General features: G+C 45.6%; 1 protein-coding gene across 1 annotated transcript; it reads left to right on the top strand.

Moving 5' to 3' along the window:
- The first annotated feature begins 46,536 nt into the window (after nt 1-46,536).
- Nucleotides 46,537-143,083, top strand: RAB11A (RAB11A, member RAS oncogene family). Its single transcript, XM_069222900.1, has 5 exons — nt 46,537-46,686; nt 86,856-87,051; nt 105,304-105,497; nt 106,256-106,336; nt 138,753-143,083. The coding sequence occupies exons 1-5, from the start codon at nt 46,647-46,649 to the stop codon at nt 138,890-138,892; spliced, it is 651 nt and encodes a 216-aa protein (XP_069079001.1). The 5' UTR covers nt 46,537-46,646; the 3' UTR covers nt 138,893-143,083.
- The last annotated feature ends 1,096 nt before the right edge of the window (nt 143,084-144,179 follow it).

Raw genomic sequence — 144,179 nt, 5'->3', positions numbered from 1 at the left:
CTGGGCCCAGCGTCTCAGGTCCTCCCACCTTTTCCTGCAGTGGGTGCACCACCTGCTATAGACCCCCAGGCTCCGCACGTCCTTGATGATGGCTCGCCACAATTCCTTCTTCTGATGGGCGCTGACCTGCAGAGGAAATACAGACAGGAGGACACCATTAACCATATAATCCAGCCTGTCACACATATGGCCCACAAATACCATTTCCCACCAAATGGCACACACATCACCTGGAGCTCTGCATGTACCCTACCACCAGGCATATCTCCTACCCAAAATACACACTGCCAGCACACACATCTCCATGCAACCTTGTTGCATGCATGGTCCCCATGGTGTACTCACCTCTTGGTCTGGAGGCCCATACAGCTGTCCATACAGGGGTAGGACCCCATCCATCAGGCGCTCCAACTCCTCTGAAGTGAAGACAGGGGCCCTTTCCCCTGTCACACGGGCCATGGTAGGTTCCAGACTCAGGTCACAGCAGCACACGCAGTGGAGTTGTTGTCCTGTGGAAAGTCAGGAATCAAGTGAGGTTAAAGACAGAAAACGGAGGTCATGTCCACGGCGGTGACGGTGTACACCGTCACCGCCGCCGGTGATCCTCATTGGACACTAAACTCCATAGAGCCCCATGTAGGCCAATGAGGAATAGCACGCCGGTCCAAGACTGCCTTCCGCCATGACGTCCAACGCCGGCGGAGTTACATCACTTCCACCCATCCCTACATACAGGACAGGCGGTCGCCATTTTATGGTGATGGTCAACATTCTAAAATTGAAAACTGCGTCATTGCGGTTAATTATACATACATTGCCATTTATTATCCAATTACATTGAAGCTCAGTTTGTCACTCCCTTCTCACTCTTGTGTCCCATAGGTACCTACCACTGCAGAGGAATAGGAAGAGGAGGCAAGCCCCCGTGTACAGACCCCTGGTGGACTTGGCTAAATGAAACTTTGCACTTGTATAGCACACTACTCACCCGTTAGGGTCTCAAGGTGCTGTACGCATACCGCTGTGGAAACCCTCCTGGCTTTTCCCTGTGAGGCACCCACTCCTGGGCAACCCCCAGGGTGAAGCCAGGCATCCAAGCACTGTCAGGGCCGTTGTGGAGATTAAGCAAGCTATTGCCTACAGTTACAGAGTGGGACCCATGAATTAGATTAAGCACCGAGCCGAGAATTATCTGGTCCAAGGGAATTGAGCCCAAGACCCTCCGAGGCAGGAATTGAACCCTGATCCCGGGCCAGATCTCTGCATCAGTGTCTGCTGCTCTAACCATTGTGCCACACTTCTCCACTGGAAGACAGGCACATAATACTCACCTATAGACTGGACAGGGCCACAATCACAGAGCTGTGTGCTCAATTTGAGCCTGATCTCATATCAGCTATCCGTCAACCCACTGGGATCCCCCTCTTGTGCAAGTTCTATCTGTGCTCCATTTCCTTGAAACTGGCTCTTTCCAAGTGACTGCAGGCTTGGCTGCAGGAATGTCACAGCCAATGTTCTCAATAGTGCTGGCAAGGGTTTTGTCTGCCTTGTTCAAACACATCTGCAGCTACATTGCTTTCCCGCAAGTGGAAGATTTGGCCACTGTGAAGGCTGGATTCTATGCAATGGGACATATTCCAAATATTAATGGGGCCATTGACGGAACACATATTGCATTTGTATCCCCCCAGCACAATGAACAGGTGTTCAGAAATCAGAAGAGTTTCCACCCACTCAATGTACAAATGGTGTGCCTGGCTGACCAGTACATCTCCCCTGTCACTGCCAAGTATCCTGGATTTGTGCCTTTGTTTTGAGTAATAGGAGCATACCAAATGTAATGGCACAACTACAGAGGCACAGGGTGTAGCTAATAGGTGAGCCTGAGTCCCCACCCAATGCATGTCAGTGTATGCCTTCAGGAGTCATCCCCATACCATTGTGCAAGGCTGATGTTTGTTCCTCAATTCTTGCAGGTGACTCTGGCTACCCAAACCTGTTGTGGCTCTTGACCCCTGTAGAAATGCCAGGACAGGGGCTGAGAATAGGTATAATAATGCTCATGGGTGAGCCAGGGGGATAACTGAGTGGACCTTTGGCCTGCTGAAGGCCAGGTTCAGATGTCTCCATCTGACAGGTGGATCCCTATGCTAGTCCCCTGAGAAGGGCTGCCAGATACTTGTATGCTGCATGTTGCACAACCTGGCCATCAGACAACATGTTCCCTATATGCAGCAGAAGGAGGGTGAAAATGCTCCTGTGGCAGCAGTAGACCCTCAGGACAGTGAGGATGAGGAGGCAGAGGATGTGAACAACAGGACATCAGTCATACGGCAGTACTTCCAATACTACAAAGGTAAGACAGTGGAACTGACCATTCCTCTGATTATTTATCTTTTCAGTGTGGCTGTAGCATGATGGCAGTCACTGCCTTACCATCTCAGCTGATTGTAACCTATGCCTTCTCATTTTGCAGATGTTGGTGTGGTTACAACTGTGTACTGATGTGATGACTACAGACAGCTACAGGCCATTACTTGTATGGAATCACAAAGTTCAGGACAATTGCACAAGATGAAACTGTCAATATTATAGCACATTTTCCTCACATAAAGCACTATCACTCAAGTTGTGTTCAAGGGTGTTTATTGTAGTGAAAAATATAGAAGGAATAGTGCAATGGAATGGGGTGATGGTAGAGGTAAGTCCAGGGTATTGGTCCAGTCTTTTTGTAGCACAGGTCCAGTGTCCAAGGGGCCATAGCAAGGGGAGTAATGGCAGTTCAAAGTGGACAAGGTGAAAGAGTGGAGCACAAGAGGGACATTCAGGAGGGTCTCATTTACTGGCGGTGGTCTTAGTCTTGGCAAGTGTCTCTGGCATCTGTCTGGGTCGCAGGGAACATTTGCGGGGTGGTTCCCCTTCTGCAGGGGGAGGGGTGCTGGTGGCCAGTGGGTCCTGTGGCAGGGCCTCCTGTCCACTAGCTGCAGCACATGTGAAGGGCTGTTCAGTTGACTTGCTAAAACTTTTACCAAACTTGATTTATGAGGAGCATACTATTTTGTACGAGTACAAGAAGGGAACGAATGGAAAACTGCCTTTCATACCAAATTCTGGTTGTATGAGTACTTGGTTATGCCCTTCAGCTGTTGCAATGTGCCAACGGCCTGCCAGTATTTCATTAATGAAGTTTTGTGGGAATACCTCGATGTCTGTGCCATTGCTTGTATCAATGGCATCCTTATCTACTTCCTTTCTGTGAATGAACATAAAAAACATATCAGGCCTATCCTAAACAGGTTAAAGGACAATAAACTCTATGTGAAGCTAGAGAAATGCGAATTTCATGTACCTACTGTTTCCTTCTTAGGTTTTGTGTTAACCACAGAGGGGGTAAGCATGGATACACAGAAAGTATCTGTTACCACACAGTGGAGGGCTCCCCAATCAGTCAAAGAGATGCAAAGCTTCCTAGGTTTTGCTAACTTTTATAGACGGATTATTGACAGTTTTTATGCTTTGACTTCTACCATTTCTATGCTTTGGCATGAGGGAATGATGTTTTTTTGGACTCCAGAAGCAGAACAGGCTGTCTAACAACTTAAGGCAGTGTTTACTAGTGTACCCATACTGGGACATACAGACACTTACCAACCCTTCAATTGTAGAGGCTGATGCATTCCAGGTAGCGGGGGCTGGGTTGTCATAAAGAAATAAAGAGTCTAATTATCTACACCCTGTTGCTTTATTTTCCCACAAATTGAGCCTTGCTGAACAAAACTATTCAGTCGGCGATAGAGAGCTGCTAGTTATTAAGAAGGCTTTAGAGGAATGGTGACATTTCCTATTGGGAGCCCTGCTTACTGTTACAGTCCTTACTGAACATAGGAATCTGCAGTTCTTGAGGTTGGCTAATGGATTTTCTATGAGGCAATTAAACTGGACCCAATTCTTTAGCGACTTTGATTTTGTTATCCAGTTTCAGACAGGTAGGCAGCATGGGAAGATGGATGCTTTCTCAAGATTAGGGTATGACTCACTTGAGAACCCTACTGAACATTCACCCATATTATCCCAAGAGCGTATTTAGTGTACCTTGTATTCCAAAGAACAGTTGTGGGATCAGCAATCCAAAGAAGTTGAGGACATTGCACTAAAACATAACACGTACAAGGTACAAGATCTTCTATACATCCAGGGGTGTTTATTTATATCCACTGTACCATTACAGCAACTGGCTTTAAAGTAGTGTCACTCCCATTTGCTAGCGGGACATCGAGAGAAAAGAAAACCATGGATCTCCTTAGACGACATTTCTGGTGGCCTACTCTTTTCACAGACACCAAAAAATACAAACAAAAATGCCACACATATGCACAAAGCAAAGGTTCACATCAGGCACCTGCTGGGTCACTAACTCCTTTACCAACTCCTCGTGCCCTCTGGCATATGATTTGTATCGACTTTATCGTGGAACTGACAAAAACTGAACAGGGGTTTGCTACTATTTTACTGGTGGTAGATTTATTGACCAAAATGTTCCACTTCATACCTCTGAAAGGTCTGCCTGCTTCTAAAGATCTCTACTGTGTTTTCACAGCACATTGTACATCTACATGGTCTTCCATCTATTATTGTTTGTGTCGAGATTCTGAAGGGGGTTGGGTAACATATTGCAGATTGATACTCGTTTGTTCACTAGCCATCATCCCCAAACGGATGGCCAAATGGATGGGAGGGTAAACCAATGCCTTGAACAATATATATAGTGCCAATTGTTACATGTTATTTCTGATTAGGACACATATCTACGGTGTAAGGAAATGCCTCTTTGGCATGGTTATCCCCTAACTTTTTGCCTTTGCTGATGCTAAGTTATGATTTGTAAGTGTGCTGGGACCCTGCTAACCATGCCCCAGCACCAGTGTTCTTTCCCTAAACTGTACTTTTGTCTCCACAATTGGCACAACCCTGGCGCTCAGGTAAGTCCCTTGTAACTGGTACCCCTGGTACCAAGGGCCCTGATGCCACGGAAGGCCTCTAAGGGCTGCAGCATGTCTTATGCCACCATGTGGACCCCTCACACAGCACATGCACACTGCTTCACAGCTTGTGTGTGCTGGTGGGGAGAAAATGACTAAGTCGACATGGCACTCCCCTCAGAGTGCCATGCCAACCTCACACTGCCTGTGGCATAGGTAAGTCACCCCTCTAGCAGGCCTTACAGCCCTAAGGCAGGGTGCACTATACCACAGGTGAGGGCATATGTGCATGAGCACTGTGCCCCTACAGTGTCTAAGGAAAGCCATAGACATTGTAAGTGCAGGGTAGCCATAAGAGTATATAGTCTGGGAGTTTGACAAACACGAACTCCACAGTGCCATAATGGATACACTGAAAAATGGGAAGTTTGGTATCAAACTTCTCAGCACAATAAATGCACACTGATGCCAGTGTGCAATTTATTGTAAAATACACCCAGCGGGCATCTTAGAGATGCCCCCTGAAAACATACCCGACTTCTAGTGTAGGCTGACCAGTCCCTGCCAGCCTGCCACACACCAGACATGTTGATGGCCACATGGGGAGAGTGCCTTTGTCACTCTGTGGCCAGGAGCAAAGCCTGTACTGGGTGGAGGTGCTTCTCACCTCCCCCTGCAGGAACAGTAACACCTGGTGGTGAGCCGCAAAGGCTCACCCCTTTTGTTACAGCGCCCCAGGGCATCCCAGCTAGTGGAGATGCCCGCCCCTCTGGCCACTGCCCCCACTTTTGGCGGCAAGGCTGGAGGAGATAATGAGAAAAACAAGGAGGAGTCACCACCAGTCAGGACAGCCCCTAAGGTGTCCTGAGCTGAGGTGATCCCTGCCTTGAGAAATCCTCCATCTTGAGTTTGGATGATTCCCCCAATATGATTAGGGATGTGCCCCCCTCCCCACAGGGAGGAGGCACAAAGAGGGTGTAGCCACTCTCAGGGACAGTAGCCATTGGCTACTGCCCTCCCAGACCTAAACACACCCCTAAATTCAGTATTTAGGGGCACCCCAGAACCTAGGAAATCAGATTCCTGCAACCTGAAGAAAGAAAAAGGACTGCTGACCTACAAGCCTGCAGAGAAGGAGGAAGACGACAACTGATTTGGCCCCAGCCCTACCTGCCTGTCTCCAACTTCGAAAACCTGCTCCAGCGACGCATCCAAAAGGGACTAGTGACCTCTGAAGCCTCAGAGGACTGCCCTGACCCCCGGGACCAAGAATCTCCAGTGAGCAGTGGCTCTGCTCAACAATCTGCAACAAACTTGCAACTTTTCAACAACTTTAAAGACTTCACGTTTCCCGCTGGAAGCGTGAGACTTCACACTCTGCACCCGACACCCCCGGCTCGACCTGCAGAAAACCAACACCTCAGGGAGGACTCCCCAGTGACTGCAAGCCTGTGAGTAACCAGAGACGACCCCCTTGAGCCCCCACAGCGATGCCTGCAGAGAGAAACCAGAGGCTCCCCCTGACCGCGACTGCCTGTAACAAGGGACCTGACGCCTGGAACCAACACTGCACCCGCAGCCCCCAGGACCTGAAGGAACCGAACTCCAATGCAAGAGTGACCCCCAGGCAACCCCCTGCCTAGCCCAGGTGGTGGCTGCCCCAAGGACCCCCCCCTGTGCCTGCCTGCATCGTTGAAGTGACCCCCGGGTCTCTCCATTGTTTTCAATCTAAAACCCAACGCCTGTTTGCACACGGCACCCAGCCGCCCCTGTGCCGCTGAGGGTGTACTTTCTGTGCCTTCTTGTGTCCCCCCCGGTGCTCTACAAAACCCCCCTGGTCTGCCCCCCGAGGACGCAAGTACTTACCTGCTGGCAGACTGGAACCAGAGCACCCCTGTTCTCCATAGGCGTCTATGTGTTTTGGGCACCTCTTTGACCTCTGCACCTGACCGGCCCTGAGCTGCTGGTGTGTTAACTTTGGGGTTGCATTGAACCCCCAACGGTGGGCTGTCTATGCCCCGAACCTGAGACTTGTAAGTGTTTTACTTACCTTCAAAACTAACCTTTACTTACCTCCTCCAGGAACTGTTGATTTTTGCAGTGTCCACTTTGAAAATAGCTTATTGCTATTTTTACAAAGACTGTATGTGATATTGCTTTCAGTCAAAGTTCCTAAAGTAGCTAAGTGAAGTACCTTACATTTAAAGTATTAACTGTAAATCTTGAACCTGTGGCTCTTAAAATAAACTAAGAAAATATATTTTTCAATATAAAAAACCTATTGGCCTGGAGTAAGTCTTTGAGTGTGTGTTCCTCATTCATTGCCTGTGTGTGTACAACAAATGCTTAACACTACCCTCTGATAAGCCCACTGCTCGAACACACTACCACAAAATAGAGCATTAGAATTATCTACTTTTGCCACTATCTTACCTCTAAGGGGAACCATTGGACTCTGTGCACACTATTTCTCACTTTGAAATAGTATATACAGAGCCAACTTTCTACATTGGTGGATCAGCGGTGTGATCTAAGACTTTGCATTTGCTGGACTACTCAGCCCAATACCTGATCACACAACTAAATTCCAAAAATTGTCATTAGAAACTGATTTTTGAAATCTGAGCTATTTTTCAACATTTTTAAAAGTCCTGCTAGGGCCTTGTGTAAGTCCCTGTTAGCATTTCTTTTAGAGTTTAAAAGTTAGCAAAAGTTTGGATTTAAGTTCTAGAGATAGTTTTAGATTCTTAAAAAAAAGTATCCCAACTTTTAGAGAAATAGGCCCTCATTACAACCCTGGCAGTCGGTGTTAAAGCGGCGGTAAGACCGCCAACAGGCCGGCGGTAAAAAAAATGGAATCACGACCATGGTGGAAACCGCCAACATAGACAGCCACTTTAACACTCCGACCGCCACAGCGGTACAAACAAACAGCATGGCGGTCACCGCCAACAGACAGGCGGAAGACAATGTACCGCCCACACTATTATGAGAGGCCAATCCGCCACCTTTACCGGGGCGGAACCAACGCAAACAAAAACACGGTGGAAACAGGACTTGGAAGAGAAAACAATCACCTCTACACAACCTACGAGGATCCAGGACGCCATAGAGCCAGAACTCCAAATCCTCCCTGCAATAGTATTCCTGCTCCTCTACCAGGAGCACGAACGACGGCGGCGACGATCATGGTGAGTACTGCACCTACAACACAGGGGAGGGGGGAGGGAAAAGAGAGTGACACACACACGCAACACCCCCACCCACAACAACATACACACTAATACATGCTGCAACATTACATTTACACACCCCAACCCCCCCTGGAAGAACGCAATGACAAAAGGAAATGAGTTGAACGATTGTAATCAATAAAAATCCATTAGTCAAAACTTGAAATACAGTATAAACAATTATGTACACCAACTATACAAGTCCGGATAGTGCACCATTAATAGTCTGTGGACCACTGGACCCAAAATGCATGGGCGAGGCCCACACTCGATACCAGACTCCAAACGGAGAGAACACTGCTGGGGCATCAGATCTAAATGAAACAGGCACCTCAGGGGGAAGGGAAGGGGCGGCACCTCAGCTAGATGAGTGCACGAGGACAGCTCCACGAGGGGGCTCCATGCCCATTGATGTATCCTGGGGAGTGCAAAGCCACAGTCTCTCAAGTCTCTCCAGTGGGTGGGTTGCCCACTGCTGTATCCTAGGGAGTGCAAAGCCACAGTCTCTCAAGTCTCTCCAGTGGGTGGTTTGCCCACTGCTTTATCCTGGGGAGTGCAAAGCCACAGTCTCTCAAGTCTCTCCAGTGGGTGGTTTGCCCACTGCTGCATCCTGGGGAGTACAAAGCAACAGTCTCTCAAGTCTCTCCAGTGGGTGGGTTGCCCACTGCTGCATCCTGGGGAGTGCAAAGCCACAGTCTCTCAAGTCTCTCCAGTGGGTGGTTTGCCCACTGCTTTATCCTGGGGAGTGCAAAGCCACAGTCTCTCAAGTCTCTCCAGTGGGAGGTTTGCCCACTGCTTTATCCTGGGGAATGCAAAGCCACAGTCTCTCAAGTGAATAAGTCTCCACTGGTTCTGGAGGGGGCTTCGTGCCCAGAGTGCTTCATCCTGCCAAGGACTGAGGTAGTGGATGCCTTTCTCCACTGGTTTTGGAGGGGGCTTTGTGCCCAGAGTGCTTCATCCTGCCAAGGACTGAGGTAGTGGATGCCTTTCTCCACTGGTTCTGGAGGGGGCTTTGTGCCCAGAGTGCTTCATCCTGCCAAGGACTGAGGTAGTGGATGTGATTTTCCACTGGTTCTGGAGGGGGCTTTGTGCCCAGAGTGCTCCATCCTGCCAAGGACTGAGGTAGTGGATGTGATACTCCACTGGTTCTGGAGGGGGCTTTGTGCCCAGAGTGCTTCATCCTGCCAAGGACTGAGGTAGTGGATGTGACACTCCACTGACGGTGGTGCAACATGCAAGCTGCCCAGGCTCCTGGAACTGACCACCAGCCTCGGGCGACTGACCACTGGGGATGGCAGCCATGTCTGCGGTGGTGCCATTGGCTCAGGATGTCGCGGGGCCACTGGCGGTGCTGGCGGCGGTGTCAGTCGCGGCAGTGCTTGCGGCTGCCTCAGTGCCACCGGTGCTGGCGGCGGTGTCAGTAGCGACGGTACTTATGGCGGACTCTGTGGCATCGGTGCTGGCGGCGGGCTCTGAGGCATCGGTGCTGGCGGCGGCCTCTGTGGAATCTGTTCTGGCAGCGGCCTCTGTGGAATCAGTTCTGGCGGTGGTCTTTGTGGCGGCGGTGCTGGTGGCCGGCTCAGAGACTGCAGGGCTGGTGGCGGGCTCAGTGACTGCGGTGCTGGTGGCGGGCTCAGTGACTGCGGTGCTGGTGGCGGCCTCAGTATCTGCGGTGCTGGCGGCGGTCTCTGTGGCAGCGGTGCAGGTGGCGGTCTTGTCTGCCGTGCAGGTTGGCGTCGACGTGGACCTGCCCTTGATTTTCTGGATTCTCTGGATTTTCTTCCCCACCTTGGATGGTGGCGCAGCTGTTTTGCCACTTTCCACTTTTGTTTTGCCTGAGCCCTTGGTGGCAGGTGTTTTCGCTTTCTCCCTTCAGGATGTGGGCAACTTTTTTACTTTTGGAGCTGGCGGAATGTCCTTGCCCTCGCTTCGTGGGACACTGGCAGCCCTGCTGCTTGGCGCACTCCAAAATCCTGCTATTGCTGGCACCACTGTGCCAGGTGATGTGGTGGCTGAGGTGCTGGGTTGGGACCTGGAAAGGCGGGCCCTAGGGGACGGACGGGAGGGGGGGAGGTGTAGGGAAGATGTCAACATTTGATGGTAAAAGCTTTTTAGACACACTGGGACGGGTAGATGGAGGGGGTTTGGGAGTGGAGGAAGAGGTAGTGGATGTAGAAGGTGTACGTTTGCTGACTTTGGGGGAAGGTGCATGGGCTGGAGGCTGTTGTGAGGTGGATGGCTGTTGGGTGGGTGTGTGGCTGCGTTTGTATACTTTAGGAGGAGGGCTCACAGACACACTGGTAGAGGACACTGGGGATGTGGGAATGGTAGTGGGGATGGTGAGTGCACGTGAGCGGTGTGTGGTGATGGGCGTGCTGGTGATGGAGGTAGTGGCTGAAGATGTAGTGCATTCAGGTGCGAGTGGAGACGAGACAGTGAGAGAGGAGGGCGAAGTGGAGGAGGGGGACACAGTGGAGGCAGTGGATGTTGGTATGTGTGCATGGGTATGATGCTTGTGTGAGTGCCTGTGGGATGTGTGGTGCTTATGTTTGCCTGAGCCACCCTTGTGTGTTGATGTGTGTGCATGCTGGTCTGATGGTGTGCTTGGGATAGGCTGAGGAACAGGGGATTGGGTCTGGGTGGAGGAAGTTTGAGGAGGGAGGCTGGACACAGGTACAATGGCTGCCATCAGTGCAGAGGCCAGAGCCTCAAATGCTCGCTGTTGGGCTGCCTGGCCAGAATGAATGCCCTCCAGGTATGCATTTGATTGTTGCAAATGCCTCTCAACACCCTGGATGGCATTCAGAATGGTAGACTGCCCAACAGTGATGGATCTCAGGAGGTCAATAGCCTCCTCACTGAGGGCAGCAGGGCTGACTGGGGCAGGGCCTTAGGTGCCTGGGGCGAAGGAGATGCCCACCCTCCTGGGTGAGCGGCCACGGGACACACGCTGAGGGGCTGCTGGGAGGGCGGTGCTGGTAGGTGGGTTGGCGGCTGTACCTGTTGATGCGGAGGGCACAGAGGGACCCACCACCGCAAGGGAGCTCCCATCAGAGGAGGAGTCACTGTCGCAGATGTCACCTCCTGTCCCCCACGTGGGGCTCCTCTCGCCCTCCGTCCCACTGGTGGCTTCAGACTCCGTTGTCTCGCCCTCCAGGGCCACGTGGGATGCAGCTCCCTCCTGCTCCGGTGGCACTGCTCCTCCACCTGATGATGCTAATGCACACATCAACAGGGAGACCACAAAAAGTGGGGGGGGCGGGGAGGCAGAAGAAAGACATGTTCAGTGCATGCAATACCGCTACCGTTGGCAGACACTACAGACACAGCAGCCCTCTGCACTACGCCATGCAATTAGAGTTCCCTAATTAATCACAGGGACATGGGGTACAAGGCCTATGCCTGATTGCTGCACACATGGAAGTCACAGGAGCCTGACTAGGTGTAGATGGCTCTAACCACTGGTGGGGTTGGGGTGCCACATAGACTGCCTCACGAAGGGACCTTGCCTACAAAACTCGCCCTGGCCTAGGGGAACCCACAGCCCACCTCCCCCACCCAGACACCTCGTAATGCGTGCAGAGTCAGATGGATGTGAATGTACTCACCCCCTTGTGGCTGCTGTGATGCCCTCAAGCACCCATCCAACTCCGGATACGCCACCGCCAGGATCCGGAACATCAGGGGGGTCATGGTGCAACAGGCACCCCTCCCACGTTGGGAGGCCATCCCCAGCTGGGCCTCCACTGTCTTCTTGCTCCAGCGGCGAATGTCCTCCTATCTTTTCCAGCAGTGGGTGCTCCGTCTGTGGTGGACCCCCAGGGTCCAGACGTACTTGGCGATGGCACGCCAAATATCCTTTGTCTGGTAGGTGGTGACCTAGAGGAATAGTACAGGGGAAAAGGATAATCTTTAACCGTCCGGACCGTCATAGTCATTGACCCATGTACCCACCCTTGCCCTGACGCACATACACTCACTGTCCGCTCATGCAGGCCTCAGTCCCTCCCCCCTTTATCTTCCATCAACACCACTCCTAACAGGCATTGCCCATACAGCATGCTTACAGTGTACTCACCTGTTTGTCTGGAGGACCGTAGAGTAGCGTGTACTGGGGGAGGACCCCATCCACTAACTTCTCCAACTCCTCCAAAGTGAAGGCAGGGGCCCTTTCCCCAGACACATGAGCCATCGTCGCTTTCAGACTGAGGTCACAACAGCACTTGCGGTGTAGGTCCTCTCCTGTCGAAGGTCAGGTATCAAGTGAGTGAACAGACAGAAAATGACGGTCACGTCCGCGGCGGTGCGTACCGTCACCACCGGCGTACATCGTCATTGGCTCCTGGGACCCATAGGGTCCATGTTAACTAATGCAGGATTGCGCTGCGGTCTTCGACCACCTACCGCGACGGTGTACAACGCCAGCGCAGTTACCTCATATCCTCTTGTCCCACATTACAGGTCAGGCAGCCGCCATTTCAGGGGCCCACATGGCATTAATTTTAAATGCCTCACACCTATCTAGGCCTTGCATACACACAGTAACAGGCACATTGCGGATTGACAAATGTGTGCAATAAAATATTTTTTTAATACCTCAGTGTTGGCTGACTCTGTGCTCGCTGTTCTTGTCCATAGGGCACGTCCGCTGGGGCAGGTGAGGAGATGGCGGCATCCTCCGGTGTACAGACCGCTGGTGGACCTGTCGACAATGGAAGACAGACACATTATTATCACTTATAGACTTGATCGTGCCACAATCCAGGAACAGTGTGCCCAGTTGGAGCCAGACCTGATTTCAGCTATCCGCCATCCCACAGGAATCCCTCCTCTAGTGCAGGTCCTGTCAATACTCCATTTCCTGGCAAATGGGTCATTTCAAACAACAGTGGCCATTGCATCAGGGATGTCCTAGCCTATGTTCTCAAACGTGTTGTCCTTAGTGTTGTCTGCCCTGCTGAAACACATGCGCAGCTACTTGGTTTTCCCTCAGGTGGAGGATTTGCCCACAGTGAAAGGTGACTTCTATGCCCTGGGACATATCCCCAACATCATAGGTGCCATTGATGGGACACATGTGGCATTGGTACCCTCCCCCCGCAAGAGTGAACAGGTTTACAGAAACGGGAAGAGCTGCCATTCGATGAATGTGCAGATGGTGTGTTTGGCCGACCAGCACATCTCCCATGTGAATGGCAAGTTTCCATGCTCAGTGCTTGATGCTTACATTTTGAGGAATAGCAGCATCCCTTATGTGATTGGGCAACTCCAGAGGCACCGTGTGTGGCTAATAGGTGAGGACAAGGACCCTATACCGTGTGAATGATTGTCTGGGTCTGGGGTTGTCCCTAAGGGTTAGTGTGTGTTTAACAGTTGTCCCTCGACATTTGCAGGTGACTCTAGGTACCCAAACCTGTCATGGCTACTGACCCCAGTGAGAAATCCCAGGACAAGGGCAGAGGAACGCTACAATGAGGCACATGGGCGAACTAGGAGAGTGATCAAAAGGGCCTTCGGCCTCCTGAAGGCCAGATTCCGGTGCCTCCCTATGACAGGTGGTTCTCTCTACTACTCATGAAAGAAGGTATGCCAGATCATCGTGGCCTGCTGTATGCTGCACAACCTGGCTTTGCGACGACAGGTGCCTTTTCTGCAGGAGGATGGTCCAGAAGGAGATCTTGTGGCAGCTGTGGAGCCTGTGGACAGTGAAGAAGAGGAGGCAGAAGAAGAGGATATCGACAACAGAAACAATGTTATCCAGCAATACTTCCAGTGAGACACAGGTAAGAAGACATCACTGCCTCCTACATCTCACACAATTGTTCGACCTATCATATGTCTGTCACTTTCACCCAGTGTATGGACCCTGACTTGTCACTTTGCATTTCCATTTCAAAGATGTGGGTCCCACTGTGTGACCTCTGCTATATTACCTCATGGACTAGAGCTGTGTGACATAGGTATGTTGACAATACAATGGAGATTGCTAATTTCCTTAGTTATAGCAAATACACATTTGTGAAAGCACAGACTGACTCCAGATTGTTTTGTTATTCAAGGGTGTTTATTTAAGTGCAAAATAGTGGAGGGGGTTGAAAATGGTCAGGGGTGATGGTGGAGGAATGTCCATGGCAGGGTCCAGTTATTTGTCTCACAGGTGCATTGTCCAAAGGGGCATAGGAAGTGGAGCTAGGGCAGTTTAAGGATGGACAGGGTGACAAAGTGGGACAGAAGGATGACATTCAGGGTGGACTCATTTCTTGGCGGGGGTCTTGGCATTGTTCTCTGTCTTTCTCCTGGATCTCAGGGACCGTTTGCGGGGTGGTTCTCCCTCTGCAGGGGGTGGGGTTGTGGTCCTGTGGCGGTGCCTCCTGTCCTCTAGCGCCGTCGGAGGTGGTGGGCTGTTCATCATTGAGGCTAGTGTCAGGGGCCCCTTGTTGTGTGACAGTGTCCCTCCTGGTGTTCACAAGGTCCTTAAGCACCCCTACAAGGGTGACCAGGGTGGTGTTGATGGACTTGAGTTCCTCCCTGATCCCCAAATACTGTTCCTTCTGCAGCCGCTGGGTCTCCTGAAACTTGGCCAGTACCGTTGCCATCGTTTCCTGGGAATGATGGTATGCTCCCATGATGTTGGAGAGGGCCTTGTGGAGAGTGGGTTCCCTGGGCCTGTCCTCCCCCGTCGCACAGCAGTCATCCCAGTTCCCCGGTTTTCCTGTTCCTCTGTCCCCTGAACCGTGTGCCCACTGCCACTGCCCCCAGGTCCCTGATGTTCTTGGGTTGGAGGGTTTGCATGGATTCCCTGTAGTCCACACACACTGCTGCTTGACATGTCCTGGGGACAGAGACATGGGTCCGCTGGGTGGGTGCTGTGCTGGTGTTTCCTGAGGGGGAGGCTCTGTGGTGGCATGTGCCAGTGTGTGGAGAACCGACTGTCCCGAGGTCCCAGATGGGCCGGGCTGGTCATCTAGATCCAGTTGGACAGAGCTGCTGTCATCACTGTGGGCCTCTTCTCTGGGGGGTGTGGACATGTCTGCAACCTCCTGTCCGGTGACGTTGGGTAGGGGTCCTGCAGGGGTGTAAAGGCATGATTATTGCATCTGTGTGTGCCATTGTGTGCAATGGCTGGGTAACCCAGTGCTTACATTCTTGTCTAGGACCTTGGGTGATATTTGGTTTGGGGATCTGTGTGGGTATCTGTAGTGGACATTCTTTGGTGATGGGTGTCCATGCTTTGGTGTTGCATGCAGGGCTTGGTATTGGGATGTGTGGGTTGTGATAGTGGGACATATGTGAGGTGTTGGAGTGATGGGGGTAAGGGTGAGGGTGGGGTATGTGATAGCATGCAGGTAGGGTGGGGGATGTAATAGTTAGGATTTGACTTACCAGAGTCCATTCCTCCTGCTACTCCTGCGAGGCCCTCAGGATGCAGTATAGCCAAGACCTGCTCCTCCCATGTTGATAGTTGTGGGGGAGGAGGTGGGGGTCCGCTGCCAGTGCTCTGAACTGCAATCTGGTGTCTTGAGACCACGGAACACACCTTCCCCCGTAGGTCGTTCCACCTCTTCCTGATGTCATCCCTAGTTCTTGGATGCTGTCCCACTGCGTTGACCCTGTCTACGATTCTGCGCCATAGCTCCATCTTCCTAGCTATGGAGGTGTGCTGCACCTGTGATCTGAATAGCTGTGGCTCTACCCGGACAACTTCCTCCACCATGACTCTGAGCTCCTCCTCAGAGAACCTAGGGTGTCTTTGCGGTGTCATGGTGTGGTGTGGGTGATGTGTGAGGTGGTGTGTGTTGTGATGTGTGAGGGGATGTGTTTGTGTGTGTTGTGTGAGGTGCGTGGATGTTGTGTGAGTGATGGTGTTGTGTGCCTGTGGATGCTAGTTTGTTGATGGTGGTGTCTCTCTCTGTGCTTCGTTCTCAATTTTTGTCGTAGGGGTTTGTGGGTGATGTGGGTGTGTGTTTTATATTGTATTGGGTGTGTGGGAGTTGTGTGTGTATGTGTATCAGGTGTGTGTATTTCGAATTGTCCAATGTGGTTGTGTTTTGTATATGTGTGTGTATTTTGAGCGCAGCGGTGTGTACCACCAATGGAATACCGCGGTTGAAGGACCGCCGAGTGGATTCGTGGGTCTTGATAGTGTGGGCGTATTCCTGTTGGCGTGACGGTGTCGGTTTTGTTAGCGCAAGTTTATGACTGACCTTTGGTGTGGTGGACTTGTGTGGGTGTCTGGATTTTGGCGGATTCCGGCCTGTGGGTCGTAATAGCTGTAGCGGATTTCCACCGCCGCAGCGGTGTGTTGGCGGTCTTCTGAACGGCGGTAAGAGGGATTTACCGTCAATGTTGTAATGAGGGCCATAATGTCTAGCACAGAAGAGATGGTGGTGGAACTCAACCTCACCCCTTACCTGCATCTTAGGATGTCAGAGTTAAGAAAAACGTAAAATAAAAAATATAAAAAGTAGATCAAACCCTACCAAAGTACAGCTCCAGGAGCTTTTGACAGAGTTTGCTAGAGAACCCCCCTCAGAAGACAACCTTATAGAGGGGGAAACTAGTGACCTGGAGAATAACTCCCTCCCTCCTGTCCTAGTTAGGGAGACCAGGGTTCCTCAAACCCTGACTCCACAAGTGATAGTCAGAGATGCTGCTTCTCCCACAGGGGAGTCCAGCAACTCTGGAAGCATTGAGGGCAGCCTCAATGAAGATGACCTCCTGTTAGCCAGGATGACCAAAAGATTGGCTTTGGAGAGACAGCTCCTAGCCATAGAGAGGGGAAGACAAGAGATGAGTTTAGCTCCCATCAATGGTGGCAGCAACTTAAATAGGGTCAGAGAGAATACTGACATGCTAAAAATCCCCAAAGGGATTGTAACAAAATATGAAGATGGTGATGACATCACCAAATGGTTCACAGATTTTGAGCTGAGGTAGAACTCAAAACCCATGCAGCCATGCTGGGTATCCCTGAACTGGTGTGTGTCAAGACTAGGGCACAGTGCAGAGCTCAGGGTGAAAAAGAGGTGTTGGAGTCTGGAATAATTGCACAACCCTCCAAGAGAAAAGGAGGGAAGACTGGGGAACCAGCTTCAGCACAGAAAAAGAAACAGAACCTCTCTTCTCAGGAAGAAGTTCTATCCCCTGAGGGAACTGAGCCTATAGAGTTAGAACCTTATCAGGTTGAGCTCTTGGGTCCAGGGGGACCCTCAAGGGAACAGCTATGCAAGGGGCAAGAAACTTGTCCCTCTCTTGAAGGCCTAAGGCAGCAAGCTGCTGACCAAGAAAAAGGAAATGTCTGTGGAACACACAGGGCCTATTGGGAAGATGGACTCCTTTACACTGAGGCAAGAGATCCCAAACCTGGTGCCACTAGGAGAGTGGTAGTGCCTCAGGAGTTTAGGGAGTTCATTCTGACCTTAGCCCATGACATTCCCCTTGCTGGGCATTTTGGGACAAACCAAGACATGGGAGAGGTTAGTCAACCATTTCTATTGGCCCAATATGTCCCAGAAAGTGAAGGAGTTTTGTGCCTCCTGTGCCACCTGTCAAGCCAGTGGTAAGACAGGTGGCCATCCAAAGCCCCCCCCCCCATTCCACTTCCAGTGGTGGGGGTCCCCTTTGAAAGAGTGGGAGTGGATATAGTGGGTCCACTTGAACCTCCCACAGCCTAAGGGAATCAGTATATCCTAGTAGTAGTGGATCATGCTACTAGGTACCCTGAAGCAATTCCCCTTAGGTCCACTACTGCCCCTGCAGTAGCCAAAGCACTCATTGGTATTTTTACCAGAGTGGGATTTCCTAAGGAGGTGGTTTCTGACAGAGGTACTAACTTCATGTCAGCTTACCTGAAACATGTGTGGAATGAGTGTGGGGTGACTGACAAATTCACCACACCATCCCATCCACAAACCAATGGTCTTGTTGAGAGATTTAACAAGACATTGAAGGGCATGATCATGGGGCTCCCTGAAAAACTCAAAAGGAGATGGGATGCCCTCTTGCCATGCCTGCTTTTCATCTACAGAGAGGTGCGTCAGAAGGGAGTAGGGTTTTCCCCCTTTGAATTCTGTTTGGCCATCCTGTTAGGGGACCACTAGCACTTGTGAAGGAAGGCTGGGAGAGACCTCTCCATGAGCCTAAGCAAGATATAGTGGACTATGTACTAGGCCTACGTTCTAGGATGGCAGAGTACATGGAAAAGGCAAGTAAAAACCTTGATGCCAGCCAACAAATCCAGAAGATGTGGTATGACCAAAAGGCTGCTATGGTTGAGTTTCAGCCAGGGCAGAAAGTCTGGGTTCTGGAGCCTGTGGCTCCCAGGGCACTTCAGGACAAATGGGGTGGCCCTTACCCAGTGCTAGAGAAAAAGGGTGAGGTCACCTACCTGGTGGACCTAAGCACTAGCAGGACCCCCAAGAGGGTGATCCATGTTAACCGCCTAAAACTCTTCCATGACAGGGCAGATCTAAACATGTTGATGGTTACAGATGAGGACCAGGAAGCAGAGAGTGAACCTCTCCCTGATCTCCTCTCCACTGACCCTAAAGATGGCACAGTAGATGGAGGCAAGTCCTCCAGCAGTTTGCTGAGCTCTTTTCCCTAACCCCTAGTCAGACACACCTGTGTACCCATGATGTGGACACAGGAGACAGAATGCCGGTCAAAAACAAAATATTCAGACAGTCTGACCAAGTTAAGGAAAGCATCAAAGTGGAAGTCCACAAGATGCTGGAGTTGGGAGTGATTGAGCACTCTGACAGTCCCTGGGCTAGCCCAGTGGTCTTAGTCCCCAAACCTCACACAAAAGATGGCAAGAGAGAGATGAGGTTCTTTGTGGACTGCAGAGGGCTTAATTCTGTCACCAAGACAGATGTTCACCCCATTCCAAGGGCAGATTAGCTGATTGATAAATTGGGTGCTGCCAAATACCTGAGTACCTTTGACTTGACAGCAGGGTACTGGCAAATAAGAATGGCACCAGGAACAAAAGAGAAAACAGCATTTTCTACACCTGATGGGCACTACCAGTTTACTTTGATGCCCTTTGGCTTACAGAATGCCCCAGCCACCTTCCAAAGGTAGGTGCATCAAGTCCTTGCTGGCTTGGAGTCCTTTAGTGCAGCTTATCTTGATGATATTGCTGTCTTTCGCTCCAGCTGGCAGGATCACCTGGTCCACCTGAAGAAGGTTTTGCAGGACCTGCAAGCAGCAGGCCTCTCTATCAAGGCATCTAAATGTCAGATAGGGCATGGTACTGTGGTTTACTTGGGACACCTTGTAGGTGGAGGCCAAGTTCAGCTACTCCAACCCAAGATCCAGACTATTCTGGACTGGGTAGCTCCAAAACCCCAGACTCAAGTCAGGGCATTCCTTGGCTTGACTGGTTACTATAGGAGGTTTGTGAAGGATTATTGATCTATAGTGACTCCCCTCACAGAACGTACCTCCAAGTAAATGCCCAAGAAAGTTAACTGGACCTTGGACTGTCAAAAGACCTTTGACACCCTGAAGCAAGCAATGTGCACAGGACCAGTTTTGAAAGCTCCAGATTACTCTAAGCAGTTCATAGTGCAGACAGATGCCTCTGAACATGGGATAGGAGCAGTCCTGTCCAAAACAAATGATGATGGCCTTGACCAGCCTGTTGCTTTTATTAGCAGGAGGTTACTCCCCATGGAGCAGTGTTGGCGTGCCATTGAGAGGGAGTCATTTGCTGTGGTCTGGTCCCTGAAGAAGTTGAGACCATACCTTTTTGGTACTCACTTCATAGTTCAAACTGACCACAGACCTCTCAAATGGCTCATGCAAATGAAAGGAGAAAACCCTAAACTTTTGAGGTGGTCCATATCCCTACAGGGAATGGACTTTATAGTGGAACACAGACCTGGGACTGCCCATGCCAATGCAGATGGTCTTTCCAGGTTCTTCCACTTAGAAAATGAAGACTCTCTTGGAAAAGGTTAGTCTCATCCTCTATCGTTTGGGGGGGTTGTGTAAGGAAATGCCTCCTTGGCATGGTTACCCCCTAATTTTTTGCCTTTGCTGATTCTAAGTTATGATTTGAAAGTGTGCTGGGACCCAGCTAACCAGGCACCCAGCACCAGTGTTCTTTCCCTAAACTGTACTTTTGTCTCCACAATTGCCACAACCCTGGCACTCAGGTACGTCCCTTGTAACTGGTACCGCTGGCATCAAGGGCCCTGATGCCAGGGAAGGTCTCTAAGGGCTGCAGCATGTCTTATGCCACCCTAGGGACCCCTCACTCAGCACATGCACACTGCTTCACAGCTTGTGTGTGCTGGAGGGGAGAAAATGACTAAGTTGACACGGCACTCCCCTCAGAGTGCCATGCCAACCTCACACTGCCTGTGGCATAGGTAAGTCACCCCTCTAGCAGGCCTTACAGCCCTAAGGCAGGGTGCACAGGTGAGGGCATATGTGCATGAGCACTATGCCCCTACAGTGTCTAAGCAAAACCTTAGACATTGTAAGTGCAGGGTAGCCATAAGAGTATATGGTCTGGGAGTTCATCAAACACGAATTCCACAGTTCCAAAATGGCTACACTGAAAACTAGGACGTTTGGTATCAAACTTCTCAGCACAATAAATGCACACTGATGCCAGTGTGCAATTTATTATAAAATACACCCAGAGGGCATCTTAGAGACGCCCCCTGAAAACATACCCGACTTCTAGTGTAGGCTGATCAGTCCCTGCCAGCCTGCCACACACCAAACATGTTGCTGGCCACATGGGGAGAGTGCCTTTGTCACTCTGTGGCCAGGAGCAAAGCCTGTACTGGGTGGAGGTGCTTCTCACCTCCCCCTGCAGGAACAGTAACACCTGGTGGTGAGCCGCAAAGGCTCACCCCTTTTGTTACAGCGCCCCAGGGCATCCCAGCTAGTGGAGATGCCCGCCCCTCTGGCCACTGCCCCCACTTTTGGCGGCAAGGCTGGAGGAGATAATGAGAAAAACAAGGAGGAGTCACCCAGCAGTCAGGACAGCCCCTAAGGTGTCCTGAGCTGAGGTGACCCCTGCCTTGAGAAATCCTCCATCTTGAGTTTGGAGGATTCCCCCAATAGGATTAGGGATGTGCCCCCCTCCCCACAGGGAGGAGGCACAAAGAGGGGGTAGCCAACCTCAAGGACAGTAGCCATTGGCTACTGCCCTCCCAGACCTAAACACATCCCTAAATTCAGTATTTAGGGGCACCCCAGAACCTAGGAAATCAGATTCCTGCAACCGGAAGAAAGAAGAAGGACTGCTGACCTACAAGCCTGCAGAGAAGGAGGAAGACTGCAAATGATTTGGCCCCAGCCCTACCGGCCTGTCTCCAACTTCGAAAACCTGCTCCAGCGACGCATCCGACAGGGACAAGCGACCTCTGAAGCCTCAGATGACTGCCCTGCCCCCCAGGACCAAGAAACTCCTGTGAACAGTGGCTCTGCTCAACAATCTGCAACAAACTTGCAACTTTTCAACAACTTTAAAGACTTCATGTTTCCCGACGGAAGCGTGAGACTTCACACTCTGCACCCGACGCCCCCGGCTCGACCTGCAGAAAACCAACACCTCTGGGAGGACTCCCCGGCGACTGCGAGCCCGTGAGTAACCAGAGATGACCCTCCTGAGCCCCCACAGCGACGTCTGCAGAGAGAATCCAGGGGCTCCCCCTGACCGCGGCTGCCTGTAACAAGGGACCCGACGCCTGGAACCAACACTGCACCCGCAGCCCCCAGGATCTGAAGGAACCGAACTCCAGTGCAAGAGCGACCCCCAGGCGACCCTCTGCCTAGCCCAGGTGGTGGCTGCCCCAAGGACCCCCCCATGCCTGCCTGCATCGTTGAAGTGACCCCCGGGTCTCTCCATTGTTTTAAATCTAAAACCCGACGCCTGTTTGCACACTGTACCCGGCCGCCCCTGTGCCGCTGAGGGTGTACTTTCTGTGCCTTCTTGTGTCCCCCCCGGTGCTCTACAAAACCCCCCTGGTCTGCCCCCTGAGGACGCAAGTACTTACCTGCTGGCAGACTGGAACCGGAGCACCCCTGTTCTCCATAGGCGCCTATGTGTTTTGGGCACCTCTTTGACCTCTGCACCTGACTGGCCCTGAGCTGCTGGTGTGGTAACTTTGGGGTTGCTTTGAACCCCCAACGATGGGCTGCCTATGCCCCAAACTTGAAACTTGTAAGTGTTTTACTTACCTTCAAAACTAACCTTTACTTACCTCCCCCAGGAACTGTTGATTTTTGCACTGTGTCCACTTTGAAAATAGTTTATTGCCATTTTTACAAAGACTGTATCTGATATAGCTTTCATTCAAAGTTCCTAAAATAGCTAAGTGAAGTACCTTACATTTAAGGTATTAACTGTAAATCTTGAACCTGTGGTTCTTAAAATAAACCAATAAAATATATTTTTCAATATAAAAAACCTATTGGCCTGGAGTAAGTCTTTGAGTGTGTGTTCCTCATTTATTGCCTGTGAGTGTACAACAAATGCTTAACACTACCCTGATAAGCCTACTGCTCTACCACACTACCACAAACTAGAGCATTAGAATTATCTACTTTTGCCACTATCTTACCTCTAAGGGGAACCCTTGGACTATGTGCACACTATTTCTCACTTTGAAATAGTATATACAGAGCCAACTTCTTACATACGGGCTGCTGAATTTATGGCATGCACATGGCATTCTACTTCATTTTCCCCTTTCTATAGTACTTATGGCTTTCATCCTCATCTCTTGCTTTTACAATCTTCTCCCTCCTCACCTATTCCTGCTCCCCAGGATCTGGTAGATCACATATATGACATACGGAAAACCACTCAGGTCAACCTAGAGAAAGCGAAAGCAGTGTACAAAATAAATGTGGATCTCTATCATTGCCCCAGACCTGATTACTCTAGTGGGGATATGGTGTGGTTGTCCAGTCAAAACATTGCCTTGAAAGGCTCACGTTATTTCAAACCTTGTTTTATTGGTCCTTATAAAATCATCGAGAAGATTAATCATGCTGCTGTGAAACTGAAGCTACCTGCTACCTTATGAATACACCCTGTTTTTCCTATTTCTCAGCTGAAGCCTATTGCATCTGGTACTCAATGCCCCACTAAACCTTTGCCTGTGATGGTGAATGATGAGCTGGAGTTTGACGTGAAAGCAGTTGTGGATTCCAGAAGGGTGCAAAGAAGACTCCAGTATCTGGTCCACTGGAAAGGTTATGGTCCTGAAGACCATACATTGAACCCTCCTGGCCACCTCCATGGCCCCCGTTTACCACGAAACTTCCACAGGCAATTCCCTCACGAATCGAAACCTGTGGCCTGTGGCAGGTATTGTTGGGGAGCGTGTACTGTTGCACCTGCCGCGATCCGTATATCGGATGTGGCAGGGACGGGGCACAGCAGGAATAAAGCCGCTTTCGGCCGGCAGGAAACTGCTTCGAGTTCTAGTGTACGTGTCTGCAGTTTCCTCCCATCGGACTCACTTACCTCCCGCTTCTGGGTCACAACATGCCACATTCTGCGTTTTTGTCAGTTCTTCGTCAGCTTTCGTCCAGCTTCTGGGATCCTGGGATTCTCAATGAGGCCTCTTCTGCTTATCTCACAAATTTAACCTTGCAAGGAAAAGAAAGGACAAAACAGAACTTTAAAGCTTCATACCCTTCAAGTAACATTTTGGTAATGCCTGCTGCCCTTCTATGATTATTGACGGCATATACTTATCTGATATCTGCACCCTGCCTCTGGGGCCTTCTAATTTTGACGCTTGGAGAAGATAATCCAGTTAAAACAAAACAGGAGTCATAAGTGCTTGTTCTGCAATTTTTAAAAGACATAAGTACTAAGGACTCTAAGAAAGGCTGTATAGTTTTTCTGTATTTTTTTAATTATTTTATAATCGTCCTGAACAGAAAGGTATAAAGTATGCTTAACAGACTCATGGGTAAGCAGGGATGTTGTGTTCCTTACGTCTGTTATCACATAACGCTTATGCTCTGTTATATTTCTTTAGATCACACATACTACCTTATGCAACCATTTGTCTACCTTACGGAAGAGGGGTTTCACTCAGGTATTCTAACAGCAGTTATTATCTAGTAACTACACATGGTGTATTGTTTCTATCTTCTAGGCAGATTTACTGATTCTCTATGTCGTTCCTATTTACTCAGGAAGGCATACAGAACTCATCTGGGTAACACATACTTGTCTGCACTGACTCAGTGGGACCTGTGTTTCTTTCTCTTCCATCCCCTCTTCCCCATTTCACCTGGGTTGGCTTTGACATAGTTGCGCTGCCTCAGTGGTGGGTGAAGTTGGGAACTTACCTCAGAAAATTTCCTAACGCTCCTGCAGAAACTAAAGTGAGATCTGACAGTGTCCTGACATCCCAATAGCTGAGGTTCAAAAATAATAGATTATCAGCTATGGTTTGAGTGGTCCACTTTGTCTAGCGATGTGCATCATTATGTTCAGACTAACCCAACAAATTCTCAGCAGAAGACTTCCCACTTCACCCCTCTAAGTGTAAGTGCCTTGTCCATAACGCCTTACCCTTGGCATGCCATCAGCAAGGAGCTTATTAAAGACTAACCATTGTTTGGTGGTAATTGTCCTTTCCTCCAAGATGAAACACTTTATTGCCCTTAACCCCTTAGCTGCCAGGCCTTTTCCCCCTCAGGTGCCAGGCCTTTTTTTTAGCTATTTAGGGCAGTTCGCGCTTAGGCCCTCATAACTTTTTTTCCACATAAGCTACCCACGCCAATTTTGCATCCTTTTTTTTCCAACATCCGAGGGATTCTAGAGGTACCCAGAGTTTGTGGGTTCCCCTGAAGGAGACCAACAAATTAGCCAAAATACAGCGAAAAAGTAGTTTTTTTTTTAAAAAGGGAAAAAAGGGCTGCAGAAGAAGGCTTGTGGTTTTTTCCCTAACAATGGCATCAAGAAGGGGTTTGCAGTGCTAAAAACACCAGCTTTCAGGAACAGGCAGACTTGAATCAGAAACCCCAATTTTTCAACAAAATGTTGGCATTTTACTGGGACATACCCAATTTTTACGATTTTTTGTGCTTTCAGCCTCCTTCCACTTAGTGACATTAATGGGTGTGAAACCAATGCTGGATCCCGGAAGGCTAAACATTTCTGAAAAGTAGACAAAATTCTGGATTCAGCAAGGGGTAATTTGTGTAGATCCTACAAGGCTTTCCTACAGAAAATAACAGCTGAAATGAAAAAATATGGAAAAGAGGGGAAAAAACAGCAATTTCTTTCCACGTTTTACTCTGTAACTTTTTCCTGCGATGTCAGATTTTTTAAAGCAATATACCATTACGTTTTCTGGACTCTTTTGGTTGCTGGGATATATAGGGCTTGTAGGTTCATCAAGAACCCTACGTACCCAGAGCCAATAAATGAGCTGAACCTTTCAATGGGTTTTCATTCTATACTGGATATACAGCAATTCATTTGCTGAAATATAAAGAGTGAAAAATAGGTATCAAGAAAACCTTTGTATGTCCAAAAATGGGCACAAGGGACCAGATGTATGAAAATGTTTTGCACTCGCAAACGGTGCGAGTCAGTAAATTCGGCCTTTGCGAGTGCAAAACAGTGGTCTGCAATGCATGAAAGGCATTCACAAACCACAAAGCAGAAATCGCTAAAATAGCGATTTTTTGCATTGCGACCTGGGTTTTGCGAATCACAATTTGCGATTTGCAAAATCCACATCGCAAGGCTATGCTGCAAATTGCGATTTTTCGCAGAATGGCATTTTGCACATGCAAAATACCATGGACTGCAAACAGGTGGTAAACTGGTGCAAGATTTTAAAATGCATTTAAAATGCATTTTTAAATTGAACAAGTAAAGCACACATGCCCTTTTGGCATGTGTGCACATTACATGTCCCCCAAAACATTTTTGGGGTACAGAAGAGGGGCCATAGGCCCCCAGCCCCCTGAGGATTTGCATTTCCAAAACAGCGATTTCTGGTTCAGAAATCGCAATTTTGGAAATGCAAAAAATTTGCAGCTATGGCCCAACAGGCCCATAGCTGCGAATGGGGCCGGTATCGCAATTTGCGATTCAGTAGTAGCATTTGTGATTTTTAAGAAATCGCTATTACCAAATCGCAAATGTGATACATGGCACTTTGCGAGTCGGTAATAGCGATTTCTTAAAATCGCTGTTACCGAATCGCAAAGGGCCGTGATGATACATCTGCCCCAAGATAGGGTGTTGAGAAGCAGTGGTTATTTGCACATCTCTGAATTCCGGGGTGCCCATACTAGCATGTGAATTACGGGCCATTTCTCAAATAGACGTCTTTTTTTACACACTGTCTTACATTTGGAAGGAAAAAATGTAGAGAAAGACAAAGGGCAATGACACTTGTTATTCTGTGTTCCCCAAGTCTCCTGATAAAAATGGTACCTCACTTGCGTGGGTAGGCCTAATGCTTGTGACAGGAAACGCAACATGGACACATCAAATTTTTACATTGAAATCTGTTTTTTGCAAAGTGCCTAGCTGTAGATTTTGGCCTCTAGCTCAGCCGGCACCTAGGGAAACCTACCAAACCTGAGCATTTTTTAAAACTAGACACCTAGGGGAATCCAAGATCGGGTGACTTATGATGCTCCCACCAGGTTCTGTTACCCAGAATCCTTTGCAAACCTCAAAATTTTGCCCAAAAAACACTTTTTCCTCATATTTCGGTGACAGTAAGTTCTAGAATCTGAGAGAAGCCACAAATTTATTTCCGCGCTTCGTTCCCCCAAGTCTCCCGATAAAAATGTTACCTCACTTGTGTGGGTAGGACCTAGCGCCTGCAACAGGTAATGCCCCAAAACACAACGTGGACACATCACATTTTCCCAAAGAAAAGAGAGCTGTTTTTTGCAAAGTGCCTAGCTGTGGATTTTGGCCTCTAGCTCAGTCAGCACCTAGGGAAATCTACCAAACCTACGCATTTTTGAAAGCTAGACACATAGGGGAATCCAAGATGGAGTGACTTGTGGGGTGCTTCACCAGGTTCTGTTACTCAGAACCTCACAATGTGGCATAAAAAAAACACTTTTTCTTCTCATTTTGGTGACAGAAAGTTCTGGAATCTGAGAGGAGCCACAAATTTCCTTCCACCCAGCGTTCCCCCAAGTCACCCGATAAAAATGGTACCTCACTTGTGTGGGTAGGTCTAGTGATCGCGACAAGAAATGCACCAAAACACTATTTGGACACATCAAAATTATCAAATACAAAACTACCTGTTTTTGTGGGGGACCTGTGTTTTCGGTCCTGGGGTCAGCAGCCATATACAGAAACCTAGCGAACCCAGACATTTCTGAAAACTAGACACCCGAGGGAGTCCAGGGAGGTGTGACTTGTGTGGATCCCTCAATGTTTTCTTACCCAGAATCCTCAGCAAACCTTAAATGTAGCTAAAAAATCTCATTTTTCCCACATGTTTGTGGGACTGGGACAAATTTCCTACCATCCAACGTTACCCTCAGTCTCCTGGTAAAAATTATACCTCACTTGTGTAGGTGGGCCAAGTGCCTGTGACAGGGAAGAGCCAAAAACATGTCAAAATTGAGGGGGAACCAAAGCGGGTCCAAAAGGGCAGTTTGGAAAAATACATTTTTAGGCTGACAAGTGCATCAGATTTTTTATCGATATAGACGAGACAATGTTGGGTGGTACGAATTTAGTGGATTCCTGCAGATTCCGGAAGGTTCCATCACAAAAATGTGGGAAACATTTATGATTTCCAGCAAAGTTGGAGGTTTGCAGGGCATTGTGGGTAAGAAAATGGTGCGGGGTGAATGTGAAGCAAACCACCCTCGAATCAACCAGATGTTTCGTTTTCAGATGTGTCTAGGTCTTGTGGATTTTTCTACATGGCAGCGTCCCAGAGTAAAAAAACTGCAGCCCTTACCATTCCAGGCAGGACGATTTTGAGAGTTACCAAGCTCTCATGGACCAAATGTAAAACCAAAACCTAAAATAATCAACTGTCCTCTTGCTTGCTGTGGGGTAAGATGTTTTAGTGTGCGGGGAGAGCTGAAAGACTGTTACCCCCTTCAGTTGGGGCGGGGGCATAACCAGGCCCATACTGGTTGGTAGCCACCACCCCATTATTATTTTTTTATTCCCTGGCATCTAGTAGACTTTCTTCCACCCCCCCCGGGTTTGGATTGGGGGTAATTGCCCAATCTGCCCACTGGTGGGCAGAACAACTTTGGCCCCATTTATTTGGGGTGGGGTATGGCCATACCCCCACCCTCTTATTTTGAAAAAAAATCCTCCCTGGTGGGCTTTCTGCCCCTGTTGGGGGCAGATGGGCCTTCCAAAAATAGGCCAACAGTAATGTGCCCCCATGGGGAGCGACCCTTGCCCAAGGGGCTGCCCCCCAAACAAAACACACACATACACACACACACCAATCCCTGGTGTCTAGTGGTTTCTGAACCTCTTGGGGGTAGATTAGCCTAACAAAAATAGGCCGATCTGCCCCAAGGGGGGTGCAGAAATGGCCTAAATACAATTTGCCCCCCAGGAGAGCGACCCTTACATAAAAACATAAAGTAAATAAAAAAATATATCCCTGGTGTCTAGAGGTTTCTGCCCCCCCCCCTCTGGGGGCAGATAAGGCCTAAAAATATTTAACCCCCCCCCGGGGAGCGGCCACTCCCCTTATGTGTAAGTATAAAAAAAAAGAAAAATCCCTGGTGTCGTGGTTTCTGCCCCCTGAGGGCAGAGCGGCCTAATTATATTAGGCCGATCGGCCCCGGGGGGCAGAAATGTCCTAAAAATAATTTGGCCCCCCAGGGAGCGACCCTTGCCTAAGGGGTTGCTCCACACATATAAAAAAATAAAAATAAACAACAAAAAAATATCCCTGGTGTCTAGGGGTTTCCGATCTGCCCCCAAGGGGGGCAGAAATAGCCTAAAAATAATTTGGCCCCCTGGGGAGTAGCCTTGCCCAAGGGGCCGCTCCCCTTATTGAAATGTACCAACAAAAAAAATCCCTGGTGTCTAGTGGGCAGAAATGCTGTGAGAGACATGAAAGGAAAGGAAAGGTTTTTCCTTTCCTTTCATGTTTCTCCCGCACCACCTCCCGGTCAGAAGAAAAATGCAAAAGCATTTCTCTTCCAGGATCACGCTGGAAGCATGCTTCCACCGCGGCCCGAGGTGACCATCAGATGTCACGAGGTAAGGATGTGAGGGGTCGAGGGGATGCGTTTCCCCTTCCATCCCTGACTGGGGGTGTGGGCCCATGGGGGGAGCGCTAGTGCTCCCTCCTTGAGCCGGGTGCAGGACGAGCTGGTCTCGTCCCAGGCACATGGCAGCCGTGTGCATGGACGAGGCCACCTCGCCTGCGGCACCCAGGGGGTTAAAGAAATACGTACTGTCAAGACTATTGCCAGGCTGTTTTTTCAATATGTTATGTAATTACACAGGTTAACTTTGGTCATAGTATGTAAAAGGAACCCGCAGTTCATTTCACGATTCTGGCTCTGTCTTTGCACATTGTTGGACATTGATATCTGACTCTTGTCTACGTTTCCCCCATAAGCTTATGAACATACAAAAGGGGTAAATCTGATATTAGAGCATGTACTACGATGTCTTGTGACCATTGCTCCTGATTGCTGGGAGTCCTTGTTGCCATTCACTGAGTTTGCATATAATAATACATGACAATTGGTTACTGGGGTTTCTCCTTCAGTGTGTAACTGACATACATTCATGTAAGATACCCGAAAATTTGTAATAAACCTTGAAAATGTATCTGTAGTATAAAACTTAATCAAACACCTCTCTTATTCCCCACAAGAGGTGTCACGACACAACAGTTTGAGGTGAACTTTGAGAAAAAGTTATTAATTCTGGAACAGTTCAGCTCCAACTACCAAATTAATTGCCAGTCACCCATTATTCCATGTCTCCCTCCTCAAACCATAACATGTCCAACCTCTGCACATTCCTCCTCAGGCACCTGTACCCGTGAAGGATCACTCAGAATTTGAGATCCATAGGATTTTAGATTCACAATGTTTTAAGGGTTGCTTGATTAATTTACGTACATGGAAAAGAACTGTCGCAAAGGGAAATTTGTGGGAACCATTGTGCAACATTCATGACCCCAGTCTGGTTCGCTAATGTCATGCATTCCACCCTGATAAACCAGGCCCGGGGGGTCGTTCTTTGCGGGGTAGAACTGTCATGACTCAATCTTGTGCTCTATGTTCTGTGGGTGTTACTCGCTGGCCTCCTGTCATTCCTTCCCTTATGGTGCCTTTCCGTCTTGAGTATTTCCTGGTTTGCCCCTCCCCTCAGAAATGCAGTATTGGCCCTTCTGTTCCGTTGCTATGCAGGTTTAGGCTAGTTAGCACCTGCAGCTATCCCATGTCTGTTTAGGATAGTCATTTCCACTGTGAGCCAAAGGATTGTACCATCATGCACTTGGGTTCTACTGTACTTGTTGTCAATTACCGTTTGCACCTGCTGCTTGTTAGGCCTCATGTCTTGTATTTAAAATGTGATTTTCCCCAGGCTCATTGGCAGATTACATGTGGGACATGTGCCTTTCTGGAACACTCCTTACTTTCTGTATAAATCACCTCTTGGACCCTTTGTCTCATTCCGGGTCATGGACCAGTCCCAATTCTGTGCAAACAGCGCCCCTGCACTCACCTCTTGTTTTGCCTGGATCTTCCTGCGTTTCTTCCCAGAGCACGCTTCAGCCCTGCATTCCTCTTCTGAGTTACCCCAGGCCCTCATCACTCCAGTCCTGAACAACCTTGTCCTTGTTTCCATCTGGAATCTTCCAACCCTCTGGTCTTCCAACCCTTCCTGATGACTCCAATATTCTGATTTCAGCAACGCTTCCAGTGTCTCCCTCCATGAGCTACGATTCCGCCTCTTCTTGATCTTCTTTCTCTGACCTCCCTGCCGTCTTCAAACTCCAGTTTCCGTACTAGTCCAGGCTAAGTACTTGCCTCCAGGCTAGTGTGCACTAATCTTTAGTGGCAGCTGCATGCCTGTCTGCCATCTCCTTCAAGAATCTAGCCTTCAGTGCTCCTTGCTTGTCCAGGCTCCACAACTCATCTCCATCTTTGGCTTGTGAAGTGTGCTGCTGATGGACTAGAGACTATTTTCTAAAGGAACCTTATTTTTTAGCATATCTTGGGAGTACCTCTGACTCCAACATATGTACAGACTAATCTTGTTTCTAGAATACTTCAGGAGTGCCCCCGACTTCAGTCTATGTACCAAGTGCAATCCTATTTACTAGCATATGTTGGGAATGCACCCAACTCTAACCAATGTATTGAGTGTAACCTTGTTTCGAATGTTCCTTGGAAGTTTCCCTGACTCCAATTCAAGTTTCGAGCACAGCCTTTAGAGTGTGTTAATAACTCCAACCTGGTGCCAGAGAAACCTTGTTTCTATTATAGCATTGTTCAGGTTTCTAGCTATTGTACTTAGCACAACTTTGAGAGTGTCAGTTAATCCAACCTTGCGCGAAGTATAGACTTGTTCAGTTCTGAGTGTATCATATGTAGAATCTATTTCTGAGGTAACCTGGTCTCTAACATACCTTGGGAATTTTGTATAAATGCCAATCTTTGTACCTAGAGCAACTTTGTTTCTAGTTTTCTTGGTGAGTGTTTCCGACTCCAATCCATTTATCGTTTGTAATCTTGAGGGTGCCTTTTAACTCCAACTAAGTTCTGAGTTGACCCTTGGAGTGCCTTTGACTGCAACCAGTATTTCAGATTCTTCTTTGAGAGTTCCAGAAGGTTTTAGTCCGAGTACCTGTGTCGTTCTGCTGTTATGTTTTGATTACAAAGAAAACTATAAGTGTGAATGACTGAAGCATTGTATTGTAACGTGTATAAAGGAATTGATGTATAGATGGTAATTGCCTATTTTTGTGGTTCCCAGTGTATTGTGGCTTCACGAAAAAACAGAAGTGCTACTCCCGTAAACACTCACCAAGACCAGGTCCCTTGAGTGATGATCCTGTTAAGCAGAATAATACCGCCGCTGAGCAGAACCAGCACCACAAGTGTTCTTTTATTATTTTGTCTCTTCCCCCTTCCACATTCCCCCCCTCCTGAGTTTACTGCCCATTAATATTCAATGATAGAACCCTACGAGTAGGGCCCGTGGGTGTTAGGTGAGCTGTAGCCATTGTTGTAGGTGTCCAACCTGATCTGATACAATATCTTATTGGTGGTGTCTTCGTAAACCTCTAACACTGCCCTGCATCCAACCTCCTCGCACTGCAGATCGTGAGCTACCACGCCCCTCCCAAAAGTCCCTGAGGTGTCTGTCGCCCCATCCCAAATAAAACAAGAACATTATAAACTAATTTTGCACTATTCTCTTGGTAAAAGTCACAGGGCGCTGGCCTGACCCTGTATATGGGTTTGCATTGAGATTTTGGATTACCCCAGTGGGCGGCTCAGCAGTTCACTGCCTCTCTCAAAAGATTGTATCCAACATCATCTGGTTGAATATTGGCCTGTTGGTGTCTTCTGATCCTGCTTCAGATCCTCTAGAGTGACTGGCACTCTCCTCTAAATCCTTTCCAAGAGCTTTCCATTTGTTGCCCAACTCCCAGGAACGGCATATCTGGATGTCCACCACCACTCTGTCTACATGTTGTAGGGGGCTGGCCTGGTTTGTATCCCTTATTAGTGAAATGTAGGCAGTGTCTAGTAGCCAGGCTCTCTGGGGGTAGCTGTAGCTGAGCAGCCAAGGCTTATCTAGGAGACATGCAAAGCTTATGCAATACCACTGTAGGCACACAGTACTCACACACATGAAAGAAAATACTCAGTGTTACAAAAATAAAGGTACTTTATTTTGGTGACACAAATGCCAAAAATACCATAGAGACTATACTCCCTTAGGATGTAGGTAATACACAAATTATATACACTAGTATGCAGAAATAGCTGTAAAAACAGTTAGAAAACAGAGCAAATTGTGAAAATCACAATAGTTAGAAATGGGCCTGAGGGAACACAAACATTACAGTAATAAAGTGGAATGTGAATGACGGTTTCCCACCTAGGTAAGTGCAGCGTGCAGAGGGGCACTGGGAGTGTTAGAAAACACCAAATGTAAGTAATAGAACCTACCCCAAAGCCCAGGAAAGCAGGAGTAAATCACAGTAACTTTCTGAGAACACACAAGAACACGGGAAAGAAGATATTGCAAGAACCAGAAGAGACTGCAAGTCACCAATGATGGATTCCTGGACCTGATTACCTGAGGAAGAAGGGGACCAAGTCCAAGAAGCACTGAAGAGTCCCGGGAGAACAGGAGCCCCTGCTAACCCAGATGAAGGTGCAAAAGAAGAACCACCTGTAAAGAACAACAGTCAGTACTGCACCCAAGAAGATTAATGGGGGTTCCTGGTTGGTGTAGAGGATGTCCCACGCCGGATGGAGGATTGCAATCTGGTTTGTGTTGCTGGATTCCGCCAACAAGCTTTGGCACACGCAAAGCTAGCAGTTAGCAGAAAATGGCGCTGCCCGGGACCAGGAGGGACCAGGTAGACTGTAGACAGGACGGGGAGTCAGAGGGGGTTCTCAGCAACTCAGAGAGCCCTCAGAAGACCAGGCAGTGCACACAGGAGTCCCACAGAACAGGGACAAAGAAGGTGCAAAAGGAGGCCAATGGAGCAGTACAGCAAAGGGTCCCATGGCGCCGAAGAACCACACAGGAAGCTGTGTGTCGCAGGAAGGAGTGCTGGGGGCCTGAGCTGCACGGTGCACAAAGAAGTTTGTGGAAGGATGGCAACAAGCCTTGGCAACTGCAAAACACATGGTGCACGGGGGTACTGTCCTGCGTGGGGAGGCAAGCTCCTACCTCCGCCAAAGTTGGATGTCAGGACCATCGGGACCACCTCAGTCCACCACCCGTGATGCAAGATCCACGCAGCTGGTCAGGAGAGGGGTCCCACATAACCGATCGTCATTGCAGAGAGGTGTCTGCTGAAGCAGGGAAGTGACTCCTTCACTCCAAGGGAGATTCCTTCGTTCTTCTGGTGCATGCTGAAGACTGGCTGTCCTCTGAGGATGCACGGCTGGGAAACAGTTGCATTTGCTGGCAGGAGCTGAAGATGCAATGTTGCAGAAGTCGTCTTTGCTTCTTTGTTGCAGTTGTAGAGTTCCTGCAGGGTCCAGATGCAGTTTCTTTGGTAAGAAGGTGAAGTAAAGGATGCAGAGGATTCCTGCTGGAGTCTTGCAATCCGAATCTGAAGAACCACCCAAGGGGGATTGGTCAGCTACACAGGTAAGCACCTATCAGGGGAGGGCTTTGACGTCACCTGCTGGCACTGGCCACTCAGAGGCTCCCAGAGTGCCCTGCCAACTTGGAATCCAAGATGGCAAAACCCAGGGACCCTCTGGAGGAGCTCTGAGCACCACCCCTGGGGTGGTGATGGACAGGGGAGTGGTCACTCCCCTTTCCTTTGCCCAGTTTCACACCAGAGCAGGGACTGGGGGTCCCTGAACCGGTGTAGACCGGATTATGCAAGGAGGGCACCATCTGTGCCTTTCAAAGCATTTCCAGAGTCCTGGGGAGGCTACCCCTCCCAAGCCTGTAACACCTATTTCCAAAGGGAGAGGCTGTAACAACCCTCTCCCAAAGGAAATCCTTTGTTCTGCCTTCCTGGGCTTGAGCTGCTCAAGCAACAGGAGGGCAGAAACCTGTCTGATAGGTAGCAGCAGCTGGGGTAGCCTAGGAAACCTCAGAAAGCTGTAATGGCAATACTGGGGGTTCTCTAAGGAGCCCCCATAGTGCATGGAATCATACAACCAATGCTTGTAAAAGTATTGGGGTATGATTCTGACATGTTTGATACCAAACATGCCTATGTTCGGAGTTACCATTATGTAGCTGGACATAGGTAGTGACCTATGTCCAGTATACACGTAAAAGTCTGAGAAAATGGTCCTGGAGGTCATGGGGGCACCTCTGCTAGTACAGGGATGCCCTCACACACAGGTATTCTGCACCCTGCCCTCAGGGCTGAAGGGCCTGCTATAGGTATGACGTCTAAGTGACCTGGTGCAGTGTAAATGGCAGTGAAAGGGTTCATGCACCTTTTCATGCAGGCTGCAATGGCAGTCCTGCAGAAGCCCTTGCATGGACTCCCTATGGGTGGTAAAAGAAATGCTGCAGCCCATAGGGATCCTCTGGAACCACAATGCCCTTGGTACCTAGGTACCATATACTAGGGACTTATAAGGGGGCACCAATATGCCAATTTTGGGTGAAATACTGGGTTACCAGTATGCAGTGACAAAATGTAGAGGAGAGAGAGCATAATCACTGGGGTCCTGGTTAGCAGGATTCCAGTGAACACAGTCAAACATACTGACATCAGGCAGAAAACGTGAGTAACTATGCCAAAAAGAGGGTACTTTTGTACACGTGTAGGTTCTAGTTGGAGCTACCGCCAGACCACGTCCCCCTCCTCAATTGCTGACACTGCCACCCTCATTCTTTGGGTGATTCGGAGCAGTCCGGGAGTGGGTGCCCCCTCGCCTCCAACCAGTCACATGCATCTGCAGCCTTGTGAAAGGAGTGTGCCTTGCCATTGTCACATATGTGCAACTTCACTGGAAAAACAAAGCATTTTAAATTCAGTGTCTGGGGGTGCCTTTTCACTTGCTGGAACGTTTCTCATTGTCTCTGAATGGCGGTGGTGTAGTCCGAGTATATATTCTCCAGGGCACCCAATATATGACAGGGGCCAAGCCACTTGTAGAATGAGGCTGCAGTTGCAGAATTTTAGCAGCCGTGCCACAACCAGGAAGGTCCCCCCAGTGCCAGGGGTTTACCTGGCACTCTGTGCGCCCTCTTGAATGTAAACATATTTGATGCCTTGCCCCCCCAGCTCCTCAGTGAGGAGCCAGTCCTTCAAAAAAAAAAATAATAGGGCCTTTTTCTGTCTCCGTGTTCCCCACCAGACAGAAGTAGTTATGCCTGGAGCGACCTCAGCATCCTCTCCCCAGTCCCTCAGGAAGGTAACAGTTTGCTGTACAACAGAACACAAACTGCTGCATTGCCCTCCGTGACCGTGGGTTCCAGGCAGGTCAGCGCATGGTCCATTTAGGCCACTCTCTCTGCCTGTTTCTTATGTTGGTCCGCAAGAGCCCCAGATCCAGGGCCACTGCATCGATTTTACTCTCCAGGGTGGTTTTGGTGTCCCTGATGGCCGCCAGAATCGCCACCATGTGCCTCTCCAGGCCTTGGTCTGTCTCCAGGGGGACCCAGCCTCTGGGTCGAGTGGCAGTCCTGCTGGGTCCAACCCTGGCCTCATCTTGCGTGTCTTGGGTTGTACAATCTCTTCACTATGACCCCAGGGCCGTGTCTGGCATCTCACCAAGGAGCATCCGGAAGCTCCTGCGGTATGACTAGCATACATATGGGGACTCAGGCCTCACCACCCAGCCCCCCAAACACCCTGGAGGCTGGCTACCCCACCTCCATCGACCCAGTCCGCAGGAGGGGCCCCAACCAGACAGCCACCCCACCACCCTGCAGGCACATGCACCATCTCCCCACCACTGGCCCTCTGGCCCATGGGTGCAATCCAACCTCAGCTGTAGCTTCTCCTCACCTGCAGCTCCTCAGGGGCTGAACCTGACCAACTGGTATTTTCCGTTGGATTGAGTGCAGTTACTGCCCTTTGACCCCCTGGGGCCACACCAAACATCCCAGGCTCCATTCCCTCTGGGCCATAGGAGTTCCTCTATCAGCATATGGATGGAGAGGTCTGTTCTCCCTTGTTCGCGCACCCCCCCAAAATCTATGAGAGGGCCCATGATGGTTGACGTTGGGGCTCCAGAGGCCTCACCTGCCTATTCCTTTGGACCTGCTAGCCTAAATCATGCTGCCCTCGGTGTCCGTCCCTCTGGCCCACGACAGCTTACGCCAGAGATCGAAAGACCTTGCCCATCTGCACCTTTAGGCCTGCTGGGCCGAATCCCATTGTCCCAACGTCTGCCCCTCTGGCCAGTTACTGTGCGCCTTGCTGGGCCGCACTGGCTGAGCCCAGTCATGATTCCTCTCTGGCCCTCAGTGACCCTTGTCACAGCATCGCTTCACACCTGTGGGACTCCCGGCTCTATACTTTCTTCATGGGTCTATTCAGTTTTTCAGAGCCACAACCACTGCTACAACAACTCCGGTCACAGTGCCATCCTAATTTTGCCATTCAACCTAGTGCCTTCATGCACCAAACCAACTGTCACCAGGTTCTGCAACAGTGCAGGTGTATTTCACTGTATTGATCAGCCTTAGTAACACTTTACCGAAATCATCCAGCCACCGCCCCTCTGAAATTAAGCTTGGACAGCGTTAGCAACCATTTAGAACTCAGCAGCAAGACTCACTCTCAACCTCCCATGGCACACTCACACCACACCTGAAGGAGCTTCACTGGCTCCCCATTCATAAACAAGTACAATTCAGGCTCCTCACCCACACTTTCAAGGCATTACATATCACTGGACCAGCATACCTCAACAATCGAATCTGCTTTCACAAAGCTTTCAGACATCTCTGCTTAACCTGACTCGCACTTGCACAAATCCCACACATGAGGAAAATCAGATCTGTTCTTTGAGCCTTCTCCTCCATCACTCCTAAAGTGAGGAACGACCTAATTCTACACATCAGGGCCTCCTCCTCACTTCTTGAACTTTGGAAGAAGCTGAAATCCTGGCTTTTCAAGTAGTCCCACTAGGTCCTAGGTGTGACTAGACTCATACTTCTTTAGCACCAGCATACCCTTCCAGGTGCTCTACAAATCTGCAATAACGTAACGTCAGTGCATCACCATGGTGGGCCTTACATTACAGCCACTGTCCGACAACAAATGAAGACAAGCTGGACCCGATGTAAAGGCAATGTGGAGATCCTGCAGGCCCAGGCTCTCACGCCCACACTTCCATTCTACTTTATGAGATATTAGGGGAAACAGCCTTCACAACATGTCTCGAACCACGCTGTACATTTGCAATGTGGTCCAGACCACGAATTAATCTTTACAACGCATTCCTTTACCACTCAAATTGTTACTACAACTTGCCTTAAGGAAAGTGCTGTTGGAATGATGGTGGAGTTTAAGTCCAACACTTTCCTTATTGTTGCGAGGACTGGAGTTGGTATAGGAAATTATGCTATTCCAAATCCAGCGCTTTCCCTAAGGCGGTCGTTGCAACGACTTGCGTGGTAAAGGAATGCATTGTAAAGACGCATTTGTGGTTCGGACCTCATTGTTAAGGCATGCGTGATAAATGCCTGCGTGTTTCTGACATACAACCGATATTAGATATACAGGATAGGAAAGGAGTGAAAAAGAGTACTGGTAAAGTACTACCAATGATAATAACTTTTAAAGTACATAGCACTTCAGAGAAGTATTGGTTGGGTAATGTAACCCTGCTGAAAAGTAGTTGAAGAAAGTACTGTAAGAGTTTGTCGAAGTGGAATCCTATAGCCCAATAATTAGAATTGTACCTCAATAATTGTATTTCACAATTTACCTCAGGAAGTTCCACTTCTGGTTGATCTTGCATAAAGAGGCACCTCAACCCAGGGCGGCCCCTCAGCTTAGCCATTGCCAGTCTGCTGATTCTAGAATGGGGCAGGGCCAGCATCCTGTGCGTCAGCAGGGGTAAGAGGAGTGGTAGGTGCAGTCTAAGTGCGCATGTTGGTTTGGCCAGCCATCTTAGACCGGCCAAACCGACAAGCACACTTAGAACTCTCTAACTGAGCTGTGTTTCACAGCTGGGTAGAGAACCAGCGCAGGCTACCAATTCCTAACTGAGCGGCATTTTAGCCGCCTCAGGCCAATCTCTGCACTTCTCTCATGCTGGGTAACAGCATGAGAGAGCATCTGAATTGGGTGGGGAGGGGGTCACGAAGAGAAGAACCCAGGCAGTGAGAGCAGAGTAACAAGGAGGGCCAGCAGCGGCAGGTAAGTCTTCATTTGTTTTTATTATACCCCTCCCTCTACTCCGCGTACTGCCCCTTTAAGGATTCCTGGCAGCAGCCACCACTGACTTCAACAAACATCAGTTTAGCACATTATTATCATAAATAAGTAATTACGACCACTCAATAATTGAGTTTTAAATCAGGGAAAAAGTTAAAAGGTTTCACTACAGAAATCTTAAAATCAAGTGGTACATAATAAAGGATGCTATGAAGGCTCAAATGCAGAGTTATCACAAGTAATCAAAATCAGAATTAATTCAAACTCCCAAGTAAGCAGCAAAATCAAGAAAAGGCTGGACAGCATCCCTAATATACAAGGAAATCTCTAAAATATAGCTCACCCCAGAATCAAGGGGTTCTTGTACATAATTCTTACATTGAAAATTAAATGAAAGCACAGATTCAGAATGGCATGATCGCATGTATAAATTCTTTGGTGAATTCACGTCAACAACATTATATGTTAGCACTATCCCATTTTCTAAGAAAGCATCCTGTTTTTCCACATCACTGTTACCCAGAGATGTTTCAAACAAAGTATGCAACATTAAACAAAAGCGATTCACAACCAAATAAGATTGAACTGGGCTACGGAAACACAGCAAAAGCACCTTAGGAAAACGTTATATTTAGGAATACCAGAAAGTTAATTCAGGGCACAATAGGAAAATTACAACAATTTGTCTTCGTTCTGCAGAGCGGGAGGGAGAGAAAATGCTCAGGAGACCCAGAGGGGAGCGGATGAATGCAGGACTGAAAACAGAGACAACAGCAGTATCCATTTTATCCAAAATGGAGTTTTTAACCAACATATGCCATAACTAAGGGCCTGATCTAGAGTTTGGTGGATGGGTTACTTCGTCACAGACATGACAGATATCCCGTCCACTGTATTATGATCTCCATAGGCTATTATGGGACAGTAATACAGCTGTTACAATGCTGCAGTCTATAGTGTAATGTTTATAAAGTACTGGGGTTCTGACGATAAATGCAGGATAGGTATTGTGGTCCTTCTGAGAACCTTTGTACGATAATTCATAAAAACTGCTGGCAGAGTACAGTGGCTCTGTAGGAAGTAAATGTAAAGAACTGCATCTGAGCTGTACAGCTGCTGAAGTAGCAATCGCTTGCTTACAAGTACTGGTAAAATATTGCAACTCTGCTGAGAACTGTGTCTGAGGTATTACAGTCTTGATGAAAAGTGCTTATAAAGTACTGCAGCCTGTCAGAGAGATACAGTACAGTTTAGAAGGGCTGCATAATGCAATACCCTATTCAAATCTGCTACAGATCAATAGTGAGTACAATAGACTCCAGCTGAATTTGTAAAGATTGTTACACTCTCAATTCCACGAGCTGTTTACTGACACTTGGTGAGATACTGAGCAATTTTCTCTGTTGATATATGGTACGTTTAATCAATTATGCAGTAGAAGGGGTGTTGCCTGAGAGATAGCTCTGCTATCTAAAACCTCAGATTGTCAAATTCATGCAACTTAAGACATATCTCTGTCAAGACTGAGCTTGTAATTAGTGAATCACGTGGCAGTGTGTAAGTTATGTGTTACTTGAGGGATTGTTGTGCTGTGAATGGCCTGAAAAAGTGTTTGTTCATTATCACCTTTAGAGATGGTTGTGCTTTATCTCTCCAAAGTTTGTGAGATCTTTGTTGTTCTTTGTGAGGATAGCTGTGACTTTTGAAGCCTGCACCCATAAATTGTTTGACGGCTGAGAGCTAAATTTGCTTTGTGAGGCTAGAGTCTGTGAGTTTGTTGTTTTCGTAGGGCTAGCACTGCTTTGTGAGGCTTGAGCCTGTGTGTTCTTTCTTACCAGATGGATAGTTTTAATTTGTTAGGCCTGAGCTTGTTGTGTGAGACAGTTCTGCTTTGTTGTGCTTGAGACTTTAGGTTCCTTGTCACCTGAGAGATAGCTCTGTTTTTATGGCCAAAGGCTGTATGTTCTTTGTCCTCTGAGAGATTGCTTGGATTTGTGAGGTTTGGCTCTGCCTGTTTTTGTCACCTCAAGCACTGAACAGTTTTGTGAGTCCTGAGCCGGTACGTTCTTTGCGCCCAGAGGGACATTTCTGCCAAGGACTTTACAACCAGCATTCTAAACCTTTCACCTGCTGAAGCAGAGATTGAGCTCTGTTGAACAGCATGAAGATCTCTTTAGTGATGGGGAAGACCATGTGCACCAATGTTCTCTGTTTGACTGAGGTGAATTACAAACAGGTGCTAAAATCCACTAACAATTATCATAAACACTTTTTTCGCCAACAAAGTGTAACTAATTTATTTTTCTTGGAGACATACGTATGTGTGAAAATACCATGACATTACACAGTGGTGATAACACTTTATGAATAGTTGCCTGGCTCTTTCCCCAAACCTTCTATCATCTGCCTTGCCAGTGTTTTAAAGGAAGTGGGTTTTTCATTGTAGTGTATGTTGGCAATGCTTAACATGAAACTGTCATCCTTGGTAGGAAACTGGCAAACTCAGCATACACTCACCACCCCTGCTCTCTGCCGGGCATCCTTGTCATGTATGCCCACTGAATTTTATGTATTCGATATCTCCAGGTCCTGGATTTAAAGGTTTTGGTATGTTATGCAGATTTGTAGAGCCCATTATCACCCAGGAGGATAACTTGGCATTAAACAAGTGTGGCACTAGCCACACTTTAAGCCTAGTGGGACTACTCAAAAACCCAACTTTTTAGCTTCTTGTGGAATAGAAGAAATGAGGAGGCGGCTCTTATTTGTAGTGGCAGGTTGTTCCATCATTTAGGAGTGATGTAGAAGAAAGCTTCTGGGTTGATGACGGGCATTGGTTCTTTGGATAAAATCTGGAGGAGTTTGGCGACGTCTGTCGGGTCGAGTTGCAGGTTGGAGTTGCTATAAATTGCTGCTAAAGAACTGAGAGGGATTGTTGCAGAGTTGCAGAGGTCCAGTAAGGGGGTGATCAACTTGGTGGTAGCCAATAGTGAGGTGAAATCTTTCACAATAGTGATGATTTATTTTGCTTCTTTTGGTGCTGGTATCAATGTGGTCTGCCAGAGTGGCACGTTTGGTTGCTGGACCAGTTGGTTATAGTGTCTTGGGGTGGCTTTGAATGTGCTCCTGTCTTCAATGTCCTGGCTCATTCTCTATGTGTGCTCCAGTCATGTGCAGTTGTGCTTCATCAGTCTGAGTTCCTTTGTGTACCAACTGGCCCTCAGTCTAGATCTTGTTGTATTGGTGTTTTGAGGGGGGCCAGGGAGTTGGCACAGAAGGGGATCAAATTGTTAAAATTCTTGATGGCTTTTGGGAGGTTGTTGATGTGTTAGAGTTGGTGGGTGTTGAGAGTAGTGTTCCAGACTTTGTCAGTGATGCTGTTCCAGTTTCGGCAGGCTGGTGTGGCAATGGTGCATGTGCACTCGACAAGGACAGGATGCTGAACTGGACGAGGGCTTGGTAAGTCCAGGGGACATGTGTGGGCTTGTCAACTTGTATGTTGTTGAAGTCGGTGAAAACAGGGTCCAGGAGGTGTTTGGCGATGTGGTTAGGACCTTTTACTTGTTGGGTGAGGCTCAGGTGTCCAAGGTCTTCAATAGGTTGGGCATAAAAGGAGGACATCATATTCAGTAGCTCTGACACAGGGTTAGACTCGGAGTCTAGGAGTTTGGCTACATAGCTGAATGCACGCGGTTTCCTCAGCATACCCGCTAGGGTTATACCTGGCCTATCCCCCTCCCCGTAACGTCTTGCCTGGGTGTCACGAAGCAAGAAGCTCCAACATCTTGTCATGAATATAGGCCAGGTTGGCAGTGACTTTGGAATGGAAATATTGCTATTCTTGAGTCTAGATATCTTGCATGAGCTTGGGTAAGGACCACCGAATAGCCTTTAAAACCCCTAATTGTTTTGTGATACAAGCACCTTGTATTACGACTTTGAAAGCCTCCCAGAGCACAGAAGATCATTCGACTGAGCCAAAATTGTGCACAAAATAGTCCATGATTTCTTTCCAGACCTCCTCTCGGAATACCACATCTCGCAGGGCACCTGCTAGTAAGCGCCACGTAAAGGTGCGGAGAATCCACTAGGAAGTCAGAAGCATTAGTAGGACCGGGGAATGGTCCGAGAGGGTGTGCGGTAGGTGGGATACCTTAGACATCCAGGTCTGGACATCTTTGGAGAAAAACCAATAGTCCAACCTAGACCAAGCATTGTGGAATGCCGAGATACGGGTGCCTTCACACGCGTGGGGGTGTGAGAGATGCCACACATCTTGGAGGCAGTTGTCATGTGCTACTGTGTTAAGCGTTGTCGTGCGAAGGGGGTGTAAGCATCAAGATGTGCTAGAACAGTCCTGTCAGTCATCCGCAATAGTGCTAAAGTCACCCCCCACCCCTAAAAGGATGGCATAGGCCTCAAGTCTGGAAATCTTTGCCTAAATACCTGAGACAAATTTGGGGTTCTCACTTTTGGGTCCATTCTTGGCAGCCAATGTCACCGGCTGCTGGTACAGGGAGCCCGCAAGTATGACATATTGTCCGTCTGGATACGGGAGTGTGACAACTGCCATGGGACTCCCATGCACAGCAGGATAGACGCACCCCTGGCATAATTGGAGTAGGCATCACCGCACCACTGGGCACGTACAGCAAGGGCTGCAGGATCTTGTATGTGGGTCTCTTGCAGAAAGCAAATGTCAATATTGTATCTGGTGAGGTAGGCATGAACTAGGAGTGCTTTCCTGCGATCATTGAGACCTCGAATGTTCCAGGCAATGCAAGTTAGGGTGACCATGTTATCTGCAGGGGGGCGGGTTTAAGCATGAAAGGCGTATGCAGTGTGATATATAGTGACCAGGTGTAGGCAAAGACATGGAGAGCCCGTGGCAATACCTGAAGGAAAAGAGATAAACAAGACAACAAAACCATAAACCATAACACAAATACTCAACACAAACCACCCCCTTCCCACTCCAACACCAAAACTAGATTGTGATACCCATCCCCACTGCCCTCCCAATAAACCTTTCCAAAAACACAGCAAACGCAGGAATCATCCCTGGGAATGGGGAACACTAGGTGTACAGCCCTACTATTGACAACAGCAGGTTGGCCGAACAAGGAGTCAAAAGGGTGATCAATACAGATGTAGGAGCATGATTGCTAGCACGGGGTATAAGGAAATGTACTTTGAAGGTAGTGAGTGAGAAATTCTCTGCATAATATGGGCAAATAATAACTATGAAACACCCCTCCCCAACACTTGATGGGTGTTGTAAAGGACAATGGTGGCTCAAGGAAGCTATAATTCAATCATTGTCACTGAGTTGGATCTTCTCAGTGACCAATACTTGCAATGTTGTAAAGGACGATGGTGGCTCAAGTGAGTCTTGCTCTCGAAGGAGACTCTCATCCTGGTCAGGTACAAGAGAGCTTAGGGCATGTCTGCATTTTAGAGACTTTTTTGGCAAGCAAGAAGTTGTGGTGAGCCGTTTGTGCCAACAATGTAAAATCTGGGTAAAAGGAAAGACTGTTGCCTTGGTATTGAATTACTCTGTGTTCCCTTGCCAGCTGCAGGACCACGTTGTGGTTGCGGTAGTTTAACTGGCGGGCAACTATGGGGCAAACAGGAGCGCCTGGAGGCTGTTGAGGGCCAAACAAGCGATGGGCATGCTCAACTATAAAGACTGGAAAGGCCTCCAACCCAAAAGGTCGCACAACAAGGTCTGGACAAAGTCTTCCATTTTGACGATTGCCGGAGAATTGGGAATCCTGGTGATCCGAAGGCTACTGCGTCATGATCTTACCTCTAAATTCTTATTTTTGGCTTCGATGAGGTCCTGAACCTTGTCTATGTGTAGCAGGTGTTCCTTGTAGTCTGCCTGAGGGTCGTCCGCATCAGAGATGTGGTTTTCCAGGTGGAGGTTCTAGTTTCCGAGTAGGATGTAGTTGCTAGCATTAAAGGAGCGTGGTCCTTCACATCCATGATGGTGTCTGTGAAGCTGGTGTGTGGCCCTGGTCGTCTGTAGATGGGAGTGTCACTTGGTATGAAGTTGGCTGTAGCGTGGAGCTTGAATGACAGGTGTTTCATGTTGGAGACTGGCATGTGTGTGGATGTGATGGAGCTGACCGCGTTCTTGGGGATGATGGCGATTCTACTGCTGGGCCTGAGAAGTCTGCTTTGCCTGGCAATCTTGCAGCCAGGGATATTGTTGTGGTAATGTCAGGTGCCAATGCAGGGTTCAGCCAGGTTTCCATGAAGAAAAGTAGATCAAGGGCATTGTTGTGCAACAGGTTCCAGATCTCCTATTGTATTTTGTGAGTGAGCGGGTACTGCGGAGTAGTCGTGCAAGTATGGAGTGTTAGGTGGGTGGTTCCAGGACTGTGCGTTAGAGAGTGTGGTGTTGGGTGCTGTCTGTACAGTGAGTGTTGGGTGAGGGTAATGGCCTGAAAACGTGCAGGAAGCGCAGGAAAACGATGTTGTGTGGTGCGGTGAGGAAGCCGTGGCTGGGGGTGATGGCATGAAGGGTCACAGCATGACAGCGGCGAGAGGGGGGAGACCAGGGTTCCTGGCGTTGGGCGAAGACCAGGTGTGGAGACTAGACACACTTGCCATTTTTGTGTAAACAGCAAGTCACTTCCTATTATGTCAAGAGAGAGATTAAAAAAGATCGTGATGAGTGAAAATGTCCCCATCGAAAATACTTTTAAAATCCTATAGCACTTGTCTGCGATCACTTTCTGTGCCAACGGGTTGCTGGGTGGATGTAGACTGCGCGTATAAGAACGGTCATGATCATCGTAGCTTTTTTTGACGCCAAATAAGACTACTACAGTGTACAAAACGGGGTTATTTTCGAAATCTATCTACAAGAACACAGATGCCTTTACATGCTCGTGAAAAAAGGTTACACATTATACTTAAATGTTAAACAAACGGACTCTAAAAGCTATGAAATGTTATACATAGCCTAACCAGGAACTTGGCGTCTACTGAAAGGTATTTAAAGGGGTGAGTTTATGAAAGCATAAAGCGGTGGCTTTATGAAAGCATGAAATAAAAACAAAATTTGCGCGCGTTGTGCCTCAAATATAAGACCCAAACGATGTCTGTGCTAAATGTAAAGCCTCCCGTATCAGAATACCACGGCTCAGTAGAGCCAGTTTAAGGAAACTACAATATTTCCCCCTTTGACCTATTCCAATATGGCGATCCTAATTGATTTTCGTTCGACTTGTTCCGGGCTAGACCGGGATTTACGTCGGACGTAGCCTTCGGGGTATTTCCGGGTTGTGGGCGGGTCCGGAAGTGCAGTAGTGGATGCAGGGCGGGGCTGTTACCGTTTCACTTCTCCGTATACAGAGCTTAGAACAGAAGCTGCAGTCATGGGAACCCGAGACGACGAGTATGATTACCTTTTCAAAGGCAAGTGGGGAACGGGTGGGCAATCCCGGTCTTACGGGTATGTTATAGTTTTTAAAAAAAGTATGATTATAAGTGTAAATAGAGGTGAGGTTCCCGGGAAAGGGTATTGCCTCGGATTGTAACTGAGACTAGAATGCGGATGTTTGGTTGATGACTATAATAGCCTGTTCAGCGGGGTGGGTGGTATTGCAGGCTGTCACTGGGCACACGGAGCAACTACTGCATCAGTCGCTTCAGATGGCACAGCGGTGTTTGTTTTAATAACTGAAATATCGGTTTGGAGTCGGTGAAGTGAAACGGCACCTACTCGCGATAAGTGAACCAATTCAGCAACGAAGGAGGTAATGAGGTGCTGCAATAACATATACTATTGAGTGGGACTGGAGGTGTCTCGCTTTTACATGGCATAGAAGATATCTTCAGTGTCCGTTTGGTGCGGTGGGCGATGGCCTCCTGGCCACATCATAGAAGCTTAGCGTCTCTTGGAAGTACTCGGCTATTGAAAAGGATGTACTTTCTTGGTAAAAAGCTAACTTTATCTCCATATGGTAGTTCAGAATAGAGGGCGGGAACGTGGCGAGTTGAACTATGGAACGCCCCACTCTGTCTATACAACCCCCACCTGTCTCCTGCAAATTAGCAACCTCCCGTGTCCTGGTGAGGTATTTAATTGAGTCCCCTTGTGTTAGGCATTCACACCTGAGCTAGAAGCGTAGTCTATTAAAGACTTTCCAGCCCATCCTATGAGTGTGCCTCCTCATTGTGTGAAACCGCGTGAGTTGACAAGTTGCACGTACGTTGTTATACATGGCTAGCTGTGTGAAGGTGCTTGCTTTACAGTCAGGATAAGTGACAGCTCCCTCACTTAAAATATATTAGCCCTCTACGTTGAGCCGGCCCCTTTCAATGTTTCCAGATTCTGAGAACTATTTTAGCATCCCTCAGTTTGGAGGGGAGAGGTGTTGTAAAACAAAAAGTCCCGGTATGATGTCATAGGTGTATGACTCGTTTAGCTCCAAATTAGCGTGTGGGGAAACTTCAGTATATGTTTAGTTTGTTACTTAAGCATTTACAAGATTGCATGCTATGGCAATACATCATGAATTTTGGTACCCGACACTGCCAGAACCACAAAGTTTACTAACTGCTCTATGGCCCTGAAAATCTAGTGTCCTTCCTCCTTTTATAAATGTCTTCATACTAATATTTGTAAACACTTGAAAATAATAATGTTATGTGCAAAAAAAAAATCCGACTCTTTTACTCCCTTAACCTGTCTGGTGAAACGACAGACCTTGCTTCCTCGTTTTATGTTAGAGACCTATCGGTACCCACCCAAAAGTATATTTGGGGCCTACAGGTTTTGGGATACGGACCTGTCTATCGATGAGAAGACGCTTTACCTCTAGGTTGAAGGGAAGGGTCTTGTGAGCAGTTGGCCTGGTAATGGGACTGAACAAACACCCGCAACAGCAGAAGATAGTTCTGGGAAAGCTTACCTGACTCAGACAAGCTGGGCGAGCAGTGTGAGACAAATTGCAAATACCATAAAACTGTGGGTGGAAATTGGGCAATGCAGCGCGTCGTCTCCTCTCATTTCCTCGTATGGCACAGAAAATTAACATGGCTCACTGGTAGATAGAGGGCTGGGTCACACGTTACGTATCTGTCCTGTGTGAGGATATTAATGTGGGTGGGATCAGTATCACAGGCTGGTGCCTGTATCTGCCCACTCCAACCCACAAAGTGATGACGCACACAGTCATGATCGGGCTCCTGTCTGGGCAAGACTGCATGGATTGAGAGGCCAGAAGAGTGTTCATGGGAGGCGGTATGTACATCACTACCTTTATTTCACCCTAGTTCCTTTGGGTACCCCTCTCGAAATACCACAAAAACGAATGGGTCTATCAGTGCTGGAATTCCAAAACCAGTTATTCCGGGAACCCGTAAATTAAGGTTCAACTTGTGGCAACAAAACGCGGATGGATCAGGAGGGCGGAACTAAGAAAAGCAGAGTCTTGCTGCACTTTGTTTATTTATTTATATATATATCTGGCACAAATAAATTGACAGCAGTGGCACATTTTACATTAAATCTCTTCTGCTTTTTAAAATATCTCATAAGGTTAATGCACCTGTTAAAGAGATCTTTATGTGCACACCGATTTGCAGATGAATATAAAAATGCTGCGAAGCACATAATGTAACATGCAGATCACAGATCTATAATTTATGCAGGTGGGTAAGTTCACAGCTGTTTTTACCACAAGTCCTTTTGTAAATTGCGGTTCATAAGTTGCAATCCTTCTAATATGGTACAGTTAGCTATGAACTCCGCACCTAGAAGATGTATGCAAACTTCAAGGCATGTTTTCAGAACCTTGTGTTTTTTTCTCAATCTGTTGTTGTTCTAAGTTGCAAAAAAGGTTCTTTGGATAGTAAAAAAAAAAAAAAAAAAAAGTCTTATTCACACAGCACATCTTAACCACTAATTAAGTTTTGAATCTCACCTTTGCCACCCCCCACCTGACCATGGAGTGTTAACATAAAACCCTTATGGTCGTATGTAACTTCTACTGTACACTGGTTTACACACTTGTATAATTTATTGTGTGTATGATGTGTTTGTGTAAGGTAAAGCACTTTCATTCTACAATGGCGAGAACAGTGCAATAAAATAATTAAATAAAAATAAATCAGTAACTGTTATTAAAAGGGTTATTCGTGTAATTACTCAGAGGTGGCTACATCAGAGATTCTTACAGTGCATGCCTAACGCTTATATACAGGAATTGAACAAAGTCAAAAACCTTCCTCAAAATAATAGTTTCTCTTAAGTGCTTGTGAAGTGGTAACAAGCTGTGTGCCTATGTGTTTCTGCATTGCATTGGCCGCAATGTGTTTCAGATGGCTGTCAGCAAAGATACTCAAACAAAAGGAGAACTGATAGCCCCCTGAATGAAACAGTTGTCCCTAGGTAGAAAAAGTAACACAAAATGCTAAACAATATATACAAATCAAGTGTTATTAATATACAATAATCCATCCATAAATCCGATTAAAAAATCAAGTACTGCAGTGTGCTGTGAACAAAGTAACATGAATAGAGTGAGGGAAGTGTGTTCTAATTGCTGAGATACAGCCCACAAAATATACAGTATCGATCATTGGAAGCATGTGCTGCCTTTTGTAGTTTTGGTAGGGCCCCAATTGGGGAAGTGCGGTGTTCAGGGTCTTGTGCCACTGTGGCCCAGGCCATGTACGCTGGTCCTTCGCTGCTGGCCTAGGTACCTCCGCCCTGTCGCCTTGCGAGGCGGGGAGGGCAGAAGAGTAAAATTCCAGGGGTTGCGCAGGAGGCGTATCACTTCAGGCTAGCGCCACATCCCTGGGGAATATCTAAAGTTCCACCACGAGCAGGCCACAGCCTTTCTTGTGGATGTGGCGCAGACGACCTGAGACAGTGACTGTCTGTCGTTTTTGGGGATTTCAAGTCCTTGTAATGTTAAACCTTCAATCACATATACATGGAAAATGGTATTTGACCACAGTATCCCGGACAGTGAGTAACACAGTCTATTCAATTATGCCAGTGGCAAATGCAGCCCTCAGCACTTTGACGAGGTTCAAAATTGAAAAGGACTAACTGCACAAATGGGAGCATGAGAGTATCCACAACATGCCTCAACGTTAAGCTATATCTATTCTCGTTTACCCTTGTACAATGGAAAATGACTATCTGTTAAAAGGAAAATGTAAAGTAGGAGATAGCATTAATGCTTGAAGCATCACAGCATTCAAGAATACCTTTAAATCTTTTTTTTCCAGCCTAGTGCTTCAACATTTTAGGCAATCTAGTCAGTACCCTCTGATCATTTATATTGGACAGGTGAACCCTTATGCTAAGTAAATGCTGCCACCTACAACCAGTAGCATTTCTAGTGCCCCCCCGTAGTATTGATATTTGCATAATTGAAATTATATATGTTGTCTTTTTAATATCACGTCTAATTGCCCCCCTTGATGCTTCATGAAAATGCAGCGTTGGGGTGGGTGTGTGTGTGTGTGTATGTATGTATATGTGTGTGTGTGTATATATATATATATATATATATATATATATATATATATATATATATATATATATATATATATATATATATATACACACACACACACATATATATCTGGCCTTGAATGAATAGGGATATCTAATTGAGGATGAGCGTGGGTCGTATGTGTTCTGGTGGTGAATAAGGCTAACTTTAGAGCAGACTTTTTTTTTCTCCTTTCCATGTGTCCTGGGTAAAGTGTAGGGAGAGTTTGGGTGTGATGTCTTCTCCACTATCATGATAAAATCAGTCTCTTCATATATGAAGGTTTGCAAGAGGAGCCCTCTACAGGTAGTAGTCAAGCCAGGACTGTAGATTGCAAAGATGTGGGTGTGGAGCTATTTAAGCACTTGGGTAATAACCGTTGCTGTCTTCAAAGTAGAAGGTGAAGATATCTCTCTACATTGGCCTCCAGGATAGGCCAATAAACATTGCTTAGAGTATCTGTATTGAGAAGCACTCACAAAAATGAGTCTCTCTAGAGAAATTGGGAAGCACTGAAGTTAGACAGTCTAGCCATCTGCCACATGGTGAAGCAGGCCACCCAGGAGGGCATCTTTTAGGAGAATACTGAAGATATTTTAATTGAGAATTGGGCCACCTTCTGCACTATTTTAATTACATTTTTTTTCTTCCCTCAGCCAGCTCTACCCAGGCCATAGTCAGCTTATCAAAGTAAGGGCTACATCTGCAGGGAGAGGGGGCGAGCTGTGGATTGCAACATATATCCGTTTATCACTGTCCCCATAACAAGACCCGGGCTCTTACAGATCTCTCCAGGGACATCTGTAGAGAATATCGAATGGGACTTAACACAACAAGCTTATTCATCTGGGAACCCGTTCTGTGCTTTAGATCATCCAGAGGCACTAGAAGTAAAATGGGTTGGAGGGATGGGCCAACTGAATTTGTGGAAAATGCGGATAATCTAGTTCTTCACAAGGATATTCTGGAAAGGACAGAATGTGTTGTAGGGGCAAAGTTATCAAACAAAAATGGGGGGGCGGGGGAGAAAGAGGGTGTAAATAGTTAACAAGTCAAAAAGTCAGTGTCCTGGTCCACCAGAGTCCTTAAACCATGTTAATTCTGGTTTGATCTCTGGCATTAGCAGTAAGCCCTTAGAATCGGCATACAATATGTTTGACAAGATATGCAGAGGACGGACTGCTCATGTCACAAATATATTGGATGTATCAAAAAACGAGGACAGGAAGATTTATGGTCCAGTGTACAGCCTCCCGGGTGTAACCATCACAGAAATAAGGTACACTGTTGAATAAAGAAGACAAAGGGTAACCCTACTGTTAGAAGCAAGAGCCCTCACACATCCAGTCGGATGTCATGCTTCATCATAGGGCATGCTTCTCACAGACCGGCGATGCAGTGTCTGACGGGCTCCCCATTAAGGGGGCTGTTTGCAGGAGATCTTCTAACCAATGTCTCTGTGTCATGTATGTTAGAATACCTTGTGGTATGTGTACAATTTGTCCTCTTACTAGACCCCTAGAGACTCTTGATTTGGAAACAATAGGTGTTTGGTGTTTAGTCAAATACACTAATTGTAACACATCTAGATGTATTTATATGATTACCTGCCCTTGCGACCTACGTTACATTGGAATGACTTCCAGACCAGTGAAAACCAGGATTAATAAGCACCAGAGCAATATCCGGTGTGGCCGTGCTACCACGAAACCGAGTGTACATTTCTCAGAATCACGTCACAATCCTGATGATCTATGGTGGGTGGTGCTAGATTCCCCTAGATTGATAGGGAGTGACTCGAGGTCCCTCTTCAAGATTGAACCGCGTTGGGTGTTCACACTAGGGACGTATACCCATGGGTTAAATGATGATCTCCCATGGTTACAACTTGCACATTAATTTTCCCTGGATGTGTTTTTGACAATTATGTGTTGATTGTCCCCTGAGCTCTTTAAACCTTTCCATTGTTTGCCAGGTCTGTTATTTTGACTGTTTTCTTTATTGGTGTGCCTTAATTTAGTGAGCGTGTTGCATTTTCTGTGTAGGCGTTAAGCTTTGTCTGTGCTCGATGATCATGCTTTCACTAGGTAAGAGATAGTTTATTTACATGGTTGACGCTAGCTGAGCTAAGTCCTTCTTTTGTCTCTATGGCATTTTACAGGAGAGGTCTGACTCTCCGTGTCACCCTTTTGCTGTTTTTACAACTCCTGACCATGTGACAAGGAGAAACCTTTCGGCATCGTTTGAGTGGGCCCAACTCCCGGGTCATTTCTTTCTTTTTAAATGTCGCTGTCCACGTTCAGACTTACTTTCAGGAACGCTGCCCCGGAGTAGGTCCCCAGCGGTTGACGGCTGCATATCAAGTACGGACTCATGGTAGCGGGCCTCAGCGACCCCCCAGGTTTGTTTAGCAGCGCTAGGATGCGCTTTCTCTACAACAGAAAACGTACTGTTTTGTATGAATAAGTTGCCCCACGAAGCCTATACGGGGTTCTCTTTACTTCTATGCTGGGGCTCGCCAAAGTAGGGCGGTTAGTCTTCTCAGCCTTCATATTTTCTGTTAATTTGGGACTTAGACAGGCAGCTTGATAATAAAGAACGCTTTATGTTATCGCACCTCACTGCATCTCCTGTCTTTCTCAGCGGCTTGATGATGCACTTTTTCTTTATAATTAACTGACTATTTTGCATTAATTTCCCCGTGTAGCACATTTGGGCTTGTTGGTAGAGTGGGCAAGCGAGTGTGCACGTTTTTATCCCTTTTCTAAGGGATTCTGAGGTTCCTCTAAATATAACGCCTTTCTGACAATGTTCTTATCTCTTTTGCAAATGCACCTGTCTCCTGGCACATGTATTCCTAGGGAGCCGTTCATGTACTTTGGGACGGTAAGCTAATTCTTTGACGTTCCTCCACACTACCACGTAGTACTTCTTCACCTTTGTTTTCTCACCGAGTGCCACCCAACATTAGTGTGTGCATGGCATGATTGGGCTTACGTTGAAGTCCGGATGATTGTCATTGTTTATTATCATATGTTGACCCACCGCTAGATGGTGGAACGTAGTGTTCCTTCCTGCGTTGCCTTCTTCGATTGAGAGAGTACGAGCATTATATCTACTTGCACTCTTCCCATGTTTTTTAATCTTGGCCTAAATAAACCCTTTACTCATCTAATAAATTGATGATGATGTGCTAGGTTTTGAGGCAGTTTTATCCTTTCTTTTCTCTCCTATCCTTATTGTGCCTGTAGGGCGGCATTGTTTGTTATTCTTACATCCACGGTACAGAGACATTGGTTAGAAGATCTCCGGAAAAGAGCCCCCTTTATGGGGAGCCCGTCGGACATTGCAGCACCGGTCTGACGAGGAGCATGCCCTATGATGAAGCATGACATTCGACTGGATGTGTGAGGGCTCTTGCTTCTAATAGTAGGGTTACCCTGTGTCGTCTTTCTTCTTTCTGGAACAGTGTAATTTATTTCTGGAAAAATATATTTGAGCCAGTTCTGACCCGTCTTAAGAAACTGGAAGGGGTCTTGATGGACTTGAAAAGCGTAGTACTGCCATATAAAAACATACATGACAGATTGGGTTGTACTGCCCCCATTGTTGTTGCTAGCTCAAATCTATACTCTGCTCGGCTATCTAAGGTTGGGAATGGAAACCAGGGTACCACTCTGGTCACCCCAGGTGCTGCAAGTGTCTGTGTTGGACCCACTAATATGATCCTGGGACCCACCAAGTTGGCTTGCGGTAGAATGGTCAGAAATTATAACCTAGATATGTACTTTGCTATAGAATGTCAGTCTCCAATACCATCCGTAGGAGGGGTGTCACAAGGTACAAGTTAGCATGCTTACTTCCTACAGAGGGAGAGGCAAAAGAGAAATCCAAATAGCAACATGGTCAGCGACAAAAGAGAAATCCAAATAGCGATATGATCATTGATTTACCACCTGCTTGTTGCCCCTATTTGGCTATTATAACGAATGTCCCCCCTTTGCCATCAGGTGAGGCTGAGTCCACAGATCAGTTAAAGAATAAGATCTTACATTGGCTACTATCCATGTCTGTGTTCCCAATGTCATGTGCTGAGTTATTAATCATGATGAGAAGGATTAGTTGGATTGGACCACCTAGGAAGACCTTTAAAGGAGACTGTGTCGTCATAAATACCAAACATCCCAGGGTTGCTGAAGACATCCTAGCCAATTTCTCAGCGCAAAGCTCCAAGTCTAAGAGTATAACCGTCCTTCCCCTAGGATATTTTTTATCAACACCTGCCTCCGCTTCAGAGGGTACCAGTTACTTCTCCTTCTATTAATACCTTGGTGGAGGATTATCGATTTGGTATCCTTATATCAAATAGATTGCGTCTTTAAGCAAACTACCGGACGTTGATTGATAGGATGGAACTGGGCAACTATGTGGCAGGGACGAGGAAGAAGGTGATTCTCTGCATGACCCTTACTGTGTAAAAAAGGGGTTGATTGTTGGATCTGTAGGAACTTTTAGTGACATTAATATAGAATCATCGGTTATAGAAGCTGTGGCAATAGTCACACATAATGCTCCATCTTTGTTAGTATCAGTAAAGAAGGGGACGATTGCCACATTTGCTGGAACTTTCAGTGACAGTCATTGGTTATAGAACCTGTGGGAATAGTCCCTGATAATGCTGTTTAATCTCAGGTGTTAGTTGGAGGAGCAAAAAGGGGCTTATACTTTTGTATCCTGAAACATCTTTGGTTTTAAAAGCAAATTGGATGCCCCTGAGTGGGCCCAAATGATTGACATCACATATATGTTTGCAAGAAACATGGGAGGTACGGTAAGTTAGTGGGGACCCCAAATTAATAACCCCTCCCATCATTCAGTCCTTTTTGAAGCGCTCTTATATCTGGGACTTTTGTTTTACCGCTTGAAGTTCTTTGTATTGCTGCTTAGTATTGCTGTGGGCCTGGTAAGTCTAAAAATTTGTAAGGCACAACTCCCTTTAAGGGCTAAATATATGGTTGCATTACGTTACTTCGCGTCGTAACTATTTTTATTGTGGTGTTCTCTAGGGGCTGTTCTGAGCATTAGTCAATGTACTACAATATTTTCTGCACTCGATCATCCCATAATGCTTTGCAGGGCATTCTTTTAACAAACATTTTTGCTTATAACTCAACCTGTGGTGTTCCTAGGACAACATGACAACCTTCAAAACATTCACCACAACCTGCTCTTTCTGTCTAGATAGGTTAGTGGGGACCCCAAGATAATAACCTCTACCTCCATTCAGTGTCTTTTTGACTTCTCTCATGGCTGGAACGTGTGTTTAACAGCTGAAATTAGTTTGTGTTTTAATGGTCTTGTTTGTAATATCATTGCAGTAGGTCTTCTAGCCCCAAAATTGGTTATGCATTACACCCTCTAACGACTTAATAGGTGGTTACACTGCAAGACTTTCAATCATTTTTACGGTCGAGCCTGCGTTGCCCGCGCATGTGTATCGCAGCGAGACGCTTTAGTTATTAGAAAAGGGCTCGGAGCCCTGTCGACATCAAGTCAGTGTTGTTTATTGGTTCGTGGGCTTGCCTATTAAAATCTGCTTGCTTTCATTAGTCGGAGGCATGCACACGACATGCCTTTTCTGGTGGCTAGCCCTCCTCGAGCGCATCGACCAAGTACAGAAAACATGAGAGGCTTCGCTGTTTTCTGTCCGGCTCGTGGACTACTTTTTCTCTATTTTCCTAGCGCGATTTCGCTTGGCGGAAGTCGAGCGCTTTAAACAGGTAATTGCACTTTTTCGGTTACGTACATAAATACACTTTTGCCAAAAGGTAAAAAGTCGGGTTAGGAGTTTACAACGCCATCAGCTCTAACATGAGCAAACGCGAGACCCGTTGCATTGCAAATGCTTGTTATTTCATGTGTTTATGTCCTCTGGGTGTTAACTATAAGGTAGCATGAACATGTGTCCTCTAGGGGTTGTACTGAGTATTCTAGTCTAATGCGAAAGGTTTATTTCTGATAAAAGGTTTTTGTTAGGTTTATATGATAATTGTATGTTTTATTAATCTCTCCTTATTGCGGTCATGACCATGCTTCAGGCCAATTTAACATCCTTATTACACTAGAAATGTTTGAACACTCTTAATATGTTTGGGTGACCTGTTACTCCTCCGTAGCAATTTTGGGAATTGTGTTAGTCAGTCAGCAACTCTGATGGTGGGGTGGTGAAATTGGCATTTTATTGGAATTAGCATGGTAGATGCTAAATGGCAACATTTTCATTTTTGTCTGCAGATAGAGGAATAAGTTAAGTGGATGTGCTTTAGTTAAATGCAGGGCCTCTGAATTTGTCGAAGGAAAAGACCAAACTGTGTGTCAGTGTTGACTAATTTACGTGGCAAGATACGTTTGTTATGCATTTACACCGCCAGTAGCTCTAACTCGAGCAAATGTGAGACCTATTGCATTGCAAATGCTTGTTTGGGAGATGACACTGCCCCAATACATTCCTAAAGTGAGAGAACCCCTGGAGATAACACTGGAGGAAGTTCACTGTGCTATAGATAGTATTACCGGGGGTAAAGCACCCGGGCCAGATGGCGTTCTAGTTGATGCCTTTAAGGAGATAGGAGAATTGTGGAGCCCTCTTCTGACTCTGGTATTTAATGCAGCTGTGTAGCATACGACCCCCAATATTTGGGCTGATTCAATCATAGTCCCCATTTTTAAGATGGGGATGAATCAGATACTAAATGTTATTGTCCAATCTTTTTATTAGGCGCTTCGCCTACTTCTCAGGAGAGCCTGGAAAAAATATAATCCTATTTTTTTTGGAACAATGAAATGGAACTGCATTCTTTCTAAAACGTACAGCGGATATTAATTTCTTGTCGTTACTGGGTGAATGTGCCTATATAGAAGTTGTTAGTTTAGTTTTTACCTTTTTGTTGGAAAAATTTGTGTTTCATTTTCACATTTCTTTGTTGTGGCAACTAAAACAATGACCGAACATTCACTGGACAATGCAAATTGTATTCAATCCACAAATAGAGTTTCCAAAAGGAGTAAGATGAACAAAGCAGTATTGCCCAAGCCTTGTGACATAGGATCAACTAATATCTTTAGACTAGTCTTTTAAACACGAGGTTAGTGTCTGACTCCTTCAGGTATATTTTTTTAATGTCCCATTAAACCCTGAAGGGATGTTAAGATTCATCAGTTGGAAAGCACATAAGCATTTATCTTATTCAGCCTTTGTGTCAAAATGATAGGGTGGTGATGCTCCAGGAAGCTTTGAGAGTGCAAGGCCTTGATACAGCTTCTTATTTGTTTATTTTCATCCAAATGCATCTCTGGAAATAGGGGGGCTGTCATAAAATCTAGGTAGCTCAACATTATATTTAACGGATCCTTACTTGTATGCTAGAATAGTTTAACTACTTAGGTTGAGTTTAGCAAGTTCATGCGATAAACAAGTGTCCGATTATGTCCAGTTAATTTATATAATGTTGGTGAAAATGTGCACAGCCTCAGACTCAAGAGTCAGGTATTGTTCGCAACAGCTTAACAAAAATGTTGTTCTGTATATGGGCAAGCCTCCATGCCACCTGATATGTTGGCGAGTATAAACACGGGACTGCATCTCTGGTGTGGCTGTGGTTGCACTGTTGAGGAACTGTTTTGAAAACCAGTTGTAATACGACCTGTTAATTTCATAGATACCTGCTGTGTAATGTGACGGCCTAGTCACGAGGATGTATGACGTGAGAGTTCTGTTGAGGATAATGCACATTTGGTGGGCTCAATGACATTGGGTGAGCTGTGAAGAGCATTGCATATATGTTTGTGGGCAGTGATGATGCAGTTTACTTGTGAAGAATGTCCTGAACCTATGTGTATCGTGGTAAATAAGCTTGTTTCATGTAATGTATAACTTGCTTTCACAGAGTTTAGGAGCCTGTTGGATGTCATTGCAGATTGTTTAAAATAAGAATTTCATTAGAAGCTTATGCCTTTTTGCAGAAAATTGTACTTCACTGGAATCGGCACATCTTGTCTAATCAATACCAAGCTGCATTTGAAGTTTGCTGAAAGTATTTGTATATGGTGAGTGATGTGTATTGTTAGATCCTTAGTACTTGGGCAGTCCACCTCTAACACAAAGCAGACATTCCTCAATTAAGTGTACAAGCATTAACTACCTGGCTTCTCCATAGCTTAAATGTTTCAGCATGTCTTTGTTCATGTTTCTGTGGGTCATGGGGCCATTCCTACACTAAAGGGAACAGGTTTTAACCATTTATGCAGAAAAGGCATGGTTATGCCCAAACCTAAATCTTTGCATACTTAGAGAGTCTGTATTACTGCATCAGAGGGATCTGAAACTCCCTTGGGCCAACTTGAGACAACTGTCTGATTTCAGAAACTTTATTTCAGTCTTGTTGACCAGGAGTTTTGGCAAGGACTGCGCCATTGAATAGGTTGCTCAGCCAAGTGCACTGGGAGCATGTGGGTTCCATGTATGAAAAATATATGCTGGACTTGGAGCTCTGCAGATTAGTTGTTTACTTGCTTGTGCTGATCGATTTTATAAATGGGCCTTTGGGGTTCCATTTAAATCATGCTCCCTCAGCCTCTTGAATCGATTAGATTGAATTTAAGTTAATTAAAAGCCCTCAGAGACTGATAACTGTGATCGGGGGTGCATATGTTCAAGCAAATTCCTTGGTCACTACGGTGTCTTCTAAATCTGTGGTAGGTACACCAATTAGTCCTTAATCCAAACCTTTTGTCTTCTGCATACTGACAGGTGGTCTCCTTAGCACCAGGCTGGCACCTCAGGCCATATCAAATATTTGCTTTGCTTGCCCACTGGCCACTCTTGGCTGCTGCTACTTTACCTGGGCACTTGTTCTGTGTGTAAAATACACACATCAGTACTAGGCGCAGACTTAAAAGAATACTCCCTTTAGTGACTGTGGAATGTGGTTTATCCTGCTTTCTCAGAGACAAGGTACCCATTATCAGTCAGCACTGCACCTACAGGACAGAACAAGGGAAAACAAATGAAATACTTCTGCCTCGCCCCATAGGCTGTATTGCACCGGCTCCCTGGAAGATTATTGCTTTGGTGCTCTCTTAGCTTTTAGTACTAACCAAAATGGCAGCTATGTGAGCGTGAGCAGTAGGTACACAACAAGGTCATGTTGACTGTCCCAACCACGCATTGTAAAATGAGTCAGACTCTCTGGCATTTGAGAAATTAGAAATGCAGCCAGTTTGTTTACCAAGTAATTTTTCAGTTACTTCCTAATTGCAGGTGATGCATGGGCATAGAAGGCTAGACCCATTGCAAAACATAGGCACATTGGTTAATCCCCCCCCCCCCTGTTTTTTAATATATATTTTTTTTATACATCCTGGCTTCCCCATTTGACCACGTTGTGTGATTGCGAGAAAATATTGATCTACCTGGGCCCAAGAGCATTTGGGGGGGGTGGGGTGGCGCGATGGGGGTGCTGAACAAAGAAGGAGGGCATACGAGGCCCCCCTATTAGGACATATATTAGTTGTGGCGACCACCACCTCCCCGGGACGATGAGACTGAAATATGCAGGTGGCGCATTTCACGTAATTTGTAATGGAGGAGGCCCGTACAGCCTCCCCCACACCCCTGGGAGCCGCCACATCCCCAGGGCTAAATATGAATTTAATGGGCCAGGCCCTGCCCCCGCCACACACTGACAAAGCCACAGGTTTTGTCAGGATTCCCACTACCTGACTTTATTAGTTACTCATGAGTGGGCATTCCGTTTCAATCGAATGCCTTTTAAGTTAGCATCTGTCTTTTAGTGATCATTGGTTTCGCTTTTTAAAGGCGTTCAGGTGGGGATTTGTTGTTAAGACTATCTGTTGGTGTATGCAGTAGACAAGGCCAGTTACGATGGGAAGTTACCACATGTTTTATCTCTACTTCAGGAAAAAGGGGTTACCTTCGAGAAAGAAAAGTAAACATTTGTGGAGTTCAAAGTGTCAAATATCTAGGAAACAAACTATCTGCACAAGCTGTGAAGGCCAAGAAAAATTTGGTATGAGGTATTGTTGATGCACACGTGTCAGAAGGCAAAGATCAGTTAAGGTCTTTTATGGGGCTCATGAAATTTTATGCCCATTTTATTCTCACTTGTGCTAAAAAGATCCATAGTAAGCATAGTTTGTTGAAGAAGAATGAAAAATGTGTATGGAACGGTCAATGCATGCTAGAATGTAGTCAAATAACAAAGTATGGCTGCAACCATTACACTCAAAACGTTTCACACAAGGGATCCAAGTGTAGTGGTTACAAATGCCAGTCAACATGATGTAGGCACATTACTAATGCAAAGAAGGACTAGTATGAAATGGTTGCTTTCACCAGGCTTTATCTGAGTGGTGCTGAATCATATTCTGTTGTAGAGCAATAAGCTCTGGCCTTTTGACTAAAATATATATATCTCTCAAAACATGGCCGTTTGACTGTCAAGATTACTGATGGAAGAAGATATGCTGGATAAAGATGTGAAGAAACTAGTACAGATGATTGTTAATGAATGTGTCACTAAACGTGCAGTTGGAAAAGGTTGGCCCAATGCCAAGATACCAGATTTTTCAGTGGATGATTTTAGGCATATTTCATCCCACTTGTTAATCATTGATGTAACCTTTAGATGGTTGGAGGTATTTGTGATACTGGAACCTTTGATGGGATGAAGTTAGCACATGAAGGAAAAAACGGGCATAAAGAGGAGGATAAAGAGTTGGTTTGGTACCCGTTTTTGGATAAAGTATGTGAGCAGTTTGTAAGAGAATGCATGATAAGTGCCACCAGTGATGAGTGTCCGGCACAGGATTCACCTATTCCAGTGACACTTGTTCCTGTGCCAGATATGGCACTGTCTAAGTCAGCGACTGATATAATTTCCCTGATGAAGGTTCAGAGGGGTCAAGTGAATTACAGTGTAATATATTTCTGGTGGCTGGAGATTTGGTTTGTTAGTAATCTCACTATGTCTGAAGTGATAGTTTTTGGAGAATGTGTTTTTCAGCAAAGAAATACCTGACAAGGTTGTTTCCGGCAATGGACCACAGTTTATCTCCAGACAATTTAGAATTTTGGATCTGGAAATCAAGTACGTCAGTACTTCCTTTTACCAACTTAGGAACTATGATGTTGTGGAACAGGGTAGCAGAATATTTTTAAAGACTACATTCAGTTGTCCACAGTAAATTGGTTGGATTGCATGCAGGAGATAAGGAACCTATTATGTACAATCCACACCACCCTCAAATCTGATACCAAAGGCTCGCAGTTAGCCATTTGATCAGAAGACTGTCTGGATCCAAAATGAATATGTTGTAGATGAATAAAGAGAAGCTGCTTGAAGAGTTGCAACACTGTGTGTGTTGAGTCAAAAAGCAGAAGATAAGTATGAAGGGAAAAATAATCGTAAATTGTATGTGGACGTAGGAGACCTGTTAAGAGCCAAGTTATCTTCAGATTGGACGAGAAGAAATTATCAGTTTTTCTTGTTCAAACGGGTGACCAGCAATGAAGGATGCAATGAGATTGGAAGATGGACAGGGCTGGAATAAGGAGATGTCATTGGAACCAAATGTACAGAAGGTAGTGGTAAATAATTCAAAATGTCGGCATGCTAACATTTTTTAATCCTAATGTTAATCTGAATGTTTAAAGGAAATATTCAAGGTAATGTTTGCTTTCATTTAATGGTCTTGTATTGTAAATGAGAGACTTGGAGATGATTTTTTTTTTTATACTTTGTTCATGTGTGTTGTGTGCGTATGCTGATGTTTCGAGCATTCTGACAGGTATATGTGTATGTCTCCTGTGTGTGGTCTTTTGTTTTGTGTGTATATTGTATAAGGGAAGATGTGTTTGGGCTTGTAAGATTCATGTAGGTATGTAGTATTGAGGCTTCGTTATGTATCAGCCCAAAATGTATTCTGTCAAAGGGTGGAACAGTTGCTGCAGTCCTGCTGCCCAGACTGACTTTACTAGATGCTTGGAAATAAATTATTCATAATCTACCTGGAGTGGTGTATCTTTTCAGTACTCCATACATACTTTACTCATTACCTAAGTTAAGCCAGTCTGCTCTGTCCCATAGATACAAGAGGGTTGAGTGCTGGTAAATTTTGTGATTTTTACAGGTCATACGGGCAAGTTGATGTCATTGCTGCTTGAGGTGAGCAGCCACCCACTCCAAATAATAAACCACTTTCCTACAGCTTTCAATTTCCTTTACATGTAAAAGTCTGGGGTTGAGATTCCAATCTATGGTGTATAAAAAGTGTGAATATGGAAACTGTATCTTAAAGACTATTTGCAGTTAAATTGCAGTGGGAATCACAGGAAAACATATTCCCACCTCCTCCTTACCCCTTTTCTCAGTCCCCCACCCCCACTGCTGCCTGAGGCTTGCATCTCTTGCATTCCCCCCCCCCCCCCCCAAAAAAAAAAAACCACCCATCGGAGCACCCCTTCTACTCCTCCCCCACCTGTCTGAGGTTTGCACCTCCTCCCCGTCTGACAGAGGTTTCCCTGCCCAAACCCAAATATTCACCCCTCTCCCCTATACATCAACCCCTCTTCCCCATCAGTTGGAAGCTGAAGTGAGGAGGAATTCGTAGGTCAAGGTCCTCTTAGAACGTGGAGCCCAGAATCAGCCAAGCTGGACTGAGAGGGTATGTGGCCTTTTGCCAACGGCTGCCAACAATATTACATGGGTAACGAAGTTCAAATTATTGGCCTTGGCTCAGCATCCAGTGCCAAGAAAGAAAAGTATAATGTAGTCTGTATTATTGCAAAGCACTCCTATGTGCTTGGGCAAGGTTTGTGCTATGTAAAACTGCCCACAAAAATCAATTTTGCCTGTTTCATTCACCTAACATTAAGGGCAAAGCATTAATTTTGATGCCCATTTAATGGCTCACTTGCACAGTTGTGAAAATGGGAAATTTGGGATCAATTCCAGCTTACTTAATTGACCAAATTGTGTGATACTAGGTAAATACTCTATTTCAGAGATACTTTTTTTTTTCATCATCACACATGAGAGTACCTTCAAATATGCAAATTCAAGATTTGTGCTGTACAAAAATCTCCCTAGCTCTTTCTACAGTATGAATCTAGGCTTGTATAGTATGTAGATGACCCCCCAATTTACCTCTTTGTTCGCTAATAGCATTGACATCAGAACAGGGGCAGGAGTGTTTCTTACCTCGTGTTTAAAAACGCACTAAATATTTCTCAAACAATCTGTATTTCTTTAACATAGAAGAGTTTCAACCTTACTTTGTCACTTTTTTCAATTTTGAAGACACCTTATGTTCTTACCTAATCTTTGCTGCATGATTGGCAATATTAAATAATTTCAAGGTTTGGCTCGTGCACGGACTCATAATGCTAGAACTCTGGCTCAGCTCTCCCTGTTACTTTTTTTGGATCACCTCTACCTGTGATTATCTAATTTTTGACCTCTACAGAAAACCATAAATTGCGCTTTGACTAGTAGCCACTTATGGAAGCTGAAGCAAAACCGGAACATTCACATTCCAAGCCGGGCCCCATGTTAAGTGGACATTGCAGGAGAAGCTTAAAACATCCCTGAGCTTACTTGTTGCTCATAGTTTAGTGAGCAGTATATTTCTGAAAGCTGGTTCAAATGGTAACGTTCTAAATGCAACCAGGGCCCGTTAATAGCTGAGCATTGCAGAAGTGGCTTATTCATGAAAGCTAAACAGTCTAATCACGGTTAGGACTCGTTGTTCGTTTTAAATATCTCTGAGCAGTTTTAAATGTCTGTTTTTTTTTTTTTTTTTTTTTTTTTTTTAATTTAAAGAAAGTAAAGACTTTTTTTATCTGAAATCTTGTATTCTAAACCACTAAATTGCTCTTTATTTTACTACTGACACCCACTCAGTGTAGTGCAGTCTTTCACTTAAACGCTTCCCTGTTTTGAAAAAATAATTATTTTTTTAGTCTAATTATAACAAAGTAAACATGCATTATAATCTCAGAATTTCAGTATGTTATACTTTTTCAAGGCAAAGTTATTTTAATGACAAAAGGCTTCCCTGCACAGTTAGATATTGTTTCTTGGGGTGTCTTGAACGTTTTACTAAGAGAATTGTAAGCAGTAAAGCATTAACCTTTTCTACCTGGCAAACAACCATAGACATTGCAGCAAATTAATAGAGATTTCGTTTTTTACCAAAACCCTTCGTGCCGTTGCACAAAGACAATATACCCAAAAGGCTTATCATTCCCAGCACCATTCAATCTTAATGAAGATACAATTTTTCAGCCTTTTGATAATCTTATCATTGTATTAAGTTTTGAACACTTTTTAATTATGGATACAATGTTATCTTCTGACTTTAAGTCAAACTTTTTCTGTGCCTGCCCCTGGATCTCTAGGATCCTCATTTTAAAGTTTGGGCTTTCGCGTGCTCCTTGCACCCAGTTTCTTTGGCATTGTTGAAGGTAGTAAGGTTGAATATGCTTCTTTTTTGGACAAGATATTGCAAGTGTTTGAGGTTTCTTTACCTGATAGGCTTCACACCAGAGTCATGTCAGATGTTAAATCATAGCTTATAAAATTGAGGCTTCGGCTTTTGTTAGAACTGATGTTTTAGTTGGAGTAGAGTTCTAGTGGTTTATTGCCATTTCTAGGCAACACGCTTCTATAAAACCAATTAATATTTGCAGGTCAAACCTTTTTGGTTAAGTGTTTACTAGGATCTAACTTGCCAAGTCTCCAGAATCCAGTCCCTTTTTGGGAGGTTGCTGAAAAGATGCACTTCCTCTCTTGCAAAGTTTTTATTTTTATGTAAAAACCAACGCTGGCAAGCCCTTTGAGAAACTGCAGACCAAAGCTTTCTTCAAAACAAGGAAACTGTTCTACATTCTATATTCTATCCTTGCCATGACTTCTATATACAGCTGTTCATAACACAACATATCTCCCGCCCCAAGAACCCTTTATCACTTATTATTCTATATGCCTATAGCTTTTGTATTATTATTATTTTTCTTATAACTGTACAGTGTTGTCATTATGATAATACAATATTCAATCCTTACGGAGTAAAACATATTCCGTTTAAATGTTCAGGTACCTTCTTTGCTCGGCCACTTCTCAATTCTAATGATCCATTGTTTTTTTTTGTTTTTTTAACTTCTCTCCATGTGTCTGTTTTTAACAGTCACTCTCATTTGCATTCTTCATCCAATTTTCCACTTATACCTTCCCACACTTGACAACACTCCTTACGTTCCCATCTTCCAAGTCTACCCTATATCTTCTCACTTTCACTGTTCTTATGGGAACTGACCACTTGAACAACCCTTTTGGTGTGCCACCCAATGAAGGTTCACTTCCATTCCCTTTACACTTTCTAGTCTTAGTGTACTTCGTTTGTTTTTCTTGCACTCTTCTCAGCAGCTCCTTCTGATTGACCTTTCTCTTACCCATTCTTCCCATCCATCCAGGTATTGCCTTAGTACACAGCTTCCTCCCTTTCAGTAACACAAAAGGTGTTTCTGCTGCAGTGGAATGTGGAGTAATGCAATAACTCCACGACAATATTTTCACTTCTTCTTTCGACACTATTCCGCTTTGCACTGACAGTTACATATTTTCATTAAATACTTTATTAAATTTTCCACCAAGCCGTTTTCACACGGCTTGGTCCTCACATGCTTTATTCCACACTGTTTCAGGTACATCCCAAACTCTTCCAGTGTGAACTGGGGACCATTACCTGTAATTCTTCAGGATAACTGTCCCTTCGCTGCACCTCTTCAAAAAACTCGATTACTGTCTTGGACTTCAACCTTGCATTCTAAACTCACTCCTGGCCATTTAGAATAATAGTCCACCAGAGCGATGACAAACCTTTTACCATGTTTTCCAGTTCAAATGGACCACAGGTGTCCATGGCAGTCTTTTGCTATGCATTGCATTAAAAACTGATGGGCACTTCAGGAGTTTCTTTCCCCTCCTGGATACTGTGGGACGCGCTTGCATTCACTAATTTAATGACACTTTTATTGGCTGGTGCACTTTTAAACTGTTTCTCTTCAGCTTGCATTGATACTAACAAAGGCTGTGGCATTTGGATTGTGCCAGTAACTGATTGAAGGGGCATTTTATGAGCACTCCTTGTTTTTCTGATGATCTGTATGTGGCTAGGCTGAGAGGGTGTTTCTGGGAAGCAGGCTAGTCTGGACACAGTGTGGCACCATTTTCTATGGCTCTAGTGCTCCGTGAATCGCTCTTTATAAGAGGCTTGTCCACTATAAAAATATGGTTTGCAACCAGGGCGCGCCTTTGTCCCATACACAGCCTGCACCAGCCATTATGGAAGATTTGGGACTGAGGGAGCAGTTATATGGTCCTACTTGGCGGCTGACCCAGAAGGTATGTGGAGGAACAGGGGAGAGAGAAACTATGGGATGCTGCCCCCTTATCATAGATTGTGTGGGCCCCATCTCCTGTTATAAGTGCAGGGCTAGTTTCCACAACGTATGACAATCTGCAAGGAGGAGTACTGGCTTGAATGAGGGCGCTAAGGGCAATATTAGTGAACGTGCGCTCATTGCATAAACATGCTTTGAATATCTTCGACATACTAAAGAATGAGCGCATTGATTTGCTCTTTTTTTTTTTTTTGCATAAACCTGGCTGAATGAGTCTTCCTGCCCGGACATGCATGTTGCCTTACCAGAGGCATATACTTGTGCCCATTTAGACAGTCTTGAAAAAAGGGGCGGAGGGGTAGCCATTATTTACAAAAAGATTTTCAGGCGTAATACCTTTAAAATGGATGAGTTTCGGGGAGCAGAAGCTCTGAGTATCAATATGTCGATTAGTGGCCAGCTCTGCTTTTCAGGGGTGCTAGTTTATCGTCCCCTGAGCATCTAGGAGATTTCCTAGCCTCCCTTGATCACACATTGGCTCCTAAAAGTGTTTCTTATGTTAACTGTACCTTGCTTGGGGATTTTAATGTTGACGTAGACTTTTGAGGACCCCTCAGTGAATAGTCTGGTGGGAACCCTGGCCTTGTTTAATCTGGTCTGAGCTGTCACTGGTCCTACACACAGAGATTGTTGTGCCATTGATGTTATAATATCGAACGCCCTGTTGAAATGAGACCCCAGGTCCAGTGACATGGTCAGACCATTATGCAATGTCTTTTATGTGAGAGTTTTTGACCAAGCTAAGTACCCATGCCCACCTGTTTCTTTGAGTGAGGACAGGGCTTGGGGCAGGGTATCCTTTGTGGAGCTCAGGAGTACTATGATGGACTCTAAACCTGAAGTGCTAGGCTCTGCTACGAAAGTGATTTGGCCATTAAGTGATGGCTTAGGAGGGCAGCCGACTCAGTAGCACCTATTAGAAGAAGTGAAAAAGCCACTAAACCTCTCTGCTTGCTGGTTTTCCATGGAATTAGCTCAGGAAAGCGCAGCATGTAAAAAAATTGGAGAGAGCCTTGTGGGGGCACTATCTCGAACAAGATAAGGCCAATTATAAAAGAGGCTATCCTAACAATATCAAGAGTCCGTAGCATTCTTTTCCACACATAGCATTGAAGAAGCGGTGAATAATTGGCAGAACATTGATTTTCTCAATTTTCTCCATGTTTACTGATCCAAAAACGTTAGTTCCCCCGTTAGAGCCTATTTAGGCCCTTATGCCCGCCTCAGTGATTTTTTTTTTATTATTATTTTTTTTATCCTTAAAATTCAGGCCACCATAATTGGGACAACGAGTTTATCTAGAAAACCTCAATCTGTTATGGTAGTTGACCCTACCCCCCCCTTCCGCATGCTGAAAAAATGTCTTCATTTTCTTCCTCACTACACTCAGTTGACAATGGTGAGATCCTTGATTCTTTCTAGGTTGGACTATGCCAACATCCTCTATTTGGGTCTGCCAGACTACCTGTTTGAACGTCTACAGGTGATGCAACATATGGCAGTCTGCTTTCTATTCAAAATTCCCAGGTGCTCTGCTGTGACCCCATATCAGGAAAAACTTCACTGGCTGCCAGTTGCTTTGACAGTTGCTAACCAAGCTTTTCACTACATGGGGCCTAGCTATCTCAATGAGAAGATGAAGGAATACCACCCGGTGAGACAACTTCAGTAATGCTGGTCTAATTGAGGTCCCCCGCTTCAGAAGGCTGCATCGTGGAGGTTCCTCCTTCTCGGTCTTAGCTGCTAAGCTGTGGAATCAACTTCCAGCATGTATTAAGTCCATTACGGTGGAAGACAAATTTAAAAAGAGTTGAAAACACTCCTGTACAAGCAATAAGTGCCGGGACACACTTTTTGAGTAGCTGCGCACTATAGGATTATCCTTCATTCATTATCACTACCTGCACAACTCCTACACTTCCTTACAATTTTTTCCACGTATTGTCGTTCAATACCACTGTAAATAGCTTTGACTTTGGTGCCAACAGTATCCGCGATCATCCAGTTTTCCTTTTTCCCACTTGTTTCTCCTTGTACTGGTAACCTAGACAAGCTATCTGCATTCACTTTACATTATCCTGGGACAAATTTCACCACAAAGGCAAATTGTTATAATACATTAATTTTGCAATTCTTGGAGAGGCTTGTCCCGGACCTTTTGTGGTTAAAACAACCACCAGCGTTTTATGATCTGTAAGCAGTTCAAATTCCCACCCCCATACAAAATTTCAGAAGTGTTGAACGCCCCACCAACAAGAAAGTGCCTCTTTTTCTATAGTGGAGTAGCTTGCCTTTGCACTCTTCAGTGCTCTTGATGCAAACAATACTACCCTTTCCTTCACTGATTTGCAGAAGCAGATGCCCCAGCCGGTATATGCTTGCATTGCGTCAGTGGAGACAATGGTGTGGTCATACACATCAAATGGTTTTAGCTCCACAGCCTCCACAATGCTTTTCTTTATCTCGTCAAATGATAGATGACATTCATTCATCCACATGTGCTTCTACCATTTCTTCAATAATGCTTGAAGGGGTTGCGCCTTATCTGAAGCGTTTCTAACAAATTTGGTGTAACAAAGATCTCAATTGATCTATATAAAGTGGACGCTGAGCTTTCTCAGTGCCCTCCATTAATTTAGTTTTTGATCTTATCCCTTCATATGATATGGTCCAAATATTCACCTTCTCAGCATACTGATTTGCAGTTATCTGTTTCCAATGTGAGTCCTGCTTTCTCCATGATCCTGCATACTTTCCCCCACAACACATCGAGAGCCTGCTTGCTTACTGCCCACACCAAAACATCATCTTGGAAAAATCTTACATTCTCCAACTCGCTCAACAATTTAGCATGACTCACTGAAACACCACAGAAATAGATGCAAGCCCAAAGGACATGCACGCAAATCGGAATGTTTTTTCTGGCGTTATGAACAATGTTAAATGTCTTGTGTCCTGGTAGAACACTATTTGATAGTATGCTCTTGAGAGGTCGAGTGTGGAATAATACCGCCCCCATTTAACACCAGCCAAAAGCTAATTTCTGTTGTGTATAGGACGTCAGTCTACACGTATGTTATAATAAAATTTAGATCTCTCAGGTTCATGCACATCCTGATTTTCCCATTAGGCTTACGGGCAATCAAAATTGGACTCAACCACTCAGACAATTCTATTTGTTCTATTGCACCACTCTCAATTCTTCTTTTAATGCATCTTTCAGCACTACTGCCACATTTCGTACCTTGTGGGCTTTTGCTACTGCCTCATTTTTCAGAACTATTTTGTGTAACACCGGAAATTCTTTTTTCCACCTTTCAACATCTTCTCGCTCCAACATTAATACCCGCTCATTTACATTAAGATCCAGTTTGATTATTTCAGCCACCCGAGGGCATTTCTCTCATTTTCCACAACATATACCCAGCTCATTGTATTTTGTCCCTTAAAGCACAGACATGCTTGAAACCATCCTATTAGGGGCAATTTTGTTCCACAATACCCAACAAACTCTACACCAGTCTCTGGTAATTCTTTCTCACCCAGGTTGTACCATGTTTGTTGATTTATTAACATATATGGTGAACATGAATCTGCCCACAAGTCCACCTTTGTTTCATCTATTTATCACTGCACACTTTGGCAGACTGTGTGGCATGTTGGTTTACTTTTGCATGCCCTTGCAATATTTGGCTCTCTTGAAATATCACATAACATCAATACTTCTTACTTCCTCATCAGATTCACTTTCCCTTGATTCATTTTTACTCCTTTGTTGTTTCACAAAATGTACACTGCTTTTATATTTCATTCTTCCCTGGTTACACACTCTTGAGAAATGTCGTAGTCTGTTGTATTTTAAGCATATAGCTTTTAGAGCTGGAAAATTTCCTGACGTAGCTATGTGTTTTGTGCTACCACACCTGTAACATGTAAACCATCCATCATTTTACTTGAATATTTTCCAACTTTTTTATTTTTATCAACAACCACTTGCACTGTTCCTTTTTATTTATTTATTTTTTATACTTAATTCTTTCACATAGCGGGATGTATCTTCAATGTCTTGCCACCACTAAGACCTTCGCACAAACTATGTTTGAACATTGCTAACTTCCTTTTTGCTATAAAAATGTCTCCTCCCATGGCTTCCAAATGTGTTTCGCATCAGTCCCCTACGGCATAACGGAATCACCAGGAGTGGCTAGAAAAATTGGTGGAGAAGCTATGGACTATATTTTTCTGCTACAAACAAATAAACTTGCACAAATATAGGCACCGTTGTCTCAAACACCATAAACATATACTTTGTGTGATTACTTAACGCAACAGTTGCAGTACCCATGAGATTGCTTTCATTTTACCTTGAGCCTCATGGTGATGTTGCAGTGCTTGACTTTGTTCGCCAGTGGAAGCAGAGACCTTGGGGAGCCCTGCTCTTTATTCCATCACCAATCGTATGCACAAAATGGGCAGAGATTGGTCAAAAGCTATAAGATATAAGTAGATTTCCCTAGTGGCGCTGCAATAGGTATTCACACTTGTTATAATTCTGCACTGTAATTTTCGGTTGGTGAAACTTTTGAGCTTAAGGTGATAATGTGATGCATTTGTTGGAGGCAGGCAGTTCTGGGCTGTCTGTAAAAGTGTTTAGCTCTAATGTAACAGAGTTAACCTTTTTGCCTCCGTGTGTTTCAAATTCATTATCCTGCCCTCAGACTGTGAACACACTTTAATTAAACTTGTGGTCGTCCGACAAATCACATTTTCAGACCTTGATTTTAATGGCGCCAGCTATCGCAGTACTCGAGTAGTGTGTGTGTGTGTGTGTTTTTTTTTTTTTTTTGTCTTCTAGGTTTCCTTATGTGTTCTGCTATTAGTGGTTTAATTGGACAGTTTTTTCAGTGTTCTGCAGCTAGGTGAAAAAGTGAGGTACAGAGGAAATCGATTGAATCTTACTGACCTTGAAAGACCCAAGCTGCAGCTAAATGCATTGCATCCTTCTGAAAATGATCTAGTGTATTCCCAGCTCACTGTAAGTGCATTCTTTTGCATAGTTTTGAAATGTCTTTTCAGACCGCTGTCGCAGCCCTTTTCTTGCTTTTCCGCCCAGCAGTAATGTGTCCTGGCTCGCCACCACTCCTTCGGAAGCTGCCATTTACAGCCTTTGATGATTGGACCCTCCTTACTTGTTTTAGTCCACGGTCAGGATGTGTATTTGACTCCGTCATGGTCTGTATTTTTGCAAAACATTCTGGCACATTGCAGCACCTGGTGTTTTATATAGCTTGTCTGTGTTATCTGTTCTGTGTGATTGCTGCACAGTTTCCTCTCTGAATGTAGAGTGTAAGGTTCTTGCCTGCTGCACTTCACTCAGGGGTCGATGCCCATCTGCACTACTTAAGTGCACATGAGAACCATCCGCTTTCTTATCTGTACTGTGCAGCTATTCTCAGGTTACACTACAGCAGTTTGCATCCAGGTAACTATGCATACAAAATATTGACTTGAACTTGCCCCTGCTGTGTGTAGCCACATGTGGGCAGTCTTTTACTCCTTTGTTCATGGTTGGCCTGCTTCCATCCTTAGCCAGTGACCAGCTCTGCTGCCCCGTATGATGAGTTGATTTTTCTCCATGATGCATTGATTTTTCTCCATGATGGTTAGGTTGGGAAGTCTTGCATCCATAGTGACATACTTGCAAAAAGTATTGACATGTAGTTCTTTTTACGTTCTTGTATTTTTCCTTTCCCTGAGATAGGGTTGCTTGGGCACGGTTTACAGATGCTGAATAAATTTAAAGCAATAGTATATATATATTTTTTTTTCAAATATGTTTTTATTAACTGTTTGCTGTTTTACATATGTAGGTCTATTTGCATTAACATTTTTTTTCTTATTGTACATTTCTACTAACTGAGCCGCGTCCTTGTTATGCTTTGCTTGTAATGTGTTTCACAATCTCCTGTTCATTTTAATTACAATTTAATATTTATACATCATTGTTTCCAGCTCTTTAATCAATCCGTTTTTTGGGTGTCAGTTCTTTCAGTGTCCCTTGTTACTTTTTGTATTTTGTGACCTTATAACAGACTTAACTCAACTTCAAACTGTAAATAAACTTATTGGCTTAAGTGGGTGGATCTGTGTAACTTCTAAAGGGAGGGTTGCCGGGGTATTTCTTATTATGCAGAGGTGGCCAGCTGTCCGCTCCCCCCCCCCCCTCTATCTTTTTAGTTATTGTGTCCTATTCCCCCCCCCCCCCCCCCCTACTCCGCCCTTGCGTGTAGCCTGGTGGGGTGCCTGGCATTTCTCCCTTCCTGGTTTCAGGGACCTTCCCTAGCAGTCATATCTATTGGCCGTTTCAGCTAGTTCACCCCATCCCCTCGGGTGCTATCGGTCTCTTCGTTAAGTCGTCCCAGTTTGTCACCAGGTTCTCCCATTCCGAAGCGATGGGGGTCTGGCGAACTCCCCTGGCCTCCTCGGCTTTAAGGACCTGCAGCTCAGCCCTGGACCATCTTGTGACATCGCTTTTCCATTCAGACAGTGAGGGGTGGCCGGGTGACTTCCAGCCCTTCGTAATCTGTCTTTTATAGAGGGCTAGGGACAGGTCTAGGAAACGACCCCCAACCCTACTCCACTTGACGCCGGCCCTGAGGCCCAGTAAACACATGGCGGGGGTTGGCCGGAGCTCCGCCCCGAGCAGCTCTGTGAGGACCGCCATCATCGCACCCCAGCCCCTCTGGAGCATCGTGCATCCCCACATCATATGATCAAAGTCGGCCTCTCCGTCCCCACATCTGGGGCATGTCCTGGGCGTCCCCCCATATATGCGGTGCAGCCATTGAGGAGTGAGGTATGTTCTGTGTAGGTAGTTGTATTGGATGTATCTTCGCCTCGTGTTGCGTGAGATCACCCTGGGATAAGCTAGTGCTCTGGTCCACTCTGACTCAGACAGGTCCCGCCCAATTGTCCTCACCCATTTTTCTCTTAGGGAATGCAGGGGGTCCACCGCGGCCTCAATTTGGGCCCGGTAGATTTTAGCAATCAAGTGATCTTCCTCTCCTGCTGTCAGCAGGAGGTGCAGCACCCCGTGGACAGCGGGTTCCGCGTTAATCGTGTCCCAATGATCTTTCAGGGTGTGCACCAACTTCCTAAAGTGTAAAGATTGTCCTCGTGGCACTCCCCCCTCGGATACATCAGTGAAGCTCCTCAACACCCGTTCACCGTTTCCAGCATTTCATTGCCACATTGCACATTATGTTGTCCCTTATGGGGGCAACCTTCCTGCCCGCCATACATGCTACTATCCGAACTGTGTCTATTACACCGTGTGCGGTACTCAGGTCCAGTTGTCCCCTGCCCGCCAGCCAGCCAGCAACCCATTGTAACTGGGATGCCAAGTAATAAGCCTCGAAGTCAGGGGCACCCAGGCTCCCCAGATGTGTCTGTCTACAGATGGTCGAGAGCGCCGTTCTCCTGCGACCCTCATCCCATATCAGCTCTCTAAGCAGAGCGTTCAACTCGCGGAACCATGCAGAAGGGGACCTGTAGTGGTAAGTTAGCAAAGTAGTAGAGGAGGCGTGGAAGCATGATCATTTTTGAGAGCGCCACTCTGGCCATTATTGTTAGTTTCAATGAACGCCAGAACCCTACCGAGGAGCGCAGGGATCGGAGTGTCCTGCCAAGCTTACCGTCCCTGAGGTCGCTCAATTCGTGAAATATTTGTATGCCCAGGTATTTAAAAGTCCGCGGGGCCCAGTTTACATCCGCTGGGCATGCATCAGGGCGTGCGCTTCCTGACAGCACGGGGAACACAAATGTTTTCCTCCGATTAAAGCGAAGTCCGGATAAACCCCTGAAGTCTTCCAGGATCCCCAACGCCCACGTGAGTCCTCTTGTCCCGTCCCTCAGGTAGAGAAGTATGTCATCGGCATCCAGAGAGACAATATGCTCAGTCGGACCCCAAACTATTCCCTTGCCCATGCCTTCATACCGCAGCTGTGATGCTAGGGGCTCAATTGCCAGGGCAAATAGCAGTGGGGACAAAGGGCAACCCTGCCTGGTTCCCCGGTATACTGGGTATGCACTGGAAATCGTCTTTCCGGTCTTTACTCTTGCTAGCGGGGATGAGTACAGCAGGTCCACCCATTTCACCCACTCCTCCCCAGTCCATTTTTAGCATCACAGTCCTTAGATAGTCCCACCTGATAGAGTCAAAGGCCTTCTCGAAGTCTACCGCGAGCAAGACCCCCGTCGGCGGTTTCAGGTCCTTGGTCATGTGCAAAACAGTGAAAACCCGTCTCAGATTCAGGGAGGTACTGCGGCAAGGAACAAAGCCGTTCTGGTCAGCGTGCACTAGCTTGGTCATAAGGGGGAGCAGCCGACCGGCCATAATCTTGCTAAGAATCTTAGTCGCTGTTTAGCATTGATAAAGGCCTAAAGTCCGTCACCGATGCTTCCCTGACATTCGTCTTGGGAAGTGGCACCACCAATGCTTCCCGCAGCGTGCGTGGTAGCTCTCCATGGTACAGTGCCTCCGCATACATCTCTGTCAGTTGGGGAGCCAGCAGGGACTTGTATTTTTTGTAAAAATCCATGGGGAGACCGTCTGTTCCAGGGGTCTTCCCAGGTGCTAACTGCGCGATGGCCTCGCTTACTTCCTCCACTGACACTGGTCCCCCCCAGGCTATCTCTCTCCTCTGCGCTCAGTGTTGGCAGTGGAGTTTGCTGTAAGTACCTATCGAAGGTCTCCGTCCACAGGTCGCTGGGTTTCCCATACAAATGCGTATAGTATTCCCTAAGTGCGTCATTTATGGGGCCCGGTCTGAGCCTGCGAGATCCCTCCCCATCTAGCACACACGTAATAGGCTCACCATGCCCCCCTGGGCGCACCAGCCACGCCAACAGTCTCCCCGATCTGCCCTCCTCCGATTGTAGGGATGCTAAGTATTTTTGCATATTGTGGCACCTAAGCTGTTCTTCGATCCGGGAATGTTCCCTGCGGACAAGGTTATATTCTTCATTCTCCTGAGCTGCAGTCCCTTGTCCCAACTCTCCCTCATGCATATCCTTCTCTAGGGCATTCAGTTCCTTTTCAAGTGTGCGCTTCACCCCCACCGACTGTCCCAAGCAGTAGCCCCTCGTCACCACCTTGAGTGCTTCCCACTCCGAGGCCCTAGAGGGGGTGGACCCACTGTTCGTCTCAATATATTCTGCTAGATGGCAGTGTAGGGCCTCCCTATACGCCTGGTCTTCAAGTGCTGAGGGGGACAGTCTCCATGACGGTATGGGGGGTCTATCCTCCGACACCCTCATCGTTAATAGCAAAGGATTATGGTCAGACAGGGTGCGGGCTAGATATTCTGAGCGTATCATGTTGTTTATCAGGCCTGCTTTGCAGGACACACTGTCAATTCTAGTATGCACCCGGTGGAGACCCGAGTAATATGAGTAGTCTCTAGCAGTTGGGTGATGCTCTCGCCAGACATCCACTAAACCCCACGTGCCCAACCACTAGCCTAACCTTTTGGCTGTTTTAATTGTCGCTGCCCCTGTAAAGGCGGGGTAGACCTGTCCATGTTTATGTCTAGTACTGCGTTAAAACTCCCCCACTCCCCCCCCCCCCAATTAATAGCTCTCCGGTGCATTGACATGTGAGGTGTCTTGACAGGCCCGTCATGAAGGGTACCTGGTCTTGGTTGGGGGCATAAATGCAACTCAAGACTATCGGTATACCATGTAGCCTCCCCTCTAATATCACAAATCTTCCCTCCCGGTCTATGTTGGAAGAGATTATTGTGAAAGGGACCCCCGCTCTGATCCATACCAATACGCCTCTTGCATAGGCTGAGTATTCCGATGCAAATACCTGCCCCCTCCATCTGCATCTTAGCCTCTCTCCCTCCCCGGGTGCCAAATGTGTCTCCTGCAGTAATGCCACCTGTACACCCCTTCTCTTCAAATAGGAGAGTATTTTGTGTCTTTTAGCTCGTGTGCCCATCCCCCTAACGTTCCAAGTCAAGAGATTGTAGTCTGCCATCTCATAATATCAGTCTGGTGACAATGTCCCCGGCTCTCCCAGGCCTTGGATTTGTTCTTTCGCATGTTCATGTTTTTGCCTTAATCAGGTTCCACCACCCACTTTGCCATATTAACTTGTAACTGTGTATCCCAACTCCCGATCCCCAGGGCGCCTCTTAACCTGTAGGTTGCCCAGCAAACTGTGCAACTTGTTCAACCACTTATCAGCAGTACTCGCCAGTCTGTTAGATATGCGAGGTTCTGGTCCTGGGGGTGGCAAAGTCCGGAGGGGCCGTTAGTTCCCATGGCATGCCTTATCTCCGGGGCCTTCTGCAGGTCCAGGCTAGCCAAGTTCGTCAGCCGTTTGTGGGGTCACCTTCGGGGCACGGGCTGAACACTCCAGATCTCCAGCAGAGGACACCAGTGTGTCGTCTGACTCCTCCCCAGAACCTTCCTGGGGGGACGCCTCACCACCCATGCGTGCCGCTGCTTCCAGGGCTTCCTTCCTGCCTTTCTCCTTCTGTGTTTGCGTGGGCGCCAGTCGTCGGCGGTCTCTGGACCTCCGTCCCTTCGGAGCCCGGTGAGCTCTGCTCCCAGTCGGGCCCTCTCCTGTGGACCTCCCCGCCTGGGAGCTATGTGACTCTAGCCACTCCCACGCCTCCTCAGGGGACTGGAGGAACGTTGTCTTCCCTTCCATCATCACTCTTAATCTGGCTGGGTAGAGTACTGAGTACTGGATTCCTTCTTCTCTTAGGGCTGTCTTGACTGTCAGAAACGAAGCTCGCTTATTTTGTACCTCCAGAGTAAAGTCCGGGAATAGTGTCACCTCCCCATTTGCAACTTTAAATGGGCCCGATTCTCTGGCCCTCTGCTGGAGGGTGTCTCTATCTCTATAGTGTAACAGTTTAGCGATCACGGTCCGGGGGGGCCTACCAGGAGCAAGGGGTCTCGCCGGCACGCGGTGCACCCGCTCCAGTGTGTAGAAAGGAGTCAGGCGCCACTGTCGTACTGAACCACTTCTCCAGGAATTCAGCCATGTTCGTCCCCTCGGCCCCCTCCGGGAGGCCCACCACGCAATTTAAATCAATAGTAAAGCAGAAGACAGTGTTTGTTCTCAGTGTAAAGGCTACAGAAAATTTACATCAACTTTGTTGTGGAGTATATATGTTTAGATCTTCCCTACAGTCAACTTGTAGCTGTCTGATGCCATATTGTAGACCATATCAGAATTTAAATTTCGTCTTTGGGTCACGCTGTTGCTTAGCATTTAGTGGCTTTCTTGTCGATCTCATTTGTTTACTTTTTATTCACTAGCTTTCCTTACTCTTTTTTTATATTTGTCCTTCCTCTAGAACATGGATTCTTTACCATTCCTTTGAATTGATGACTTGTATCCTTCCACCACTCCATATCAGGAAACAACTGTTTCCTTTCTCTTTTAACACTACATTGAAAATGCATATTTTTTTGCTTTCCATTGTGTGCTACTTCCCTACTCAATTCCCTCCCCCATGATCGCCATGTTGTTCAGCCCCCCCCAGCTCTTTTTTGCTTCCACCATCCCCTCTCTGTCACGCTGTTTTTTTCTTCATTTTCAAATAAACCATCCACCCCACTCACCCAGCCTTCTCTCACTTTACTCTTTAGGATTAGCCCGACTGGCTGTGCTTGCGGTGCCTGTTGTGAGATTTGTTGTATGCACAAAGTGGCTTAGCACCTGCCCATTACTGATCGTTGATTGATTGGCTTCATTATCACCCTAATTTGCTTGCTTCTTATTTGTTAGCTTTTGTGGGCTTTACTTCCTCTTCTGTTTGTCCCTCCCCTCGAGCGTAGATGCATTATTTGTCCTTCCATTGCTCTTTTTTTCAGGCGCTAAGTTATTTTTTGCTTAGGCATTACAGAAGAGTGCATGTTTTACACCTGTCTCACTCATGTACTCCACCCTCTTGCCCCCCTTCTTCCACACTTGTGTTGCTGTTCCTGTGCCCGCGTTTTTCTCAATGCCCCCTCTGATGCATTTCTTCTAGTGCATCTCTCCACCAACCCACATTGCTTCCTCGTCTGTGCTTCTCTCCCAGCTTCATGTTTCACTCTTGTCTGTTTGATTTCTCGCTCCCTGCACCTTCTGTTGCCCCTTCCATCATTCATTTTGCGTCACCTTACCTCTTTGTGTTGCGTCTGTCTCCCCCCGCTCCTTTGGTGTTGCGTCTGTCTCCCCCCCGCTCCTTTGGTGTTGCGTCTGTCTCCCCCCCGCTCCTTTGGTGTTGCGTCTGTCTCCCCCCCGCTCCTTTGGTGTTGCGTCTGTCTCCCCCCCGCTCCTTTGGTGTTGCGTCTGTCTCCCCCCCGCTCCTTTGGTGTTGCGTCTCTCCCCCCCCCGCTCCTTTGGTGTTGCGTCTGTCTCCCCCCCCCCGCTCCTTTGGTGTTGCGTCTGTCTCCCCCCCCCCGCTCCTTTGGTGTTGCGTCTGTCTCCCCCCCCCCCGCTCCTTTGGTGTTGCGTCTGTCTCCCCCCCCCCGCTCCTTTGGTGTTGCCTCGGTCTCCCCCCCCCGCTCCTTTGGTGTTGCCTCGGTCTCCCCCCCCCCCCCGCTCCTTTGGTGTTGCCTCGGTCTCCCCCCCCCCCCGCTCCTTTGGTGTTGCCTCGGTCCCCCCCCCCCCCCGCTCCTTTGGTGTTGCCTCGGTCTCTCCCCCCCCGCTCCTTTGGTGTTGCCTCGGTCTCCCCCCCCCGCTCCTTTGGTGTTGCCTCGGTCTCCCCCCCCCCCCGCTCCTTTGGTGTTGCCTCGGTCTCCCCCCCCCCGCTCCTTTGGTGTTGCCTAGGTCTCCCCCCCCCCCCCGCTCCTTTGGTGTTGCCTCGGTCTCCCCCCCCCCCGCTCCTTTGGTGTTGCCTCGGTCTCCCCCCCCGCTCCTTTGGTGTTGCCTCGGTCTCCCCCCCCGCTCCTTTGGTGTTGCCTCGGTCTCCCCCCCCCGCTCCTTTGGTGTTGCCTCGGTCTCCCCCCCCCCCCGCTCCTTTGGTGTTGCCTCGGTCTCCCCCCCCCCCCCCGCTTTGGTGTTGCCTCGGTCTCCCCCCCCCCCCGCTCCTTTGGTGTTGCCTCGGTCTCCCCCCCCCGCTCCTTTGGTGTTGCCTCGGTCTCCCCCTCCCCCCCCCCCGCTCCTTTGGTGTTGCCTCGGTCTCCCCCCCCCCCCCGCTCCTTTGGTGTTGCCTCGGTCTCCCCCCCCCCCCGCTCCTTTGGTGTTGCCTCGGTCTCCCCCCCCCCCCCTTTGGTGTTGCCTCGGTCTCCCCCCCCCCCCGCTCCTTTGGTGTTGCCTCGGTCTCCCCCCCCCCCCCGCTCCTTTGGTGTTGCCTCGGTCTCCCCCCCCCCGCTCCTTTGGTGTTGCCTCGGTCTCCCCCCCCCCGCTCCTTTGGTGTTTCCTCGGTCTCCCCCCCCCGCTCCTTTGGTGTTGCCTCGGTCTCCCCCCCCCCGCTCCTTTGGTGTTGCCTCGGTCTCCCCCCCGCTCCTTTGGTGTTGCCTCGGTCTCCCCCCCCCCGCTCCTTTGGTGTTGCCTCGGTCTCCCCCCCCCCCGCTCCTTTGGTGTTGCCTCGGTCTCCCCCCCCCCCCCCCCCCCGCTCCTTTGGTGTTGCCTCGGTCTCCCCCCCCCCCCCCCGCTCCTTTGGTGTTGCCTCGGTCTCCCCCCCCCCGCTCCTTTGGTGTTGCCTCGGTCTCCCCCCCCCCCCCCGCTCCTTTGGTGTTGCCTCGGTCTCCCCCCCCCCCCCGCTCCTTTGGTGTTGCCTCGGTCTCCCCCCCCCCCCCGCTCCTTTGGTGTTGCCTCGGTCCCCCCCCCCGCTCCTTTGGTGTTGCCTCGGTCTCCCCCGCTCCTTTGGTGTTGCCTCGGTCTCCACCCCCCCCCCCCCCCGCTCCTTTGGTGTTGCCTCGGTCTCCCCCCCCCCCCCGCTCCTTTGGTGTTGCCTCGGTCTCCCCCCCCCCCCGCTCCTTTGGTGTTGCCTCGGTCTCCCCCCCCCCCCCCCCGCTCCTTTGGTGTTGCCTCGGTCTCCCCCCCCCCCCGCTCCTTTGGTGTTGCCTCGGTCTCCCCCCCCCCCCCCCCGCTCCTTTGGTGTTGCCTCGGTCTCCCCCCCCCCCCCCGCTCCTTTGGTGTTGCCTCGGTCTCCCCCCCCCCCCCCCCCGCTCCTTTGGTGTTGCCTCGGTCTCCCCCCCCCCCCCGCTCCTTTGGTGTTGCCTCGGTCTCCCCCCCCCCCCGCTCCTTTGGTGTTGCCTCGGTATCCCCCCCCCCGCTCCTTTGGTGTTGCCTCGGTATCCCCCCCCCCCGCTCCTTTGGTGTTGCCTCGGTCTCCCAATACCCCCCCCCCGCTCCTTTGGTGTTGCTTCGGTCTCGCCCCCCGCTCCTTTGGTGTTGCTTCGGTCTCGCACCCCGCTCCTTTGGTGTTGCTTCGGTCTCGCACCCCGCTCCTTTTCCCTCCGCCTGCGTCTTCGCCACCTTAAAATGAAATACCTGGTCTTGATGAGAGTGCTTACAAGAGAGCCCTTCAAGCTTGCAGATTCCCCTTCCTATCCGAGCACAGTTTGGAAGGCACACAGTTGTATCAACGAGTTATGTTTTCTTTAAAGAACTGATTATTCTTCGAGTAGTAAAACATTTTATCTTTTCTTTGCCAACAATTCAGCCTTTTATTTGTTGTAACTTCTAATGTTAATCCATTGTGGTCCCTTTCTTGGAAGAAGTGTCTAAAAATGCTGATATTTCCAGTTTTGCCAGTTTTCGCTTTTGATCACTTCTCCCCTTTTCTGTCTAATATTGAAAAATGTGGTCTGTCAGCAACTATCCAACTTATTTGAAATCGCCTGCACCTTCAATTTTCTGCAAGAATGCGTTAGCGTGACCACAGTACTGGTAGCAGCCCTGGATTATATACATGAAGCTTGGGGTTCTGACAGTATCATAAATTTGACCCGTCTAGACCCCAGCAGTGATATTGACACTATGAACATCAACAATTGGTTACTTGTCTCCACCAAATGCGGATCTGCACCATGAATCTTGTGCATGCAGTTTCATTAACACTTTTTATTTGCCAGCCATTTGGCATCTTAACACGCAGCCTTCTTTGGTGATCACCCCTTCAACACCTATGCAGCTGTCATCATTTGATACTTAGGCTTAATCTTTTGATTATGCTGGTAGTATCCCTGTTGTTGAAGGTTTGGATAATATTGTTCACCTTTGGATGTCTGAAAATTCTGTCAATCTTTGCTCTGCCAATACAGATTCCTTGGTTCTAGTATATCTGCCCTTTGTTTGTGACTTGTGGGTATAACTTTAGGCACTCCACCTCTGTGCACAATTCTTAAACATGGTGTTTTTTTTTTGTTTTTTTAGCAGAGACTTGCTTTAACACGTCTAGTAGCTTCCACAACTTTTCTTCTTGCTAAAAGTTGTAAAGATTATGCCTTATTTGCCTTTTTGAAGGTTCAAAAGCAGTAGTCCAAAAAGTGGTTTCTTCCTGCCGATCTTACACAATGTGCTACATATGGGCATGCCAAAATATCCCCTGTCTCATGTGCAAACTATACAAACGCCCGCTATATTCCTGACTTGAGCTGTCGCACATCTGTACCTGCTCACCTGTCAAGTGTGCACCAACGCCTAGTTGAGAATTGCATAATTTTCAAATCGCTGTTTTTAGTTCTTGCTTGTAGTATGTCAGGACTCTAGTGGCAGGCTGGCATCGTGATTTTCAACATGGCACATGGAGTAGAAGGCAACTAACATGATCAAAATGTATGGCTTAATAATACAGTGGGAGAGGCTTAAACAGTGGTCATAAAATGGTTTCAGACAATGTACGGTGTTGGAGAAATTGCTTTTGGGGGTCTGTCTAAACGCTGATGTTGATGTGCCTGTCTGATTTGTACCAGGAGAATAAATGTTCCTTATCTTAGGCACGTTTCCAGTGCGCGTTTAACACTGGACGTCTTTCTAAATCTGGGGCTTTTGGTTTGAGCAGAGTTGAGCTTCTAAGGCTTCTGTTTCTGCTGGAGTAATTGATTTTTTTTTTCTTAACAGATATTGGGTTTGTTTCGGTGGATCGCATGCTAAACGACATTCCAGAGGAAGCCAATTTAGGGATGCAAGAACAGGGAGTGTGTGCAGACTAGACAAGTTGTCACACAGGGTACAGCCTTATTTGACATAAGCGAGATATGAGCAGGCCCCTCTGGAGAGCATCATTACTATAAATATGTAAAAATGACTAATTTCTGAGCAGCTAACTTCAAGGCTTAAAGAAAGGCTTGAGACTATGGAGATGTTTTTACATGGATGGCATCTGGTTCTTGTGACCATCTCTTTTAACTGCACAAGCTTCATGGCAGGTGGTTCTCTGTTTCTCAATTTCTCATTTTTAGCCAGTTCCTACTTGATATTCTTTCTTGCATTGTATCAAGTTCCAGACATCTCTCTTAGCTTTTGTTCACTGTCTTACCACACTGCTGCTAAACTTCCAAACTCAGTTTGCCTCACCATCCATACTGATCTTTTATACCTAGTCCTCAGTACTACCAGCTATACCTTGATGTTTTGTACCCCTTCCAAAATGTTTTTTTCAGTCTAGTTTATACATCATTTCATGATAATGGTTGTCATTAGGCTAGAGACCAATAGTACGCTGTAGGTATCCTGTGGTCATCCTTTTATTCTACTGCATCTTTGAGAGAGACCTCACCCTACCAGCCCCTTATATAGAGGTTAGGAGGTGAACAGAGACGTATATTTCTTGTATCTTAAATATAGGGTGAGTATTCCTCTGGGCACAAAAAGCGTTGGGTTTCTGAAGATTTCGTTTTATGAACAATAGCCATTTACTAGGGCACATAAGAATACCCTCCTCTATCTCAAATACATGGTACCCAACGGACTGATGAGGAGATAGCAAAGCTTGCCTTTAAGCAGTTTCTGTCTTTAAACAAAAGCTGGGCCCCTTGGCTCTCTAGGGCAACTCTGCTGGCTTAATCACATTTAGCCTTGGTAAACACATTTAGTTCATAAGTATCAGAATAACATGAATGAGCCATCAAATTTTGTGGCTTGCATTTTATTTTAACCCAAACTGGGTATACAAATACTATAATTACAGAGAATTATTTTACCCAGCTTATTTGTTCTTATTTTATTGTCCTCTTGAAAATGAAAGCCTACGTTAACCCAGATTTGTGAGCTGGACAAATAAATGCCAGCATCAGTGGAATTATATAGTTCAGTCTCAGGATTTTCCAAATAATTATGAAATTACAGCACTTGCCACAGAATCTAATATCTGCTGCATCATTCATTTTTTTCCAGCAAAACATTGTAGCACAAGCAGATCGAAAGTCACTTAAAAAATAACAAGACTAAGAATAAAAAGATGTATTGCCGCCCAGAGTCATTCTGTGCCTATGTGACTTAGCAGCATTCATTAGAGAGTGTGTGGGTACGACCGGTTCTCTATGGCACACCTGTAACTAAAACAACCAAGCCACCCACTGTCTAATTCACTTCTTAAATGCCCACAGTGGGGGAAAAAGTGGCAAACAAGAAGTGCCCTGCTAGAGAGGCACCTCTATTAGAGGTTTATACAATACCTTTTGGCTCATTACCCAGAGATAAATAAGAGAGATAACCCTGTAAGGTGGAAGGGACAGGTTTAAGTAATGTCTTGTGGTGCGGGCTTATGAGGTGACCATCTAAGTTGTCTGTGATCAATGACAGAGGACTAAGAAAAGAGCATGTAGCTAGTGATGTTTTATTTTTGGGACAGTTTGAGATATGACTGAGCTGTGGGCAGCTGGGGATGTTTGAAGGCTGTCCCTCTGTTCAGAAGAGTTAAGTAAGGAATTGTGGTGGGTAAGTTGAGGCAAGGGGTGTAAGTTCCTGTGGTTTAGTACACAATTTGTTTGGAGTGTGGCTTTATGTAGGAATAGTCTTTGTTTTGAGTAGTTGTCACATAGACTTGTTGCATGCATCAAACGATTTGCATGTGTGCGTTTATCCTAAATGAGATGGTCTCTTTGGATGCAGAGATTGCCTGCAGTTTTGCATGGGGCATCTTGTGGATTGGTTTTGACGGCTTGTGGATAACCTGCATTTGACAGGACGGATGAATTCCAAGAATGTTGTCTCCGCAATGTTTAGATAAGGTATAGGGTGCACAGTTGGAAATGAAAGGTTTTTACAGCTGTCTCAGTGCCTGATGTCCTTGGATTTCACGTGCCATAACCTCTTTATTGCTTAGATGAAGTTGTTAAATGTACGACTGTTGCTTTACTTGTGAAATACTAGCACAGTAAACTGTCATAGTGCTGTTGTAGAGTGATTAGGAAATCTAGAGGAAAACGGGTACTGGTGTAGATAGAAGAGAGCAGCTAAATAACTACAAAAGAAATTATGCCAGGTTTCAAAATGAACAGCTGCCTTAAAGCAAGAATCTAATTGAATAAAAACGGAACTCCCATTGGTGGTGCTGTAGATAGCCCAGGAAGCTCCTTACATAACCCATGTGTGAAGGACAACAGAGCTTAAAGAACATAGGCTCTGAATAGCGCGGTGCTTGTATGTCTGTGTACTAATAACTTTTGATCATACCAGTGTGTGGGGAATATACAGCGTCAAGCAAACTAACACACCAGCCAGGAGCAGCAGTGTGGCTTTGTGTGCTGAACCTACTTTGCAGGGCTCTGTCTGCAGCTTGTGTGTGACTTTTGGTGTGCAGTATTGGGCTGGGGGGGGGGGGGGGTGTACAAACTGATTAGGGAGATGTGTGCATCATAATTAAGCATTGGTAAGGGTGTGTCCAACACTGATCATGGTGTTCAGAGGGTGTGAAGGGTGATTGACTTAGGCTGTTATAATTTTTACCCACTTCCTATCTCTCTCATGGCTCATTTTTCAGTAATTTAACATAGTAGGATCTCGAGTGCTAGTACAAGCTTCTAAGAATTCAAGTGCATAGAGCTAGCTGGTTTGTAAGCAAGAGAAACTTACTTTCTATTGTTGATCAAGTGTTATCAGCTAGTTGAATTTGAAACTCTTCAACATTGTCGTGACTATGATTGTAAGATTTATTCAAGCTTTGTGATGCCAAACCGTTTCTCACCCCTTTTCTGTGTCCCATCCTTTTCCCATCCATCTTCTTCCTTTTTGTCTCTTTTTCTGATATTCAGCCATTTTAGCACTCGAACTCTTTGTTTATTACTCACATTACCTCTTCCACATGAGTTAGTCACCCATATTCTTTGCTCTTGTATGTTTCTCTGCAGTTAAATCACAAGCATATGAGCACCATATTAAAGTGCAAAATGATCAACAGTCTCTGTTGATCAGATTGAATGAATGTGGTGCTGCTTGCTATATTTAATTATCCTTCTTCCAGATCATCAAATAGGTCCATGGTATGAAGTCCACATTTTGTTAGGTTGGAAGTTCTATTTAAAGCTAGTAGATGGCAGGGGAGTAACAATACCTCCTTTATTTCCTTCAGTTGTTCTCATTGGAGACTCCGGAGTGGGCAAAAGTAACCTTCTCTCACGGTTCACCCGGAACGAGTTCAACCTGGAGAGCAAAAGCACTATCGGGGTGGAGTTTGCCACACGGAGCATCCAGGTGGATGGAAAGACGATAAAAGCCCAGATCTGGGATACCGCAGGGCAGGAGCGGTATCGTGCTATAACATCTGCGTAAGTATAACTGGAGCTGATCTTGCAGCTCCTGCAATGATGCAGTGAACTCACATGAAATGTAAGATTTCAGTTTTTTTATAGTGCTATTAGTGCAGAATGGATTTTAGAGCACAAGCTGTGTAATGATAGGCCTTTTGTTAAGCTGTAAAATATTTTGCTTAAAAATTACTGAAATTTTGATAAATTGTCCTGCTTGGTAATAACGCACGGTTCTTCCTACAGAGATAAACATGTCTGCACAAGAGCTTCTTGTGTCATCTTTACATTGTAGGTCTTAGCATTAGGCAATCACACTTGAGAAAGCACACATTTAATTGAGTAACATCACATTTAGAGGACAACACATTTAGTAAACCAACAGCTTAAATGCCCACCCGAAGAATAGTTTGGCAAATATCTCATAAAAAAAATATTGCAAATGCTAATTATAGGATAAAGGGGTCAATAGTTGTAGACAAAACTAAATTACTCTACAAAAAGTGTGATCATTTGGAAAAGAAAAATAGCTCAACAAATCAGAAGCTCATTTGTCGTAATTGTTCACTGAAGCAGTGGTGCATTTAGTTTGTTAGCTAAAGGAGAAGCAAACAGCCACAGGGTTATTTTCAAGATGACTTTTTAAAACATTTCAAAAGTTTTGAAGTTGTAGAAATCTTCATTTACTTTAGACTGAGCTTCACAGTGCCACCCAGATCTTCCCTGTCCTTTCAAGCACCTCAGAGGTCATTAGGAAGTTATTATAAGATTGTATGATTCCTAAATGATGTAGTTGCTCTCTTGTAAGAAAGCAGTGTTATAGAATGTGATGATGGGTTGCAGTGGAACTCCCTCCTGGTCAGTTGGACTGCTAGTTGGCAGGGAGCCAGATTGCACTGTAATACACGGATCTTTCTGTAATTTGATAAGTGTTTCATTTTGTCATGGAACGCCACCTGCAATCGCCAAATCAGGAGGTGACAAAAGGCGCTCTGGAGCACTCGGTAGCTTTATAATGGTGAACCTACCAAACCTGGTTCTATATAGTAAAGACATGACGCGCTGATGTTGCTTTAATTTAACTAATAATAACTTTCGAGACATTTGTATGGTGTGGTATTTAACTACAACCGAACTTCAACTGGAGACGAGAACTCATGTGTCATCCAAGGCGACCACTGCCCTGCACACACACAAAAGATAACTCACCCGCATGCTGAGCGTGGGACACCACACAATCCATTGCCTACCCCAGCTTGCTACCTTGTATGGCGACAGGTGCTTGACCTTACACACAGGATTGTGAGAGGTCTCTCGGCGTAGTGAAGAAAGTCAGCCTCTTGGAGAAACCCACCTGCTTCTAATATGCAACACTAGTGTTCTTATCATCATCCTGCCTCATTGTGGACTTCTGATAAGCTGCTTTATAGGTTTCGCTTTCACTGAGAATAAGGAATTTAAATAAAGTAAAGGTTAACTTTTTGGTGAATAACTGGTGATCAAAGCTCATTTAAAATGTATTATTCTTGGGATGTGCCTGTGATGGAATAAACACAGGCCATCATGTACCCTTTCAGATTTTTGGCCCTATTTAGTCCACCTACAGCAGAAGGAGAAGAATGGATCAGTAGTTCTGAGAACTATAGTTTGTGATTAGATGGACAAAATGTTAGCCCTGAAAGAGAGAAGGCATTATTGAATGCACTGGGAAAGGAAGGCCAAAGGGTATTTAATTTTTTTTTACATATTGCTATGGATTTTAAAGGTTGGTGCATTGTGGATGTGGACAAGGAGACAAAACAAAGGCTGGATACTATTTTGAAGTCAGTAAATATCACAATGATTGGTCCTAAATTGTACACCTAACAACAAAGATCAAATAAGCCAGGGGAGGAGTGTGTGGGGTGAATAAGGTAAGTGGCAATTAAGTGCCAATGTGGTGAGATGACAGGCACTTTGATTAAAACCAGATTGTTGTTCAAAAATACAAATTTGAAGGAGGCTATCAAAATTGCAAAAATTGTTAAAGGATCTGCTGCATGCACAAAGGAAATGGAAAACAAACATGAAGGTGCTGCTGTAGCTGAAGGTCCTTCTAGTGACACAAATGTGGTTTAAAAAAAAAAAAAATTAAATGGCAGCCGAGCATTGGGGGGTGGGGGGTGGTTCCAGAAAGAGGTGAATGCTATAAAAGTTTTGCACAAGATGTGGAAGCAAACACCATCAACATCGGATTTCAACTTCTGTTTTAAAAAAGTGTTCTGCAATTCTATTCCTGCAATCTTCTATAGCGCATGGCTACCCAGAGGCCTCCCAGCACTGTTACAGACAGTGCAAAAGGGCTGATGGTAATAGTAGGGGAGGGGAATCAAGCACTATAAAGCCAGGTGTTCAGAGCCTTGCAAAAGGGGAGCTCATGCTCCAGAAGATGCAGCTCCAGCGGAAGAATATTCTGGGGCTTGGGAGCTAGAAAAGAAGTAGAGGTAGAGTTGCTACTGTTGTTCCCCAGCAGCATGACTTCAGTTTTTTTTCCTTCACTGAGTTTCAGCTTACTGCCCGCCATCCATCTGGCAACTTATTGAAGGCAGGAGGTCAAAACTATGTTGCTAGAGTTGTGGTGAGGAGTAATTGACAAAACCAGGTGCGGGTCATCTGCATATGAGAACAGCGACAGCCCATGTGGTTGAACAATGTCAGCCAGCAGGCGAAGATAAAGGTAAAATAAAGTAGGACTCTGGGAGGAATCCTGGTGTACTCCACAGCAAGACTTCCTGAGAGGAAAGAGGGATCCTTGACCTGAAAAGACTGGTTCTCAAAGACGGAAGAGAGACAGTCTAAGGCTTTGCCCCCAATACCAACATTAATAATACTCTGCAGGTGGATAGAATGGTGTGCAGTTTCAAAGGCAGCACTGAAATCTAGCAGCAAGGCTGCCCTGATCCAAGAGGCTCCTGAGTTCCTCCACCACTTCCAATAAAGCAGTTTCAGTACTAGGTAGAGAGCGAAATCCCATCTGGGTGGGGTGCAGTAGCGCATTCGATTCAAGAAAGCGATAAAGGTGCTTATTGACATAATTTTCCAGCAACTTAGAGAACTGTGCTAGCAGAGAAATGGGCCTATAATTGCTTAGAGTGGCAGGGTCCAGGTTGGGTTTGTTTAGGAGTGGCTTGACAATTGCATATTTCCATTAACTGGGTACATGCCCAGAGGATAAAGAAAGATTGAGTAGCTCTGTTAAGACAGGAGCAATAACTTCAGACCCTTAACGATCAGTAACCTTTGGCAATCAGTAAGGAATGCAGGTGATGCGGAAAGTAAGGTCAATTTCCAAGAGTTTGTAAAGGTGAATGTAAAAGATAAAATCTGAGTGTTGTGTAGGCGAAGAGTAATGGTTTCAAGGGATGAAGTCGAAGCCTGACACTGCATTTGATCAACATAACTTATCCTTGTCGTCGATTTTATGTTCCATGGCTGCGATTGTTCCTGATTATCTGTGGGAAAGAACTTGGGAAGTAGGTAAATTGGAACCTATAAATATCAACGCTACAAGGTTTCAAGGTAGTGCCGTTGAACGTTAAGGGTTTATGAGGGCTGAGACTTCCAGAGACCGGAAGACCCAAAGTAAATTCTGTGGCCAAAACAGGGCCTCCAGTATTAGGGTGGCTACACTAATATGACCTAAGCATTCTTTGTAATCTAAGGGTTAAGGATCATACAATGGCAGTTGAGTACACAGATATCGAAGGAGTTGTCTGTGAAGCCAAAAGTGTGCTTGAAGGGAAGTTGGGAACATTGAAGGATTATGTTCATACAACTGTTATATGAAGGGGCTCATTCGGTGAGACAAAGAGCAAGGACAATATCAATGCTTTTCAGATGGGAAGCGAAAGCTATGTTGCCAAAAATTGTTTGAGATGGATAGGCCCGTCGAGTTGGCTCCATGGACTTCACCAGTGGTCATCACAGAGAAAGCAGTGGCAGGTTGAGATTTTGTGTTGCCCCTTTTCTAGACATTAAATCAGAATATTGTAGTTGATAGTTTCCCTTATCTTTATATAACAGATGTGATATTGATACTAAAGGACACATTTCTTTTTTTTTTTCAAATTAGATCTTGTGTGTTCGATCAAATAAAACCGCAGCCTGGGTCTAAAGCACTTACTGCATTCATAAAATCAGAAGTTGTGTTTTCAGTTTAATTGCCTCCCCTTTAGCCTTGCCTGTGCCACCAGCATATTCCAACACATGATAACAGGCCTCTTCAAGGATCCAGGTTGGGTGGTGGTCTTTCAAGATGACATTCTGGTCTTTGGAAAGATAGTTAAAGAAGAAAATCTGACGCTAAATCAAGTATTGGATACGTTAAGTAAGTCTGGATTTGTGCTCACAAGGATAATTGTTATTTCTTTCCGGGGGGAGGGTATTTGGGTTATTCAATCTGTCCTCAAGGTGTGGGGGCAAACAAATGACTTGGTGAAAGCAATAAAAGATGCATCTGTACCATGGGACAAAAATGAGCACAGGTTGTTTAAGGGAATAGTAGAATACTGTGGGGAAAGTAGGTGAAAGGATTTACAGGCCAAACAGAACCGCTAAAAGTATTGTTAAGGAAGGTTAAAACATTTGTCTAGAAGCATTAACAAGAATGAGGACTTAAAATCATTAAGAAAGATATTATTATGAAAAGATTGACAAAGTTTGATCTTAAGAAAAGAACAAGTATCACTGTGGAAGTGTGTGTTGTAGGAAATGGGGCAGTGATAGCCCAGGCAGAAGGAGTAGAAAGGACAAAGCGTTGCTTCTTCATAGTTGATGGGATCAGAAAGAAATAAGCTCTGGCAGATGCATGGACTGTGGAGTACTTCAGGATATAGGAGTGGGGAGTGAATGTGACACTGCAGACTGTTCATAACCCCATTTCTTGAAATGTGTGGCAACCTAGTGGACATTAAATGTCTCAGTTAAACTAGCCAGATTGGCATCGACAATACAAACTTTCAAGTACAAATTATTATACCATGAGGAGATGAGATGATTGTTAAAAAGAGGAGGAGTGAGGGGTGTGTGTGCGCTGCAGCAAGTTCTTTCTGTAAGATTTTAAATGAAGTTATCTGTTGTGGGGGATGGAACACTTATGCATGGAGAAAATCTCATCCCACCATTTTCCTTGCAGAATAGAATATGTAATATTTAGGACGAGTATTAACTTTCAAACATATTAAAACTTCTGGTGGCTGAAAACAGAGAAAGATGCGGTGCATTTGTGTCTCTGATGGATACATCTGCCTGCGGATTCCTCACCTTTTTATAAACTCCTGTGCGTGCATTCCACTGAAGTGTTTTTTTTAATATTTTTTTTATATTTTTTTATTAAACTCCCACGTCAACAACAGCCATAAGAAGCCCTTATCGACATCACACAAGGTCTCGTGCTGATTTGTGAAGATTCCAAAGCTGTTGTCAATGTGAGAGAGCTTTTAAGAAAATTTCTGTGGAATGCTAGTGCATTGCTTTGATTTTATTAGATTGTCGAATTGCCCTCCATACAATTTGAAATTTGCTGTCATGGTGGATGTGCACATGAAAATGATCAGAAGTTGAATTTGTTATGGAAATAACTACAGCTGGAACTAGGTTCTCGGGAAAGTGTTTTTTTTTTTTTGTGTTTTGTATACAAACCAATTTAGTGACTGACAATGGTACTCAGTTGACCTCTGATGAAATAAAAGCTTTCCTGAAGTATATGGATTAAAACGTTATAAAACCTTTGTATATAATCCTTAGTCTAATGGCATGGTAGAAAGGGCTAATCAGTTGGTCAAAGGAGTTACTGAATTGGCTCTGAAGAGCAAGTTTAATGTGCAAAGATTTGTTTTGGAAGCAGTTGGGATGTATCATGCTTGTGTAAACAGTATAACTGATTATACACTGTTTTTTTATGCGTGGTCATGAAGGACAAACTAGATTGGTTCCTAGATGGATTAGGTTTGGTTGTGAATGCAAAAGAAAAATTAATAAGATGTGAATGAGGGTAAAGAGGCGAGATGGGTAGAGTGGGGTAGGAGGCCAGGTTAAAGGTAGACCAACACAGGTTGGACCTGGCTTCTGGCAATTCAGAGGTCCGTATTGAGTTGATGCTGTCAGATGAAACTGTGATATTGTTGGATGGACAAAGTAGAACAGAAGAAATGTTGCAGTGTATCAAAAGAATAGTTGTGTGTTGTGTGGTGTGTGTGTGTATTTGGTGTGTGTGTGTGTGGTGTGTTTTGAAGGAAGTGATGGGCAGTGAGGATCCGGGATTTAGTGGGGGGAGAGGAGAGTGAGGGGGGGATGTTAATGAGTGATGTGGAATGTTAAAGGGTTCTAGATGTAGAGGGGAGTCAAATGGAGCTGGTTATATGGGTGGTCCACATGGTAAGAGACGCTTGAGACCAAGGAGAGTTAAATCACCAAGGACAAGGTTGGATGCTTGTTTGTTGTTGTTAATTTCTATTTGCAGTCATCATGTAAGAAATACTTCTGAGTTTAAGTTGTACCGCAGTATTGATGTGAATATATCTTTTAACCTTATGAAACACACTGGTTAGGCTTAACTCCTCAAACCTAGTATGTATTATACCCAGAAAGGACATCTGTTGTACTTTCAGTCTTGTAAAAAAGCTCTGATACTGAATGTGATGATACCTTACGTTCCTCTATTGTCATGGATCTTACCTTCTGGTCAGTTGGACTGCTGGCTGGCAGGGAGACAGATTTTCATCTCCTGTGATCTGCACTACAATAAAGAGATCAGTCTACAATTTGATAATTCCTCCTCACTTCATTTCTACATTTGCAGGGCTGGTAAGATCCAAACTCACAACTGTGCATGAATGAATTTTCAGCAGGCAGTACACTTTGTTCAGATTTATCTGTGCGCAGCACCTGCTTTGGCTTTGGAGACCATTTTATCTACCCATCACACTTCTGTTTGACGTATGCTGCATCCAAAATGCAGGTTCCCCTCAGACCTGTGGACATGAAGAATTAACTGGCATCTCCAGTTGTGAAACGAGAAGTGAGTGCAGTTATGTTGATAAAATCAAGGTTGGAAAAGTATTTTTGTAAAAAAAAAATTATACTTGCTGGAAGAGAGTTGCAGACCTGTGGCTGTACAAAAAAGTCTTTGTTGTTGCTAGCTTGGGACTTTCTGAACTTAGAGCGGTTGAAAGTAAGGCATGTTTGGTACTAAAGGTCATTCTTCATTTGTCTGTCCGGTCTAATCAGTTACCCAATGTGGTGTGCAGTGATTTAAAGGAAATGCATCTTGCCACAGGCAAGTAGTGGAGAACGTCTGTTGGGTAGGTGATAACCTTTACTTGAACATTTATTATTCTTTATTTAGATTACTTGCTTGTAGGGTAATTTTCACCTAGAGGCAGACACCTTGGGGCTAGTTGAGTGCTTTTAGGATTTTATCTTGCTTCAGGCTATAGAAGATAGAACCCCAGGGTGCTTTCAGCAGCCAATTACTGATTGCTTCCTTCTGGGATCCTGGACACCAGGCTTGCTAGCATGTCTCAAACTGTTTTTCTGATAGACTTCTAGCTGCCGATTCCTCTCCTTTTGAATATTCCCATGCATCAGACTGGATCTATAAACTCTGCTACAGTTTACTGTGCTATTTTTTTCACAACAGCCTTTGCATGACAGCTTGGTCATGCAGGCTTCCATGAATCACTTGAATACTAACACCTTTCCTGCCACCCATTTCCCCCCCCCCCCCAACCCCCTCCCCTAGAGGGAACCTGTGCAGATGGAAACGTTAGGCAAACGTATGTTTTCTTCCTTTAGCCCAGCTCGCTGGCCCGTGTTCATTCCAGCTTCTTGTTAGGCCGTTACTCCCACACCCTTGGGGATTTGATGGCAGAAGACCTCCTTGGTGTTCCCAAAGATCTTCAGCCTGTTCTCACTCAGGTGATTCAAGATGACCAGGATGATACCAACTTCATGATTCGTTGTGAGATGGACACCACCTGCATTGGGCATGCCATCGACACTTCTGTTGCCATTCGCCATCATGATCTACTGTTTCCTTAGGCGATATCTAGTCCTCCCTGATGGACATGCCAATTCAGTGTTCAGAAAAAGGCTCTTTCTGCTTTAGAGTGTTTTAGGGAGCGTAGAGCTATTGCATGCTCTTTGGGCCTTTCCACCCTGTCCTCACCACCTGCAACAGTTCCACAGGTCCTTACATAGCTGTGGGCGCGGTGCTCCCAACTGTTATCCACTCCAGCCTCCACAGAGAACCCAGCAGTTTTGCTGTTGGGCTGTGGTGCCCAGCGAATCTGCTGCCAATGTCATCCAACTGCTTCTCCCTTCTCCCCAACCCTGACGCAGTCGCACCTGCCAGGCCTCTTTTGCATGCCCTTACAGGAGCACAACCTCCAGTTGGGAGGCAGAATCAAGTGATTCTACCCGGAGTGGCAAGCAATAACTTAGAAAAGGTGGTTTTGTAAATTGTTTGTGAGGGTTATGCCTCACCCTTACTTCCATGCTGCACCCTCAACCATTGCTCCAACAAATGACTGAGAACCGCCTCTCAACAATTTTGCGTCGGGGAGTGCAAGCCCTTTTAGACTTACCAAATCCACTGACCGGGAAGTGGAAACTATCGACAATTGGAGGAGAATGGAGGCAGGAAGGCAGTGGATGGAGGCTAGTGGCAGGGAGGTGGTGGAGAAGTGGGGGCCCTCTGCAATTTGGGTCTCTCGCTGGTCACATACAGGTTGGATTGTTATTCAGCCTGTTGCTCAGCCTGCAGTTTATATTCCTGCCTTCTTCCCGTCGTAATACGTCAGTTAGGCAGATTGTTACTCTACCCGTCACTTGACCAGCAGCACATGGCCTGCATCCCACAATTTATTTTTTTGCTCGAAGCCTAAAATTTGGTCAACTGTAACACTGCCATTAGCCTCAGCTTGCTGAAACTGTGGGCAAGAGGTAGGAGTGTTTTATCCTCCTGTAATTTGTTGTGTGCACTCTAGAGGCTTGAGCTTGCCTGAGACTGTAATATCTAGTTGCCACTGGACCAGATTTTAAGCAGGCATTTTATGGACATTTTATGGAAACCTTGTGACCAACAAATTGGCAGTTTGAAAGCCTGATAGCCTTCCTGACAATCCTCGTGAACGTTTCGTATAGTTTAGTCGAGCATCATACCGGAGGAGAGGAGGAGCCACTGTAATTTTACGGTGTTCGTTGAGTACTGCTTGTTGACCTTCGCAGAGGAGAACATTGTTACTCTTGTCACATAATTACTGTGGCTTCATTCCATTTGTTTATGGTTCCTGGTTCTGTGTCTCCCGTTTAACCGTTTTAACTGTTCCTTATTGAACTTGCTGTTTTAATATTGCCATAATTCTATCTAATTTCAGATCCAGAGTAGGGGTGGACAAGTGACTCTAGTTACTTATTGGAGCCTACTCCTGCGGGTACAGCTTGCAGATCCCGGATTTTTTTCTTCTGTCAATTATTTTTGGGGGCTCAATATCCTGTTCTTTGGTTGAATTATACCCTTGCAATTTGGCCTTGTATTATGACTGCAACAACACTCAGATCTGGTAGAATTCATTCTGCTAGATTGTGTCAAAAAGTAAAGCCAATCCACTAAGAAACAACGCCCGCACCTAGGAGTTTTTAAAGGGAGGGGAATAATATTGGCGTATTTCTAGAAATTACCTGAAGAGACCCCTACTTTTGGTCCTGAGCAGGCGACGTTGAGGATGGGTGGTAAGATACAAGCAGATAAGTATCAGGGGTCATCACCAATAGAGGAGTATTCACAAAAAATGTCTGAAGATACTCCTAGTGCTGTGCAGGCACAGTCAAAGACAGTTGCTAAGTTGCAAGTAGCGGAGGACCAGCAGCTGCTGCCAATAGTGACTGTGTGTGCGCCACAGGACTTTACTAAGTCAACTTGTAAGGGGTAAAATGTATCCCTGGTGGATTGCTTATCAGCCTGTTCTGTGACAGTAGAACCACAGGTCTCACAAGCCTCTATTGTATTTGATTATACCTTGATGGGTATTTCACCTTTGAAATGAAACAAGGGAGAAGTAAATACAGGTATGGATCGATTGTCAAACGCCTTGGAAAAGGTTTTTTTTTTTTTTTTTTTTTTTTTTTTAAAGTTCTCCAACTACCCCAGCTATCTCCTGATTTGATATTGACCCCGCTTAGTAATATACCATCGGACTGTGTGTTTATCTATCTGCCTGATAAATCATCAATTTTGTCTCAACTGGAGAAAACCACTGTCGGTTCTGAACATAGATTAGATATTCTGGCAGTGATACTTAAGGGATTACCTTAAAGTCAGAAGAGAATAGGAGCTTGATGGATTTAAAAAGTTATAGCGAGGTGGTGGGGTCCAAGCAGGAGGTCCCCCACATCAAATGGGGAAAAAAAAGGTTCATAATAGTGAAATGTTGGCTGACTTATTTCAGCTGGATTCCCTCTTTAAAACAGTATGGTTCAGGACAAGCCATCCCTGGTCAGGGGGAGGATCTGCTGGGTTGAGTACAGGACATTGAGAAGAATAAGGATGTTTTTCCAATTTTTAAAAAGATTAAAAAGGGCAAAAAGTTAGTTTACAAAGATGAGTCTGTAACTAAGTTGGGAATAAGTAAAAGAAAAAGAAGGATATGAAGATTGAAAAAAAAAAAAAGAGTGCAAGAAGGCTCAAAGTTTCTATGCTGACATCACAAGGAGAGACTGTGCAGTTGGTAGCAGGAAAAGGTACAGTGGATACCTTGAATGACGCAGTGTTTCTCTCATTGACCCCTAACTCGGATGAGGGGAAGGGAGTCTGAGGGTTTATGTAAGGCTCTGAAATAGCGTGGGACAGACTTTCCATCAGTAGTACCAAATTCTTATGCTTGGGTGGTGGCTGGCCCATGTCCGGACCTGGCACTCTTGAGTCAGGGCAAACTGGTGCCTCTTCATAGCAAGGTAGGGCCCCTCCAAATTGCAGAAGCACAGCCCTTTAGGCTTGAGATTGAGCAAAGATGGGGTAAGGGATCGGTAGTAAGCCCCTATGAGGAAGTTGAGTGGGTCACACAATTGGTAGATAACTTTGTGGTCACGGGTTGTGTCCTTAACAAGTCAGGTTTCTTATTTCTTATAGGGTCAGTCCCAAGGATTTTCAAAAATGTCCTTTAAAGAAATCTCTATAGTTGTTCTTCCAAAGGCCAGAGAATCTGCCACATCATGGGCAAATGCCTGGGTCTATTTTTACTCCAAGATGGTGGTGGACAAAGTTATGAATTCAGTGGATGAGCTCTGAAGGTCCGGTTTCGGCATCTATAGTGCATTCATAAATCGGCTTGCTGCCTGTGTGAGGGGTTGTCAACCTAGGTAAATGTACAGTGGGAGGTTGTGGGAACTCTAATCAGCCCAATGATGTTCCCTTGCTGAGGGGTTCAGGGAATCAAGAGCTTGTTGCTTTTGATATCTTTATTGTGAAATCAGAAAAAGGAAGGGAGATCTTCTTGAATTGTGAAAAATCATTAAAGTATGGGAATGGGTAGCAGAGGCACTAAATAATATAAAAAGTGGGTTTGTAGAGCCCTTGTTTTTAAAATCTTGATTAAATTTTTGTCATGGAATAGTGTCGGTCTGAAAAGAAATTCAGACTTTTTGGGGGATGTTACGAAAGAGAGAAATGTAATGATAGCTGTACAAGAGATCTGGGAAGTGAGCGATGTGGTGATTAGGGATTATATAATTCTTAGCAAGAGCGCAATGAAGGGGAAGTTTGGCCGGTCTGTGAGAGGTCTAGGGTATGCTGGATGTAATATATGAAATTGTCGGGCACATTTTAATTTATGAATTTACAAAAAAAAAAATTGTCAGTTGCAATGTTTGGTTTGTTGTCAGATAAGAGGTGAGAAGGGGGGTGCAAAAGACAGCCCATATCTAATATTAATTAACTCCCATTTTCCACTGAATAAAAGGATGGATAAACAGGTAAAAAAGTTGGCAGTTTTGATGAAAAGTTGAGCCTAAGGTTCCCAAAGGTATCAGTTTTGCTGACTGGTGACTTGAACGCCAAGATTCCCCATAATCCAGCGAAGGATGAGTTCCAAAGGGAGACAGAAGAGGCTCTGGGCATCCCAGGCCAGTTCCTGTGGGACCATCAGGGGGATGAGAGAGGGAGACAATTGAGTATGTTGCTTGATCGTTTGAACTTGATAATTATTAATGGTAGTTGTGTAGGGGGATCAACTGGCTCAGCATACCTTTGACAATGGTAGGGTGTCTACATTGATAGAGTATGTAATGATCTCCATAGAAAACGTTGGTATAGTTAAGGATTTAGTCGTGGGTGATCGACTAGGTAGTCATCATAAGCCTTCTAATACTGCGTAAGGACGCACATGTTAGAGATTTTTGGATAATTAGAGCACTAATTCACTGTTTGAAGGAGCGTAGGCTGGCATGGACTGGAAATTTGAAACACTACACTAAAAATAGGATGGAGGGATTACTGAAAGATCAGTCCACTTTGCCATCTCTATTTATTGTGCAGGAGTATGAGAATTTAATCACCTTGATAGACAATATGGCATCAGTAGGCTTAAAGCGGGGATGAGGTAGAAAGGCTGGCTCTGCTGCTAAGGCAGTATTAAATAAGAACATAAGGGAGGCTTTTGAGAGGGGTGGGGAGAGTAAAGATTATGTGAATAGGTGCCGGAGGAGAAGCTATAGAAAGAAGAATAGCTTGGGAGGAAAGGAAGTGTCTGTGGACAAAGGCATTTGGCTCCCTAAGATCGGGAAGTACTAAGGTTTTTGGAAGATAGTAAATGGTGTGTTGGTGGTGGACAAAGATATTGTCACGGTTCCGTCTCAGAGGAAAACTGGGCAACTTGTATATCAGAACTGTGTAGACTTAGAGGTGAATGTGGGTGGATTGGGGAGCCTGAGGGTTTGGCCCTTAGATTCAGGGGGTGTGGAGAGCCATTTGATCCCATCAGAGAGTATCAAATCCATTATAAAAGCACTAAAAAAAATCTAGGACTCGGGCCCTGATGGTATTTCCTCTGATATAATGAAACTTAATCAAAGCCTGTTAGCTCAAGGTCTGGCTCCAGCATTTGGTGCAGTAATCCGCGGGCAGGAGATACCAAGTGCCTGGAAAGGCATTATCAGGGTCCCATTATATTAAAAAAATGGAAGCAGGAACTTCCGTCAAGTTGCTGCATGATCACATTTCTGAGCATTCCCAGCAACGTATATGCAAAGCATCTTTGGGGGTGTTAAAAGATTGTGTAAGAAAATAGGTTTTCGTAAAGGCTATTTAGCAAAGGATGGTTGCAGAATATTACATTTTTTGGCCCAAAAAATCGCCTTTTAAAAAAACTACTTTGTGTCATATTGATTTGTCAACAGTGTTTGACAGTATAAATAGTCCTTCCATCTGGGAGAAGATGAGGAAATGGGGGCACCCTCCAGGTTTATTAAAGTTGATTATTCAATTACACGAAGGCTCGTGGACCAGGGTTAAATTTGGGGGAAATGGAGCATTGTCAAGAAAATGTAATACTCCCAATGGATTAAGGCGGGGTGGATGCTGCCTCCGTTCCTGTTCTCCATGTATATTACAGATGCAACGGTAGGACTCGTTCAGGTCCGATCTTTTCCACCTCAATTAGGCAATGAGGCCATCTCCATAATGTTTTATGCCGGGGATGCAGTTTTATTGGCTCTTACACCGGTTAGTCTTCAGAGGCAACTAGATGTTTTTGTGTAATATTGTCCAACGATTTGAAAATAAATATGGTGCAAACGAGAGTAATGGTTTTCTCAAAAAGGGTGGTCCAGAACAGGAGGCTTAAGTGGTGGTTATGTGAATACGTAGTAGACTTGGTGAAGGAGTACCATTTTCTTGGTCTCCTTTTTAGATCCAACCTTAATTTTGTGCGTCATATTGACCTCCAGGAGGCTAGTGCAAAGGTTATTGCAGGTGCTTTATATAAGGTGGACTTAGCATTGGATCACAAGTCCATTGATGTTCTTAGAGAGACCTATAATGCCAAAATTGTTAGCCTGTTACTGTATGGATGTGAGATTTTGCCAGTAAAATACTTGAGGAGGGTTCAGTCCATCGAAATTTATATTTGGAGAAAATGTCTTGGCCTTGCAAGTCTACTATTTAAATTCAAACAGCGGCTCCTTAAGTATGGACTGACTCTCCTTAAAACTGAAGAGGGCTCTTTGGGGTAAATAATACAATATTTTTTGCAGAAATAACAGGCTGGTCAATGGGCTGTTCATTTTCTTGAAATGAAGGAGTCTCTGGAGGTCCCAGTAGGGGGTAGAGCTTCAGAACATGTCTAGAGCAAAGCAGAAACAAACATTAAAAGTCTTAGTGAAAGAGTGTTCTAGATGGTGTGATCTAGAGCATGCGCGTAATAGAGACAATTTATTTCATCTACACGGGTCTAACTATGGGGTGGGAGGGGGCACATTCATTCTTACATGCATGACATAAAAAGTGGCTGTATTAGAAGGTGGGCCCTGAAGGTTAGGCTGGGGCAAGTCCCAGCGTTTTTGAGGTGAAATAGATCCAGACAGACAGGGGTTGAAAGATTAAAGTGCCTCTTTTGACAAAAAGCATAATTACCCTTTTTTGCACTTACTTATAATTTGTACATGTTTTGATGATGGTAGAAGAACATTGGACTTAAAGACAGAAATTTTAAAAGGAATAGTCCAATGCACGAAGATAATTGATATTTGTTGAAATGTGATTGATTTGTAGTTTAAAAAATATGTGCCGGTTAGGCAGCAGGCTAAAAGTATTATCTTTGAGTAGGAAAATATTGTTTTTATAGTTGGTGTGCAAAAGTATTCGTTATTAGAGTAATTGAAGTTGTATTTTAAGCAGTATGAAGTATGTTTTTATTTGTATGTATATGAAATGTTTGTATTGACTTATTGGCACAATATCAGATGACTAAATACATTTTAAATACTGATTTATTTACTTACAAGCTCTTTTGGTCAAAGGTGCTATTGAGAGGGTCCTGCACCAGAAGTATGTCATTGTTGCTATTTCAGCTACTTTATGCTGCCCAAAGAAGATGGAGACGTATCCTATTTCAGTCCTGCACCCTTACAATGCTTTCTTTCGGAAAGAGAAATTTAAAATGCTCAGATTGGCCCAGGTCTTGTCTGCCCTCGACCCTGGAGACTGGATGCTAGCATTGGACCTGCAGAACGCCTATTTCCATGTTCGTATCCTGAGTGCCTATCCTCATGCTCTGCAGTTCGTGGTGAGACAGGAGCATTTTCAGTTTACTGTCCTCCTTTTGCTCTCACCAGTGCCCCGCAGGTGTTTCAAAAAAAGTGATGGCCGTGGAGGCAGAACGTCTTCGGATGTCGGGGTGTACCAGTCTTCCCCTGAATTGATGACTGGCTGCGAAAGGCGGCCTGTTCCCAGGCAGTTATCAGCCACCTCCATACGATTATGAACATCCTATCGTCTTTAGGGTTTACTCTATGTGCCAAAATCTCATCTGACTCCTTCTCAGACCCCCACCTTCATCTGAGCCACCCTGAACCCAGTTCTGTTTCATGCCTTTCCCCCCGGCTAAGATACTGGGACATTCAGGCTATGAACCTGATCTTTCAGCCTCTGATCTGGAATTCAGTGAGGTGAGCTCTGCGGCTGCTGATTCTGATTAACTCTGCATCCTACTAGTCAAGCACGCCAGGTATATGTGGGTTTTGCAGTAGGATCTGAAATCTCAAAGGGCCTAACATCAAGGGAACCTCTGACCACGTTCAGATTTTGGAGGCGACTCCAAGGAATCTGCAGTGTGGTTGTTGGAACGTGAATGGTTCTGCGACAGTCCCCGCTCCCTTTCTCACTCTGAGCTAACTGTGGTGATGGAAGTATCTCCTTTGGGCTGGTGCAGCCACCTGGGAGATATGGAAATCAAGGGCCTTTAGTCTCTCGTGTACCGGATCCATATCAATATTCTGAACCTGAAGGCTAAACACTTGGAAATCCTTTCTTCCATCCGGGAAAGGGAGGCTGGTTCAGGTGCTCTGAGAACACAATTCATGGGGTACTGCAACAAAGAGGGTGCTTGGGGTTTTGTACTCCGTGCCAGGAGACCTTGCCCTTTTGGAAGTGGCTTGACCACCAAAGAAGTTTCCTGATGATGAACCACCTGGAAGGAACTTTGGATGCCAGGGTGGAAGCGCTCAGCTGCCGGTGCCTTGCATATCACGAGTGGCAGTTGCATCTGGAGTTGGTGAGGTCCCTTCCATGAATGGGGAAAAGTTTGGCTAGATCTGATCACCGTCTCTGAGAATGTTCAATGCCAGCATTGCTTGTTAGAATTTCCAAGGCATCTCTCACTGAGAGATGCATGCCACCTCACTTGAAACGCCGAACTTCTGATATGCCTTTCAGGTAGTACCTCTCCTGCCCGAGTTATCAGGAATAATCAGGTCCAAGTCATCCTGGTGGCTGTAGATTGGGCACAGAGAGTTTAGTAAGCAAAACTCCTGGTCTTGAGGGTTTGTCTTCCGATCAGAACCCTTCTGTCGCATTAACAGTTCAAGGTTTTGCACCCCAATCTTCTCTTTCTTGCTTGGAGATTGAGAGGCAGCAGTTGAATGCCTTTCACCTTCCTCTAGAGGTAGTGGTTGTAATCTTAGCAGCCATGTCCCTCATGAAAAACTGTATATGCCTGTTAGCTCAAGTTTGTTGTCTGGGGAGACACACCAGATTGATTCCTCCCCCCACACCACCCCAGGCCTAATTATCTAACTTTTTTGGTATGTTTGTCTCTTGCCCAGCAAAGGTTTGCTTTAGGCATGGTTAAAGGTCATCTTTCAGCCCGATCAACCCTTCTTCTTTAATTCACCAATTGTAATGTGATTTTTGAACGGGCTTCAACACATTTCCTCCTCCTTTTGTGATGCCCTAAGGGGACATTAACATGGTCCTCGCTTACTTGATGTGCATTTCAATCGAACAGCTTCACAGCTGCCCCTTATGGCTGCTTACTATCAAGACTGTTCCTCGCCCCCTTAGCATGGAGTGTCAGTGAGCTTTAGATTATTTGTGTTAATCCACCCTATAACCACCTTCTTACAAAATAGACTTGTTCTACAGACTTTGGCATCTTTTCTGCCAAATGTTTTGATGCTGATCCATGTCGGTCAGACCATCACCCCGCCAGCTTTCTACACTCCACCTCACCCCTCTAAGGAGGAGCAGGAGGAGAGCCTCCATTGTTTGGATCCCAAGAGCGCATTGAGCTTCTACATAGATCACACCAGAGAACACCATGTGGACAGTCAGCGCTTTGTGGGGTCGGCTGGTGCAAGAAAGGGGAAAGCGTGCATAAGGAAACCATCTCCTGCTGGATCGTGCTCTGCATTAGGATCTGCTACGCAGTGGCTGAAAAACAACTTCTGGAAGGACTTCATTTCTACCAGGCAAACGCTGATACCACTGTGCTAGCACATGGAGTACCAGCTCTAGGCATATGCCTCATAAATTTACAAAGCACTAGTGTCTGAACAGCCAGGTCTGTCAGGAGGGGCGTTTTGCCTGCTCAGTCCTGCAAGACTTTCTAGTTTGAGTCCAATCAGAGACCCGCATCCAAAAGGTACTGCTTTGGTAACTATTCAAAAGGTGAAGAATCTGCTGCTAGTAGTCTCTACCAGAAGAACAAGTTACTTACCTTGTGTAATGTGCTTTCTGGTAGAGACTATCTAGCAGAAGATTCCTCACAGACCCACATATCATCTTGTTCTGTGATTGGACTCACATTGATAATATCCCAAGTCTAGGAATCCGCACACTACTCATGACCAGTTCACTCTTCACTCTTTGGGCTTTACACCTGGGGTGTGGACAGCCTCAAAAGCAACTGACATCAGCAGGGAGGTGTGGCTCCTATATGGGCCCTCAACGTCATTTCTGTAGCAGAATGGCATCCGTGTAGAGCCATTCAGCACCATCTCGCTGAGGTACTAATGAAAAGTTTCTGAAACCAGTCTAACACCTAGGGAATATTCCAAAGATGAGAAAGCTAGCTAGTCTGTACCAGAAAAAACATTATCGAAGGTAGGTAACTTGTTCATCTGGTGCCTTTGAGCTAGTCAGACGTTGGTACATAATAATTTTGGGATGGGTAGGGTTAGAGCCGACATCCATAGTAAGAGAACAAAGTTGACTTTCTACAAACACTTTTATTTTCGTTGCAGGTATTATCGTGGTGCTGTTGGAGCACTGCTTGTGTATGACATTGCCAAGCACCTGACTTACGAAAATGTTGCACGGTGGTTGAAGGAACTTCGTGATCATGCAGACAGCAACATCGTCATTATGCTAGTGGGCAACAAAAGTGACCTGCGTCACTTGCGAGCAGTTCCTACTGATGAGGCCAGGGCCTTTGCAGGTGGGTGAAAGTGTTTCTAAAAATAAAAATAAAAAAAAACAAGGTGTAAATCCTCAATCTGAAACTGGTCTGGAAATAGTAAATGCACTCTTTTTTTGTGGCTTACACTCGACTTGCATTACAAGGGAATGATGGATTAACTACAGGGGCAAGACTCCTACCCAGCCCCATTTTATTGAAGCAATTAAATTGTCTAAATATGTTCTCCCCACTCACTTTGCAGCCAGCCTGCCACCTTCTCTCCCTCACCCTTCTTCACTAATGTAATCAGAAATGCTAATGGAACCCAGAGCAATTTGTTCATCCCTGGCCTAACTAGTAGCATTCTCTGTGCCTTCCTTGCGAGTATTTACCTGTTTTTATTTACCTGTTTTCATACTTTTTTTATTTGATACACTGATATAATTCTCACTCTGCACCTCGAGAAACAACACTTTCATCCTTTTCCTGGAGTCTCTACCGGTGTACCCATCAACCATTCATTTGCTGTTGGTGTCGTAGGACAGCAGCACATCTTTCTGATGGATCACATTTGCCCTTTCACTAGGGTTCAGTCAAGGAAGTGAGGTGTGCCAAAGATTATTAAATGGATGGGAATGTTTGGCATGCCCTGTTATATGTGCTGGTTGTAAACCAACCCTACCATCAACAATTGTTCAGGCCTTTGTAGGTGGGTGGATTATGGCAATGGAAATTGCTCAAGGGTTAGTCTGCCAAAAGCTAAATGTCTATTAAATTAAATATTCTCTTGTCCACAGAAAAGAATGGTCTGTCTTTCATCGAGACATCTGCACTGGATTCCACTAATGTAGAAGCTGCTTTCCAGACCATCCTCACAGGTGAGACACAGGAAAAAGTTGACATTTGTGGGATGCTTAGGATGTTTTGGAAAGCTAGCAGCGATTTGCAGTTTGCGTGTATTATAAGATGTCTCGGTAGCCTAACGTTTTATGTAATTAATACCATAATTTTTACCCAATAATTCCAGACTGGTTTCTTCATGTGGGAAATGTGACAATAACCGGAGTGGGCATATTGGCAGTTTGCCTTGGGGTACGGGGTGAGTGACGAGTGCAAGTTGCTTGGTTTTGCTGATTAACATGCATGTGATGAAAATGATTAACCTTCATGTTTAGTGGAATTGCCCTCCAAAAGTAGCTTTTTGTCTTCATAAATCTAAGTAGATCACTTGCGTTGAAAGCCATACAGTTTCAATGAGTAGCACAGAGTATTGATTGAAAAGGCCTGCAATAGGTGATGAGACAGTGCATTTCACAGATTAGGAACGGGGGGTGGGGGGTTGAGAGGGGGAGAGTCTGTGAGAGAACACCAAGCACAGTTGGGGGGGGTAGAGACACAATTTTAAGAGCACCTTTTAAGGAGGTGGAAATTCTCAGCTGTCTTGAAATCTGAGTGAATGAGTACTGCAGTTCCCTTTTTGGACTTCTAAAGTGTTGGTCCACCCAGAGGTAAACAGGGTAAACCAAATCCAGGATGGAAGGAGATAAAAGTTGCTGCCTAGAGAAACTTGTCAAATATCTCTGCTGCTTGAGCCTGCGGTTTATCGATTTATCAGGTGGCAATTCATAACCGATTTACCTGATTTTAACAGGATAAGATACATATGTTTGTAGCATATGTAGTTGGTGATACACATGCTATGCATGCTCTTGTCATCTAGTGTTGGATTCTGATGTTTGCAGCTTGTTTTAGTCACGAGGTATAGCTACTCCTCTCTTCGCTGGTGATGCACTTGAGCAGAGGCTCCATTGTTAGATTGTTTTATCCGCCTTCTGGTTTGGACTTGTACCTAGCAGACTCCACGTTAGGCATCTAAAAGCCTTTACTTCCGGACCCACTCAACTGCTCTCACATGCCACAGAAGAACCTTGCTGAATCTTCTGTCCTACTTGGTAGTTGTTGACAAACATTAGCAACTGGACTCTGCTCTCCGCCTGGGCCTTACCACCCATTGCCGCTGGTGCCCCATCAATAAGAATGCTAGGTCAGTGATGAAAAGGACTCCTTTTCAGTAAAGCCCCAGTGCCACTCCAGGTTCCCCTGAACTGACCATCATCAAGTCTGCAATTTCTGCCTCTCCCCTAAGCCTGATGAGACATTGTGCCAGACCTGCCTTTCTTTCTGTTCGAGGAAGACCCTTTGGTATCTTCTAAGGAAATGTAATTTACCTTTCTAAGTTGCTTTACCACGACTGCCTCCTTCAAAGCCTAGGGTGCATAAGGACAGGGGCACTACCCCCCTCACTTCTCAATGACCTCCTACCACTCCACTACTATTGCCACCATTTTGTCTACCTCCTCCAGCTTCGAGGCTGAGGTTGCCACATTTTTCCTCTGGGAAGGGTAGTCTACCTGGCAAAACCTTCCTCCCCTGATAATACTACCACATGTTACTTTTCATAAAGTAGAGTTGCACGTCGCCCAGGAATCCTTACCTCCTGTTAGGATCACTTTCAAAGACCCTGCATGCCCTTTAGCTCCTCACAATGGTGAAAGGGAAGCTTAGGACCACATCTGAGATATTCAAACTGCCAGTCAAGGCTCTGGGCCATCACACCTAGGGTCGACAAAGTACAAACCCTTACCTAATGACCCTCCCTACATGCATGTCTATGCTTCTCCAAAATCTGCCGCGCTCCACACTATGCAGAAATGTGACTACTTTCAGGGCACCCTACCTCCTGATAAGGAGAGTAAACTGATTTACGCAGCGGGCAAGAGGGTGGCAATACAATCTGACACACACTAGAGGATTGGCAACTCGTTTGGTTTGCTCTCCTGATACAACAGGGCACATTGGAAATAGATGGAGGACCTTCTCCAACACCTTCCACTGAGGAGTATTGGCAGCATGGGCAAGAGCTGGGTACAGTGGGCAAGACCATCTCAAAAGGTGCTATTTGCAGCACTCTAAACACAGCTGACGCTGCGGCTGGGGGAGGGGGAATGTGGAGGGAATTAATACCAGAATTTTGGTCACTCATCGTGCCTGGCTCAGTGTCTGGCTTTGAGCCAGAAGTACAGCTGCATCTGCTGAAGCTGTTGTTCGACGGTGCACGCCTCTTGGTACTGCAAGTAGACCAGATGTTTTAAAAGCTCCAGAAAGACACAGACAGGAGATCATTGTTGGTACTGCCATTCTTTGAGGGCCCTTTCGAGGTTACAATACAGGGGAGGCTGTAAGATCACTTTCCCAGACATTTCCATCACCTACCAGGGGCATCAACAGCAATACCACCAGCAACCAATGCATATTCTAGAGTGGGCTATTGAAGTAGACACAGCAGCATCACAGCAAGGGGGACTGGTCTCAGAGGCCTCAGCTCTAACTAACTGAGCCCCCTCAACAGGTACATTCTCTGAACATTTCTACATGGTCACTCTGCAGAATGTTATCCCTCTGCTGTAGCAAGGTGACTTCATGACTGCACTTGATCTTAAGTTCTCCTTCTACTGCATACCCACCCACCCACCTCACTCATCGCCACTACCTAAATTTTGTGGTAAGTGATCACAATTATCCATTCACAATATTGCCATTCAGGGTCGCCACTGCCCCCAGAGTATTTACAAAACGCCTCACTGTGATAGAAGGAAGGAGCTGCATTCACGTTTTTCCTAGCCTAGTTGATTGGCTGATCAAGAGTGCAAATAAGTAACTGTGTTGTGCTCGCACACAAGCCACTATATCCCTCCTCCTCCTTTTGGACATCACTATAAATACCATCCTGTCTCACCTTCAGCTCCTTTATGTTGTACTCTATCCAGTCACCAAAATGTTTTACCCCATTTGGTCACTGGTGCAAGCATTCCAGCAGATACTGCCTTTTTCAGCCAAAAACAGTCATGCCCTTCTCGAAATGATGGCCTCATGCATAGCTATAGTTCCCTGTGCTAGAGTTCACATGTATCTGCTGCAGCAATGCCCTTTAGCTCATAGGTTACAAGCAAAGGGTCAGTGGGAGGATCTAGTGTTGATACAGGCCAACACCCATCACTCTGCAGTGGTATAATAGCATCAATCTGTTGCAGGGCTGGCCCTTTAGAGATCCAGTTCCACAGGTGGGGAGAACCTCTCCAGCAACTGACATTTTAGGGCACATGGTTGCCATAACAAAAGGCCACTACATCAATTGGGTCAGAAACCGCTAGGCACCAAGGATTTTTTGTTGTTGTGTTTTTTTTAAGGTCAGTTTCACACAAGGGGAGCAACGTCTTAGGCAAGAGTCGCTCCCTGTGGGTACATTTATTTTAGGCCATTTCTGCCCCCCTTGGAGGCAGATCGGTCTATTTCTATTACGCCGATCCACTTAAGCACCAGGGATTGGTGTGTACCTGTGTGTTCTGTTTGGGGGAGTAGCCCCTTGGGCAAGGGTCACTCCCTATGGGGGCACATTACTTTTGGCCATATCTGCCCTCCTTGGGGCAGATTGGCCTATTTGTGGAGGGTCCATCTGCCTCCAAGGAGGGCAGAAAGCCCACCAGAGAAGATGTTTTTTTTTTTTTTGTTTTTTTTTTTTATAGAGGGTGGAGGTATGGCCACCCACACACACACACACACACACACACACACACACACACAAAAAAATTGGGCCAGGTGGGGCAATTACCCCCGATTCACTGGGGGGGGAAGGGGGTTGCAGAAAACCTACTAGAGGCTAGAGGCCCGGGAATTAAAAAATAAATAAATAATAGTCTGGTGGTGGCTACCTACCAGTATGGGCGCATGGTTTTGCCACCCCAACTGACGGGGGTAACAGTCTTTCAGCTCTTCTCCCCCCGCACACTAAAACATCTTATCCCACAGCAAGCAAGAGGACATTTGATTATTTTGTGTTTTGGTTTAACATTTGGGCCATGAGAGCTTGGCTGACTCTCAAAATCATCCCACTTGGAATGGTGAGGGCAGCACTTTTTGGACTTTGTGACGCTGCCTTGAGGAAAAATCCACAAGACCTAAACACATCTGAAAACTAAACATCTGGGTGAGTCCAGGGTGGTGTACTTCATATGGACCCCGCACCATTTTCTTACCCACAATGCCCTGCAAACCTCCTACTTTGCTGGAAATCACATATTTTTCCCCACATTTTTGTGATGGAACCTTCCAGAATCTGAAGAAATCCACAAAATTCCTACCACCCAGCATTGTCTTATCTATACCAATGAAAATTCTGCCCCACTTGTCAGCCTAAAAATGTGTTTTTTTTTTTTTTCAAACTTCCTTTTTGGACCCCCTCAATTTCGACATGTTTTTGGCTCTTCCCTGTCGCAGGCACTTGGCCCACCTACGCAAGTGAGGTATCCTTTTTACTTGGAGGCTGAGGGGGAACGTTGGGTGGTAGGAAATTTGTCCCGGTGTAGTGATCCCACACAGAAATGTGGGGAAAAAAGTGATATTTTTTAAGCTAAATTTGAGATTTGCTGAGGATTCTGGGCAAGAAAACACTGTGGGATCAACGCAAGTCACACCTCCCTTAACTCCTTCAGGTGTCTAGTTTTCAGAAATATTTGGGTTTGGTAGCTTTCCTTATAAGGCTGCTGAGTCCAAGACCAAAAACGCAGGTGCCCTGCTCCTCCCCCTCAATTTGGCCTGGATAGTTTGTGGACAAAACGATATGAGGGCCTAAGCATGAACTTCCCCAAATAGCCCAGCAAAGGCCTGGCACCTGAGTAGGAAAAGGCCTGGCAACGAAGGGGTTAATCTCGAGCTGCTTGCTATTTAGGTAGCTCTCTAGGCTTTATTTCACCACAACTTGACCGCTATATATTATCCCCAAAACCAAGGCAGCACACACTCGCCTCAGCGGTGAGTGCTAGCACCTTTGAATACACCTCTGGGGAGGTGGGAGGGGGGATTGGGGGATGGGAGGGGAGAGGTACCTTCAGAGAGTGTACTTCTATTTTACAGACCTGCTCAGCAGGATGTGTCTGAAGTCCGTGAGTGGGAACTTAACCCACAATTTATTCTCCCATCATTGGGGAGGTTCCAGAGATTGACCTCTTCACCACCAACCAAAACACAAAATGCCAAAGCTTGGTCTGAGGTTTCCCACACCCATAGTACACAGGCAATGGTATAAAGATTAATTAGTCACAGATGTTTGCCTACTTTTTCCGCCTCTCCCACTCCTTTCGTATGTGGCCCAGAAGCTTCAGCAAACCTCCTTTGCTCTCGTCCTGGTGGCTAGCATGTGAGCTAGACAGTAAGGGGTTCTCGGCTCACATAGAGATGTCCAGTTGCTCCCCATGAGAAGCTAACAGGCTGGATCTATTCACTCATAACTAAGGTGCAATCAGACACCACAACCCCAGGGAACTCACTATAACCATGTGATTCCTGAGGTCCTAGAGTTTGGCTGTCTTAATTCTCTTCAGGAGTGCATGTTTATCCTCAAAGAAGCACACAGACCCACTATGCAGGCCTGTTATGTTGCCAGGTTGAAAAGCTTTGTCCATTACTTTATTTCTAAGCTCTTAAATCTGCTTAAGCCTACAGTTCAAGATATTGTCTGCTATCTCTTTCATTTACATCAATGGGGTCTATCTTACACTTCCATATGCCTCCAATTAGTCGCTGTGGCAGCTTGCATGCATAATAGGCAACACGCTTCCTTATTCAGAATCTGTCTACAAGGCTTTTATAGTAGGACTCAAATAAGTTATTCCACCCATGATACCCCTTAGTCCCTGTCTGGAGCCTTAACAATGTCCTTACCAGACACTTTGACCCTCTTTCGAACTGCTACAGTTTTGCCCTTTACTGCAAGGTTGGTTTCCTTGTCACTATTAACATCATTAAGGCATATTAGAGAATTGCAGGCCCTCACCCTTGAAGAGCCTTTCTTTCAAGTTCATGAGAACAGGACTGTACTTAGTACCAGTCCTAAATTTCTCCGTAAGTTGGTATCCTCCCATCTCACCCACAACCAGACTCAATCGCAAAGAGGGCCCTTCACATGCTTGATATTAATGGTACCCTCGGGTATCACATTGATAGGACCAAGCCCTTTAGCAAAACTCAGCAATTTTTTTTGTCTTTCGCCAAACCACACCAAGGACGCAAGATGAATTGTCAAATGTATCCAATCTTGCTACCTGAAGGCTAAAATAAATTTGTGTGCCCCTCCCAGGCCTCATCCTACTTGCAAAAAAAGGAGCCACTATGGCTTTTGTTGTAAATATACCGATACCTGATATTTGTAAAGCAGCAACTTTGTTGACCCCACACACCGTAGTATGGAGAGGCTCGTGGTGAAAATAACAAAGGCATTAACAAGTAGTTACAAAGTTAATGGGGCTCTCCTATGCAAGATCTGTTGGCTTTGTCAATGTCTTTTAGCCATGTTGTACAGCAGCATGGCTGCTGTGCAGCATAGCTAGAAGTTTAAAAACAAAAAAACCTCAGTAATTTGGCCACCGCTGGCCATGACGCAATTATTATTATTATTATTTTTTTTGGGGAGGGTGTAGAGGACGATGAGGCAAGCAACTCAAAGTGGGATGATGGTGTGACAAAGCGGCAGCAAGCAACAAGGACGCTGCACGCAGACATGTATACTCATACGGTGCTGTAAAATGCAACTAAAAGAATAACAAGCATTTACAATGCATCGGGTCTCGCGTTTGCTCATGTTAGCGCTGATCGCGTTGTAAACTCCTAACCCAACTTTTCACCTGTCGGGCAAAAGTGCATTTATGTACATAACCCGAAAAAGTGAAATCAAGTATGTAGAGCGCTCGACTTCTGCCAAGCGAGATCGGGTTCGTAAATTAAAGAAAAAAAAAAGTCCACAAGCCCGATGGAAAACAGCGAGCCTCGCATGTTTTCTGTACTTGGTCGCTGCGCTGGAGGAGGGCTAGCCACCGGAAAAGGCATGACATATGCGTGCCTTCGACTAATGAAAGCAAGCAGATTTTATTAGGGAAGCCCACCAACCAATAAAAAAACACTGACGTGAAGTTGACAGGGCTCCGAGCCCTTTTCTAAATACTAAAGAGTCTCACTGTGAAACGCATGCGTGACCCTAAAAAGTACCTCCAAATGCACGAGCAGTAGAACACACTGGGCTTAAAAGCAATAATTAGGCCATACTCCAGGGAAAGGAAAAACTCTTGAAAAGGAAGTTAAGCCTGTACGTGCTGGCCAAACGTGAGTCTGCAAATAAGTGGCAACGAAGCCAACCAATGATAGCAGTGGGCAGGCTTTAAGCCTCTTGTAAGTAAAGAAAATGTTTTGAAAGAAATAGTCCATGTACTGTCCTAGGTAAGATCTAATAAAAAAAAACTGTTCCTGACCAAGTAACTACTAAGTAATTTTAGGAAGGCGCACAGGATGTGTGCAGCCAGTGTGTGACCTAGGAGGAAACCAACGTCAAACACAGCTCTGTAATGTTTTTTTAAGGTTGGACGATTGATGGGCTCCATAATGCTTTTGAAGGTGGGGCGATTGATGGGAACGGTTAGCCTTTATGCCAGTCTCCTAGGGCTAATGAAGAAGAACTTTTTGTAGGAGAGTTTGGTAATCAGTCTGGTTGACAGTAAGGCACTAAGGGCCATATGTATGAACACATTTTCCCATTGACACAATGGGAAAACCCTTTGCTACATCTGGCCCTTAATCCCTGGCCAGGTCTACACTTTGGAACAATATGATAAACGTGTTATATCGCCAGTGAGTCTGCCCTCTTTCCCACCGAAAGTGCAGTGCGCTCACTCTGCTACAGGCTTTAACTGCACAAGTTCTCTTAGTTGAAGTGTGCCTTTGTCTGTCACCTCTACACCAGTCCGTCTTCTAATCCCAGTGGAGGAGTGCGTCTGCACAGCTGGAGGAGACTTGGTTTGATAACTGCTGCTCTGCTGTTCCCAAGTCACCTTGCTTATCTGTGCTTTCATTTAACTCGCGAGGATAGTGGCCTCCGTTCTCATAATGTGACTGTTTATCTTCATCCTCTTATTATCTTAAGTAAATTTACACGGACTGAATAGACGTGTGTGTAACCGTGACCTCTGAAAGCATGTGCTTGGTTCTCACCTGCTCTCAACCACAAACACACAGCATTAAATCTGCACCACGGGGACTGTAGTGATGTTTCTATTACTCACTTAGGAAGGGTTCCTGCATGTGGGCTATGTTGCTCTATTTGCAAGATAATTAAAAAAAACATTCTCCTGAAATAGCTTTATGGCCCAGATATACTACTGATTGTTGTTGCTGGTTCGAGGGCTCAGGGGGTCTGCTCAAGTATGGGAGCCTTCAATATGGATTGAGAAGACATTTCACTGAAAATAGGGTGGCACACATTTTATCTACGCCTGTACATATTTACATTTTTTCCTTCTGCACTAATTCCAATTCTGCCTCTATCTTTTCAATCCAGTAGTGTATTATCGTTAGATTCCTATTCTGAAGGTGTGTTTACCTCAGGCTGTGATTCTGATGGTGTGACAGCCGCTGGTGCTGTTCTGGTGTCTTCACCTTGAGCTGTTATTCCTGAGATTTGTCCATCTCAGTGTGCCATTTCATCTAAGTTTGGCTATGTGTCCATCTCTAGATATTGTTCCGATCCTGCTCCCACCAGGCTGTTTTTGTGGTGTTGCTGTTGTCCCATGGTACTTTTGCAGTCATCAGACATTCCAATGGTACTTGCACCGTGAGCCTTCATTATAGTGATGCTTGCAACTCAAATTTTCATTCCAGTGTACTTTCACCTCAAGCTTTCATTGTCGCTCACACCTCGGGCTCTCATTCTCTGTGAATTCTCCTGGGTGCACGTAGTCCTTCTTGGTATGTATTACCCGTGGGCTATCATTCTGGGTGCAGGGCAAACTTATTCTCGCATTCCACTGTTTATTCCATCTTGAGCCCTAACTCTGGGATTTGCTCCTCATGATAAAATTCTGGGCTTTTATTGTGATGGCGCTTGCACTTTAATTCCTGTTATTATCCGTTCATCTTATATTCTTATTCGGTTATTGCTAACATCGCAGTCTGTTACTCCCAGAATACCTCAGCAGTGTCCTCTTTCTTTTAAAATTTGGAATCTCGTTTTTCTGTAATTTTTGCACCTCAATCCTTTCTTTATTTGGATTAAATTTATGACTAACAAGTAATTCAAAGTTTCAGTAAGTGTGGCTCATTTCTAAACATGTATAAGCGCTGGTGCTCTACTCGAGCTAATCACAATGGTATCTGCATCATTAGAAAAAGGGAGGAAGCCTCAATTGAACATTAGCTTCGAAGTAAGGAGACAAAAGGGTGGTTTTATCTTAAAGACACTTCTTACTCTGAACAACAAAGACTGCAGTTCTTCCACCTCCCCAACATTCACCAGGTAGTGCTGCAGCAAGAATAATCAGCAACTTCTCTGAGCAAAAGGACCTAATCACATTTCTGTAGGAGCCTAGTCTACTTTGTCCTCATTCTTCTTACTTGGTCTCCTCCCTGCTGATACACTTGCGCTATTTAGGAAAACATCATCCCCTTCTTCTGCAGCGGATCAAGCCAGGGGCCTTCAAAATCGAACCTCTCACTGTACTTTGCTTATACATACAATACATGTACTACAATGGCCACATGCATAAACACGCACAACAAGCCGTCGGATGGGATTAGGAACAGGGTACAAATCTGACTGCACATTGGCAAGATATTGTCAGCCAGTGCCAAATAGCTAGTTTTGTGAGTGGGGAAAAAAAGAACCTTCTTTTTCTGGTGCTAACCCCCCTTGTACAGTGTACAGACTGTGTACTAAGGATAAGGATACTCCAGACCATATTTAAAAGTGCTGAATTAGGCTTCACAGATAGCAGGTTCAGACTCTTAATGTTAAATCTTGTGTACACTAAAGAATCGCATGTTTAAGCTGTCTATACACAGTGCTCCACATGTGGGACAATGTCGCTTCTTTTCTCAGCTGAAATCCTCTGATTGCTTGCTATCTCAGAAAGCCTTCTTCCACCTAAAACCCTGCATGAAGAATGGGCCTTGACCTACTTCCACTTGATTCCCCTCCTTTCTTTTTCCAAAGTGACCCTCTTTTTACCTTCCATCCTCTGCATACCGGAGTATAGCCCCATCTCAGTCTCTGCCTTAATCCTTCTTGTAAGTCTGCAGTTGACCATACCTCATTTCATAGATCTCTACCTCTCCTCTTTGAAAACCGACCCCTGTAATCTAACAGTACCTTCTCTCCACTAGCCTATTTTTCTCTCCAACCATTCACCTGAAACCACATAGCCACTATTAATGATCACTTCTATCTGACACTGGTTTCATCCTGAAGTACATGCATGCAGTGTTACTTCTTGAGAGCAAAGCTAATCGCAGTTACCGCTAGATTAACTGCTTGAGTTCTGAAGTAGCCTGCTACTCGCCATAAAACACTTTAGTGGCTCGTCAGAGGTGTAGTATGCGCTATATAAATACAATTAGAATTTCTGTATTTAATGTTGAGCTTGAAAGGATGTTCAGTTTCTGTAATTTTAATGTTCCTTTTCCCTAGTTATTGCCTCGTACAAGAGAACTTGAAAAAGTGCAGGCTGATGCCCTTTAGACAATACAGAGGGCAGTTTACTTGCCTTTGGAGTGATATTTTCTTTTTCTGCACTATAATATAACCTGATGAGTGTCAGTCAGCAGTACTCTTGCTAATTGGATTAATGGTGGTGGGCAAACGGCTGGAGACTGTTTTTACTGGTTATTGGGTCTGCTAGTTTACAAGTGTTTAAATGTTATTAGATCTTGCAGATATTTTTCCAGGTTTCCATTTAAATCTTCATTTGACATCCCCAATTCAAATCTAACATTATTTCTTCTTGCTTTCTTCTAATTCGGATGAAATATTAGGGAGAAGAAATTGCCCTCTAGCTGTGGTTTCTATTACAAGTGCAAGTAGGTTTCAATAAGGGTGAACTTTGCTTTCCTGATGTACTGTGGTCTGAAGGAAAATGTAAGCCTTGGTGAAAATGAATGTAGATGTAATGCTTAGTAAGCCAGCATTACAACATTATAGTAAGATCAAATGGTATTCAATGCCCACCACTAGCTTAAATAAAATATTACATTTTACAAAGCAAATTGAGACCACCAGCGAGGGAAAAGATAGGGTTGTAACAATATAAGTGAAGAAAAAAATTCTCTGGTTAAAAAAAATCACATTCAAAGTTAATGAAACCTTCAAATTAATTAAAAACTTCATCAGCAAAAATGAAGATTAAAAATGTAATTGAGTAGAAAATGTCAGCAATGAAAATTAATGGAAAGAAAGAAGTAACTTTAAGAAAGAAGTAAGCAGACAGAAATACTCTAAAAGAAAAATAGGACTCGTATCATTAAAATCGGTATGAAAACAAAATGTGGAAGTAGTAGAAATTGACACCAATGAAAATGGATGGTAAATGTTATTTTAAAAATCAATAACGTAGTCGGTAGTTGTAGGAAGTTGGCTCTGTATGTGCTATTTCAAAGTAAGGAATAGCATGCACAGAGTCCAAGGGTTCCCCTTAGAGGTAAAATAGTGGTAAAAAGAGATAATACTAATGCTCTATTTTGTGGTAGTGTGGTCGAGCAGTAGGCTTATCCAAGGAGTAGTGTTAAGCATTTGTTGTACATACACATAGACAATAAATGAGGTACACACACTCCGAGACAAATCCAGCCAATAGGTTTTGTTATAGAAAAATATATTTTCTTAGTTTATTTTAAGAACCACAGGTTCAAATTTAACATGTAATATCTTGTTTGAAAGGTATTGCAGGTAAGTACATTAGGAACTTTGAATCATTTCAATTGCATGTATACTTTTCAAGTTATTCACAAATAGCTATTTCAAAAGTGGACACTTAGTGCAATTTTCACAGTTCCTGGGGGAGGTAAGTTTTTGTTAGTTTTACCAGGTAAGTAAGACACTTACAGGGTTCAGTTCTTGGTCCCAGGTAGCCCACCGTTGGGGGTTCAGAGCAACCCCAAAGTCACCACACCAGCAGCTCAGGGCCGGTCAGGTGCAGAGTTCAAAGTGGTGCCCAGAACGCATAGGCTAGAATGGAGAGAAGGGGGTGCCCCGGTTCCGGTCTGCTTGCAGGTAAGTACCCGCGTCTTCGGAGGGCAGACCAGGGGGGTTTTGTAGGGCACCGGGGGGGACACAAGCCCACACAGAAATTTCACCCTCAGCAGCGCGGGGGCGGCCGGGTGCAGTGTAGAAACAAGCGTCGGGTTTGCAATGTTAGTCTATGAGGGATCAACGGATCTCTTCAGCGCTGCAGGCAGGCAAGGGGGGGCTTCCTCGGGGAAACCTCCACTTGGGCAAGGGAGAGGGACTCCTGGGGGTCACTTCTCCAGTGAAAGTCCGGTCCTTCAGGTCCTGGGGGCTGCGGGTGCAGGGTCTTTTCCAGGCGTCGGGACTTAGGTTTCAGAGAGTCGCGGTCAGGGGAAGCCTCGGGGTTCCCTCTGCAGGCGGCGCTGTGGGGGCTCAGGGGGGACAGGTTTTGGTACTCAGTCGGAGAGTAGTCCGGGGGTCCTCCCTGAGGTGTTGGTTCTCCACCAGCCGAGTCGGGGTCGCCGGGTGCAGTGTTGCAAGTCTCACGCTTCTTGCGGGGAGTTGCAGGGTTCTTTAAAGCTGCTTCTTGAAACAAAGTTGCAGTCTTTTTGGAGCAGGTCCGCTGTCCTCGGGAGTTTCTGGTCGTCGTCGAAGCAGGGCAGTCCTCAGAGGATTCAGAGGTCGCTGGTCCCTTTGGAAGGCGTCGCTGGAGCAGAGTTCTTTGGAAGGCAGGAGACAGGCCGGTGAGTTTCTGGAGCCAAGGCAGTTGTTGTCTTCTGGTCTTCCTCTGCAGGGGTTTTCAGCTGGGCAGTCCTTCTTCTTGTTGTCGCAGGAATCTAATTTTCTAGGGTTCAGGGTAGCCCTTAAATACTAAATTTAAGGGCGTGTTTAGGTCTGGGGGGTTAGTAGCCAATGGCTACTAGCCCTGAGGGTGGGTACACCCTCTTTGTGCCTCCTCCCAAGGGTAGGGGGTCACAATCCTAACCCTATTGGGGGAATCCTCCATCTGCAAGATGGAGGCTTTCTAAAAGTTAGAGTCACCTCAGCTCAGGACACCTTAGGGGCTGTCCTGACTGGCCAGTGACTCCTCCTTGTTGCTTTCTTTGTTCCCTCCAGCCTTGCCGCCAAAAGTGGGGGCCGTGGCCGGAGGGGGCGGGCAACTCCACTAAGCTGGAGTGCCCTGCTGGGCTGTGACAAAGGGGTGAGCCTTTGAGGCTCACCGCCAGGTGTCACAGCTCCTGCCTGGGGGAGGTGTTAGCATCTCCACCCAGTGCAGGCTTTGTTACTGGCCTCAGAGTGACAAAGGCACTCTCCCCATGGGGCCAGCAACATGTCTCTAGTGTGGCAGGCTGCTGGAACTAGTCAGCCTACACAGACAGTCGGTTAAGTTTCAGGGGGCACCTCTAAGGTGCCCTCTGGGGTGTATTTTGCAATAAAATGTACACTGGCATCAGTGTGCATTTATTGTGCTGAGAAGTTTGATACCAAACTTCCCAGTTTTCAGTGTAGCCATTATGGTGCTGTGGAGTTCGTGTTTGACAAACTCCCAGACCATATACTCTTATGGCTACCCTGCACTTACAATGTCTAAGGTTTTGTTTAGACACTGTAGGGGTACCATGCTCATGCACTGGTACCCTCACCTATGGTATAGTGCACCCTGCCTTAGGGCTGTAAGGCCTGCTAGAGGGGTGACTGACCTATACTTGCATAGGCAGTGAGAGGCTGGCATGGCACCCTGAGGGGAGTGCCATGTCGACTTACTCGTTTTGTTCTCACTAGCACACACAAGCTGGCAAGCAGTGTGTCTGTGCTGAGTGAGAGGTCTCCAGGGTGGCATAAGACATGCTGCAGCCCTTAGAGACCTTCCTTGGCATCAGGGCCCTTGGTACTAGAAGTACCAGTTACAAGGGACTTATCTGGATGCCAGGGTCTGCCAATTGTGGATACAAAAGTACAGGTTAGGGAAAGAACACTGGTGCTGGGGCCTGGTTAGCAGGCCTCAGCACACTTTCAATTGTAAACATAGCATCAGCAAAGGCAAAAAGTCAGGGGGCAACCATGCCAAGGAGGCATTTCCTTACACAACCCCCCCCCCAAACGAAAGAGGATGAGACTAACCTTTCCCAAGAGAGTCTTCATTTTCTAAGTGGAAGAACCTGGAAAGGCCATCTGCATTGGCATGGGCAGTCCCAGGTCTGTGTTCCACTATAAAGTCCATTCCCTGTAGGGAGATGGACCACCTCAACAGTTTAGGATTTTCACCTTTCATTTGCATCAGCCATTTGAGAGGTCTGTGGTCAGTTTGAACTAGGAAGTGAGTCCCAAAGAGGTATGGTCTCAGCTTCTTCAGGGACCAAACCACAGCAAAGGCCTCCCTCTCAATGGCACTCCAACGCTGCTCCCTGGGGAGTAACCTCCTGCTAATGAAAGCAACAGGCTGGTCAAGGCCATCATCATTTGTTTGGGACAAAACTGCCCCTATCCCATGTTCAGAGGCATCTGTCTGCACAATGAACTGCTTAGAATAATCTGGAGCTTTTAGAACTGGTGCTGAGCACATTGCTTGTTTCAGGGTGTCAAAGGCCTGTTGGCATTCCACAGTCCAGTTCACTTTCTTGGGCATTTTCTTGGAGGTGAGTTCAGTGAGGGCTGTCACAATGGATCCATATCCCTTCACAAACCCCCTGTAATACCCAGTCAAGCCAAGGAATGCCCTGACTTGAGTCTGGGTTTTTGGAGCTACCCAGTCCAGAATCGTCTGGATCTTGGGTTGGAGTGGCTGAACTTGGCCTCCACCTACAAGGTGGCCCAAGTAAACCACAGTTCCCTGCCCTATCTGGCATTTGGATGCATTGATAGAGAGGCCTGCAGATTGCAGGGCCTTCAAAACCTTCTTCAGGTGGACCAGGTGATCCTGCCAGGTGGAGCTAAAGACAGCAATATCATCAAGATAAGCTGTGCTAAAGGACTCCAAGCCAGCAAGGACTTGATTCACCAACCTTTGGAAGGTGGCAGGGGCATTCTTTAAACCAAAGGGCATAACAGTAAACTGATAATGCCCATCAGGTGTGGAGAATGCTGTTTTCTCTTTTGCTCCAGGTGGCATTTTTATTTGCCAGTACCCTGCTGTCAAGTCAAAGGTACTTAAGAATTTGGCAGCACCTAATTTATCTATGAGCTCATCAGCTCTAGGAATTGGATGAGCATCTGTCTTGGTGACAGAATTGAGCCCTCTGTAATCCACACAAAACCTCATTTCTTTCTTTCCATCTTTGGTGTGAGGTTTGGGGACTAAGACCACTGGGCTAGCCCAGGGGCTGTCAGAGCGCTCAATTACTCCCAATTCCAGCATCTTGTGGACTTCCACCTTAATGCTTTCCTTAACATGGTCAGACTGTCTAAAGATTTTGTTTTTGACAGGCATGCTGTCTCCTGTGTCCACATCATGGGTACACAGGTGTGTCTGACCAGGGGTTAAGGAGAAGAGTTCAGGAAACTGTTGTAGGACTCTCCTACAATCAGCTTGCTGTTGGTCAGAGAGGGTGTCTGAGTAGATCACTCCATCTACTGAGCCATCTTTTGGGTCTGATGACAGAAGATCAGGGAGAGGTTCACTCTCTGCCTCCTGATCCTCATCTGTTACCATCAACAGATTCACATCAGCCCTGTCATGGAAGAGCTTAAGGCGGTTCACATGGATCACCCTCTTGGGGCTCCTGCTTGTGCCCAGGTCCACCAGGTAGGTGACCTGACTCTTCCTTTCTAGCACTGGGTAAGGGCCACTCCATTTGTCCTGGAGTGCCCTGGGAGCCACAGGCTCTAGAACCCAGACTTTCTGCCCTGGTTGGAACTCAACCAGTGCAGCCTTTTGGTCATACCAAAACTTCTGGAGCTGTTGGCTGGCCTCAAGGTTTTTGGTTGCCTTTTCCATGTACTCTGCCATTCTAGAGCGAAGGCCAAGTACATAGTCCACTATGTCTTGTTTAGGCTCATGAAGAGGTCTCTCCCAGCCTTCTTTAACAAGAGCAAGTGGTCCCCTTACAGGGTGACCAAACAGAAGTTCAAAGGGTGAGAATCCTACTCCCTTCTGTGGCACCTCTCTGTAAGCAAAAAGCAGACATGGCAAGAGGACATCTCATCTCCTTTTGAGTTTTTCTGGGAGCCCCATGATCATGCCTTTTAATGTCTTGTTGAATCTCTCAACCAAGCCATTAGTTTGTGGATGGTATGGTGTAGTGAATTTGTAAGTCACTCCACACTCATTCCACGTGTTTTAGGTATGCTGACATGAAGTTGGTACCTCTGTCAGACACCACCTCCTTAGGGAAACCCACTCTGGTAAAGATACCAATGAGGGCCTTGGCTACTGCAGGGGCAGTAGTCGACCTAAGGGGAATAGCTTCAGGATACCTAGTAGCATGATCCACTACTACTAGGATGTACATATTTCCTGAGGCTGTGGGAGGTTCCAGTGGACCAACTATGTCCACACCCACTCTTTCAAAGGGGACCCCCACCACTGGAAGTGGAATGAGGGGGGCCTTTGGGTGCCCACCTGTCTTACCACTGGATTGACAGGTGGGGCAGGAGAGGCAAAACTCCTTAACCTTCTGGGACATATTGGGCCAGTAGAAGTGGTTGACTAACCTCTCCCACGTCTTGGTTTGTCCCAAATGCCCAGCAAGGGGAATATCATGGGCTAAGGTCAGAATAAACTCTCTGAACGACTGAGGCACTACCACTCTCCTAGTGGCACCAGGTTTGGGGTCTCTGGCCTCAGTGTACAGGAGTCCATCTTCCCAATAGACCCTATGTGTTCCATTTTTCTTGCCCTTGGACTCTTCAGCAGCTTGCTGCCTAAGGCCTTCAAGAGAGGGACAGGTTTCTTGTCCCTTACACAGCTCTTCCCTTGAGGGTCCACCTGGGCCTAAGAGCTCAACCTGATAAGGTTCAAGCTCCAAAGGCTCAGTTCCCTCAGAGGGCAGAACTTCTTCCTGAGAAGAGAGGTTCTCTTTTTCTGACTGTGTTGCAGTTGGTTTCCCAACTGACTTTCCTTTTCTCTTGGTAGGCTGGGCCATTTTTCCAGACTCCAGCTCTACTTTTTCACCCTGTGCCTTGCATTGTGCTCTTGTTTTTACACACACCAGTTCAGGGATACCCAGCATGGCTGCATGGGTTTTTAGCTCTACCTCAGCCCATGCTGAGGACTCCAGGTCATTTCCAAGCAGACAGTCTACTGGGATGTTTGAGGAGACCACCACCTGTTTCAGGCCATCGACCCCTCCCCATTCTAAAGTTACCATTGCCATGGGATGTGCTTTAGTTTGATTGTCAGCATTGGTGACTGTATAAGTTTTTCCAGTCAGGTATTGGCCAGGGGAAACCAGTTTCTCTGTCACCATGGTGACACTGGCACCTGTATCCCTCAGGCCCTCTACACTTGTCCCATTAATAAAGAGCTGCTGCCTGTATTTTTGCATGTTAGGAGGCCAGGCAGCTAGTGTGGCTAAATCCACCCCACCCTCAGAGACTAGAGTAGCTTCAGTGTGGACCCTGATTTGCTCTGGGCACACTGTTGATCCCACTTGGAGACTAGCCATTCCAGTGTTACCTGGATTGGAGTTTGGAGTGGAACTTTTCTTGGGACAGGCCTTGTCTCCAGTTTGGTGTCCAGACTGACTACAGTTTCGACACCAGGCCTTTTTGGGATCAAAGTTTTTACCCTTGTACCCAGGATTGTTTTGTGAAGAGGCTCTGGGCCCACCCTCCTGTGCAGGTTTTTGGGGGCCTGTAGAAGACTCTTTACTATTTTTATTTTTGGCTGTCTCACCACCTTTCCCCTGGGGAGGTTTTGTGACCCCTTTCTTTTGGTCACCCCCTGTGGAAGTTTTGGACACCCTTGTCTTGACCCAATGGTCCGCCTTCTTTCCCAATTCTTGGGGAGAAATTGTTCCTAGGTCTACCAGATGCTGATGCAGTTTATCATTGAAACAATTACTTAACAGGTGTTCTTTCACAAATAAATTGTACAGCCCATCATAATTACTTACACCACTGCCTTGAATCCAACCATCTAGTGTTTTTACTGAGTAGTCTACAAAGTCAACCCAGGTCTGGCTCGAGGATTTTTGAGCCCCCCTGAATCTAATCCTATACTCCTCAGTGGAGAATCCAAAGCCCTCAATCAGGGTACCCTTCATGAGGTCATAAGATTCTGCATCTTTTCCAGAGAGTGTGAGGAGTCTATCCCTACACTTTCCTGTGAACATTTCCCAAAGGAGAGCACCCCAGTGAGATCTGTTCACTTTTCTGGTTACACAAGCCCTCTCAAAAGCTGTGAACCATTTGGTGATGTCATCACCATCTTCATATTTAGTTACAATCCCTTTAGGGATTTTCAACATGTCAGGAGAATCTCTGACCCTATTTATGTTGCTGCCACCATTGATGGGTCCTAGGCCCATCTCTTGTCTTTCCCTCTCTATGGCTAGGATCTGTCTTTCCAAAGCCAATCTTTTGGCCATCCTGGCTAACTGGATGTCCTCTTCACTGGAGTTATCCTCAGTGATTTCAGAGGTGTTGGTCTCTCCTGTGAGGGAACCAGCATCTCTGACTATTATTTTTGGAGTCAGGGTTTGAGAGACCCTGTTCTCCCTAAATAGGACTGGTAGGGGGGAATTTTCCTCCAAGTCACTATCCTCTTCCTCTGAGTTGCCACCCTCAGAGGGGTTGGCCTTTTCAAACTCTGCCAAAAGCTCCTGGAGCTGTATTTTGGTAGGTTTGGGGCCCATTGTTATTTTCTTTATTTTACAGAGTGACCTTAGCTCCCTCATCTTAAGATGGAGGTAAGGTGTGGTGTCGAGTTCCACCACAGTCACATCTGTGCTAGACATTTTGCTTCTAAAAGTTGGAATACTTTTTAAGAATCTAAAACTGGTTCTAGAATCTAATTCAAACTTTTACCAAACTTTTAAACTCTAAAAGAAATGCTAAACAGGATCTAACACAAGGCCCTAGCAGGTCTTTTAAGAATTTAGAAAACTTTTCAAATTGCAAAAATCGATTTCTAATGACAATTTTGGAATTTGTCGTGTGATCAGGTATTGGCTGAGTAGTCCAGCAAATGCAAAGTCTTGTACCCCACCGCTGATCCACCAATGTAGGAAGTTGGCTCTGTATGTGCTATTTCAAAGTAAGGAATAGCATGCACAGAGTCCAAGGGTTCCCCTTAGAGGTAAAATAGTGGTAAAAAGAGATAATACTAATGCTCTATTTTGTGGTAGTGTGGTCGAGCAGTAGGCTTATCCAAGGAGTAGTGTTAAGCATTTGTTGTACATACACATAGACAATAAATGAGGTACACACACTCAGAGACAAATCCAGCCAATAGGTTTTGTTATAGAAAAATATATTTTCTTAGTTTATTTTAAGAACCACAGGTTCAAATTTAACATGTAATATCTTGTTTGAAAGGTATTGCAGGTAAGTACATTAGGAACTTTGAATCATTTCAATTGCATGTATACTTTTCAAGTTATTCACAAATAGCTATTTCAAAAGTGGACACAGTGCAATTTTCACAGTTCCTGGGGGAGGTAAGTTTTTGTTAGTTTTACCAGGTAAGTAAGACACTTACAGGGTTCAGTTCTTGGTCCCAGGTAGCCCACCGTTGGGGGTTCAGAGCAACCCCAAAGTCACCACACCAGCAGCTCAGGGCCGGTCAGGTGCAGAGTTCAAAGTGGTGCCCAGAACGCATAGGCTAGAATGGAGAGAAGGGGGTGCCCCGGTTCCGGTCTGCTTGCAGGTAAGTACCCGCGTCTTCGGAGGGCAGACCAGGGGGGTTTTGTAGGGCACCGGGGGGGACACAAGCCCACACAGAAATTTCACCCTCAGCAGCGCGGGGGCGGCCGGGTGCAGTGTAGAAACAAGCGTCGGGTTTGCAATGTTAGTCTATGAGGGATCAACGGATCTCTTCAGCGCTGCAGGCAGGCAAGGGGGGGCTTCCTCGGGGAAACCTCCACTTGGGCAAGGGAGAGGGACTCCTGGGGGTCACTTCTCCAGTGAAAGTCCGGTCCTTCAGGTCCTGGGGGCTGCGGGTGCAGGGTCTTTTCCAGGCGTCGGGACTTAGGTTTCAGAGAGTCGCGGTCAGGGGAAGCCTCGGGGTTCCCTCTGCAGGCGGCGCTGTGGGGGCTCAGGGGGGACAGGTTTTGGTACTCACAGTCGGAGAGTAGTCCGGGGGGTCCTCCCTGAGGTGTTGGTTCTCCACCAGCCGAGTCGGGGTCGCCGGGTGCAGTGTTGCAAGTCTCACGCTTCTTGCGGGGAGTTGCAGGGTTCTTTAAAGCTGCTTCTTGAAACAAAGTTGCAGTCTTTTTGGAGCAGGTCCGCTGTCCTCTGGAGTTTCTGGTCGTCGTCGAAGCAGGGCAGTCCTCAGAGGATTCAGAGGTCGCTGGTCCCTTTGGAAGGCGTCGCTGGAGCAGAGTTCTTTGGAAGGCAGGAGACAGGCCGGTGAGTTTCTGGAGCCAAGGCAGTTGTTGTCTTCTGGTCTTCCTCTGCAGGGGTTTTCAGCTGGGCAGTCCTTCTTCTTGTTGTCGCAGGAATCTAATTTTCTAGGGTTCAGGGTAGCCCTTAAATACTAAATTTAAGGGCGTGTTTAGGTCTGGGGGGTTAGTAGCTAATGGCTACTAGCCCTGAGGGTGGGTACACCCTCTTTGTGCCTCCTCCCAAGGGGAGGGGGTCACAATCCTAACCCTATTGGGGGAATCCTCCATCTGCAAGATGGAGGATTTCTAAAAGTTAGTCACCTCAGCTCAGGACACCTTAGGGGCTGTCCTGACTGGCCAGTGACTCCTCCTTGTTGCTTTCTTTGTTCCCTCCAGCCTTGCCGCCAAAAGTGGGGGCCGTGGCCGGAGGGGACGGGCAACTCCACTAAGCTGGAGTGCCCTGCTGGGCTGTGACAAAGGGGTGAGCCTTTGAGGCTCACCGCCAGGTGTCACAGCTCCTGCCTGGGGGAGGTGTTAGCATCTCCACCCAGTGCAGGCTTTGTTACTGGCCTCAGAGTGACAAAGGCACTCTCCCCATGGGGCCAGCAACATGTCTCTAGTGTGGCAGGCTGCTGGAACTAGTCAGCCTACACAGACAGTCGGTTAAGTTTCAGGGGGCACCTCTGAGGTGCCCTCTGGGGTGTATTTTGCAATAAAATGTACACTGGCATCAGTGTGCATTTATTGTGCTGAGAAGTTTGATACCAAACTTCCCAGTTTTCAGTGTAGCCATTATGGTGCTGTGGAGTTCGTGTTTGACAAACTCCCAGACCATATACTCTTATGGCTACCCTGCACTTACAATGTCTAAGGTTTTGTTTAGACACTGTAGGGGTACCATGCTCATGCACTGGTACCCTCACCTATGGTATAGTGCACCCTGCCTTAGGGCTGTAAGGCCTGCTAGAGGGGTGACTGACCTATACTTGCATAGGCAGTGAGAGGCTGGCATGGCACCCTGAGGGGAGTGCCATGTCGACTTACTCGTTTTGTTCTCACTAGCACACACAAGCTGGCAAGCAGTGTGTCTGTGCTGAGTGAGAGGTCTCCAGGGTGGCATAAGACATGCTGCAGCCCTTAGAGACCTTCCTTGGCATCAGGGCCCTTGGTACTAGAAGTACCAGTTACAAGGGACTTATCTGGATGCCAGGGTCTGCCAATTGTGGATACAAAAGTACAGGTTAGGGAAAGAACACTGGTGCTGGGGCCTGGTTAGCAGGCCTCAGCACACTTTCAATTGTAAACATAGCATCAGCAAAGGCAAAAAGTCAGGGGGCAACCATGCCAAGGAGGCATTTCCTTACAGTAGTTAAAACCAACAATTTAAAATAACATATAACACACCAATGGACAAAAGCAAAAATGAGAAAATAGCTAAATGTAGTCATTTACGTCATCCCCCCCCCCCCCCCAACACACACACAGTCTGTCTCTTGCTCGGTCTCTCTCTCTTTCTCTGTGTCTCTCGCTCTGCCTCTCTCTCTCTCTCTCTCTCTCTTTCTCTCTCTCTCTCTTTCTCTCTCTCTCTGCCTCTCTCTCTCTCTCTCTCTCTTTCTGCCTCTCTCTCTCGGTCCCGTTCACCTCCTGCAGCTGGGGATCTACTATTTCGGCAATCTAGTCAACTGAACATCCAGCACAGAGCAGCAGTTTTCTGAACATACAGGGCATATCATGCAGACAAACTTTTCAAGTGAACGGAATTTCAGTGTTCTTGGGCATTGGTTCAGGAGATTGGCACAGTGCAATATTGGCGTAAGTATTTTCCAGTAGAAGAATTCAGGTACAAACTCAGAGCACCTCCTCAAATATCTGCTGCCACAAGGGAAAGGTAGTCTATTGCACCTGCTTTTTCAAAATCGGAGCACCAATCAAGTAGTGTGAAAGGATTTAAGTCCAAATAAGCCCTTTGGATCAGGGAAATAAATTAATTCCTTCATAAAACACTTAATATGCTACACTGCGAGGTTAGTAAAGCAAAGTGGGATTTGATTTTCAGCACTCAAGTTCCAAAGACCATTGCAAGTCTTAACTCTTTTTGAAAATCTCAGCAAACACCACGGTTTTATCTACTCAAAGATAACATTTACTGGGAAGACCATCTGTGGACGTGTGGAGCCAACAGGTGTTTCTAACTTCAAATTCTTCTTCAAAGCAATCTTCACACCATTTGCCAGAAGGGTATTTCTTCTTGATACAATAGCATAAACTGATGAGCCTCGTTTCTTACACAAGCAAACAAATGTATACCTCACTGGAAAAAATAGATATGAAAATAGCTGCTATTGTGCTCTTAATTCTACCAACCAAGTCTTCCCAGGGCTATTAGGTCAAGGGCACAATCACTTTGACCTGTTATAAGTAGTGTGGGCTTTTAACCACGTCCATGTCACACTCTTCACTTTCACTCCTTCGTGGGCTTGCCTTTCAAAAATCCTGTGATGTCATTGGTAAATGCTTTACATTTGTCACACTTTGGAGCGGTTTTGTTACTACTGCCTTAGAGAGTGACCCTGATACAGGAATTATTGCACGATTGCTGATATACTTTTTCTTTTGTCTCTCCCCTTCACGCTCATGGTGGCCATGGTGCTAAGAGCGCAAAAGGCGCGCTGGTCACATTGTTCACACTGTTACAAAATTAGAGTAATTTCTTTTGGCTCTCCCCTAAGTACATTCTCTGTCCAGAAAGAACATTAATCACCAGTTATTTTGACATTTTGATATTATATGCACTCTGGTCTACTTAGTACATGTTCTTTGCAGTAGGCACATTAACCCTCTGCGCTACCTTGTGACGATTTCAAGCTTCCACTAGACAAAATTACGTTCTCTCTCCAGAAAGAATCTAAATCACCATAAGTATTTTGATATGTTTACATTATGTTCACTTTGTGATTTGCCTAGCACATGTTCTTTGCAGTATTCACATTAACCCTCTGTACTACCTCATAATGACTCCAGGCTTCCACCAGACAAAAGTATGTTTTCTCTCCAGTAAGAACATTAATTGCCAGAGTTATTTTGATATTTTTGCATTATATGCACTATTTGTTGCTGAGTACACGTTCTTTGCAGCAGGCATATTAACCCTGTATGCTACCTTATGATAACTCCAAGCTTCCACTTGACAAAAGTATGTTCTCGCTCCAGAAAGAACATTGCTCACCAGAGTTATTTTTACATTTTTACATGATATGCATTTTTGATTTGCCAAGCATATGTTCTCTGCAGCATTCACATTAACCCTCTGCGCTACCTTATGATTCCAGGCTTCCACTAAACAAAAGTGTGTTCTCTCTCCAGAAATAACATTAATCACCAGAGTTATTAGAACATATTTACATTATATGCACTCTGTCATCTGCCTAGTACATGTTCTTTGCAGCAGGCATATTAACCTTCCTGTGTTACCTGTGAATCCAAACCTCCACTAGACAAAAGTGCGTTCTCTCTCCAGAAAGAATATTAACCTTCTGCATTACCATATAATGAGTCAGATCTTCCACTAGATACAACTACGTTCTCTGTCCAGAAACATTAATCACAAGTTATTTTTACAATTTTACATATATTCGCTCTGTAATCTGCCTAGTACACGTCGATTACAGTAGGTATTAAACCCTCTGCTCTACCTTGACTCCAAGCTTCCACGAGACAAAAGTATATTGTCTCTCCAGAAAATATTAATCACCAGTTACTTTGAAATTTTTACATTGGATGCACTCTAAACAGTAAACCATCACAAATGGGGGGGAAAAAAACAGCTGTAACAGTGCGCTGATGGGGCTGGGAGTGACTGGACATGGAGTATACAGGCCATGTATGGCTTTAAAATTATGTTGCCTCAGTATTTAGTACTTTAACATGTATATGCAATAGCTGTGTTACTGCATAATGCTTTAAAGCTGTTTTCTGTTTTGAAGACTTTTTTTTTTTTTTTGGCCTCCAGGAATAATGAGTTATTTGTTTGAGTGCAATATTACAACTTTACTGACCTTCTTAATAAATACCTTTGAAATTTGTGCACTGCATCCCCTGCTAAACCCTGTGCAGGCAGCCAACCCCAGCTCATGAGCCGTAGCTGCAATCCATGAGGAAAACAGTCAGATAAGGTGCTGAAATCCTGGCTTTGCGTTTTGTACTGTGATACACTACTATTCAGGAGGGCATTCCAATTGTAATATCGTAAAGTTGGAAGCCAGCCCTTGGAGTAGTATTCGTATAGTTGTACAACTCCCTAGCTCAAAATGTGATTCACGCGTTTTGTATCTGCTTTGCATTTTGGGATTGGTAGTTTTATTTTTAGAACGTGATAAAAGCTGCGAATACAAAGCAGAAACCTGACTAGGTTAACTATTCATGTTTGAGTCTGTGAAACTTGAGTTGTGTTGGTGTATTTATAAAACTAACCTCGAGTAGAGATTACAGTTGATTGTGCTGTACAGTGGTCAATATTTTATATTAAAATTTCAGTTCAATACTGACCGAGGATCATTTAAAAAAAAAAAACTTTAGTGTTCTCTTAATCCAGTCTTCCAAGAAGGAAGACTGGGTTAAGCCCTCCGCCCCCTTGGGGAAACCCACCACTCGGAGGTTGAACCTACGCGCTCTTCCTTCTGCATCCTCAACTCTCCATTCCAGTCTGCGCGTTTTAACCTCCAGAGCAGCCACCAAAGTCTTTAGGGTGTCAGTATCGATCCCCATAGAGGTCACTTGTTGTTCAGTCGCCAATGAACGTTCAGCCACCACTCTCAAATCCGCTGTCGGCAAGTTTACATCAACTGCTATGGCGGCAATTTGCAACTTTACAGCCTGACTGAGGCCTCAATGGCGGCCAGGATTTGCGTGCCAGTGGGTTTGCTTCCTTTGTTCAAGGGACTCGAAGATTCTTGCGGTAGAGGCCCACTCAGTCTGTGCTGTGTATTGGTCCATCCAGGTTTGCTGTGTTCCTTTCCCCGCTTTTTCCTTTCCCATGGTGCACTCCGCACGTTAGCACTCGCTTTCCCCACTCGTCTAGGCACCGAGGGTCTCTGTGAGTTGGCCCTGTGGCATGCACTGTTTCAGGTGCTCACCAACCGAAGACGCAACGTAGAGAAGGGCCCAGCACGATCCAGCTGGCTTGGGTCGATGTCCCACACAAGTCTCAGCCGCTCACCGTGCCCATACGCCAAAATCACACCACTGGAGCTTAGGTCGGCACTCAGGAGATTGACAATGTCTGGCACCGTATGGGCCCGGGGTTGGGGGTTGGAGGGGTGGGAGAATCGGGCCAATTGCCCCAGCATCCGCCCCACACGTCTCTAGTGCGGAGATAAAGCAAAGGAGGGGGTGGGCAGAATTTGTTCCCCAGTAGCACCGATCTGCTCAAACCATATCACTGCACCCGGTGCACCCCACTCAGTGAGCTCTCCAGATGGCACCACTCGACACCTCTGGCCCCGAATGTGAATGCTGACTAACACGGGGGGCGGCACGCTGAGAACAGGTCATCACGCAGGGGCGAACCAGCTGGGGGAGGCTAAACTCCTACAGTAGCCCCCTAACAAAATGATAGCACAAAGCATCTCCTCCCCCGCCTCCAAGGGGGCGGCCTGCGCTGCAGAGGTCCCTCACAACCAGGCAGCACACACCTCAGCAGGACCACCAGGCCCCGGGACAGCCACAGGCTCACCCTCTCCTCACTGGTACCGACCGCTGCTGGTCAAAGCACCACCATTGGGGCCCCCGCTGCGAACGCCAGGCGGTGCTCCGCAGGTCCCCTCGCGCCGGGCTACTGGCCGATAAACATGGCCGCCATGTTAAGGTTAGGCAATTGCACGGGGCTTGGTCATGCAGCTCTGCCTCAGCACGATTCTCCCCTCCCATGGCACATTGTCCTCCACAAGACTCCCTTGATGACATTGCGGGGTCTGTGGAGCCCAGGGGCGACACAATGGTTCAGTATTCCGGACATGGGGCTGTGAGCACTGCTTTAGTGCATCCGAGCGGCCATCTTGCCGGCCACGCCCCAAGAGGATCATTATTATCATGTGAGATGGCTATCCTCGAGCTTTAAGTTTGCGCTCTAGAAGCTAGATCCAGAATACAATTGTTTCGACAAACTGCCTGCGAATGTTTACAGTAGCCGCATATGTGACTGGGTCCTGACTGCGTCAACAAGAACCACATATTTCTACTAGAGTCAACTCCCTTTAGTTTTTGTATTATGTTAAGTTACTAAATCGACGTCACTGCAATTTTTCAGTATCTGCTCAGTTAATAGTAGTGGCTAGTTTGAAAAGGCATTTTTAACATGGGCTCCTCAACAAATATCTCTCGCCATTACCACTTTCTAGTAGCATTTGCTGCTTCTCTACAAGCAGTAGCACCACTGTGGGAATCGTTCACTTCTGCAGCAGACTTTGAGGCTGTGTGGTAACCAATGGCGGTCCATAATGTGGAAAAATGGTTTGGCAGACACGCACACATGCACTCTTCTACGAACAAATACTGCCATCTGCATACATGCTCATACCCATCCATTCACAAGTGTGCACCCATGCACCTTCCATTCAAAGGCTCATACTTATGCACACACCCTTTCTCAACACATGTTCCCAAATACACAAACATTCATACATGCACACATTCACACAACATTTATTGTAAAAAAAAAAAAAAGGATCTTGGTGAATGTGTGAAAAATCATGGGCGTTTTGTTCAACTCCCCAGACTGCAGTAAAGGGACAGTGATCCATTAAGCATGCATTCTTGGAGTACAATTATTTATTCATTGCCCCGTGGGCCATGTCATCTGTACCAACTGCCAAGTAAATATGTTTCACTCCTGGGAGTAGTTTGTGTTTTAAGAGCCTTTTTTTGAAAAAATATTCAAGTAGGCCTGTTAACCCTTTAGTTATATGCGGGACCAGTGGAATTATGTGGCAGAAAGGACCTAAGGTTTGCGGCAAGGTTGACCAATTATTGTAACAAAAAAATTCCAGTTACGCATTTACAATGCCAATAGCCCCAACTCAAGTAAATGCAAGACGAATTGCATTGCAAATGCTTGTTTACTTTTGATTCTTGTATGAGATGTGGATCCTTAAATTCATTAGGGCTTGGAACCAAGAGGTGCATAAAATCTAAATCATCACTTTAGTTTCCTGTAAGTTACTCTTCTATTTTAAGGCTTTTGTATCCTTTTTCAGTGTTTGTGCTCTCACCTGTCTGCAATGGATTTGCTTTAACGAGTGCAATTGAGCATTTGATAACAATTTGGCCCAAAAAAATATTCTCAGTTCCTTCTTGTAGTCTGCTAAATGATCCATATGCTTTCTTTGTGAAGATAAGTGCAGCTACTGCCTGCATTTTTTTTTAGCAGCCATCCCCCCGGATGAACTGATGTTTTCAACTGTTTGCCTTTGAAACCTAAGCAAACTGACCTTCTCATCTACCGAACTCGAACTCTGTTCTACCCTATTGTTGAAAACTGGTAATACACATGGGATTTGGCAGTTGTATTCCCACTCAAGAAAAGCCGTATATGTCTGTGGGGTTCGTTATTTATTTAAAGCTGACTTTGTTGACTTTGTGCTTTGAGTAGGTGCATAGCATATCAATACTGTCTGTAAAGGATTCTCATGGCTTTTGTTTTCTTTTAGTTGGTGATTTTGCAGCATCTCTGGGTCACTAATTTATGAGCTTTGAATAAGTCTTCCCTCTAGTAGCTAGATCCAGAATACAATTATTTTGACAAACTGCCTGCAGATATTTATAGAAGCAGCATATGGGACTGGGTCCTGATGACGTCTACAAGGAGTACATAATTCTACTATAGTCAACTCCTTTTAGTTTTTTTTTTAATTATGTTAAGTTACTAAATCAACACCACCTCACTTTTTCAGTATCTACCCAGTTACTAAGGTACACTTCTGTTGAGTTCTTGGTCGGTGTCAGCGGCATATTGTACATTCTGTATTTAGTCATTTTTTAAGTGCCCGACAAGTTAGAGCAATAGAAGTAGATGCCTTTCATGTCAGTGCTTTTAGAAATTAGCAATATAATTTTACTTTACTGTGTGCATTGTATTGTTAGTGTTCTGATCATGAGCGGCATAAATGTGAGGCTCTTTGCACCAACTTGCCAGTGCTGATGCTAGCCCACCGAACGCAAGTCCCTTCATTGCATGATTGATTGACAGCTGTGCCTTTCTGATAGCCTGTTCTTCCAGATGTTCTCTGTACTTTCAGCTCCTTGTTGACCGGAGGAAGGTCCTACAAAATAGCCTGAGTGATAGCAAAGCCTGATGAGAGGTGTGCAAAACCATCTTTTAATCAAGTAGGACAAGTCTTCAGTTCTCATCTCTTGTTCTCTTTTTTTGTTACCGTAGCAGTACATCCGCAGGATGCAGTAGAGAGCATCCCAGTCACTGAAGAGTAAAACATGAATCCCCTATGTGCTCTTCACCTTCCTTCCTTCCATCCAGCAAAAGCACAGCCCAGAGATATACCTCTCAGATGAACAGACTTACTGCAATTTTACAAATTAATGTCCATGCCCCTCCAGCATGACCTCCACCGTTTCTTCCCTCAATGCCTCTGACAAATTTCAGGGCTGCACTACTAGCCTGCAGCCCGTTTTCAGTGTTTGGTATTTCAAGCAGCAACGATGTGTGTTCCCAGTATTATCTGTGGTGTCACACATGTCCTTCTGGCGTTGGCCCAGCTAATCTGAGTTCTCAGGGAACTGTGCCTCATGGCTAGTTTGGAAAGGCATTTTTAACATGGGCTTCTCAACAAATTTCACAGGACTTCACTCACCATTATCACACTTGTAGCACTTGCTGCTTCTCCACAGGCAGTAGCACCACTGTGGAATCGTTCTCTTCTGCAGCAGACTTTGAGACTGTGTGGTAACCAGTGGCGGTCCATAATGTGGAAAGGTGGTGTGGCGGACGCACGTGTATGCACCCTTCTACACACTCTCACACATACTTCCATCCGCATACATGCTCATGCCCATCCATTTACAATGGTGCGCACACGCACCCTCCATTCAAAGGCTCATACATATTCAACCATCCTTTCACAACACATGTTCGCAGATACACAAACTTTTGTACGTGCACACATTCACACAACATTTATATAAAAAAAAAAAAGAAAGAAAGGGAAAAAAAAAAAGGATCTTGGTGACTGAAAGGAAGCCTTCTTCCTCCTCAGCCCAGCGCTTTGCCAGGCCTTTGGAGGTCATGCCAATAGGGTTGTGAAATATTCAGCCTGGCAAATTTTGGCTCAAGCAGCCAGTTGCCTGCTCGTTTAGCACGTGTACAGCACCTGGATGCCTGACCCGAACATGAAGAGTGTCTTTCAGGCTGATCTTTGCTCAGGCTGACTGACACTTTTTATACGTTGTAAAGAGGTTGAGGGGGTTGGACTTTTCTGCCCTTAATGAGGGGTCCGCCTGGTGATAACCCACCAATAGTTCGCAGCAGAGCTTCCATCATCAGTTTTTCGGCAAGGTTCAGCATCACGGGCAGTGGTCTCGAATGAGAGGTTTCATTTGTCCAGTTTATTTTAAAAATAAAAGCTCACTAACCTTTTATAGCCTCCCGACTCTCTCTGGTGAAAATGGGCAAATAAGTATTAGTATACAGGTAAAATGATATTAAAATGCACTTTTGGCAAACTGTTGTCTTGTATCTGCCTCAGCAGCGCCTCCACTGCTCAGATTTTAACATTTGGGAGAGTTTGTACTTCATCAAGGGTTCAAAAAAACAATAGTAGCCTCTGATCATAAAAACTTTCATTAACAGCCCACATGTGTTTCGTCACACAGAGTTTAAATTTATTACTAAGTGTATACTTACTCATAATGAGTTACCACCTGCTAAAATATGATTTATCAATGTAAAGGTACTACTAGTAACTTTTCACATTTGAGCAGACTTCTGCACCACCAGACCAGACCAGTAATCTGCCTATGGTCAAGCACAAAGACAAATAGCATTTATACATTATTTAAAAGAAGTATTAAAACATTTTATTATACAAGAACATGTAAATTAACTTAATTTTTTTTATTCTGATAATTGTTTTAACACAGTAAATGAAATGCTAATAAAAAAAATATATTTAATTTTTCATTATTCACAATCTTTTTTTAATCTCTCCCCGCTATCATTTTTATACCTAATGATTTAGTTAGTGCTTTTAAAACTAGCTTAATTTAAGTTTAGTATTAACGCTTTAAAGTTTTAAGTTATTTTTAAACAGATTCATATAGCTAATAAATGCAAATAACTTCTAACACTGAAAAAAAAATGTGTGTGTATATAACTTAAAATTAGAAATAATTTCTTTAACATACCTCTATTTTCTGTGGAACTTTGATGCTAGACTAGTGAGTGGTCATGTATGCTGCTGGACCTATTCCAAGGCTGATGTATATTTACAGCTCTTCTGGGTACTTTTTGGCTGTATTCACTTTTTGAACTGTAGTATGTGAATATCAGTTTGCTTTCTCTTTTGTGGGTGGGTGCTTGTCTTTTCATTTACCTTGATACACCTCTCCTTACCCCTCCCTAAGCCCATCATGGCCCTCCTACATTTACCAAAATGTATACCTACAAGTCTGAAAACCGTATGAACCAGGGCTGAGACCTCTGCTTAGAAAAGATAGAGGCAGAGGTCTACACACATAGTGAATAGCATTTTGTAGTGCTTACGTTAGTGCTATTTTAGTATTACTAAACGTGGTACAAACTGCTGTTTGTTAATAGGCAGAAATGCGTATAAATGAATTGTGCATGTTCTAAAAATCCTGCCCTCTTTGGTCTATGTTGGAGATCCTTCGAATTAGGGGTATTGAGTGTTGGTTCAAGGCAGTTGGAGGTGGTGCTCTGTGTTAACGTTAAAGGTCTTCAGAGGACGGTGTTTGATGCTGTGAACAACCTGAGGGGTTTGAGCCGAATACCCAGTGGGTTGGCCCATTTGGATCTTCAAAATGAGATAGACGTTACTTCAGAAAGATTGGGCTGAATTAAAAGTGACTTCTTGACAAACCATCTCAAACTTAAGTTGGGCTGAGGAAGAGTATGTTCCTCTTCACATCATCTGGGTCTTTTAGCAGACATTCAGTCATTAAGGTCCATGATTTGCTATTCAGTCTTTGATTATTCAGGCATAATCGTTAGAAAGCACCTAGACAAAAGCCATTTGCCTCTGTTACTGGTGGCAGGCTGCAAAACCATTGTTCCAGTTAAGTACTTTTTACTTACTGCGTAGCTTAAGTGGTTAATCTTGTGGTGTGGCTAAAATGACACACAGAAAGATCTAACATTGAATATCTAATTTCTAAAGATTTTATCTGCAAACTCATTTTATCTTTCAGTGAAGTGTCTTCTTTGATTTATGCTTTTGAAAATGGCAAGCTTTACTTCAGTGTTTCTGCATAAGATTCATTTTTAATATAGGTTTTACTTAATTGATAGTATTACTGGATCTCTGTACTTCTAGTATTCATGACACTAGAATAGCAGCAACGTTGTCTTTGACCAGTCAGGCCTGGCAAATGGACTGACTAAGGTGTGCGTGCTACATGTACTGTTGAAATAGTTGACTTCACATGAGAAATGTTTTGTTTTCATCTCTTCTGTTCTCTGTACCTTTGCAGAAATTTACCGCATTGTCTCTCAGAAGCAGATGTCTGATCGGCGAGAAAACGACATGTCTCCAAGCAACAACGTGGTCCCAATTCACGTGCCACCTACCACGGAAAACAAATCAAAGACGCAGTGCTGTCAAAATATCTAAGAAGCCCCAGCCACCTTCCTCAGAGGTGCTGCCTAGTCCTCCTTCAGACGATTTGGAATGCTCTTGCTCAGCCCGTTCCATCCGGGCTGGATGCCTTTTGTTTGTTCTCCCTGTCTTGGGTTTTTATATGTTTTAAATTGTTATGATTTTAAAAAAACAAAGTTTTCCACTGGCTTAGTGAGATTTCTTACCACCACTCTCAGGGGAGGAAAGTCTTTAATGTCTGTGGGGCTGATCCGTTATGGGTGAATTCACAATAGGCAGTACATCATTTCTTTCACTTAACTGCAATAAGTTTATGTAATGTTTGCTACACACTTGAAGCTATGCTGCTCTATGAGCACCGCCAGCACAGGAAACAAAATGCTGTTGCACTGCGATGACTTGATTGTAGTTTTATATGCCACTAATGACTGCCTTATGGTACTGGGAACTGAGAAAAAGAAAAAGTTAAATTGTGGGAAGATCAGATTGGAGAGACCATTACAAAAGAAAACTGACAGTCTAGATATTTGGGCCCTCGCTAAATGGCAGTTTTAAATTGTTCTTGAAAACAGGATGGCTCTTCATGCCCAAAGTCCTGGTTTCAGTAGAAACCCCCTTGAAGTAGCGTCTGTCTTTCACGCCAGTCTGGGTTTGGCCAGTGCACCAAACCACAAACAGCCCTTATTGTCAGGAGTTTGGAGGATAGTTATATATTGTTTCTGTTTGTGTTGCATGTAGACAATGCAAATACTTCAAACTCCCCAGGGTTTAGTTATAAGGTCAAGATTGACTGTGCAACTTTGCATGAGCTTCAGATGGTTTATCTTGAGACCATTGTAATACAACTTTAATAATTTGCTGATGAAACGGCTGTTCTACTTCAGTTGTCATCCTTGATGTGAATTAAGACTAAGGGATGCAAAACATTCTCATAGTTGATCTAAATTTGGTATAATGCAAGATTCAAATCCATGAGCCACTACTCTTTATTTTTAGTATTTCTTTCAAAGGTAAAGGAAAGAGTCTTTACTCTGCATGGTATATAGGTCTCAAAGGTTTGTGTGCAGAGATCTGGAAATTAGCCTGGCATGTGCTCATTAGTGATCTTGCCACTCTATTCAAGTTGTCATCTTATGCATGCTCATTTAAGAAGGTTGCAAAGCTAAACGCTGTGGAATGTTGCATGATATGTTGCAGGATATGATCACAAGCTGAGGGATTTAAGGCTGGCAAACATTTTACTAAGCCATTACTTATTCTATAAAAGTATGGTTAGTGCCCCTTTTGAATTCCTTTGGCTAAGTAGTCCGCTTAGTTCCCAGAGTAATATTCCTAGAACAATGCAGTTGGCATTTCACTTAAAGAAACGTTTACTTTCGAATTTCGCCTAATACCTTGTTCATAATACTAAACATTTAAGGATTCCAGCATGCAGTGCAAGGAATGTGATAAGTGGGCGAAGTTGGAGTGTTGGAAGACCTTCAAGACAACATTTATTTCTACAGCACAAGTGCAAAAATGATGTAGGCTGTCTACTTTGGCAAAGAAGAGACAATGTGTGGGCTCACCCAGAAATTCCTCTCTCCCCAAGTACAGGGCAAAGGTAGTACCACTCGAGGCATGTGGTATGGTATGGACTGCAGCTATGTGGATGACCCTTTAAAATATGTTTATTCATTATTTAAACCATTTTTTTATTACTTTAACACAAGACTCCAATCACGACCCTCCCTACACCCTTTTTCTACGTGGAAGCCACCTTTTCTTTGTAATGTCATGTCTCTTCTGTTGATGAAGCGTTATGCTCCCTGTCCGTGCTTACAATCATCATGTTTGAGGAAACTTGATGAGATTGTACTGCTGGCCTCTTGTCTTTTTTAATCGAAATATGTGAATAGAGCTGGGAGACGGTGATCTGAGATGGCAGAGGGAATCCTCATTTCACACTAACCAAACACATTCATTCTCTTCTCAATCTGTGGGGAGCAACATTTTTATTTTTACATTGTTTGAGAGCTCATGGGAATTCTGAGAATTTCTGTTTATTAGCCTTCCTATTTCCATGTGTCCATTCAGTTACTTCTTCATTCTCCTGATTTCTCTTCCTCATTGTGCTTCACGTGACCCTGGCTGCATTTGAACCTGAAGAGTTATTATTTTTTTTAATATGGCAGCGAATTCTTACCTTATGCTGCATATTTTTTGTTGTTTCTGCCAACTGATTTGAAAGAGTTTGTAAGTTTACAGACTATTTATGATGTTTTTGCTCTTTGTAGCCTCACAGGCTTTGTCAGATATTCTTAGATGGCCTCAATCTCCCTGCCCAAAAGGTGCTTTTCCAGAACACCTTAATTTTTGTTCTTGTTTGACAGTACCCATGTTTTCTGTTTTTGAACTGCTATCTGAATTTCTCTCCACCATTTGCCCCCGCCGTCATGCTAGGTCACCCAAGTATCTGTATTTTGCTTTCCCTAATATTTTATTGTTAGACTCTTCTGTGAATAGATGGAGAGAGGGTGTAACTTGAAAATGCTGCCAGAGAGGCCTACTATGTTTTGTTCTGTGGTTAGACATGACCCAAAAACCTTTGCGTAGAATGTTTGCTAATAATTGAATAGCAACATTCTTACATTTATCCATCATCAATTTTGATAATAGTTTGTATCCTTGATTCACCATGCTTGGAATTCTGGTGCCTATACCATGATGTACATGTGGACGGGTTGTTCTTTAGAGGTGTGCATCTTTGGTAATGGATGTAGGTACAGGTGCCTGGGTGTTGGTGTACATTATCCATAGACATGTATCTAATCCAGTTAGAAATGGGGAAGATAGTGGCAAGTGAACCAGTGGTGTATCAGTGGAAGGGTGAGAGAAGGTGCTTGTGTCTTTTGAGCCCAGTTATAAAGGGCTCCTTGAAATTGTTATAGTATTCCCCTATGTCCATTGAGATTAGTATGTGCTGTTTCTGAAATCCATTGGTATTTCATGATGAAGCTTACAGGATTTTTCCTCTTAGCACTTCAGAGTGTTCTATGGTGTCTGTAGGCGTTAAAGTGGGGAATTCAAAGAGACCCGTAGATAAGAGTTGGATTATTCCAGGATGCCTATGGATATCAGAATAAATTGTTCCTAGAGGTCTCCATAACACAGCATTTTGTTCCAAGATGTCTCTGCATATGTTGCATGAGATGTTTTTGAAGTTGACTCAACTGTGTTCTCAGATAAACATTAAGAATCCCATGAGTATCAATTGGTGTTACGTGCTTTTACATAAGTTAAAAATGTGGAAGGCTTTTTTTGGTTTTGCTTTGAGTGGATATTATTGGACCAACCCCTCTTCAACAAGTCCTTGTATAGTTGTACAGATGCCAATGTAGGTCTGCAAAAGTCATAGTTCTTTGGCAGATTAAAGTGATCATCCGTTGCTATAGTTGATCAATTGTAGGACTGATTTGCTAACTTTTGTGAAACATTCCTTTGTGTTTAGCAAAGTGTGGAAGATTCTACAGGATAGAAACTGTCCTTGTGTGTGCCGATTTGTTGGAGCACTTATGTCAGATGAGTAGGACGTCTCAGGCAGAACTGTATTAAATATTAGCTTGTTCAAGGAACGTAAGTTCATGATTGAGAGAAGTTGAATTAACAAACTTGGGCAGTAAACCAAGAAAAGCTGTAGGAAAAATTGATGTGGTAAGAGTACCATTATGCACATCCTGCAGTTCATCTGTCTTCTTTTACTTTTATTAGCTCTTTCATGCATTTAACTCCATGCACTGCCCATCGTACAATGCTCCTCTATGCATTTTCGGATGTTTCATTTGTCCAAATCCACTCCACACATAGCGCATACTGTGGCATTCCTCTCTGCCTTTCTGTCTACACTGCAAGGGATTTTGTGGTGCTGCTACTGCAGCGGGCCTGGAATGTATTCGTGTATGGCCTTATCCTCTGTCCCTTTACCTTCCTTACTGCCTGGCGGTGCTGATGAAGTGTTGAGGCACACAGAGGGCGTTGCGCTTGTCATTGACAATATATCTATTACCATTCCTTTTCTCCATGTTTGGTCTATTCCTAAGATGCTGTTTGATCTTTGTAAATGACTACTTTGTATTTTATGCATGTAATGTAATTTGATTTATGTTTTTAGATTGATTTTTGGTGCTTATGGTCACAGTAACTAATTAAAATGATTTCAGGGGCCTACCTTTGTTGTCCATTGAGTTCTTTTGGTGACTAGTTAGCTGTAGCTCTTAGATCTTCACTTTTTCCACAGCTTTGCAGTGGGTGTGGAATCAAAGGCACTCAAGATATTTTATAACCAAAATAGTGACAATATGAGGATTGTTTGCAAACTTTGAGAAGTGGTCACTGGCTGAAACTGATTAAATGTAGTAAAGAACAAAATACTTTATTTAGATTGGAAATACACATGGTAAGCATTACTCAGTGGGATTAACTGTTGGAGTTTATGGCACAAGAGAGGGATGTTTGGGATTATCATATCCAGTTACCTCAGAGTTTTCAGACATTATGAGAAGGTAGTGAACACAGACCGGATTCTTGTTGTGTCAAGAGTAATTGGCTGGGGGTGGAGGGTTGGGGGGGGCATATGGGGGAGGGTTACCACTGTGTAACTTAATGGTGAAGCCTCACCAAGTCTCTTGTGTCCATTTCTGAAAATCTCACCTACATATTCTCATGTTTTTCAGAGCCCATATGTTTACAATAATTGAAATTCATAGTTGAGAGAGAACCTTCTTTGATGGAGTCAGGTGGGTTTACAGACATTTAAATACCCATTATAATACATTAAGTAGACAGAGTGAAGATATCAAGAGTTTAAGTGCTTATTTATAGCAACTAGTAAGACAGTTAACCTTGTTTGGGTGATAGAAAAGGTTCAGGTGTAAAGGGAAGACCTTCATTTATGCAGAAAAGTTGCCACATGCAAAGAAATGACTTCAGGCAAAAGTGACGAGGGCACAATTCCACTAAATGGGCCTTGCAGTGTCCCTATGCCTTGAAAAAAATCTGCACCCTTGAATGATCACACAGTCAGTGTTATCTTTCCCTTCTCCACTAAGCCTTCTAGTGCGTGCTATAGGCTTGTTGTGCCCTAATAACATTTCAGCTTGCTAAATCTTATTTCATATTAGCTAGTCGCAGTCTCCGTTATGTGGTTATAGTTAGGATCAGATTTCTATGGTAAAAGCATTTTTTGGTTTGTAAACTTTGGTACCGTTTGACGAGCCATCATGAAAGTTTTCAAAAAAAGTTAATCCACCTCAGTCCCTTCCTG

Source organism: Pleurodeles waltl, chromosome 3_1 (genome assembly GCF_031143425.1).
Source record: "Pleurodeles waltl isolate 20211129_DDA chromosome 3_1, aPleWal1.hap1.20221129, whole genome shotgun sequence".
Lineage (NCBI taxonomy): Eukaryota > Metazoa > Chordata > Amphibia > Caudata > Salamandridae > Pleurodeles > Pleurodeles waltl.
This window is presented reverse-complemented; position numbering and strand designations above follow the sequence as displayed.

Bases quoted from the DNA above. Each gene is read 5' to 3' on its own strand.
- RAB11A (XM_069222900.1), top strand. From the start codon at position 46,647: ATGGGAACCCGAGACGACGAGTATGATTACCTTTTCAAAG. The intron at 87,052-105,303 runs GTAAGTATAACT...TTTTCGTTGCAG, and splicing joins TATCGTGCTATAACATCTGC to GTATTATCGTGGTGCTGTTG. The intron at 105,498-106,255 runs GTGGGTGAAAGT...TCTTGTCCACAG, and splicing joins TGAGGCCAGGGCCTTTGCAG to AAAAGAATGGTCTGTCTTTC.